Consider the following 135936-nt stretch of genomic DNA (forward strand, 5'->3'; position numbering starts at 1 on the left):
GTCCACTGTGTATATTTTCTGTAAGTGTATATATATGTGAGTGCGGGGCGGAGGAAAAAAAATCAAACAAACTTTTAATTGTCCACAGAATAAGTTTTGTTTTCGGCTATCTTCCCACATCACTTGTAAAGCCGTTGTTCTCCTGGTAAAGTCCTCGGGAAGGTTTATCAAGGCTGGGACGCTCCCTCCATGCCTCATGCTAATGAACGCCTGTACACTTTCTTCTCGCTAATGATCCTCAGGAAACGCTCCCCTCTTGTCGCTCTCTTATCACCATCTCCCAAGCCCTCTTTAATTTATCTAACGCACGTTTTCTCTTTTTAAGTAACGCATGAATGAAATGTGCTTGCAACATTTTCCTGCCATCATGTTTCTCCTTATCTCGCCTCCTCTTGTTTTCTCTCTGTACACTTCCCCCTACTTGTAATTTAATGGATGAGCCGAACAGCCGGGAGAACGGGGGGCTAGACCCCGCGCACACAAGACTGCAATGTACATGCCAGTCCAATTTATGGGATGAGTTATTGATTTCTCCTCGTATGAAGAGGGAGAGGTGAGAAAACTGCTAACTGCACACTGCGCCTATGAGCTGGGGATGCGACGAATGCGGCAGACGAATTCCGACACTGGACAGAAGAGAGAGGCCCTCTTAGGACGATGGAGCTAATGTGCATTGTCATGCTAATAGAAGCTAATCAACCAGATAGAGTGCCATTCACCGATATGTCAAGTCAACCTACTGCTGGTACAACATACATGTACAGAATAAACATTTGCTGTAGTATCTTAAAAGCCTTTTTGGTTATTGTTAGCATCATGAGGAGTGCATTTATATAAATATATATGTAATATATATATACAATAAATACATATTTCTAGGCATTTGTATTATTTACTCAACAACTGTCGTTACATGGTATTTTTCAACATTTTCCATGTAAAATGTACATACTGGAAATGTTATATTTAATAAAATTTCTTAATGAATTACCCAGCAATGTAGTTAACGTTACCATTTTTTTCCTAAATGTTCAGTGTGGTATTTCTACTTTTCTTTTGGTGTTCAAGAAGAAAACCACCTCTTCCATCTCTCTATTGATTCACGTAGCTTGGATCAATTTAATGTCCTTTGATGAATATGAACCATAGATTGTATATAAAGATGGGAACTCATCTCCACTTCCTGTGATAAGAACCACATAGAATGACAGTAATCATCTTTTTAAGAAAAACTCTAAATTGCACTTTGACTTTTTCATTTGGCCCATGTCCCATCTGCTGCTGTAACATAGAGGAGGCGGGGTTTATGACCTATACTGCAGCCTACCACCGGGGGGGCGCGATTAAGATGAATTGTCGCGTCGTCCATCTTCATACAGTTTACGATACATAAACCCCTCGGCTGCACAAAAACAGCTACTCGCGTGTGTGTGTGTGTGTGTACACATTTATGAGGTTTTTTGTTAACCTCTCATCTTCTTCATCTCTCCCTCACTGTATAGTTTCCCATCAGTGCTGACTGATAAGCTGCTTTGACCCTGTGTGTCTACATGTCCCCGCAGTCGATGGAGATGATGATCGATGTTTCAAGTGACATTTCCCAGCTAATAACCTCTTATCCTATTGATTCCCTGCCCAGATACCCTGCTCTGCTCTTTCAACAAATGGATTTTGTCCCCTGCCGTCCTTCCTCCCCGCCCATCTCCTTTCCTCACGTTTCTGTATTTCACCGAACATGGACATTCAGAGCCTCTTTCCCTCCCCTTCCTTCTTTTTATACTACATATAGCACAGCCCCGGGGGCTAAACTCTATTACAAATTAAAACCAAATAATGCCAATTTTAGAGAGCGGCCTACTTCAAAAGTCACCCTGCAGTTTGCCTACAGGAATGGATGTCACTGCAGTTATAGCACATCTGAAAGGGCAGAAAAGGGAAGGAATTGAAAAAGAGCCCTGGCAGAAATAAAATGAAGAAGAAGAAAAAAACCCCAGTCATGAGTTACCAGACTCTTTGAGGAGCCTCTGAAAGGAAACGATGCGTCTGCACGCCCATATCACAAAGGCAATCACGGCACACTCACTCCCATCTTAATTAAAAAAAACTGTGGGCATACAGCAGCAGCTGGTTGTGCTGACAACTTTCACTGAAAAAAACCCCCCAACATTTCTTTATTGTGCCAAATTTAGCACAAACCTTTTTTCTGTTCTTTATATTTTGGGCGACATTCTTACAAAGCTCAAAAGGAAGAAGAAGAAGAAAAAACGTTTAGGCAAAGATAAAGATGAAAATGGTTTTAAGGATTAGCGGAGAAAACGTTGAACAGTAACTGAGAGTACGAGCTCAACAATCACACACTGTTGTCGTCGCACTAACTCCATTAGATGCATCGCAATGTGCTTTTACCACCCAAAGCAAATTCTGCTCAACTTGCCGAATGCCTCAATGTTCGGTGCTTTCTTCAGTATGTTCAAAAAAACGGAATGGGCCGCTTCCAAACACTACTAGTCATCAATAACTTCATAATCAACACCATATTTGTCAACACTGTGGTTGTTCAAGTTTCATCTCTATTCAGATTTTAGGTTTTATTATAAATCTCTGCTCACTTTAATCACACAATCATCCAGGGTGAATAGAGAAGGATACGACTCCCTGTCCACACGTCTGAAAATGTGCAAACGTTAATTACAGCGATTCAGACAAAACAAGTCTTAATCCTGAGATCACGATTTAGTCATTCGAGTTGTTTCCATGATTAATTAACCTGCTCTCAGTATTATGCCGGATAAGAATGTCCATAACCCACCAACCAAATGGCCACAATGCATTTTCGCTTGACAGTCCATATAAGGTCATAAAATATATATATATATTTTTAAACATTAAAACTCTCCGTGGAGAGTTTTCGGACATTTATGTTCATGTAGTAAAGGATTGAGAAAAGGATCATGTTGAGTTTTATCTCTGCATTGAGGAAACGGTAAAATAAACTTTTACGCCTGCAAGTCGGCTGAAAATCGTGTTTGTAAGGATCGATTCATCAAAGCTGCAACACCACACACATTAACTAACTGCCTTCAGCCTCAATACATTTCTGAATGATTTTATAAATTATTATGTGATCTACCTCTAGAGGCCGAAAGGTTAGATCCGGAATCAATGTACGCCAATCTCCTTTTACACCCGGCATATGAGTTGTGCTGAGTTTACGTTCCGTCGTTTCATCTCATATGTTTTTCCAGGATTTTGCGAAATTTATCTGCAAATGCTACATGAAGGCAAAAGCCTTTGAGCCACTGTCTGGCTGTGCTGTCTTCCAGAGACCCGGCTGACCCGCTGCGCGCTTCCTCCTCTGATGGCACATGTAGCTGCATGGGGTTCAGACACTACCCTTTTTATTTTTTTTCCCCCCACCGCTCTCATAGATTTTCTATTTTTCAATTTTGTAAGAATATGTACTTACAGGGCCCCATCCTCGTGTGGCCTTATCGTAATGGGCCGCTTTCTCCATCAGTTTGCTCTTAAAGAACACAGAGGGGAAGGGAATGATATTGGAGGTTAGGGACAAAGTGAGGGGAGAAATATATATATATATATATATATATATATATATATATATATAGACAGAGGAGGAGAAAGCTGTGAGAAATGGAGAGGACGAGAGGCTGCAGCTCCGTCTTACATTTAATGAGCCGGAAGTGGATGAATTTGTCAGCACAAACAGTTTCAGGCTTTCTGCGGAAGTTGTTGCTGATCTGGGTCCGTGGCTGAGGGAGCTTTTGTGTTATTTGTGGTTTTAATTAGCAGCATTCCACGCAGAGAAATAAGTAGAGATTAATTAACGGAGGTGTTTTTCTTAAAGCTTTGATCAGGTGGGTGTACTCTCTCTTTGTCGACTTTTTTTCAAAGTGCTTCGATGTCCTGTTTTCCAAGTAAAGGACACAGTTCTTGTGAATAAAACATCCATTTCTTTCTTGGCCTCGGGTTGTCCTGAGATTAGGTCAAACAAGGTGACTTGGTAAGTGAAATAGATGTAGTTGTCAGTTAGCCGGCTCGTTTTCTGTAATGGCTTTGTGATGAGGATGTAGAAGTAGAAACATAATGATTAAGGTTCCATTTTCGCTGTTTTTTGCTCCTTCAGGTTTAGTTTTTTTTTGTTTTTTCAGGCTTCTTTCTTCTGCAAAGGTCCCTCCTTGCAAACTTTTAATAGCTTAATGTGCTTTCCTGTCATAGTGCAACACTTTCTCGTTGAATAAATAATAGAATAATGGTGAAACGCGAAGGGTTTTGGTTCCGTTTAGTTTTTCATAATGTGGGGAAATTGTGCCATAAGAGATGAAGATCGTGTCGCGGCAGATGTAGAATAGAAATAATGCAAATAACGAGCAAATAAACACGGGAACACAAAGGCAACAAATTAACCGAGTGCAGTCGGAGAAAAAAAAAAAGGAGCATTAAGCAAATGAAGCGTGTTTAAAAGTTGTTTTAACGTCTTGCACATTACACACTTATGCTTAATTTATGATTAAGTGATTAATCCACAGAGAAGGCTAGAAAATTTGGAACTCAACCTTGTGAGCTTTTCATTACGGAGCTGTGAAACACAGGGTGCAGCCAAGTGGAACTGATTATGGCATATTCATCAGTGTGATTTGCTTGTCGCCGCCGCCCCCGCCATGCACACTCATGGCTGTCCAAGTTCGTACGCCGCACGGTTGCACGGAACATGCAAAAGTTCAGAAGTAGCTCTTTCATCATCCCGACGTGTATTTAGTAAGTAAATTGCCGTGTAGCATCAAAAATTCATTGTTTACTTATTTCCCTCGTTTCTTTGTGTCAGTTTGAGGAGGAAGCAAGGCAAGAGACATAAAAAATGTAAATCCAGGTAAAAAACAGATGAAAAGGAGAAAGAAAATAGTCGTCGAAATTGGGAGGGTGGAGGAGGTGACAGAGGAACACAGAGCTCGCACAAAGTAAAAACCAAACATTCTGTCGTCGGTTTCCTCAAGCGGTTCATGCCTCTGCTTCCATTAACCTCCACGATGACAAGAAGAAAACAAACGCGCACTCCCCGCCACTCGCCCCTGCTCCCAGCGGCGCATGTGGTGCCGAGGTGGGGAACGGATCATGGGCGACACAGATTAGGAGTCAACAGGGTTCCCTTCGTCTGGCTGGATGCAGCTGGAGGGCCGATTAGACAACCCGAGCGTGGGTGAGGAAGGGGACGCCCGATGCTATCACAGCCTCTCAAACTCACTTCCTCGCTGGGAACTCTGCAGACTACCGTGAAATTGATCAAGCTCCCCGAAAAAAGATGTTGCCGTATGTGTGGGGTGATATGTCAATGGAGGGAAATGAGGATAGCTGCGATGTGAAGATGGCTGCAGGACTTAATAAAAAAAACTCCGACGGTTGTGTCATCCGTCAGAATATGTGAAATGGAGTTCAGGGTCAATTTGGTTCGTTGATCCAATGTTTTTGCTTTGTTCCATTCTTTGTCTGTTTGTTTGTTTGCTCCTCACTAGAGCTGTTTCCAGACACTCCGGAAAATGTCTGCAGTTTGCCGTTGATACATGAAGAACACAGCCAAAGATTGTCCAGCGCAACATTTGCGGACATTTGTGTTCACGCATACAGCCCCTCAACAATGTGTCTGGACTTCAGTGCCTCTCTCTTACAACTCAAAATGAGCTACAGGTCTGTCTATAAAGTGATATGAAGTGAAATTCACAAACTATTTAGCTGCCATCGGCAAAAATAAATAGATTTTTTTGTGCGTCCATTAGATACGACAGAAGTATATCCAATCCAGCAGTTTAATTCAGTAATAGCTTTATCACAATGCTTAGCCAACACAACTACTTCTGTTCCAACGAGACCTTCAAATTAAACTACGACGGTCAATGTTGGTTCACGCCATCCAGGAAGAGGCGTGAAATATTTTCTGATTTAGTGTCCATATCGGAAAGCCAACAGCCTTTTTTTCTGTGCCTTTCAAAACCACTACAAATCACTGTTGAAAAATCTCTATATATAATTTTTTGAAGACATGAATCGTTAAGTGGAGGTTTGGTCATGTTTCAGGGAAGATCATTTAAAATTACAACCATCCTGTGGTTAAGGTTAAGGAATAAATCAAATCTAATGACTTTGATTATACTGTACTTGCTGAACATTTAAATAATTTCATGTAAAAACTCCTGTTTTGAAATCGTGCACAGAATTAACATGAGATATTTGCTTCTCAATGTCAAGTCATACAAGCTATGTCACCTTAAGCAGAATTGTTTAATCACATTAAGACTTGAATGGAGAAATCAATAGAAATCAATGGGGGACAAAGAATCGCAGAGAATCTTTTGAATCTAAACGAAGAAGAACAACAAAAAACACTAATAGAAAATAGACGTGATTATTTTTTTCTCCCCTTCAACTCAAGGTTTATCAATTTTTCTTTAAGTGATGTCACCCAGGCTGCACATAGCATCTGTCTTTTTGAGGGTTTTGAAATGATAGTGATCTGTCTCAGGTTGGTTTTAAGCGTTCGGTGGGAAAGGGGATATCCTGCCATCAATGTCGGCGCTCCTCTCAGCTTCCTCGGAGATATTCTCTCCTTCTAAATCGTTCAAATTGAAAGAAAGAAAGAAACACAGAAAAAGAAGGGTATTTACAGACAATCTGTCATTACTATCTGTAAAGAGTAAATTGGATATCGGGCCTGGGTCTAGGTCTGGCATCGCTCCAGGATTCTTTAAACGTGAACGACCAGGACTCCCTGTACATCCTCGTCTCCTCCTCCATCTCTCTTTCGCTCTGACACATTCACATTTTCATCGACCTGTGACCTGCACTTCGTCCAGTCGCTCATCCAGAGCTGGAGCCCGATTCATCTGTCAACAGCCAGATGGAGAGAGAGAGAGAGAGAGAGAGAGAGAGAGAGAGAGGACAAAAGTTTGCTTTGTGCCAACTCGCATGTGTCTTTTCTAACACAGGCTTTAATTTGCTTGCTCTACATTTTTCCTTTTCATTCCTTCTGTGACACTTAAAAGGAGTCGTGCAGACATCCGCTGTCACTGTAGATTCGAGCACAATCATCCTTTTGTCGCAGGCCTTGCTTGATTCTGGATGTGAGCCTTGCAAAAGAAAAATGATAATAAAAAAGACTTAAGGAGGTTGACCGCCACCTCGACAACAAAGAGCACACTCGTGTTCCTTCAATAATGGAGCTACGGGGCGGCAGCTGGTGCTTCCCTCGTCTTGTTCCGCCACTGTTCCTGGTGTGAAATGCTCTACACATTAAAGAAATGCTCAATGAAAAAAGGCAAAAGCGCTCCGTTTGTCATTTAAATTCTCTCAGACAGAGCTACTTAAGACGAAAAGAGTTGCATCAATGACATTTTAATATTTCTGGTTTGCGACGGAGGAATAAACATGAAAAATACTCTGCGTTACAGCACAACTCCTCTCCTCGGCGTCATTTACGTAACCCGATAAGGGGACAATGAGCCATCACCACACTGTATTTTCAACATCCTCCTGAGATGGTACTGTATGTATATACAGAAGGCCTGATAACAACACTCATTATGTAACTGAGCTGAGTGAATTATCTGTGCCGCCCCTGGAGCTTTTCTCACTGAGACAAGATTCAAGATGGTTTATTTTGTCATAATGGCACAAAAAGCATCGATCTATCTGAACATAGGGAAAGTGAAAGAGGTACTTTAAACTGTCGAGGTGCCGAGTTAGATGCAAAGAAAACAGGAGCTTCATATTAGCTTAAACATCAAGTGTTAAAAAAAAACTTACCTAACCAATAAAGTATGTTTATTTCTTTGAAATAGAAAATTTGGATGCTACAGTACACAACTGAATAACCCTAAACAGCGCCAGTTAATCCTCAAACATTGGGAAAACACGAGGAATAATATAGTTTTTTGTTTTTTTTAATTTGTAGAAAGTTACCGTCTGCTGATCTCCAGATGTTTTCATCTGCCACTTCTCTTCTCTTCGGTGGACCAGAAACCCCAGATTTGAGTCAAAAGCTTCATAAGTGTCACGCATCATTCAAATCTTGCCAAATTTTTGCTTTCACTAATAAACGATTAATTTTTTATTTTCCTGTGCCGATCCTGTTAATGTTTCCCGTTCTGCTCGTGTTCCTGTCAAATGCCAACTTCCTGAACCCAACCCCCTCGGGCATTTAAAGGGAACTTTACTGACTTTCATTGCTCGGCCGTCCTCTGACTGTCCCTCCCGTCCCCGTCACCTGACTCCCCAGACCCTGCCTGTTATCCGTTCCCTGCCTGCCTGTAAGCCCTGGTTGGTTCGCTGCACTTTGCTTGTCTGCTGGGTCATCTGGATTTGGGTTCTTTTTTTCTCTGTTGCCTGCACTAGTACCCCTGATAGTTTTTTTAAAATATGCAAATATAAAATGATGGATGTAACTGCCATTAATGACGTTCATTTTTCTTTTTTTTATCCCCAGGTAAATTTCTTTGAAAACATCCACTCTGATCAAGGTCCACTTTTGTGATAAAGCCAGTGAAATATTTATGGGCTACATACTCAAACCTGGTGTATCGCATGTTGAAAACGTTCATTAGGGCTTAACACAAATGAGCCCTTGCAGACTTTTGTCATATGAACTCTGAACCGTGAGAGGATTAAATGCACTTCAAACAAGACCTTGTGTTTCCATGGAGATTAACAGAATTTTCTGACTCTGTGAAGTATTTATTTGAATAGTTCCTAATGATATTAGCGACTTATGGTTGACATTTGTGCACATTTGCTTTTATTACACAGTAGCCAAAACAGACAATGAGAAAACCCACAGTGAAAGGATCTGTTTACGTTGGCTGCTAAACGCAATATTATATCAACTGGGAAACAAACATACTGTTTAAAAATCAAAAACCAAAGCTTTTCAATATTGTGTCTATTAAATATGAAACCTTTGGATGAAGGCACCGTGTGGACTTGATAAATTGTGGACTTGAACAGTCCTCAACTCTCACAGACGTCCCATGAATACCCAGCTAAGTCTGCAAGTTCTATGAAGGCCTGGCATTTGGATTCAGACAGAAGTCAGTCATCAATTAATTATATCAACTAAACAACAATAACAATAAATGTACATATTTTGGCAACCATAATCCACTGGTGCTTACTGTCATGCCGGACAAAGAATAGCTTCTGCAACTAAACTGCTAAACAAAACCGAACAAGTGCGTTTCATTCTGTATAAATTAAACTTTGAGGAACAGTTAGACTGCTTAGTTCAATCTTTTAAAATTTTACTTAGTGGATTTTAGAACCTCTGCCAAGTAGAATGTGTCATCCACCATTACCGGGGGATTTTTTTTGTTTGTCAGCAGGATTATGCAAAATACTACATAACGGATTTTCACTAAACTTGGTGGAAGGACGTGAGATTGGGCAAAGAATGAACCCATTAAATTTTGAGGCGTAGGCCTTTTTTGACCTTTTCACCGTTTCACCAAGAGAATAATTAATGAATCTTGATGAAAACAATCAGGCATATTTGGGGGACTGATCTATGAGAGTGTGCAATTTGATGCAGCTTTAATTTAGCAGGGGTGTTGGCAGAGGAATCTACTGAGTGTAGTTCTAGTAATAGATGAAATGACTTGACAAAGACATATTTGCTGTGTATAAATAGCAGCGATTTTGTCCAAGGTGTGCACAGAATTCAGATTCAGAAAAACCCTAATTGCTCGTTACAAATTGGTGCTCAAAAAACAGGTAAAACATGTATTTCACATCGAGCAAAAAGGTATCTCTTCAGGTTCCCTCTTGAGCTGCTCTCTGGATGTGAACCCTTCTAAATGTCAGCAGTCCTGATGAGCAAGGTTCAATAAGCCACAAGTAATTCATTAGCGTACAAAGCTCTAATTACTGCTCAACAAAATAGAGGGCTGGGGTGGGGGGTATCAGATTCCCCATGAGCTCCAACACCTTCTGAAGCGTTGACTGTGTTCTGTTCACTAACCCCAAGCTGAGAAAAAATGGATTGATGGTTTGAACCGCCCACACATTTGAAGAGGATGCGGGAAAGCGGCATCAGGTGGGTAAAAAAAATGCATGCTGCAGAGGTCTGTGTGACATTGTCAGATTCTATCAACAAATCCACAAGTGTATGTGTGTGTGTGTGTGTGTGTGTGTGTGGCTGTTGTGTCTGCGCAGTTCAAAACATACTGATTCATCCAGTGTTTCCGTCAGAGGGAGTGGGCGATATTCTAACTTGTTCTCTCTCTGCTCTGTGGTCTGCATCCACTGCACAAAGGCTCGTCCATGAAAGTTGGTATATCTTAATTTATGGCGATTAAATCCTTCTGTCTAATATAAACAATTCATTGTGCATCATTGACATCACAACGTAACGTGACGCAGAAAGCAATTGTTTGTGGCCATAAGGGCGGTGTGTGTGTGGGACTAGTTCTTATGCAGAGCAGTGGCTTCCCGGAGTCTAGTCACTGTGAGGGTTACCAGGCAACTCTGAATGTACAATGTTTGCTTTTCTTTTTCAGTCCATTTCAGCCAGTTTCATGTTCTATGATCGGGATTTAAGAAAAAGTGTGTTTCTCCATTTGTTGTTGTGGCCGGGACGCAAACCCGGGAGACCAACGCACTGACCACTAGGCGTAAACTGCGGAGTTGCAGCACCACCCACTAGCACGTCTCTTAATGTGTCCACGAGTGCCCTCAAAGCGTGGGATGTCAGATAGTAATCTGTGCCTGGCATGGCAGAATTTGGGTTCAGAAACGCCCTAAATGCACTGTGCTCGAGACCCTTGGTGTGTCTCTAAGTTGATACTTAGCACTGCATTGGTCAATATATTTTTTTTCTGAGTAGAAGTGGGGTGCGTTGCAGTGCAGGGGCCAGTTATTCAGCAGGGGGGGCGGCAGGAGGCGAACTCCATGCAACACAGTGTGTGGTGATTAATCACGCTGTGACTCTGCGTCCCTCGGGCCTGTCAACTACTCTGGTCGCACGAGGTCCAGGAACATCTGGGGATGTCTGGGGACATCGGCGGGGTTGACCATGGCCCATTCATCTCCCAGGGACAGGGACCAGACATGCCATCTCCATCTCACATCACCCTTCCTCTCTCCCTCTCTCATTCTTTACCTCCAGGGTCCCTGCAGACCTAAGTCTGGACAAAAGGTGTACACTCTTATTACATGACACATAACACTTTGAGAAACTGTGAACAGAGAACGGCGATGTCTTGGGGCTGTACATCAGTGACAATAACAGCCGAGGCTGGTAATGTGCCTGTTGGTGAGCCATCAAGAAGAACAACAACCTGCTGGGTGTGAGAATAAGGCCTGACACATCACTTTAGCAGGAACAGCTTAAGACAGGGATGCGGCTTAAAATACCACGGCAACAAACACAAAACTGGCACACGAGTAGACTATGTATACACATGTATATAAATATATATATTTATATCACGATCAATGCAGCATGAAGTACTGCAAATATGCACCAGTTGCAAAGCAATAAAAGCTAACCAAAAAAGAAAAAAAAAACAGCAAATTACAAAGAGGTGTCAGTGATTATCAGTGTCACTGGAAATGACTACGCTCCTAACAATACAAACAAACCCTGTCCATGCCAGAACCATTTTGGACTGGTGTCAATCGCTGCCCTCATATGTTATTCGATTGTGTGTTTGGAAGTAGGTTTTACCTCTTGTAAAGCCTCTGGGTTTCATTAGACGTCCCCCTTCCAACTGCAAAGACTTGACTTTAAATGTAAAATATGAACTCCCACGCAACAAAGATATGGGGGGATTTTTGTATTATTCAGATCGTCCTGTTTATCGTGGCAATTCGGCGGCGTAACTGGTTGCACAAGCAAACGCTCTCAGAGCAGGTGACCTAAATATCAGATTATGAAATATGCAAAAACGAGATTTTACATAAACAAATGCTCGCGCAGTGGCCAGATTCTTCACCCATTAAAAAACAATCCACTGAACGTTCCACTGCAGGCATTGTGTCCTGTAGCTTATTTTGTAAACATGGACCCCGATTTATATCTCGTGGTACGATCCCGGTGATTCACACAGTAAATCAATTCAGGGGAGATAAGATGAATCAGCTGCGATGAAGTTAATGCAGATGAGGTATTTTGGGGTATAAAAGAACCGGCTGATTATGCAGTGGCCCTTGTGCCTGTTCCAGGAAGCTGGTGTACAGCAGAGATACATGAGCCACCCTCGCCCCTCCCTCGTTCGCTCTGTGTGACGGCATGATGAATGATTGCTGGAGGGGAGGGGAATGGGAGGAAATGCAGCAGGGGCAGTTCTGACATGAGGGCATCATGGGATATACATGCACTGCCTTTGTTCGCAGGTCTGTTTCCTTTTTTGTCCTCCCCCCCCGCGGCTGGGAGCTCAAACGCGAGGTATTTTCGTAAAGCGGCGGCGGTAGATCTTCAGGGCCTCCTCGTAGTGCGACATTTGACAGGTGGCGGATCACGACACATTGTTTTTCCGAGGCTGAAGATTTAACGTTTTAAATCCAGCTTAAATCAGTGCTTTTGGACTTTTCGAGGCAAACAAACAGCCATATAAACAGACACACACGCACACACGGAGACACACGGCTCTCGGTGAGTTAGCCGACTGTGATGGGATTAGCGTGACTCTGCCGAAACTTTAGCAGAAACCACATGGATATAGACTTTAATCTCTGATGTGAAGGTCAGATTCTCTCTCAAAATAAATTACTCTCAATCCAAATGCACGTGCCCATCTTCAAACATGGACACATAAGGGTTTGTTTTGTTTTTTTTACAATTAAACAGTGGCGTGAGTGAGCATTTGGGTTTCAAACGTGCACTTGTCAACACAAAGAGTGTTTTACATAAGTAAACACCAGAATATTAAAGAGAAATTAAGAGCCCACATCAATGCAAAGCCATCGACTCAAGTGGGCTCTGCATAATGCAACCATCACTTGTGAGTTTTGTTTGTCGGTATCCGCATTCAAGAGGCAGCATCTGTCTTTTGTGTGTGTTCACTCTCTTTTAAGGGTGAGACCAGCACATCTCGGTGCTCAAATGCCCAGGCGGGGGATTTTAACTGGAGCATTCATTATTTGCGCTCCGGTAAACAGCACAACTCATGTGGCTGTTTAAATAGAAATTAATTCTACGAGCGCTAAAACAAATGCTCTAAAAGTTTGTCGCTCGTTTCCCCCAAACAGCACTCGGGAGCGTGCGCTCGCATTCGGCAGTTAAGAGCTTCTTAATGTCGCGGTCCGCGTGGCGCTGAAGGAGGAATTCACTTTCGCTTTTTCGAGTTACTTGACTTAATCAACTGTTTGTAAGCCATGGAATAATGAAATACTGAAGATTAATTCAACAGATGGGCCATTCGAGAGCATTTCAGGTTATAATTGTCATGCTGAGTGCTTCTTTAAAAAAAAGCAGCGATTCCAGATCACTGCTTTTTATGATTCATGTTTCTAGGCTGATATATTTCTCATGACTAAAACACAAATTAAGCTTCAAATGAAACCGTGGCGGCTATGTGCCCCATAAACAATTCAGAGTCAATCTGCAAAGAAATATGGGTTCCTACGAGTGAAAAGCCCCTTTTGAAGAAAATACTCACATGTAAACTGTTATTTTGGAGGGAAGAGCTGAATTAGGTCTGAAGCTACCAATATATTTGATTGCACAACGCAATCAGCGACATAGAGGCCGTTGCTTTACCTAAAACACCAAGTGTACCACGCATATAATATGATAATATAATTGTCTTACTTCTTCATCTGCTTTACTCATTGAAACATATCATGTAAATTCCGATAAGAACATGACACGTTTTATGTTTCAGAATATCACCCAAAATTGTATACACTTTTTTGTCGGCATTGTCATATTTACCCCATTAAACATCTTTAATGCTAATGTTGGCTGCGGGATTTATGCGATCTCCCATTAATACCACTTTTTTTCTTCCTCTCTTTCTTTTGGTATTGCTTTTCTAATGCTTAATCTACCAAAAGATACACATTTCTGCTGCAGTGAGCTGAGCCGAGTCGATCGACGCAGCTGCTTGGTCAGCCATGTTTTGAGTTTGATAAAAGTCTTAGTGAAAAGGGTCAAGGTCATACGAGGGGGATTTTCTTGCTGACTGAATCTGCGAGCAAGGCAAACAAGAACAAGCTCCTGCCTAAATTAAACTTTTAGTGGGGGGGGTTTTCTCCCGGTGAGGGGCAAAGTGTTCTGAATGCTGAGATCTACAGGTCCACAAAGGCGTATTTACTGCAGATCCCTCCGTCACTCTCTTCAATCTGTTTCTCCCTGGCCGTTAAGCAAAAGTTAGACACACTGCCTCGGAATTATACAGGGACATGGAAGCATTTAGTTTGTTTCGGTCCATAAATCATCAAATGTGAAAAAATAAATTGCTATAAAAAATACAATATACCATTAAACTGAAGAGAGAATAAAATAAAATAAGTACATTAAAGATGCTGACATTGAAATACAATTTACTAAAAAAAAAAATCAGAATATATTGCACCAAAAAGAAAAAAATGCCCCCAAAAAAGAAAAATATATATACCCATGCCTTAGATAACAGCTCTACATAAATGTTATTACCCCACTAAATCCTTTTAATATGCTGAATGAAAATGACTACACTGTGAAGGCCAAACTTTATCACATGATCTACATGTGTATTCTACTCTGGCATACAGTAAATAGAACCTTCAAATACGTGAAAAACATGTAAGGATTCTGAATGTACTGTGGCATGAGTAGTATTGTGGCGATTTCAAGATTAAATTGGGCTTTAGAGCCTCGCTATGTGAATAGGAATGTGGTGAAGGAAAAAAAAAAACATGAATAGAAACTACATCTTTTTTTTTTAATCAAACCTGTGAAACAGTCTTTCAGCTTCATTGTGCTGCTATTTCCTGAAGTTAATCGAGGTAAAGGTGGAGACATTTCATACGCGACTGTGTCCTTGATGCTGAATTCAATGAGTGTCTTTTAATACATACCTTTTGTATGAAGGTGTGTGTTAGGTGTTGCCGTGCACAGCGTGGTGGTGCAGTGGTTAGCACTGTCGCCTCACAGCAAGGAGGTTCTGGGTTTGAAGCCGTCGTCCAGCCGCCATCATTGGCTCCTGTGGCCCTCAAAGATAAGGGGAAAGGTAATGGATGGATGGATGTTGTGGACACACATACTCACTACAGTTGGTCTAAACATCTTTTGGCTCTTGTGTCTCCGCTTTACAGTTATTCAAGCAAAAACAGGTAAACACATAAACAGTCAGTATAGCTTTGTGCTTTGTCTGGCAGCACCTCCGTCACTGTGAAAGACCTCTCATCTCTTGGCACTGGTGGAAATGACTGCCCTTTCATTAATCTCCCTGTCCACAGCGCAGACCTCCCCCTAATTACAGCCATTGTTTACCTTTGCGCTGGCACGCCCATTGAATTATTGATGGCCGCCAAGGCCCCAGTCAGTTTAAAAGGCCTCGCCAACGGGCACACGCCAGCCTAACAGCAGACACGCGCCAACACATCCCCGCATGTCTTCTGTATGACAATTCACTGAAAAATTAATAGCAATTTGTTTTTTCCTGACATGTGTGTTGTGGTGCAGAGAGAGGCATGCCATCGCTGCATGCGTTGCTGTGCAGGTGCTTGATGATATGATAAATGATCATTTTATGCAACAAACGGATCATCAGGTGACTCCTCCAGTGTGACAATGCAACGCATTTTCAGAAAACATAATTGCCAATATCTTTGATTCTTCATGGTTCATTCTATAATTTACTGAATGAACTAAAATGACCCTTGGGTTTATTCAAACCAACCGGCTACTACTGACAATTTTCCTTACTGCTTATTGCATGAATTGAATTGCTGCTGAAGCATAATACGAGTCACATCCAATTTGCGAAACCTGCCTTCAGAGGCCCATTATAACCCTCTAATGGCATGCATAAATAAAATCCCTCTATCTCTACTGCAAATAAAAAAAGCAACTGAGACCAAACACAATCCGTGAATGATTTACCCCCCCCCCCAACAATAAGTAAATCCGGGGGGCTAAAATTCAATTTTCAGCTATCCCGCAGTCCTACTGCTAGACACCATTCTAAGCTCATGAGGATTTGGACTTAAAGCAACTTAGAGGTGATTTATGCAGTCACCCAAATGGATCTTTAAGTAAAGAGTAGAAAGGCCGGGGCCTTCAGAAAGAGAACCTGCCACTGTGTTGTGGCTCACTGTAGCTATGCGCTGCATGACGAGGTGTGCTGCTGGTGGTGCCTTGCATCAGATTGCCAGGGATTGTGCTCCGCTGGGTGCATCCAGTGTGCAACCCCCCCCCCCCCCGGTGTCACGCAGTTAGAGCTGACCCCCTCTCACTGCTGGCTAGCGAGAGCGAAGGCAAAATATCAATCTTAAATGTCAAAACCATTTGAGATATCTGTGACAGGGTTGTTTTGAACAGTTCCGCTTCAGCACACCAATCTATAAAAGAATCTCAGTCTACAGCATATTTTAGAGTACATTACATCCTGTTTGGCTTATAAGCAATATGTCTCAACAGCAATACATTTCATGTTGTGTAGTTCACAGGGATAAATCCTCATGACACACACCACTATGCAGTAAAACATACATTTTCATGGTTCACAAAAATGTTTATATAAATTCATTCTTAATAATCTATGAACCGGTCTTGCATTATGCATGGTGTCAAGTATGAAGCAGAATATTTTGAAAGTGTGTAACAGTGTAATAATCTACTTTGAACTTTTCAACATGAGAAAAGACTCTTTCAAAATACATTTTTGAGTTGAGAACAAACTTTGAATTAACAAAATTAGAGTCCTGGTTCCACAATAGTGTCAGTTATTTTAATCTCATGTAATGTAAAAGACGCCATAAAAAGCTAACCGTAACCCCAGCACGGGAGCTGATGAAAGATGGTACAATCTGCAAAAATCCACATTGCACTGGTCAGTTGGAAAAATAAAGGCTATTCATTTAGAAATTAAAAAGCAGGGTAACTTGTATTCATCCCTGTGGGACACCTTTATAACAATCTGGGGATTTAAATTCACCAGGTGTCCTAGAAATAAATAGGGTATAACGTAACATCTAGCCATGAGGTTGCAAATTGCAACCAACCGACTACCCCTCCCTTACCAAAGTTGTGGGAGAATGTACACTAGCGATTAGGTAACGTCAAATGCCAACGGCCCCCCTCTATAGCCAGCATTGGGTTCATCAGTTCTGGGCTACTGTAGACACAGGGTTATGCAACATGGCAGACTCCATGGAAAAGGACCCTCTCCCGATGTATTAATAAATGGATCATTCTAAAAAAACAAAATCATTATGATTCTTAAGTTTCTTAATGAAATCATAATGATAAATAATACATCCCATTCCTGCCAACAGATCCCCTCACACTGGACTTTTAATTTGCAACAATTTGCAGCTGCTTATATTTGTATGTCCACCATCAACCCCGTTGAAGTCTGCGCAGTAAATTAACACAGCTCTCTTGAAAAAATATTATCATAGAACATAATCTGGGCACAGATAATGATAAAAAAAAACAAATAAGAAGTGCATAAACCCAATTTGTAGAAGGCAGATTGTGATTTGGAGCCATTGGCAACAACAGCCTGAATTACCAGAAAAGGTTTGATTTGAACAAACCTAGCACAATCATCAAAACCCACTGAAAGAAGCTTATTAAACAACAACATTGTGATCCTTGGATAGATCCACACAGCACAACACAACATTGATGTATATTGAGCAAAGTTAACAATGTCACTCACCACAGCATGCAGCGGTTATTGTACCGTGGAAAGACATTATTTTTACTCCAGATGGGCATATGGCTTTGAGTTGGCTGGCGCTGCAATCATTGCATTTTTGACAGACAGCTCAGATGTGGGTCGATAGATGATAACTGTCGCCACCTTTGTGTAATGGAACAGGCTGAACTGTTTTATTGAGGGTGAAATTTGAAAGAGACAAAATTTCTACATTTAAAATGTGATGGAGCACAGCGACGGACACACGGTCAGGCAAAGAAAATTGTGCATTCAAAGTGTATTCAGTCAATTTTGACAAGTGTTCATTTTCATAATGATACTGCCCATCACTTGGTGGTTATTCTACAAACTGGCTCATCTTTTATGTGCTGCAACACCAGTGGCATGCACATTACGGAATTAGACTGTAGATGTTTAACAGAGTGTAAGGCTACATGTTTTTTTTTTTTTGGGGGGGGGGGGGGGGGGGGGGGATCCAGCATGTGCAAAAATACTGGTGTTAAATTGATTCCCTAAGTAATAAAGCTGGGGTCGAAAAACTTTGCTATATCAAGTGTATGCGTACAGTCTCCATAGATGTATGCCAGCACACTTACTGTACAGCTTAACCTCTTAGATTTTTTCATTAACACACAGCAGAGGAAAAGAGAAGGTGCAGAATACTCATTACTAGATGAGCTAAATGTTTTGCAAAATGCAGTGTATTTAAAAGGTTGCTCTGATATATTTTGGCAAGATCAATACAAACTTGCTCGCTCACATTGCTATTCATTACAAAGATAAATGATTTCCCCTTTTTCTCATTTCCTCAGCAACACTGGAACAAACTGGAGAACAAAGTGCATTATTGCGAATTTCCTTCTATATGATTAGGCTTTAATTCATAGTATTTTAGGGGTTGACGTACAGATATGACTTCAAATACCTTAAAGTCATGCCTGGTAAAAAGCAACTTCCCAAAGTCCTCCACCCTCCTAGAATACCTCCGCTGAGGTTGTGATATTGGTTGTGGTGAACACACACGGCTCCTCCGGCAGCACAGAAGTACCATTATTCTGCACAGGTGGTTTCTAACACACTTTTCTCTGCAGCGGGAACGGAGAGAAAGCTCAGGCTGAACGATGATGGTGCCTATTTCACACAGCCATGGGGCGAGGTGGAGGGGATGGTTAATATCTAGATGAAGAAACGGCAATGCTTGTCGAGGCTTGTCAAATGTCTCTTTAAGAATGTGAGTCACCACATCACTGGGGACGACAGGGAGGCTCCTTAAAAGTCCATGAAAGTTACCTAAAAGTAGACCTGAAAGTACTGAGATTCAATAACGACTTAAATAATAAAAAGTCAAATTGTTGAGGACCAACTTTCTACAACACACCACACTAAGAAACAACCATGTCTATGGCTGTTAAACATAAGAATGGTAAGGGCCATTTCCTATATCACTCACAGAGGAGTGAAGCGGAAAAGGTAATAACGAGAGTGAGAAAGCAGCATTAAAGTGCCACTTTCAGATTGTCAATCATCACCATATCGCTGAGGGTGTTCGAGAGCCCACATCGACATGGTTACAGCCTGGATGGTTAAACACTACAGCTGCCACAATTAATTTTGTACAATACACAACGTACATGATGCTAAAACACGAGAATCAGGTTAAAGTCTTTCATTAAGTTGAGCCTTAGAATTAGCAAAAACTGTTGCGGTGAGAGGTTTGTTGCATGTCATTCTGTTTGATTTCTTTCCCATTTGCGTGTCCATCTCTTCTGTCAAATAAGTCCACTAAAAAAAATTTACACCACAAAAAATCTTGCTAAAATGATAAAAGTGTAATAAAGTGCTTGATGTTGTCAGGTCCCTGCAGGACACATGATTTTCCTTATCGGGACAGAAAAATGAGTTGCAGTCATACAAGAGAAAAAATCAAAGCCTCACTGACCTTATCCCATATTATTTTGGATGAAAAATGGCCTAGGAATATTCCACAGTTGAAAGAAACAGCCTGGGACAAACTGGAGACATCAAAGATCGAATGGCTGTCAAAAATTACACCTGCATTAATTGCTACTGGCTTTCCTTTGGCAGACAGAAATCCATGCCGCACCAAGTAAATGGAGTTAGTGATGCTTCAAAAAAGAACTATTTTGGTTTCACATAGTTGCAGAAACGTCTGACACCCATTACTTTTTTATCTGGGGCGCAGCTACTCAAGACTTGTGAGTTAATACAACAATGACCTGAAAAACAAACAATCTATCAACATTAAAACTGGCTTCCTGAGTTCTTTTATCTTTGTTGTTTTTTTGCATTTCCTTTGATGACGGTGTGCACTGTATTAATTATGATTTTCTTCCAAGGTCTCAGTGTTTGCCATCCTTTCTCTAAAAACAAACTGAGGAACATGCTTCAACAAAGGTGAAGAAATCTTTCATGAAGAAATTGTTTGTTTAGTTCATTTGGAACATTTTTTTTTCTCAAAACAAATGGAAACCTAATGGAGAATAATTGCAAACAGTATATTAAAAAAAAAGCAACATCTAACCCCATATGATCATGCATTAGTTGGGCTCATAAACACCTTGCACAAACATTTGCTGTTCATCAAATCTTGATCATCTGGAAAAACGACAATATCAGCTAAAAACAAAGTGGGGAAGACACAGTAGACAATGGTTCTTCAAAATAAGCCGGAGAAATAAACCGCTCTCGTATTCTTAATCTCTCTGACATTTCGGCAATAAGTAATTCATAATGCTGGATGACACTTGGAGTTTATCAGCCTCGCATTTATGTTCAGCTTTTCAACATTTTCTCCTTACAGCCCGAGTATTGTCATCTGGCTATGAGAAGGGTACATTTCTTGATGTATGATAATTATTTTGATTCCAAAGACGAGATTATTGAAAATACTCTATGCATTACGTGAATAACAAACACCTTTTCACAATGAGGGGGGGATATGGAAATAGTTAGACAGTGTCGAAAGAGCAGGACAAATTGGGAAAAGCAACAGCAGGCAAAGCTGCTCAAAGTCAAGTTGAGATACTGTATATTATAAATAATGGATAAATAAATAAAAAAGCTCAATAAGATTTTTAAATCAGATGCATGACCACCACACAGGCAGCAAGGGTGATAAAAAAGGCCCCCACTATTAGAATATTTTCAGATTTTGCCAGAATCAAAGCCATGAGCTCCTGACAAATCATGCATGATTTCATGATGCAGCTGTTGCGGTTTATTTACTGAGACACAGCGGCGCTCGCCATTAATAAGGACACTTAAATTAGTTACGAGGATATAGCTGCTACTTCGCTGTAACAACGCGGCTGGTAGCTGGTCGATGAAAAACAGTTTTTAGAGGAATTTTGAAGTGCAAGATGACCTATAGTGATTTGACATGTGTTTAAATCCAAGTCTGTCTTCCTGAACTATGAAGAATAATGAAAGTGATCTGACATGTTCTAACCCTTCATGCCACTGGTTTTGTTTAATACAAAATACATACTTGCAGATTATTCAAACTTGCTTGACTAGCTGTATGAATCACAGTATGTAAATCAGATGTGATTCTTCACGTGATGAGAGGATGCAGTGCGACCTATTTAAATCAGTTTGCATCAAAACAGATAAGGCTGGCATGAATTCTTTTTTTTTTTTTCAAATTTCATTTTAAACAGATCCCATGCAAAGAACCAAACCCTGACAGAGCTTATTCCTCTGTGCAATAGCTCCACCGTTGTAGAAAGAACGATTTAAAAACACAAACATACAGCATCGTTGCTCTGGGTGACATGTACCCTCGTCATGATGAACACGGGCGCTGTGGTCGATTTTGCGTCAACACTACAGTAAATTCACTGTGCAAACATAAATTCTATTGTGCACCAAACATCACCACCAATTTGTTGTTTGAAAATGCTGAGCACCTACCCGAGCACTGATAGACATTGTATTTCGTCACAAATCTCAGCAGCGTGCTGTGTGATTTTCATAACATATGGAAATTAATGGAAACAATCAAGCGTGCCAGATGTACATACATCTGTAGTTATAAAGCTAAACAGGGGCTTGAAAACTCCATAGGAGTGTCGACACGGGGCGTAAAACATAGCAAAATTCAAGCGTTTTAAAATTAAAACGTCTCGGTGTGGACGCAGCCACAGTCTCGCGTGGTTGACCCGTTTTGTGACGTGTAAACATTAAGTCTGTGGTTATCTGGCTCGGTCCCAAATCTTCAGAGCTCAAGAATATAACAAACTAAATATATTCTTTTTCCTCTGTCTTCTATATTTATATTGGCACTTGACTCGTACGACATATCTCAAAATCTAAAGTTTTCCGGGCAGCTGTGGTGGACAACAGTTCAAGCTGTTTCGCCGCTGTACCTTTGCTCCATCCCCTGGCACAGGCAAGTCTGTGGTGATTTAATGCTGGCTGCCCAGGCCCTATGATCCTGTGGGAGTGCCTGTGCCCCTGTAAGTGAGGCTGAACGCTTTATCCCCTGGCATTAGTCGTCCATGTTTGAGTTAATACCCTAGAGTAGAGCCTCTATCCAGAGGCATTAGTGTCTGACACTCTACAGCTCAGATTGGGGGAGGCTCCCACTTCCTCCCCTTGCACCAACACTAACCCCATACTCTTCAGTCCTGTCGCACTTTGGGATTCTGATCAGAGTTGGGAAACTTTGAAAGATCCGTGATGATGTTGCCCATATCCAGAAGCAACCGCTGCTGCTGATTACATTTGAGTTTGGGACACATCAGCAATATTCCAATAACCTGCCGTTTGTGCATATGTATCATTTAATTCTTATTTCAAATCTGAGCTTGTAAACTATGTTTTCCCGAGCAATATGTAGAAACACTTGTGTATATAATAAGCGTTTTACTTCTTTGTTATGAACATGTGAAACATAATCAGATTAGGAGAATCAATGGGTTACAGTATTTAACAACTTGCAAGTAATGTTAGCGTGTGAATAATGCAAAGATCCTAACGCATTAGGATTTTCATAATCTGCTACAGTTTCATGTAAATACAGTTAGTCTTTTTTTGCCATGTTTGCCGATTCTGCTTCAACGCCACCCACCACCGCGCATGCTGCTCCAGCCCCTCAAGCGCTCGCACACACACGTGAACACATCATGCAGACTTTGAAGCCCCTACCACTTGCAGAGATTTGAATGTTGCGTTCAAAGATTAAAATAGTTTGTGTCATTATGGTAATGAAACACAAGCAGTGTCTCTGGTCATTTAAAGCAATTAGAGTGAATAATCCCTCACTTCAATCAATTAATTTCTTGTGTTTTTCCTTTGGAGCGTGTCTGGACTAATTCATTATTTTATATTTATTTATTTGAACCCCTCTAAATTATGAGCTGTTATTTCTATGCATGATTGTAATGATGGGCATTTTGTCCATGCGCCACACAGACATAATTTGTAATAACAAAAAAAAGATATTCAACACAGTCTGAAGTCTGTTTTTTCCCCCTTCTGTCAACAACAAAGCTGATAACATTAACGTGTCCAGAAAAAACTCCAACCAGTTATTTCACATTATCACATTTATACCATGCGTGACGCATGGCTCCTTATTGTGGTGATAAACTCAGGGCCGACAAAAGCTATTGAAGTTCCACTTCACAGAGGATGAACTATCCAAAAAGTCCTTCATGTTACAAAAAAAAGACGTTCCCGATTAACAGCTGAGGAAGGCGCTGTTCAGCCTTCAACGGAACTGAATGGAAACAAGCAAGCATCGTCATTGTATTATTGCTCTGTTAAAAGTGACCGACTTGGTTGAGGTGGAGTTATGTTCAGAAATGATCGCCAAATCCAAGGATAATTAATACTGTAAGCAATGCTTTGTCCTCATATCCATTTTCTTTTTTTTCATTCGTCAAAGTGAATGATAGATGTCTTCTTCATTTAATAATACAAGTAAAAGGGGTTAGAGGGTTGGGAGTTTGGGCACTGGATGTTCCTGCCTCCCAGGCATGTTCCTTTTGCTAAGCAGCAGCAAGTAAGTCTAGTAACACAAAGGGAATTTCGTACTGTGTGTTGTGTCCTCCTATCTTTTTTGGCGTTACTTTTTTCAGTGCTTTGTCAAAGCCTGGATGCAACACACTGCCGTGCACCACTCATGGATAAGCAACCTTTCAGTCAAGATGAACAAGCAGTTGTTTGCTTACTGTAAGTTACCACCACTTCATCATATTTAGCCTAATTAATATTTAATGTTTGGAGCCAATTTCATACAGATTTTACAGTAGACTTGGAAAAAAAATGGAGCCTCTCCTTAGAATATATATGTTTTGCCATAAAAACACGACTGTCATTGACAAAATTAGCCTGCGGCTATAGGTGTGTTGTTTTGTTTTTTGAAGATAATCAAATGCCAGTACCTGACCCCAGTTCAGTTTATTCCTTGACCCTTTATAGTTTATTTAAGGACTATAAAACATGCCAAACACCAAAAATTTAAATAACAACATATTACACCTAGAAATGTCAGTTTATTAGCTGACCTGCTATACTACATTGCTGTTAGCAAACATAATGTAACTACAGGTCTCGGCAGGGGTAAGAAACTTATAATAAAAAAAGACCCCCCTGAGAGACTTTGACCCTGTAATCACAATGAGAATAGCCTTCTGTTGCTTGGCAAGGACAAAATATGGCGGTGCAAATCTTCAACAGCCTGTGAGATTAAAGGCCATTTTGAAAGCTGAAAAATAGTCAACATTCAAACAGCCTCTGTTTTCACGCAGACGTTTCTTTTATACCCACGGTGACTGGGGAAAAGTGCAAATGGCTCCCGTGTGTTTGGCCTTGTAGCTCAAGTACAAATTTCAGTTTGCATTCCCTTTTTAGGAGGAGCCAGTGTGAGAAAGGTTCACTTGGAATATTGTCATCTTGACAGTCATGAAGTGGCATATCAATGCTAATATGAAAAGAGGATGGAACACTTTGGATTACAACAGGCCATTGAAGAGGATATGAGATTATTTTTTTTTTCTTCAGCTTGTAAATTGGCCCATAATGAGTGACACTTGGCTGCGCAGGAGGTCGACCACAGATTCACCCATCTCATTACAGGAAGACAGAGATTTTGTAATAGACTTTGTTAGAATGCACCTCTGCCACCCTCACTTATGTCAAATTTAATATTGACCTCGACGCGGCACAGAGGAGGCGCTCTACATAAAAGGTAACCCGCAATTAATGGAAACAACTAGGGGCAAGACGTACGGATTAAAAACTTTGTTTAATGTTAATGTGAGAACAGGACGAATTGAATTTGCAATATGAGTATGTGTTGTATTGATTACGAGAGTGAACGATGTAGCCTGTGTGCCATATTGTGTCTCATATCAAGGAGTGCCGAGGAAAAATGTAAATATGAAAATTGATCTTTGCAACCAGCAGTTGCCTGAGCAACCATTAATGATGATGTTCCCTTGTCAGGCGTTGACATTAACTCTGTTTTTCTACCCCAGGGAGGATCGGTTTCTATGCAGCCATCAGTAAAAAAAACCTTGAGCTGGGTGTTCAGAAAACGTCACAAAGAGGAACTTCCATGTTCTCGTCTCCCAAACAACTCGCAGCTGCTGGCATGTGTGGTGCACCTTAATGAGTGTCTGCTCTGATTATTCATATTCTAGTGTGTTTGACTGGGATCCTAATGACTTAAATGTCACATTTTAATGTAGTTTCCAAAATGTTTTACTTGGTTCGTTGCGACTGATCTTTAATAGATTCGATATTAATTAGCAAGTTCCGAAATGACCTCAACTTCTTTGAAATGTCTTTGAATGTTTCCCAATCCAGCTGTGCAGTTAAATTATTTTTTACAGAAGTCAGTCGATGAGCTAATTTTCCTTTTTTGAGCGAGAAAAAAAAGTATGTTACCCAGGGTAAGCGGTTAAAAAAAACATAAGACCCCTTAAGGCAAAAAAAGTCTGCAATTTTGCACAAAGTTCGATACAACAACACCACATCCAATTCACTTCACAAATGTGTTAAACCTTAATTCATGCATCTACCCATTACAGGTACAGGGCCTTTCCTTTTCTCCCTTCTCCAGACGCTAAGAGACAAAATTTATAACAAGCTGGTCGGAAAAGATGAGGCCGACAACAGACTTCAGATTTAAAAGGTGGCTTCGCTCACAGCTGGCCAGAGAGAGCACACATCCGTACCGGGATGCTTTTCAGCAGATCCGACTCACTGCAAGTAATTCCAGCCCCGGTGCTCAAAGTAGCAGGCAGGGTAGTTCCACCAATGTCTGTGCTGAATGATTGCTGAATGATTTATCAAGTTGCAAGTGGCAGTTCAGCGGGGCATCGCACACGAGCAGAATGCAAAAAAGGGAGGAGGATCCTCCGGGCTTGGAAGAGACTGCTGCTGCAGCCAGATGGAATGTTTGGAAGTTCACCTGATGATTTGATGGGGGGAAATGGGACGCTGCAGGTGAGAGCCGCCTACAGCATGAGAGAGCAGGGGCTGCCAAGGATGCTGACGTCTCACAGGCAGGCAGGTATGGTGTTTTTTGGTCCTTGTCAATTTATCTTCTATTACAGTCTGGGTAGACAACATTTTAACATTTATACAAAGCATAACCCAGAGGCTATGTTTTTGGAGTATTTTCAAATAATGTTGCAGAAAGTACTGCAAAGAATTGAGTATATTCAAACGTGTGCCTTAAGGTAAGTTTTTTTCAGAGGATTTTTCCATCTTTAAGTGTTTTTTTTCGTGTTGCACTGTATGTTTGTGTGGGTGGATATATGACCTGTGATAACAATTGCATGTGAGCATACAGTACTTGTGGATGAGCTTCCCTAACAGGGTCTAATCATGAAATCTGGTTTCCAAAAGAAATTATGATAGTACATGATGAAATATTGAATGTACTGTATTTAGACCCTCGCTTCTCCTATTAAAATATTTTTTATTTAAAGAATTTTTTTCTGTATCATTAGGTTGCTAGTAGGCCATGACATACTGAAAAGGTAGATAGCCTGAACAGACAACCAGGATCTGTGCATCTCGTGGTTAATCTCTCTTAGCGGGACAGAGGTGAAAAGTCGGGTGTCATGTGAGGACATCCGGGCTTAAACACGCCCTGCAACAAACAGACAGCCATCAGTGTTGGGAGGCAACACACTGAGTTATCCGCTCATCGCTCTTCTCCTCGACGCATCAATAAATTGCTTCTGCTTCAGACATCTGGGTCTACTGAATCACACGCACACGAAAGAAATAACCTTCCAGATCTTGTCCTTGTTTCAGGCCTCAGAATAATATCCGGTCTTTCCCAGAAAGTTCACTTGCTAAAAAAATGCCATCAAAGTCAAATCCAAGCACGATGCTTTGTGCATGAGCTTAAAGAATAATGAGGCAACACATCTGCCATTATCAACTGAATCACTTCTCCTTTTTTTTTTTTGCTAATGTTTTAATTCGCCATGGTGATAAGTTTTAAGTTTAAAGTGTTTTATATCTGGGTGGCGAGTGTTCACAGAGCTGAAAACCCCAGAGGGCTTATCATGTGGCTCTCCTCATTAAAAAGTACACTTCATCTTGCTTATGCAATAGCTATTACCATAGCAAGGCAACACGAAGCAACTTGAACAACTCTGAGTCAATTATTCACATTTCTTTTCATTTGAAATGATTCTGTATGTGCGATAAAGGCAAAAAAAAAAAAAAAAAAGGCTTTCAGGTAAGAATTTGAAAATCTGTCCTGTTGAAAAATAACAGCAATTTAATTGCACTACTCAGATGCAGTGTGCTCAATCCGTGAATCGATTTAAAAGTGTGTAATAAGTGTAGTCTTACTGGATAATTTACATTCTGGTTCCCACTGGGCTCAGTAAAAGAAACATCAGGAGAATAAAAAAGTCAACGAGGGAAAAACAATCTAGTAGACAGTGTTAATCTTGTTGAGCTGATTCGCACTGAAGATGTATGCAAATTCAACAAATGTAAGAATATTGTTAACACCGGAGGTTCATATAGGGTAAGGAGCACTATGATTATATATTTAATAAAATCATTTGTTGAAAGGGTTGGGTATTTTGTAGTTGTTGGGATGTTTATAGGGTCAATTACATGCTGGAATCATCCAAAGAGGTTGACACAATGACAGACTTGAGGAAGTTGTCAACTTTGGAGATTTTAGAGAAGAACAAAGTATGTACACTAAAGCTCGACATTAGTTTCATGGTTATCTCAATGCTAGCACCCTGGCTACTGTCCAGTTAATTACACATTATTTGTTCTAATTGTAATTTTCCGTTAGTTTTCTGCTTTGATCTAGTAACAAAAAAACAAACAAACTACAGGTCGTTTTTGAAGCCTCTCAACTCCTGGATTGTTTTATCTCCTTTTCTATCACTGTCCTTCTTTGCCTGTTTCTGTTCCACCGTCAATGGGATTACTGTTCACGATTATGACACACTACTCTTAAGCAGATTTTAAAAACAAACCAGTATGCATACTAAAAAACCCTTGACTTTTGAATGTGCTGTGGATTTACACTCTTCTCAATTCTCTGAAGGCAGATCGGGGTGAAAAATAGAGGAGCGGCTCACAGTCGGGAGGAAAATAAAACTAATTGTGGATGGTGGTGGAGGAGCTCCAGGAACACCTCAGGGCCTTTGGAAAAACGTGCTGTTTCTTTAAGAAGTTTAATTGGCAGTGGTATTTTAAAATTGCAGCTTCGCTGATATACAAAGTTCTGTATCATTTCCCTTATAGTATCCGAATGTATGTTGATTTCTTGAATTCAAACAGGAAAAGAAAAAGGATTTTCTATGAAGAATTGCCAGTAGTATATACTGTTCTGTGCACAAGTAGTAAGTCGCATGGAACTGGGGCACAGCATGGGTTTGAACTGTTTTAGCAATGGAGACAGACTGTGTCTGAATGTTTCAGGACCAGAGAGACACCGTGTCCCAATTCAGCTGCTGGATTTTCCAAAAATCTGCATTTCTAGATTAAATATGTCCTATCAGGACCGGAAGGCTGTCACAATTCAAGGAAGGCTGCTTAAAATGTGTCTGCCTAATCAAGAATTTTTTTCTTTACAGAACATGAAGAAGGCCGCTGATAGGCCTACAGTATTCCATAATCCACTGTGTGCCAATCATTTGTGTAGCGGAGGTTTCCCTGGTAATTTATAGATCCAGAAAATACAGCCTGTGTGCTGCAGGTGGCAGTAGAAAAAATTCACTTGACCTGCAAATAATAACAGAGACCAGGCAGACTGGATATGTTATAAGTTATATTGATATATTTACCATAAATCTGGTAATCTTCCCATGTTTGGGAAGGAGACACAGGTTGAGCCTGGTCTTCTAGTTCTCTTTAAGCCCATTCAAATAATCTGTTTTTTTAATTGGTCTCACCTCTTTTACTGGGTTTGATACAGCACAGTGTCTAGATTCCTCAAACGAAAGTCTAACTTAAAAAAAAAGGAAACATCCAAGTGTCCTTTCACACCTATTCAGCAGTGTCAGAGTTAAGAAGAGCTCTTGCCAGCCTCCATGTCAATTTAGCCTGCTGCCAAGTAACCACTTGAGTGCTCTGAGTTCATAACTCCGGGTTGCAGAGTTCATAAGTAACGCAACGTAAAACACAACTTGGAATCCCCAGAAGCTCTGGGGGAAATAACTCTGAGCGAAGGCGGCGCCCCACTAATGTGCAAATGAAGCAACTCCCTGCACAGAGCTTCTACTATGATGTCTGCAGTGGATGAAAGAGCAGGAAAAACGCTAAAGCCATCTCCAGAACACAAGGAGCACAGGAAATATTCCATTTCTACTATGACGTAAAATAAAGCAAAAAGAAAAAAACACGTCACCCATTAAATTCACATGTTCAAATTATGATCTCAAGAATGAATCTCCTTCCTGCAAAATGAGACAGAAGTCTAGATCTAAATAAAGACAATGGATTCGCGAAGAATAGGGTAAAAAAAATTTGTATAAAATAAATTAAGATTCTGCTAATTAGGAATTTGACTGAAATAGGTCAACTACTATAAGTTTAGCTTCACAAATAGATTCAACAGGATTCAACATCAAGTCACAAAATACAGTTAAAACCACCAAACTCACTGTACAAGACAATAGTCTTGGTGAGAAAGAAAAGCAATGATTTATTTATGTGTTTCTAAACAACTGCTGCTTACACGTTCAGCAAAACTAGAGCACCGTGAGCATCCGAGTGGTGCTGTTTCTGCCCACTCGACAGGGATGCGTCCAACAATCGCTCATCTTTAGCTCCAGTTTGCTCTCATAAGAGATGGTTGACTTCACCCGCCACTTGTTTACCATGTCATGCTGGACAGGTAAGTACAGCAGGACGAGTACTGTTGGTTTGTCCGAGCTTGTTTACTGGAGACAGCTTGTCTACAGTTTTATGTGAGAGCGATGGTGGGAGCCTTTAGGGGGGCAACGACACACAGTGAATACAGATGAATGGAGCAAAACAATGAGATAAACGCAAGTACGAGTAACAAAGAACTGCGGCTGATTCTCAGTGTCAGTGAGTCTTTGAATGTACATGAATGAACGCATTTATGAATGAAAACCGTAGCTAGATTTACATTCATTCAGAACAAGAAGTAATAAATCACCTACTTGTAATCATCAAATAACAAAATAAAGTGTGTTGCACCTTAGCAAACTTTGCTCAGGGTGGTTCAAACTACCTATACACTTAGTCAAGTTGACCTAACTAAAAAAAGTATGCAACCTATTGATGAATAGATGTGTGATTTATTCAAGTTTGTTCGGCTACAAAAATATCCCCTGAATAAAAGTATAAAATAATAAGATTGGTCGAGGACTAATCCATTCTAATAGTAACTGTCTTAGTAGGAACAAATTCCAGTCTAACTGTGTACCCAATATCATCCTGCTGAGGAAGAACTTTTTATCCTTTTTCCAGTCACAATCTGACCCAGTTTTTTTTCTCAAGACTTACCTTCCTGTCTGCCGCAACGCCACACTAGAGCTACCTAGAAAAGATTTGCACTCACCCCTGGGCTTTACAAACGGTAGCACTTTCCTGACAATAATAAGGATTGCCCTCGTTCCAGTCTGGAGACTCGGGACAGAGGACGGAGCGAAGAGGATATTAGCGGCTGCAATCATGTCGTAATTGTGACGTTAATCGTGCCATGATATTTCAGCAAAGCTGACCCCTTCACCCTGTGCACCTCCACGCCATCCAGGCACAGGATAGAGCCACATGCGAGCACAGCATAACTGCACTGCAACACAAGATGACTCAAGGAGAGATGAAGAATAGAATGGAATGTCAATCACATTTCAGCTACAGATTATTTTTCTCAAGGGCATGGAGGTGCAGCTCTCATACAGCCCCCCAAAACACACAACTACTGCATCAATAGGTACCTCCGCCAAGGAGTTTATATCTTTAGTCATTTGTTTGTGTGTTTGACTGTCAGCAGGATGACTGAAAAACTACAGAACTGAGTTGGGCACGACACAAAGAAGAAGCCATCGAATATCGGTGCGGGTCTGGATAAACGGGCAGGTCCAGGAATTTTTAGATTACGGATCATACTGTGAAGCTTTGCAGAAATGCCAAGCTCAAATCGGGAATGGTTATTCCTGGGGTGCACCTTGGTGGCATACGGGTGTGTGTCCTTTGTGCTGGAAGAGCAATGTATTACCAGAATTAGACCTGACAGGGTTATTTCATTTGCCTTCTGTGGGTGGACCAATAAAGAGAGAGCAGGGTAAAATTAATGGAGGAAATTCTTTCTCCCAGATATGTCCAGCAGAATTTTCATTAGCAGCAGGAGGAGATCTGTTGGAGAGGTTTTTTAAGATAAAAAGGAAGGTCTTTTCTTCTAGTTCACATTTTATTATTTTATCTGGTAGTTATAGGTTGACTTTCACTGTTTAATTCTGTTGACATGAATAGGTGTTATAGAGAATGGGACACTGAATTCCAGAGCCGAAGCTGACAATTGGAGCATGCCTGGCTTATGAATATTCAGCAAAACAACACAACACCAACTTTGCACACCTCTGCGCAATATAGTACATCTGTGATTACCGAATACGGACCATTTCATAAGTAAAAGCGTAAAAAAATACAACCTTTGAACTCCACACCTTCTTCAATTTAGAACAGAGTTGTGTCCAATGACGCATGTTGCCACATTAAGAGGGTTGTGACACTTCATACTGATGGGAAATTATACAAAAGCACAGGTAAGCTATTGAACATAAGTGCCTCTGACTTTGCGCAAGGATTATCTTTGAATTTTATTTAGTATTGTTGGTAACTGATCGAACAATGCATGGGTCATTGCATGAAGTCAACCTCTACAGACTGTGTCCAAGAAGAAAAGCAGAGCTTACAAAACTGTACTCCGACCAAAATACTGAATGAAAAGATGACTCCTAGTATCAAAGAGGTTGGCTGTGGAGGCAATTTTCAAAATGACAATAATCCCCAGAGACACTAAAAAAGTCACACAAAAGAATAAAAACATTTAAACCTTAACCTGGCCAAGTATGTGGCCTGACTTGAATCCAATAGAAATCCCGTAGGGTATTTTAAAGTGGAAGGTGGAGAAACAGAAGCCCTCCAGCAAACAGCAACTAAAATGAATTGTCTGTGAAGAATGGCAGAACATATCTCCACAGATTTGTGCAACACTGGTGTCGTCAATAAATGTAGACATTCAAAATATAAAACTCGAACCCCGACCTTCAGTACCAAAGTTAGTGCTGTAACTCACTAAGCTATGCCAGCTGGTAAGTCAACTCAGGGGTGAGATACATGTTTTCTAGCTTCGCTATAATTACTGAATACTGTGGTGACCTTTAGTCAATGCGACTATTCTTACTGTCCCCCCCAAATTTGACATATTTAACATTTCATCGTGTGTATTTCTGAGCCACACTGTGAGGGATAAGTGTATAATTTCAAAAGGAAGGCGACGATGATATCCTTAGTCAACAATAATGACTGTTAATTTTGGTTTCTCAGCTGACATTTAGTTCTTGCTTCCCCTTTATCACGTCTATATAAAATCAAATTGCCAACACAATTAATTCAAGCTAAAAGACCAAGTGTATATAGCCACCAGCTAAAAGTATTCTGATCAGACGTCTGACTAATAACCTGAAATTAAAACTGAGTGTGTGCGCCAGAGTGCGTATGTCTTGAGTGAATGAGTGTGCTGGCATCAAAGGTTGGTTGATTAATGAGGAACAGGGTGTTTTATTTATACTTTGCTTATGAACTATCTAGCAGAGGACTGCATTAGCTCTCAGCAATATTGGCATTAAATGAAAAGGGACGGTATTGACCAGGACATTGTTTTTGCACAGAGCACGTAGCCTGGAGTCTGTTGCTGTACACATTTTCCATTTCATCTCCTCTTTGAGAGCAGACCATTTCATCACTTATTTAGCTCGTCTCTGGTTCAGCATCTGTCCATCTCCCCACGTCTCTTTATCGCTTTCCCTTGCTTGCAAGTTTGAGTGTGTGCACTGGAGCGGCTGTTATTCCCTAAAAGTCGGCTTTTTTCGTGGAGAGCTCTCTTTATTTATTTTATGGCGGTCTTGTTCTGGATAATTAATTGTTATTCAAATGCACGTCTCTCCAGAAGGTGAGACAACACTTGCAATCCTTACTTAGAAAGAGGGGTGAACTTTTGTCCTCCTCGTTCAATCTTTCACCTAATCCTTGATCGGGTGTCCTAGCAACAGCAGAGAGGTCTGGCAGTAAACAAAAAAAGCTGAATACGGGTATTTTTAACACAACCAGAAAATGTGATTCTTCTTAATCAACACAGGTAATGCCGTGATTGTATTAGATAATTTATCAGCCACAGACAATACCTAGAACGGCAAAAAAACTAATAATAATCTAGGTCAGTAACTGGTTCTCGTGAACTAGATAAGAACTTGTGCTGTTGAGTTAAAACATGTTTCGTGTAAGTACGTCTCGATATGTGCAGAGTTCATCAGGGGGCAAGAGAAGAAACATTGTTGCTTGTCTCTGAAGCTATAAATAGAGCGGGTGTTTGCTTACTCGTTTTCCCTGAAAGGGAAATGTGTTGCAGGGCATTGCTGAAAAGTGCTGCTTAAAACAAACGTATGCAACTGCTTTACCTTCAAATTAAACAAAAAAAGATCTAAAAATAGATATATATAGTTTTCCCCGTACCAAATGCCTATTCTTGAAATATAACCTTGGTGAGTGGGTACTTCTGCGAGAGGTGCCTACCTGTCAGCTGCCGTAATTAGGCCCAGTAAGAGAAAGGCTGAAAACTTAGATCAGTTGAAATCTTTTAGACTTAGCGTTCATTTCTGATGTTTTGTGCGGAAACTTTTAAAATATCAACTATTCCAAATGGAATTTGATGTGTTTGTTACAGCTACTACAGCACTTCCGGTTTGAGATGCCCGGGATGATAAAAGAAAGCGCTTAACTGCTTGGACTCACAGCACAAGAGGGATTAACTACCAATTGTGGCTGCAGATGCTTCTGTTGCCCAGCTACGTAGTTACATAGCGTTGCGTTGAGCACACTTAATTTAAACCTAATGGTGTCTTGAAATAGACAGTGGATATCTGCATATTTTGAACTGCACTAATTATATGTCATTAACACATTAAGTACGTAATTAGTACCTCTGAAATATTACACTCCAAGCACATTAATCTCAGTGCACGTGGAAGTATACTTATATAAAGTTCAATTTACCGTACTTAATTTTTTTTACAAGAGTCCTTAAGCACTAAAAGTAATTTTGACTAACAACCTCTGCAAGCTTCAGAAGAACCATTGGCTAAAATGGTCAATATCGCTAATTGGTTGACAAACTCATCTCGATGTCAGTAGTAGAGATCAGGACCCAGATAATAGTGAGTAGCGCAAAATTTTCAGGGATAATATTAATCACCTACACTTCACTTACATTTGAAACACAAGTCTGGCTACAGTCCAAAGGAGATAACAACTCAATCCCAATTTGAACAAATTACCTTGAGTTAAACGTCCGGTTGTATTATTTAGTAGTCTGATTGTGTTACTTACTGATCTAGTAAAATCAAGGCAGACTGCACATGGTTTCTGAAGCCACTCAGGTCCCAGAGCACTCTACAGAGTGAATGCCCGTCTGAGTTTTCTTTCACTCTCCATCTTCACCCGCTTTTGTTCTTCCGCGATATGAGCGCAATGACACACTGATGTTTGGGCTCAGGAAACTTCTTTCACCTCATCTTGTCTTGATTAGCTTGCTTTATGCTATATATATATATAGAGATGTGTCTGTGCCCATTGTCTCAGGAGTTAAAATACTCTTCTCACCCATTTTCTGTGGTTGTACTTTCTTATTATGTGCGGGTCATAACAGCCATAGGTGTCTATTAGATTAATTTAATTACTTTCCATTAATTAATTTGCTGAACTCTGCTATTTTACTTTTGCACAACCGGTGAGAATTACACACACACCAATAGATTTGCACACACAGCTACACAGCAAACATAGCTTCAGGACGCTGCTGCAGGAGGAATTTTAGGATGGTTTCTCTCCTCTCATCCGACTCAAGCATTTCTCCAACCTGTCTTGTGTCACAACACTTATTTAACAGGGGAGAAATTGCTCCTGAAAGCTCTTCCAAAAACGAAACCACAGAACAGCTCATGGGTGGCCAGGGACAATAAAAAGAAGAAGAAGAAGCAGAAGCAGAAAAAAATAAAAAAGATACAGCGAGAGCAGGGGGATTTTAGGAGGAGAAAGCGGGAGTAGAAGTGAGACACAGGAAGCAACTTGGGAGGCAACGCAGCGGAGATGCTCCAGGACCCCTGGGGATGGACAAACTCTGCGCCATCATAATTTTCATTTAACGGTGTGCAACCCCAGCTGATTAGGCCATAATGATGGTTATTCTAATTGGTCCTTTGTATATTCAGTTTTGCAGCTCCTAGGAATGTTATCATACACACATTAATGGACGCTCGGCACAGATAATCTGCATGCAGACATTACTATAGGCTCTTGCATCCTTGGGGTCATCAGTTTGCGGTTACCAAACTATGTCATGGAAAAAGAAAAGACACTGCGGATCAATTTATTTAGATATATATTGATCCTGTGCTTTATGTTGGCGACCTGTTGCTCTGCCTTTCTGACTAATTAATTGCAATCTCTTTTCCATCAGGTACACTGTATGCACTGGTTGCTGAAGAGGCGCTTGGTGAGCAGAGTTAATTCCACACCTACTATCATAAGGGCACAATGTCACAATATTAAAAGTGCGCACTAAATTTAACTGATACTAGCTTTACCTTGTGCACTCATGCAGCTGAGGCACAGTCTCTTGGGAGCTTGTTATAGCAAACGCTCTGCAGAGAGCAATGCACATATGCAGGGACTGCCTATGAGAGATATGAGGCTGACTTTTACGCAGGCGTCTGTTTCACTGCATTTTTTCCCCCCGAAGAGGATCTGCATTGTTTTCAGGAGCATCTGTTTTTTCTAGGTTCAGTGCTTCCCAATGATATAGCCCAAAACACATCACCCATGAAAGTGGGAGCTGGAGTTTGCATTGCAAAAAGGTGCTGTGTAGGCGCTGGGCTCTGGGGCTGACTGTCATCTCTGTGATGTTTTGGAGGCCTCAGACTCCTTTATCATGCCCAGGGGATGAGACCCGGCAGACTGATGGGAGAGGAAGGCTATCATCACAAGCTGCATTTAATTTCCATAAAGATGACTTTGTTTCCTAATTAATCTCCTGGCTCCGTCTCCCCGCTTTGCTCCTGTCACTTCCTCAGAATGAAACATGGCCGGCAATTTGTTAAATCAATTATTCCAGGGAGGAAGCGGGGCTTTCGGCGAGCCCATGCACACTAACGCACACACACACACACACATGCGCCCACTCAAACAGACATGTACACACAGATGAGGCGGTGAAGGACGCGGATTGTAGAGATGCGGGTTGGCCTTCAACTAGAAAGGTGGACATCAGTGTCGGAATTTAGGCTCCCGGAAGTAACAGAGAGAGAGAGAAGCAGTTTGTCCTGGTTGACATGGCAGAAAGCTTTGTAAACACTTGGCTGACGAGGAGTCTCCTTGACCATGTGCCCTGAACTCCGGCAGAAAAACAGAACTACCGATCCCCGAAGGACAAGATACACAGAGAGGAGGGAAAGCAGGAGGAAAGGGTGAAGTGATGGAGACGGTCACAAGTGGGGAAGGAGGCAAAGGGGAGAAGATGAATGCCACAGGTAAAACCAATGATAAAATTAAAGAAAGACCCTCTTGTTCTCTTTTGATACGTCTACATTAAAAAAATGTTATATCATGGTGTCAATTCCTTAAAATGTTGACTTGGAGAAAACGTTTGCATTGCTAAAGGCGAAAATCCGTCTGTGGCTTGAAACAAAAAAAACAACAAAAGCACATTTCATCATCAAGTTTGACTTGTCAATGATCTACAGGTGCAGAGACCCGGAAGCGCGATTCATTTCGGAGCAAGATGAGAGACGGCGGATTGGTTCCAAATGAAATCGCAGACTTTCAAATAGGAAGACAAACAAGAGAGAGGGGCCTGATGGCGGCGTCGGGCTCCTTCCCGCCGGATTAGGGAGAAGAGGAATAGCGTGGCAGGATGTGTTTAAATCAGAGCGCTCTATCTTGTAGTGGGGACACATTTCATTAAGCCCAGCAGCTGGGGCCGTGGCTCCATGCGTCCACACATCTATCATACAAATCCATCAGCCTCGTCCCTGCACTCACACCACGTGTGTAGCTAGAACCCGTAAGCCTGATCAGAGGACTCACTGACTGCCCCGCGTATATTCATTTCCACTTCCATCTTCCCTTTTCTGCGTTAAGATTTCTTATTTGCACTAGTCCTCCGTCTATGGTGCTCTCCCTTTTCTCCCGCGTCCATCTTTGTCCTTCATTTCTCTCTTAGACCATATTTTTTCTAAGTGGTTGGGGGACAGATGTTGCCCTGAAAGGATTCAGAGCCTTGCGGTTTCCTCTCTGGTTAATTTCATTCCTTCATGTGGCGTCTATCTCTCTCCCAGCGGGGTGAGGTAATCGGGCCTTTTACCAAGGTAAAAATAGAGATACGGATATACCCAAATGCACTGTAATACATAGAAAAACACATTTAAAATGTTACTAATAAAATATAACAGTAAGTGTACTCTGCTATCAGAACAAATACTAGTTTTACATATGGCTATTATGCAACCAGGAATATTTATAGATGGACTGCAATAAAAAGACTGGGTTACTCCTTCATACGCCTGCACTAGTGCTATAGATAGCCAATCTGCTAGCGTGTCTGCTCCTGCCGGTGCAAGCTTACGCTAGCTGTGCATCTGACAATGTTGTTTTATGCACTTTGTTCTCGCACAGAGCGACAGCTCCACACATCAAAGAACTTCAGGCAAAATTCATTAACAGAATACATCTGGATTTTATCTGGAAAGTTGAAATGACAAGTGGAAACGACAAGTTACAAGGATTCTGCTGGGGGAATGAATCCCCCCGTATTTTAATATTTAGATGAACATTAGAGGACGAGGTGGTTCGGTATGGCGGAGGCCTTTGAGTGAGCATGTCTGACGCGTGATGGTGAAAAATGTACATTTAAATAATCTAAGAGGATATTGGGCGTTCCTAGTCTGCTAGTAGCAAAGCATTTGGAGCCAATCAGCTAATAAATGTAAAATCATGTAATCAGCACTCTGCGTGAGCTAAAGCTATGCCCCCGTTGGAGGTGGAACTGAGTGTGACTACTTTCTATATAGTGGGTCGTTTAATCTCAAAATAGCCATCATAATTCACAAGGTGACCACATTTTGTTTGTGATATAAATCATACATATTCTCCAAGGTAGGTAAGCAACAAGGTAAACAAGTACACTATCCGCCTTTATTAAATGTAGTGCGGGAGAAGTTTAAAGTAGTAGCATTAAAACTTAAGACACTTAAGAAGAGTGCTTGAGTAAACGCCCTCTGTCTCCTTCCTTTCTCTCCCCCTTATCTCTCCGTCTTTGCACCGCTGTGTCTGATCTGCCTGATGTGTCTGCTGCTCGCCGATGTACTCGGCAGCATGCAAACACTAGGCTGTAATTGGAATGGGTAACGCAGTCTGAAGGGGGGGGGGGGACTAGCCAATTAGGGGGGCTCTGGTCAGGGAGCTCTGGGGTGACGGGTCAGTGTGTAGCTCGTTGTCCTGAGCTTGCTCTTCTGGCAGTGTACCAATCCATACGAGCGTAAAAGCCTGGGACTTTGTGGCCGTGACTCTCTCGATTCAGGGGTCCGCTCTAAGAGGATGAAGTGCATCAAACGCTTGACCTACAACCCACTTATTAATGCCGTTGTTAATGAACCATCAGGATCTTTTCAAATTCAGTAATGAAGGCGTCTGCCCGAGGGTTGTGATATATGGATAGGGAGCTTGGAGGTGTGGGTGACTGGCTGCTAATTCTACTTATTTCATACAATTCTAAATGTTTTGCCGCCGGCGTGATTTGCAGATGTGACCTTCACCCTGCCGGCTTTGTATTAGACCTGGGAGAGAAAGTCCCTTGAGACCATGATCTGTTTACAAAAAGATCAAGAAAGGGTATAGCTGATATTTAAAGATAGCTGGGACAAATGTAATGTCAAATATGACACACTACATGTAAAAAAATATTTGGGATTTTTGGGGCTCTTTTTGCTTCATCCACTGTGTAATGCATTTAATTACATAGCTAACATATCTTTTTTTAAATTGTTAAGTATCCTTTTTATGTATTAGAAATCTAGAAATCACCAAATGTTACACTTTTATTCCTAAATTCTTAACGTAGATACAGAGGGGTTGGTTTATATTCAATTTCTATAAAATGACAAAAAATAATTTTGGGGGGCTGTTTATGGCATTTATGAGTTCACAGTATTTTCTGATTAATGGAGTGATAGAGAAAAGGTCCTCTAATATATTGACAAAATTATACAAAAATTAAAAACCTGGCTTTATTCAATTTTCAGATTTCTCTTCAGTAAATGAAATGCGTAATAGTGGTTGATTTGCATATTCAAATATTTCTGAGAGCTTATATACAAAAAATAATACACCTCACCTGCACTTCACCTACACCCTGAGAGTATGAACATCGGCTGTATAAATCTCTGCGTTCTCCAAACGACTGCTCCTTCCGTTGCTTGCCGTCGGTAGCTTTGAGGGAAAAGCTCAGCATGTGGGGCAATTTTAAAATTCAAAGAGAAACGAGTCGCATTCAGCCGAACACCAGGAAAGCATCCGTTTCACAAAAGCGTGGGGAAAAGATTCATCCCCTTTCATTTTTATTTTTTTTTAAAGCACAGGTGCCCCAAATATAAACTCAATTACTCAGACATGCTCAACAGTCATGTGTCATATATATCCATGTGTCAGATTGAAACCGTCACCCACATGCCGATGTCATACCTGCACAGGATTATATATATGATCTTTCACTTCATTCGTTTGAAATTACCTTATTTCATATGTATAGTTTATTTACTGCTTTAATCATATTATCTTCAAAAGAATCTGTATAAACGGAGGCCTTTAATATTGATTTTGTTTGAACTACAATGAAAGGAACATTATGGACATATCAGATTTTTGACCAAAGTATCGTTTTTGAAAATACGTCAACAGGCATCAAAAGTCTCCCCTGGGTTCCCGCTTGCTTTTCAAACATGCTTCAACTATTTAATGAATTTTCCATCATTATGCCTACTAAGGGTAGCTGGAGTTTACTAAATGCTTCTCACGTGTCACGCGCATATGTGGATGAAATCCAAGTTGACAATGTTCGGGGAAAAAAAAAGTGGCAGCATGGATGTCTCCAGCATCATTACAGCTATGAACACAATCTAGACAATGTGCTTGTTTGACTAATCTTCACTTTCCATATTAATCAAGTGCAGTGTGTTAATTTGATTCAAATCAGTATTTGTGTTTGGAAAGATGTTTCATATGCAATGTCTGTGAGTACGTGATTTATGAATTTGATTAACTAAATACACATTTGTGAGAAACAGCTGCAGCCTTCACTTCACCTTTCTTGCACAGTTGCATTCATTCATTTCACCGCCTGACCCGACTCTCGGGCTTTTCTGCCCTGCTGCTCGCCTCCCTTCCACCTCTGGGTCGGGGAAGGTTAAAGTTGAACTGAGATTCTTACCGACTTCCCTCTTTTCCACCGTGTAATCCCCCGACCGTCTGTGGCCCGGTTGCTTGTGAGCGGCAGATGTGAAGCTCATTTCAGACAGTCCCGACACGCTCTCTGACTCCATCTGTCTCCAAACAAGTCTGCCTGGTGAGCCACCGCATCGCTGCGGGAGGGGGCGGTGGTTTTAGTGATCTTGAGCCAATCTGAGGATAAAACACAGCGTTAGCACCTGGAAGGTGACGGAAAGAAGCCACTGCCACCCCTGCCCGCTGTGGAAACTGCAGTGATCAGTGTTGTGAGATTTGAAAGATGCAGTTTGCATCAACGGTGGAAAGGGTAATTTTAAAGTAAAAAATAAACAACGTGGAGGTCGATGCTCCACGACAACAGAGAAGTTTAACAATGGCTTATAGCGAAAAGCCCTGAACACAATTTAGCTCATGGAGACAAAAAAAATTGCCCCGTGTGATTTAAAAGTTTTATCAGACCAGTGTCAGCATAAGCTACCAAGCATGTCTTTTTAAATAAACAATTATTGTAGGCGATCAAAAAAATTGTAATGGCCAATGATGAGAAAAATTATATGGGGGGCAAAATAGCAATTGTTTTTCAAAATCAAATGATGCATGAATCTGTGTAAGTAATAGTCCTTCCTTCATTCACAACTTTTGTTAAGGTTTGGGGCCAAACAGAAATACTTTCAACAAATAATATGTCCAGTCCTCCAGAGGCTTCGAGACAATCATTTAATACCCTGTTTGTCCATATGCCCTCTGGAATCACTCATTGGGAGTAGTCTCTGATCTAACACCCCTATAGGGCAGTATCGTTTGTTTTGACTGTGCCTTCCTGAACCATTACAAATCACTGCTGAAAAATAAATAAGTTTGGTTGTTCTTCTTCTAGAGTTGGGGCTCTCTCGCATTACTCCCCTTGTCTAGGATGAGTCACACTGAACATTGTAAAGTTACAATAATGAGGAATTTACTAAAACAGAATAGAACTGAACAAGGATAATATATGTGTAATAATGTTATGGCCTAATTACCTTATACATGCACAACGTCAAGGTAAAAGCAAAAAAATATACAGTCAGATTGGGTAAAACGCCATTTCCATTGAATTCCTCTGTGCTCCTTTAGCGTCAATATCTGTGGTCCCACACTCTTTTCGAATAACTAAACAAAAATCCCCCGCCTTAACATAAAAAGTTGCCCCAGATCGAGGTGCAGCTGAGTTTTACCTGGTCACCAGGTGGAGCTATCCGGTTTCCTCTCGGTCGACCTCCACGTGAGGTGCCAGCTAGCTAACTTGGACTCTAGGAGGCCCATGCGCGCTAGCTTAGCGTGCTATTAGCTTAGCGTGCTATTAGCTTAGCCGAAACGCACGCTTTATTTCGGATAGTTGCTCTAAATGTCACGGGCCGTAACTCGCCGCTATATATTGTCCATAAACACAATATTTCACGCACAGTAGAAGTGGATAACACCGAGCATGATACTGAAGTTACAGCCGTTTTCTCTCTGTCCTCTGACCGAGACAACTTTCACGACCGAACTGCTCTCACGCACCTACGCATCACCGTCTTGTTCTCCCGCCCCCTGGCCAATCAGTAACTAAAGAAACTTGACGTTGCTTCATCGCTGACCAATAGCAAGCTTTGATACAACATACAACACACACACACACACACACACACACAGCAATAAGCTAGGTTTTACAAACGTCTTATGTTACATTCAGTGGTGTAGTAATTTACACTACTCCCCATGTACATGGTTACACACATTAAACCTATGATTTAAACACTGTTTTACAAATTACAGAAGTGTAAACATGGTAAATAATTGAAAATATCCTAAGGCTTATGAACAAAATAACACAGGGGTTTTTATATAGATACAGATATATATATATATATATATATATATATATATATATATATATTTATATATATATATATATATATATATATATATCGTACACTGATCGGCCACAACATACAAAAGTGCAAGTATTTCATTATGTTTATGGTAGACCCCTTATACACACTGTGGACAACTTTGGAAGTGGTTATGCTAATAAGTATGTGTTTAAAGTTGAAAAAAAAAAAGTTGACCATCTGTTGGAAACAGAAAACAAACACACTTTGGACGCCCACACGTGTTCCAGTTGTTCTCTCTTTCAGCCCCTGGTACTTCTCGATCATCTCATGCTCCTTGTTGATGTTGGAGCATTTGGCCAACAGCTGCTTCCTCGTCAGCGCGGATGTTTTGTTGCCCGCTCATCCATAGTTCCCACATGCATTACCCGCAGCCTCCTCTCCGTGGGCCTGCTGTTATGGTAGCATGGCGTAATTTGCAATATACATGTAGCAATAAATATTATAGTAGGCTATTGTTTGAACTCCTGAGCAGGATTTTGATGTACGTGGTCGACGTGGACCAAACTACTGCTGGGCGGTTTACTCTGTGACGGTGCATTATATTTTGATGATGGAGCATATGTTGAAAAATATATGCAAAATTAGCTGTTGAATAAATGTGTTCTGAATTGAATATTTCTAATTTCTTGGAGGTTACTGGATACGTACAAGTGTCAAGACTTTGTGACTACCCGCTAATTTCTGAATATCTGAACAGTTATTTAATGCTACAACAAAACACAATAACTGACAATACACTACATTGAGAAAAAATAGCACTGTTTTCATAAATACTCCTGAAACTAAAACACTCATGCAGCTGTCGTTGACTAAATGTACTTTACACACTGGTTTTAAAAACACGTGAGGACTCAATCTCTTCCTACTTTTCATTTATTTTTATTTTTTTTCTCTCTTTGTTACTCTCGGTTTATCTTTCCCTCATGAATTATTATCTTCCTGCCTCCCTCTCACCCCAGCTTGTGCAGGGGCAGTATTGTAAGACTACAGTGCCCTTTCAGAGAGGATAACCAAATCCCCGCCGGAGATGCTTGAGTAAATGAACGTGGGAAATGAGTGTACTTTAGAACACAGTGATACTCGGTCCACATGGAGGGGGAAGCCTTTGCTGGCTAAATCCTCTAGTCCCCTGCCTGGTGTTTACCCCTGGTAACATATCGCTCCAGATCTGAAATCCCGACTATCCTCAAAACCCCATTACAGACGCTAATCCCCAGCAGTGCACACTCACACACTCCTCCTCTCTCTGGGAGGCATCATGGTTGGACAGAGTGATGTCATTTCCACCGAAACCATGCAAATGTTACTTGTGTCAGGACATTTCCATTGCATCTGGTCTTTTGTCTCCATAGTCTCGGAATTTGCTTTTTGCCATATATTCCCGGTCTTGTCACAGATGAGCTCATTTTGCTTGTTTGCTGGGCTTTATGGAGCAGCGGGATGCTTCACGCAGCGCCACATGCCAGGAGCAAGTGTGGCAGTGGTAGCAAAAGTACAGAAAACAAACATTATCATAATGACAATACAATGTTCTGCACGTGGTTAATGTTACTGTTCTCTACACACAGGGAGAGAGAGAAAAAAAAAAGACATGATGATGGTGGAAAGTACCTTTGGAGCCATCCCAACTCATTTGTGCCAGATATATCTAAATAGATCTTTGCCTCGTGGATAAAAATGTCTGATTGGAAATGAGAGACACAGTATGCATGTCAAGGAAGTGACTGTAAACAGAGAAAATGTGGACTTGTAGACGCCGAAAACAAGTCTGCAGATGAAAGGACGGATACAGTATTTGCCCAAACTCGCCGCGTTGTTGCCAGGGGCAATGCCAAAGCAGGAACACAAATGATCATTGTAGACAAAACTGCACAATTTATTTCATTTTTTTTCCCTTTGCAAGCTGTTGTCTTTTACATGGCTTGACGGGGCGGTGATTTTGACTTTAACAAGGCTAAATTGAAGAAATAAAAGCGAACCAGAAATAGGAGGGAAAAAGCCCCCAAAAAAATGTTTTATCACTTTCCGAACAGGCTTAAGGATATGAGGAGGAGTTCAGGAAGACTTAGACGTCATTTCTTCAATAAGGATATGTTTTATACTCAGTATTTATTCAGACATGAATAAATTAAGATAAGTATCCCACAAAGAAATGACTCACAAGGAGAGATTGCTGTTACATGCAGGAACAGTTATATGGTAATGCGGGCTCTCGACTTGAATGTGTATATATGTATCCTGACAAAGGTGCCATATCTTTTGCAGTCTGATTAAGAGATGGATTTAAGGATTTGTCTGTGCAGTTGACCCTGAGGGAGAATGTTGTGCATGAACACAGGAGTAAGAGTACAACTTTGCAAAAGTAGCACAGAAGTACTGCAGTATTCGAAGAGCTCATTAATATACTTTTTTTATTCTTAAAAAGCCTGTAAGCTGAACTTGTTCGCAAATATTGCCTAATTACAGAACGACAGTAACATCCATTTATAAGGAGCTGTGTTTCAAGCCATTAAATGAATATTTGCCCATTATTCATCCTAATTTTAGCTCTGTTTTCCCATTTTATTCAAGGGAAATAAAGGGCTCTTCAGCTGAAGAATTGTTATTAAGATCTTGCATTGACAATTATAGTCTGCACACATTCTAGTTCATGTCCATGTGTCCGACATGCATCATTACTCACGTGCTTTGCTTTATGGAGGATGATTTAAGAGTACAGGTCAAGGCCACTCCACATGTAAAGCCTTTTTCTTGCAGAACCTATTGCTTTCCCTGCATTCTCTGTCTACGTAAGTTATGAGTTACTGTACACGTCATGTTATTGGTGCTACCCCCATGGAGTGCTATATGTGCATTTCCTTGTCTGTTTCCATTTCTTCTCGAGTGCATGCTGAGAACGAACAGTGACCCAGCGCTGTATTAAAATGCCTCAGCTGACAATCATTGTCTCTCGTGACTGAATTCGACTTTCCTCACAGAGAAGAACCTTTTATCCATCATCACAACGATAAACTCCAACCATCAAGAATGCTCGCTAACTTTGCTGACCAGCGCGGGAGAGGCAGAATATTGTATTCAGACAAGTGCATTTTAGGCAAGACAAATGAAACTTGCTATTGCAAATTAATTTAACCAGAAAACGAAATGAAAATGTTTTTAAAAAGATTTACATTTTTCCTGTGGCTTTCATGACTCAAAAGATGAAAGGGAAGAGGAACAATTAAAAAGAAAAAAGCTGAAAGAAGTAGTTTCTTGTGAGTCTTGACTTCAGTCAGAGTCTGAGCTGAATGCATAACACAGGCGCACTCCTTAAAACTTGGTTGGTGAGTCCATTGCTCGGGGGGCTTGGTACATTTCCTTATTGGGGTCAGTGAACACAAGGGCTCAAATCTGTGTGAGTAACGCAGGCTGAAGGTGTGTTTCTGTCTGAACACACTTGGTTTCTCGACTGAAAACAGCTGCCTGCTGCAGGCGAAATCAACACTGTGTCAGAGCAGGTGGAGAAAACCAAACCAGTAAAGTTGTACAATGTGGATGGGGGGAAAAAGGGATACCCTAATTAACCAAATACAACTATTTAAGTGACAGATTACAGTCTTTTGATCCAGGGTTATTATAATGAAATGTATTATGGCCACTTTAAATATTTAACATTATTCGTCATTTTAGCGAGAATGGTCAGAAGTCTAAACATTCCCATTCAGAGTACATTCTGCAGTTTGAGTGCCTGAAACCTGTATTATCTCAAATGACCAGCAGATGGCAACTCCACAGGTTGCCAAAAGAAGTCAGTTTTCTATAGAAGTCTTCATTTATAATGTCAGTAAGCATTTCCTGAGGAGTTAATGGTCTCAATCTCTAGTTCCAAATCTTCTCCAATACAGCATGATGTTCATTTAGTAAATTATGGTCCCACTGAGAGTCAAATAGTGCATGTTGCAGGTGTCGGTGGACCTGCAGTGGGCAGGCCCCCCGGCTCCTACTTTTGGGTTCAAAAAACCAAGATGGCGCTGGCCAAAATGCTCAACTTGAGGCTTCTAACTGGCAGTTCACAAACAAATGGGTGACGTCACAGTGGGTTGCCTCTTGTACAAGATCAACAGTTCCACATGTAGCTTAGGAAACAGGATCCACAATCTAAAGCTAGATAGAAATCTTTCACATGTATACAATTATTTTTCATTTTTCTATCTCCTACAACATTCAGGTACTTTGCAATCTTCATTCAAGTACGGTGGCCGATGTAATACAGAGAGCAGTGTTTATGTTTTGAACCGGGAAGGTCAATTAGATGAATGAGCTATGGTCACACCTGTGGACGTGCTGTTTCAAAGGTGGTGGCGAATGACCTTAAGACGTCTACAAATCTGTAAGTGAATGGGTCGTGGTCACACCCCAAATGAGGGATTCTGTCACAATATGAGGAATCAGTAACAGATGCGTGCTGGCACACTGCCCTCACCCGAGCCTCTTGGACCCACTCTAAAGCTCCTCGGGGGGCCTTTAATGGAACAACAGCTGTGCCAACGCAATTTCTCATTTAACTCACTTAGAGGCTGCCTTCTTATCACAGGCTCGGAACAAAAACACTAGGTCGCCCTTCCAGCACTTCCCTCTCTCTCTAGAGCTCCCTAACGTGATTGTAAACTTTCAAAATTTAATTGTGGTTGGAGAATTGCTCTGAGAATTTGATCGAAACCCCCGCTAGAAAGCAAATCCTCCAGTTTCCTTGGAGCACAGCAAGCCCCTCTTACACCTCCCTGGCCAGCCCCGTTCCCAGCACACAGGCAGGGAAGGAACACAAAGAGCTCTGCACACATAATCATACACACACCCAAGAGGGCACTCTAATATAATTAGGTACAAACCAATTATTCAAGCAATCAGTCTCACTTTGATGATGTGTCAACACTCCTTGTCAGTCCTATTTTCCAAACTGTTCTTGAGCTGCATCACTAATTCTGTATTCATACTCGGCATCCATAAAAACCCGCGCTCTCTCCTCAATTTTAATCATTGTGGTCTCTGCAATCAAGAGCGAGAAAACTGTTGACAAGGGGTCAGAAGTCGAGTTATGAAATATTACAAAAGTGTGAATTTAGATGAGCCACTCTGCCAGTTATCCTCCCACAGTAAAAGGCCCAAAATGGCCCACTTCAATGCATTATGCCGCCTTATTGCAACGGGTGAGGAGGCAGAGCAATTTAAAAACCAAGGTGGAAAATTTTCCAGACAGAAATAGACGTGGAGAAAACCAGGAAAGAATAAAATACACTAAAGAGCACAGTACCTGTCAAACAGAAAAATAATTTTCAAAATAGAAGGTGGGAAGTGAGTCAAGAAAGTGAAATAGAAAAGAAAGTGCATATTGAGTGCACATGGTATGCCAATCAATTGTTTAATAGGCCCTTCCTTTCCTCAACTGTCTAAGGCACTGTCGTTATTGTGGGTGAATTAGTATGACTTTGTTCCTATCCACATGTGTCCTTGTCAAAACTAACGGCAGCCCTGAATTTCAAGTACATGTTTAGGAATATCTTCTGAAATAAATGCAAATGAACCAATTCTGGAATATAGAACCATATATAGTCGAAATAATGATTTCATGAAATGTACAAGGTTACTGGACAACCTGGAAGAGAGAGAGAAAAAAAACAATTGAACAAGTGAAGTAAATCAATATGTATCCCGGACACAATTATTGGCAACCCTTTAAACAATTTGAATTAGTTTACTTGCTTGCTTGAAATTCAGTCTCACTGGGGTAGTTTTAACCTTTTCATGAGGCGATCAAAATTAATATTGTATCATGTAAACCATTTAAGCTGTCTGATTTCCCACTGTGTTCTTTCTGCCCATGCTGACCATCTTGACAGCATATCAGATATAAATGTATCCAACATACAGTGCTTTCATGCCTTGTGATAGGCGTTTATCAAAGGAGTTGTCAAATGTCTCATTTGTGAAGCATGTACTGTAGCAGCCTACATTCATTGATAAAACAGACTGTGGTGCCCATCAGACACTTGAAGATCCCATTAAAAGTGACATGGAAAGTAAAATGCATCCAAATCACACTGGAGATGCTCGCTGTCGTCCTCCGGGACTGAATGGACGCGTCCAGTTTCCACAGCCAAAGGCACAATGTCAGATCTCAACTGAGCACAAACAGACTTTGAGCTCTGCTCAGTTTGTGGACGACATATTGCATCGGGATAGTTTGTTAAACAACACACTGTGTTCTCAGTTTTGTTTGCCATCATTTAACTTCTGAACATTTCTCTTTGAAATAACTAACAACAATAATGGCAACTTGTTTCTGAATATATTAAAACAAAGTTGTGTTAACCAGTGTCAGAAAACTGGGTTTGAGGCAAATGTCTTGGGTCTTTCATCAAAACAGCCACCCATATCATGCATCCAGCAGCACAAAGGAATGGCTGAAAAGCAAAATATGACCTGTTTTAAACTGGCCAACTATGGAAATCCCATTAAAAAACTTTGGAGGTGGTGTTAGACGGCGGTAGCTTTTCAAATGATATCTCATCCATGCATTTTCGGTATTTTACTATTATGAGCTTTTCATTTGGGTATGCTGAATAGGAGGAAATCATACTTTTTAAATGGTGGATTTTTAATTGGTTCATTTGCATTTATTTCTGAAGATATCCTGAATTATGTGCTTGAAATGCAGGGGAGCCAATATTTCTGACTGTGTACAGGAAATGGCTTAATCTCCCAAATGTTTCCACAGGAAAAAAAAGTAAACCTTTTGTTGTTTTACCTTAAATCCAGTTATACATCCCTCACTGACTTGAGAGAGCATAAGAACTCTTTCTCAACCAAACCAAAAACTGAATTCACAAAGAAAATTGCTCACCAAGGGATTACTTCAATGGGTAACACAAAAATGAATTAATTTAGTTAGTTATCAATTGTCTTGTTAATGTTGAGTTCAAGAAATTTACATTCAATTGAAATATTATTTTTTTCAAGTCTGTAAGCAATTTTCTTTTTCAGTGGTCAAGATAAAACTTTGAAACTTCCAAACCTTTACAGTTTAGTCACCAGAGAAAAACGATGTCAGTTGATATCTGGGTTTTGAGCTTTTTTTTTATACCAATGTTTCTTTCTTTCTGAGTTGCAAAGCTGTCAGCAATGAGAAGTCTCTTGATCATGGATCAGCAGGACATCAGAAGAGGACTGGGCCACAGAAAGGGAGTGAGATAGGAAAATACATTTTGAGAACTGACAGCATGATATTGATATTCTTTGGGTTGTTATGGTTTTTTAACTTTTTAACTACTGCATGGATTGTGCAAACCTGTGTTTCCCTGTGGATTGTTTCTTATGACTTCGATGAGCCTTTCACTTTTCCTCTTGTTGCCATCACGTAGTTGCCATTTTTGTGTTTAGTAGACAGTGAATGGGGCAGTCATTCATTGAGCCCCCGCAAAAAAGGTACCAGTGATCCCTTGGTTTTTCCTTTAGTGCCCCCAGCGGGTCAAACTCACCCAGTGAAATTTCTCAATATCTACTGGATCGGCACAAAGTGTGGTCCAAACTGATCCCCTGACCTTTCCCCTGAGTGGTTCTCAAAGACAGGATTATCTCCATAGTCTACAATCCCATTCCTCTCTGCAACGCGACCGCCCACCACTTCACGACGTGAAATACATGCACCGGCTGTGACCTGCTGTCTGTCAACCACCTTGTTTCCCCTGCTCGCAGACTCGAAGATTCTTACACTTCCAATATTTCAAATGAAACCCAGTAATGATGATGTTGCCAAAATATTCCAGTACACGCTATGTCAACTTCAGTTGACACGCTATCTACAGTAGCTAGCAAGTGACTGGCCCTAAGATAGGACACTTTGGGAATCTTTTCTTTCAAGGCGTCCCCCATCTCCCAACATCACAATAATTTGTCGGTCCCCTGACACAGGTTTCAGGAGGTAAGAGCCTAAAATAAAGATGAGCGAGGGATCAGTCAAATGTACAGATGAGTACCAAACAGCAGCTAAAGTTAGCTCGCTAGAGTTGGATTGCTAACTTTTTTTCAAATAAAGGAAGGAACATTTTGACAAGCTCTACCGGAGCTGTGCTGTTGGCTCCAGTACTCTGGTACGAGCCGTCTTAGCCTTCTCACAACACAGCCAACTCTTTAATTCCACGACTGTCAGGTCGGGCTGCATGCAGTCGGTGCAGCTCTATTTATTTGTGTCTTGTCAAGAAACACCAGCGCTGCCATCCCTTTTGATCTGACAAGAGCAGGCGATGACATGTGCATGCACATCATTGTGGGACGGTTCCGCGGATCCGGTGTAACAACATAACATCAGATAGTCTTTCTGAGCCCTTGCCATTGAGTGCTCATTTGTGAGATTACCAAAAAATGTGCCCTTTCTCCGTGAAAAGCCTCGCGCAGTGCCAGAAGTAACTCAACCCCTTTCTTTTCTTCTTCTTCTCCTCCCTTATTTCTCTCACTCTTGTTTACCCTATAAGAGTCTTAACTTGAGGCTAATCACCAGTTAAGTTTTCAAGTGGACTAAAAAACGATCAGTGACTGGTGGAGTCCAGAAGACAGAAAGTTTTTTCCGACACCAATTACACAAACAGAAAAGGCATTCCTCTGCTTTTTGCACACAGTCTTTTGTAGTTCCTTTAAGGGAAGGCAATTAATCAGGAGGGTAGTAACACTTTGACCAAACAGCTAATCTCAGATACTTCCTCTGGCCTCGCTGCTACCAACGAATTACTGACACAGAAACCTTATTGACATGCCACACCAGCAGTACAGGTGAAGTGACAGCAGCTCCCCAGCCACTCTGCACCACAATGCAGGGGCCCTTGCTTTCATTTTGAGTGACATCATTCCCCTCACACCCGCCACCCCCCATCACACACACACACACACACTCATACACACCCCGCAGACCGTCTCATAACCCATACCCCTTTTTGCCATTTCTCATTCCATTAAACCCTGAATTATTCAAAGCAGATGAAATTGATTCCTTGATAATTTAATCGCAAATCAAAGCCGAACTTTGGGCCCAGTTCATTCCCTTCGGGCAATTTTTGACAATCAAATATTCATGGAGAAATGAAATGTTAGCAGATCATTTCTGCTTCTGGCTGATTAGGCAGACACAATGGAAGTCAGATGGAGGGGGGGAAGGAGGCATGGAATTAACTTACGCCAATATGCCATGGAAAAATCGAAAGTGAGATAAGATTTTCAGATTTGATTCTATGATCCAGGGAAAGCCCCAGAGGACTAGTTCTTTTTTGTCCCATCAAGACAATTTGCATAGAGTATCACAAGATTAATCAAACTTACACTAAACATTATTTATAATGAGTATTAATGCTTTTATTTACCAAAAAACTGGCTTTGTTAAGTGCCCAATGCATTATATTTCAGTGTTGATAATAAAACAATGAGGAATGAACAGTAAATATTCAGCAAGCTGTCAGTTGACTATTGTCTGCATCCCCTGAGAGGAAGCCATAACCCTGACCTCAGGTTAACCCCAACCGGACCCCATTTCAATCCCCAACCCCCCAATATGTCACCACATGAAACTCAGATATGTATACATTATTCATTATGTGTATCAACTCTAGGCTATTCAAATGACGATGAGATACGTCGAGATGAAGTTTCAACAATATTCAATGGCATTCAAGAGGTTTCAGGGAGCTCAAGGTAAAGAAACTCATCACAGATGGTATGGAAGATTATTCATTTGAATGGACTGAAATTCCTTTTCTCCGTCATAATCGTTCCAAGATATAATGTTTAAAGCATGTTTTGTGTATAAAACATGTAAAAAAAATGTATACAAAACTGACTTCTTTTCCCCTCAACAAATCCTTTTAAATGTTTTAAATGATCAAGGCCATTGGATGTGGTTATAAGTCTCTAGAGATTTAGTTGAAGGTTTGGCAACAGGACGACAAAGTCAAAAGAGTTGCAGCGACTCACATGGAGTTACGTTGGTAGGAAACATTGCCCTTTCCGGTCTGAGATTCCACTTCTTTAATTCTTCAAGTACAGGAAAGTATTTTAGTTTAGTCTTATTAAAAACACGGATTCGGGTCAACAACATGATCTCTGCAGTTCAGCATTAATGAGACTTTTTACAAAGGAAAAAAACTAACTCACCAAAAACCAATTTTCCAAAAGAAATGATTTCTTACTTTAGTAGGAGTTGTAAGGGAGTTATTGTGACTAATAAATTTTTTTTATATCTCATTGTGTATAATATTGCGTATGATGCACATAATGCCTGCAATGATGTACCAAGAGTCTTCTCTGTATAGATCTTTGTTGTAATAAACTCATATATTCAAGGACAACTTGGGCCCATCAAGTTAATTCTTGAATGTGAACACCAATGAGAAGTTCAGCCATCTATCATCAAACATCTGTGCAGAAGATTTTTTTTCTTCATCAAGAGTTTAAAGAATTTTAACTGTTCGTGGATTCTTCATCATATTTTTCATGCGTAATTCACATGCATCATCTCAACATACAATCATAAAATAAGTTAACTCACTAAGATTGCTTAAATCATTTTGTTATTCTATGTCAGTATTAGCACCACTGTTTTGAAGTGTTTTAAGGGAAGGCAAGAACAGGTTTTTTCCCTCTATTCATCCAAAGAATGAACCAAACAAAAGGAGCCAAGATGTGTCTCGAATTCACTTCAGAGATGTGAGCTTGGATGATTACAGTCCATTTGAGATCCCTGGGACTGCATTATAATTCTATGGGTTTCGGGATATATATATATATTTCTGTGAGGAAATGAGAGAGAGAGTGATAGAGGTGATGAACGTGGGTATAAAGAATAAAAGGAAGAGATCATAGGGCATCACAGGGAATGAGGAAGTACGGAATGATTTTTTAATACATACTCCGCCTGCCTGCTTGCCTGCGTTGCTAATTCACTCACCATCTCTTTCGGAGAGCAGGCCGCATGTGACTGTATCTTTTCAGGGCGAAGGATGACTTACTGACACTGACATGGAGAGCTGCAATATCAGATATATTAGTTGGACAGATTGCATTAGTGCTCAGAACATACTTGTGCCCAGCTGCTCACATCTCTCTGCAGCATGCTGCGCGGGCCGAGTCCGGCTGCGGCCTGCAGAGCCTCCAGTTAAACCCCATAGTTCACAGTGGGTGTCGCCAGCGCATCTGGGTCAGAGTTTAGTAGAAAAAAAACAGAGGTGGCGTCTAAGCATGACACAGCAGAAACGGCAGGCACCGGCTCAGTGTAGCTGAAGTTGGACATATTGTGTAAAAGAAAATATATTGCAGCTGTTCAATGTTAGCAAAGTGAGATGCAGCGTCAACATTAGCCTTGCACCGCTAGCATTAGCTTAGCCTGCCAGGGTTTTTTTGTTTAGGATTAAGCTAGGTTAGCATTATTTGAGAGAATCATCATTCATACATATTAGCAAAAGCTTTTTAATGGAATTTTGTTGCATAACTTTTTGTTCCCCTCTCTCCCTTCCTCTCCCCAACCACTATACCACCACAATACATTTCAAATCACTATATTCCTCTTTGTTAGACTTAAACCGTAGCTCTTCATTCACATGGCCATGAAAACAACATAGTCACAATACAGTTATTTCACAAAATAAAACAATGAGTATGAGTGTGCTGCATCCAAAAAACTACAATGAGATCTGAATGAGCCAGAAGTTGTTGTTTTTTTTATTGACCTGGCAGTCCGGATTAAAAATCATTAGCAATTAGCATTGGTCACGTCGCGTTAGAGCTTTTTGCGATGCCTCGCAAAGGTTATACATCGGAAGGCGACGCTCCTCAAACATAAACAAGAATATCGAATGTCTGTTTTCTCCCAGGTGAAAATAGTCACACAGCAACTCTTTAGCTTTTTACACCTGTATGTCAAGGCCAATGGCTTTTACCAGGACTGTGCCTTATAAACACCTGGGTGCAAATAGCATCAACCATGGACTGTCTGCCTTTGGTGTGTATTAATTCTTAAAAAGCCATTTACAATCTAAGCATATGATGCAGTTTGACAGCCGGGGACAGTACACTGTCAATCAAATTCTCATTTGTTCTAGGATAAAGAAGTTAAAAAAATAAAATACTAATAAAAATTCCAGAGCTTTGTGACAGCTTGATATTTATGTTGGATTAATGGAAGAAATTAGCAATAACACAAATACTTACATTGTACTTTCATGGACTATGTCATTAATAAAGTAGAATAGTTGATATGCATCTTCATCCAACCATCCAATTTTTCGGCAGCTTATCCAGATCATATTCGCGCTGGGAAAAGAGCAAGTAGAGCAGCCCTGATGACCTTTCCTGATCAACAGGCTCAAGTTCCTCTCAGTGTGTGTGTTTGTGTGTTTATAATGTAATGTATTTTCCCCTCTAATCAAGTTTTCTAATTAAACTGAAATTATTAAATTAACTTTATAATTAAACATAGTTATACACTGTAAATAAACATCGGTTCTTGGTTTCTTTTCTATTTGCTTTTTATTAGAAAGCCACCAATGAAATTTTACCGAACAAAAATACATCAAATAGATAGAAATTCAAAAAGAAAGATAATTAATTGCAGCTATTTACCATTGGCAAGGTTAAACGCAGCAACGATATCAGTCTTCCAAGGATAGTCACGTAACATTTGGTTATTTCATTTGAATTTTAGAATTGTAACTTTTTTTGTTCCTTTGTTAGTTTTGATATTCAAAATCAGACTATTGTCTTCGTTAATATGTGGTGACACCACAATTCTTCCATCCAGTACTGGAAAAGTTTCCCAGAGTTTGCATTGCTTGATCCACTGGATCGCTACGACCACGAGACACGCAAAGCCTTGTGGGATCACCACATGCACCACAGGATAGAAGGTCTCCCAATTTCCCCTTTCCCAGGTCAACATACTATATCGTTTAATTGCAAAATGGGTCAAAATGAGCAATAGCGCTCGTTCCTCCCGGTGCTCCACCGGACGAGGATCCATTATTTACTCTCAATCATTTGCACCGCATGGGAACTTCCTTTCGCACAATGAATATGCATCCCCTCACCACTGCACTTATGCAGTGTGTAGCAGCAGTGGCGGATGATACAAATGCATCCAAAAGACTGTGTGTATTCCACCATTGCACCGGGGGCTATGTCTCATTCGAACCCAGTAGCATACATAAGACATACTCCGGGATGCATAATTTACCATACGCATAATGAATTAATGGTTTCAATTTATCAAATTAACATTTTTCGAATTCTTTGCGCAGCCAGCACAAGAACATCTATAGGTCAACGAAACCAGAGAGCTGATTATTTTTCAATCCTGAGAACTCCTGATAGTGTAACAGTGTGTGTGCATGGCCGCTGTGCCAGACCGGGCCCTTTCAAAGTGCAGTGGGTGCCGGCCTGGCGGGGAACCTACTCCAGTTGTAAAAGTTCTCAGCAACATACATCATTTGCTGATACTGAGTCCAAGGTTATACAGAAGTGCTTGCGTTTGTGGAAATGATTTCGCGAGGCTCCTCTGTCGGGCCGATTGGGCCAGAGCCGGCGCCACGAGCGCACCTGTGGGCTACGGGAGCCCCGTGCGGCTGTGCAGTTCATAATGAGGAGGGTACAGTGCGGGTTTTTATTGTGCTCATGTTTTCTGTGGCAGCCTAATGACGCAGAATGAAATGGAGGCTTCTGTGACCGCCATCACTGATGCTCCGCTGCCATCAAGTGGAGCTGCAGCGGGACTGCGAGCATGCAGTTGGAATACGGGCCGACGGCGTCACAGCAGTGCAATCCGTGGACACATTATGCATGTGAAGATGTGAAGACCATTTTGAGCTGAGCAGGCTATTAGGTCTAAAGTATAAGATCAGTGATACTGGAATCGCATTATCTCCGCAAGAAAAGTATGATTCTGTGAAGGTGATATCAAAGACGGCAAAATGAAGAACATTGTGGTGCGTGAATGAAATATCCAACAACAATCAGAACCAGCTGCTTTGAAGATACATTTTGTACCATCTCGTGTATTTGTGTGGAAAAACAGCTCTGCCCTTCCGTGTTTTTGAAATATCTTCCATCATCCTTCGTTTGGATTCAGGGGATGAAAGCCGTTAAAAGGCTAGTAACTTTCATGTGGATTCACCTGACCGCTCCATTTCCTCCCCAGCTGTGGAAGCACACATTTTTTTTCTTCTTTTCACTACCCACAGATGTTAGGCAAAAATGCTCCTGTAGTCTGAAAATCAGGACACATCTGAGAACGCACTCAGGTCCACGTGGACGACTACATTCACTCGGTTTCACCCCTGAAATATCTTGATCTTCTCAAGAAAGGAAAAGAAAAAAACATGTCTTGCACCTCGACACAGACCTTGAACCAGAGGAGCAGCGGGTAAATATCACCAGACAGGAACAAGGGGTTGACAAAGGTTGATCCCTGCAAGGACACAAAGCAGAACCCTGGACAGCGTCAGTCCAGCGAGAGAATGTTGCTGCTGTTTTAAAAGATCTGAAGCAGGGGTTTTCAAATGTCAGTGTCCCCGGTCTTCAATTATGTGAAGTCCACAGGAAACTAAGCGGTATGTTTGAACAAAGATTTAATCACTCAGGAAAATGTCTATATTGCCATTTCACCTTCTCTCAGACTGGTAATATATAGACAGAAAGACAAGTGTTCTACTTAATGGAAATGACTGTCGCTGTCACTGTCAACAGGATTATATATGATCGCCACAATGAAATACACCAATCACAAACAATATTAAAACCGGTAACTGGTTTTAAAATTGGTTTAATACTGTTTGTTTTTTTCATATTGTGCATGATCTGCACATTTATAGTTCGTCAAGTTAGTTAAAATAACCCTATTGATCAAAAACCTGTCACGCATATGCGCAGATCTGCGACAGCATCAAAGCCAGTTGATCTGTTTTAACGTGGCGGCCGATCGGCGCATGTTGGACGACGGGGATACGTCACTGTTTTCACTGATGAAAAGAACAAGGGTACATTATTAATCATACAGGGCATTACAATATTCCATAAGCCACATGTTGATGCTTGCAAATGATGAGACCACATGGGGATTTTCTTCCACGCATCACACATGCACATCCTCCCACAGTTTCCCCCCCGTGCACCGAGCAGCGGAGCAGGATGTGAGAGGATCACGCAAATGTACATATAATAATGCGTATTCGACCTGCGCATAGAAACTCATTAACATACGAACGTTGTCTCTGTAAAACATTGGTCTTAAAACTTCTCATGAGTACCACACGTGTCTGATATTTTATGTCATACATTCACATGCAATAAATAACTATAGTTTCTGCTTTGTGAGGTTTGGTTGGTTTTCCCCTTTCATGCTTTATACATTTTAAAGGGGGACCGTCAAACGCTGGGCTCAGGCCGTATCCGTCAGTTGATTCCCTTTGTGCCACGCTGACTTTATTTTCACATGCACATAACTTTTCCGTTGTTATCTTGCAGCTGCGAAAGCATTCTGACTTGTGTCAAAAAATATTCCATTTGGCAGGAGTTGCCTCGCGCCCGATACAGTACTTTAGGTCTCATTCAAACCCCATTTGGCAACATTTCAAAACAGCGCTCTTCGCAAATAAGGAGCTCCTGTCGGCAGTAGAATTTTTTTCTTCTTCCAGAATTTCAGACATGTTTGATTCATACAAATTGATCCCAGACAAACAGTTGCAGTGCTGTGATATGGAAGCCCCACGACGTTTTTTCTACCAACCTGCTGTTAAACCTTTATTGTTGCTCATGACGCCATACGTGATGCAATGCTTGGTATCCTACAGGTGGATGAGATTGTCTTTAACAGACACAGGCCGCCGTAGCCGACGAGGTTATGGCTGCGATTGTGCACGCAACATGAAGATAAGCAAAAAGAGCGAGGTGAGGAAAGTGCAAACAAGAAGACGCAGCTCATAAAGTGAACTAGCAGAGAAAGAAAGAAAGAGCTTGGACACCTCACACAGATGCTCATGCTTTACTCCTGCCCCAGTGACGCATCAAGCAAACAATCTATTACCTAGATGAACACCATTCCACGAGCACAGCAGCGAGCCCGCCCCTTACTGTGAGGAGGAGTTCTCCCTTGTCCTCCCACAGGAGGGTGCTCCTCGCTCATCCCTGCTGGCGGTCGGAAGTCAGCGCAAACGGTGATGGAGGTCCTGCGGGGCGCAGGGTGGTAATGGGGTTACACTGTGCAATTCGCTGCTCAACCCCCTTCAAGCTCACATCAACCTCTCTCATCATCCCCCTTAAAGAGCGGAAATCTTAATCGCCAGCAGAAATACAATTTTGGCTTTGAAGATGTTTTTCTTTTTTTCTTTTTTTTGCACCCCAAAGAAATAAAGTTTTGGCTTTGAAGATACTATTATTATAGCTACAGTGTGTGTGTGTGTGTGTGTGTGTGTGTGTGTATATATATTTATTTATTCCCCCAGAATGGACTTGACTTGAAGAAAAAGTGTCTGAGGCACTTGAGGTTTAGAATTAAAACTTCAAAAGTGTTTCAAGCAGAGTAGCCGACAAATTGGTCCGCAACAGTGTATTAAGGTACTTCCTATGTTCCTATGACTCCATGAAATAAATGAGCAAAATAAATAAATAACACGACTACGCGCGGCCATTGTAGGGCCCATCATTTACTATCCAGTAGTATGATTGACTGGTAGATATGGAACACATGTTTTCAACCAACCATCAATCATAAGTATTTATTTACGTTGGTGACATAAGTTCTGCTATGAAAAACCTTTCTATTAGTGCTGCAAAAAAAAAGAAAAAAAGGAAATCTAAATTGTTGGTTACTGTACATATAACGCACAAATCTGTCTCCTTAATATTACATTAAGCATGCGCTGCTAATCACGATGTACCAGAAAACATGTTGTCATAATTACGTAACAATTTAGTGACACCTTTGCATAGACTGGAATTCATTGTTTTTCATTAAAAGAAGAAAAAATATTGAGGTTGATGATGGCAATACTCAACTTTAACTAAATGATGCCGCAGTGGCACAACAAGTCTAGCAATATGTGAAAAAATTGTTCATTCATGTCGAGGCTCGAAAGGGCAAAGTGTGGCAATCGTTTGTCCTCGAGCATTGGCTTACGTGCACTATTCAACGCGGAGCTGGCAAGAGACAACAGATGAGCAATGAAGTCAGAAAACAGACAGAGCTACATGCACAGATGGGGGTGGTAGAGACATTCCTCCTTCTAACCCATAGTTCCATTTTCTTGTGAGACCATGATGACAGAGGCCCGGTACGTCTGCTGCCTTCAGGGCCCGTAAGGGTAAATGCCATATATGGCATTACTCAGGTAACGTTGGAGGACTTCTTGAGGTGGTAACATTGCAGTAAGATCACTGTAGTGAAAGTCTGGACCACTACATTTGTGCACCTCACTCGATTCTGTTGAGTCACCTGTATAATAGACAGAGTAAGTGGTCGGGTGTAATCACACGAAAGAGCCGTGCAAGATTGCTTATGACATAATTCGATGGTTATAGTTAAAGGTAAAAAAAACAAAAGAATGAGTTTTTTTTTGTATTATTATTCTCAAACATCTTTCAAAGCACGCAAATGGGGACCCTAATTTGTTTTGTCTCGAGCATAAACAGCTTGAACTGTTCCCTGTAGCATTAGAACAAACAGCCGCAGCTTAAGCCAACACGCACTCCTAATGTGTTATAAAGACACCAGTGGCAATTCTGCTTAAAATCCAATTTGCGCCAATAGCAATGACAATCATCATCAGAGGAAGTCTAGACAGGCAGTGCAGTAATGCACCCAGGCAGACACACTGTAAAATAGAACGGAGATTAATGATCCATGCTTGCATGACTCCGTATGAGCTCACTGAACATCTGCATGTAGCAGAAACTACGCAATTGGTGCCTCGGCTGAGGGAGAAGGAGAGAGAGTGGCTGTGAGAACCGGATTGGTGACCTTCGGCATATGGTAATGTGACAGATTATTTTTGTCTGGTGAGTCAATCAAAGTCAGACGGTGAGATAAAAATGAAGAGTCTGTGGACAACAACCTGTGGCTTGTATCTCTCATAATATGGAGGGACGAATATATTATTACAAGTAAAACAGATACAAGTACAGTACAGGTCCGAGTTTGAGGGTTCGGCATAGTATCTTGGGTGTTCCTAGGTATTCAGATGTTGTACCTGGAATCTGCCAGAGCCGGAGCTCTCAGTTTGGGGGTAACAGGTAAAATGCCCCCATTACCACAGTGACCACTTTGGACTTCACCTTCTACATATGTTCCAGTTTGTTCTTTCAGCCCCTGGTACTTATTCTCCTTCTCCTTCTTCCTGATGTCACTGGCAGCTGAGATTTGCCACCACTGGGATTTATCGCGTCTGCCCCGTTGTCAACCTTGTCCTTATTTACACCAGCAGCTGTTTGTCAGTCTGGAACTTGAAGTCCCACTGGATCTCTGCTCTGTTGTCCTCAACCGGGACACATCGGCACTCGAGTGCTTCTAATCCATACCCCGAACCACAGGGGCGCTGTCCGAGCCCGTATGGCTTTACTTACATCTCTCTTGCTAATGTTCCAAGTTGTGTAGCACGATTAGCAGTTTTCCATTCAGGAAAACTTGCCAACTACCCAAACTACGCAACGGAAATTCTGCTTAAACAAAATTACTTACTTAGGAGCTTGGAGCTAGATTGTCATTTACTGAGGCGGAAAAAGTGTCAATCTGACACCTCAGTGTCGGCCCTTCTTACATACTGCATAAGTAATGCGACTCTGGAGGAGTTATAGGTTAATATGATACGAGGCTACAGTGCAAATGTATATATTATTTAAACATAGAAAAGGGAGATGTAGAGAATGAACTTCACAGTGCAATTCTGAAACTATGTACAATTCTAAATGTCAGCATGTGTTTCATGAATCTTATCTATTACTTACCCCATCGGCAAGTGATATGTATTTTCCCAAAATATACTCTTATGCGTAAATTTAAAATGATAAATGGGTCAGAATCTGAAATTAGCTGAGCAATTGCGGGGGAAAATAAGATACTTTGAGGATGCACAGAATAGGCCATATTTATGGTATTACTGAACCTTTACCTTATGAAATGAAAAGCGGTTTGGCTGAAGTATGAAATAGCCAACCTGTATTCACTGTGGTGAAATCATGACAAACCAGTGATAAGCTATTTACTATTTGTTCATTACTTTTTAATCCATGGCCTCAAAATTCAGTAAACGGACATGGGAGCTCTTCTTTTACTTTTGGGTATATTTTTGCTATGACATAATCCACAATCAGGTATATTTAAGTATTTAATTTGCATATAACATATAATGGTTCATCCCTTAGAAACTAGAGAGCTGTGGAGTATGTGTTGCAGTTTTCTAATCTTTTAAACAGTTTAAGGAGCACAGCAATTTTTTTTCAGACTTGTCTAAATAAGCAATTCAATCATGTCCCGTTCATACACCGCCTGCTCTCAGGCGGTGTATGAATTGACACACATAGCAACCTGCTTTCTGTAATGCCATTGTTATTTATGTTGACATCATCAGGAGTGACATGGACTTGGCATGTCCCCCCGCCAGATATACCAGATAAACAAATAAACCATAGACTGTGACGGAGAACATGTTTGACTGTTGAGGAAGTTAGGTGTAAAGCATTACTCATTTGCTCATTTGTCCTGACCTCACCCACATAAAGCATACCAGTCCATCAGCTTCCCCAGGTAATGATAGTGTACATAGCCTTATAATGTCTCTGACTTGAAATGGAAAAAAAAAATGATGTTCTTTAAGCATGTTAGGAAAGGCAGCAGAGACTGATTATATATTTTATTTTAGTCAATCAGTTTGTGTTGTTTTGGTCATTTTAACATACTATACTATCATTTTAACATACTATACTAGAATCTAGGCAATCTACTACCAACAGCATGGTGGATTATAATTAAATAGGGTTACGTGTTCATATAGAATATAGAATTGTTGTCTTAAAGTAATTTATTAAAACGTACCTTTCCAGATTAAAACTGAAAAGACTGTAAACCTGATGGTTCCTCCAGCTTCGGGTTAAAAACTGCAAATGCAAAATCTAATTTGGTGCAGCCCAACGTGAATTAACACATTTCTGTAACTATAGCCCTTCGGCGGCGCCTGAGATTCTTTAGGTCTGTCAGCCAACTGCTAAGCATTATTTAACATTAATTTGCAATGCACTGGAATATTTTTGTAACAATTCCTGAGCGGGGCGTCATCATGTTCACTCCCAAACTGATCAACCCAGTAGCCCAGAAACATGTGTTTATCTTTTTCCATAAATCTATTCCTTGCTAACGCAAGAATATACAGAATATTAAAATAAACCCAGAGGCCTGTTTACACTGTAATTTGTTAGCATTCATTATACAGACTTTATCATGCTAATGATGTAAAGTGCTGCATGTTTGCTTCATGTTTTCCTACTATTTTGTTCATCTGCTTCGAGAAATGTGATTTGAAATGTTTAAAAAAAAAAGAAGCACTCATAGCTTCTTTGCAGAGCATTATGAGAAGATATGTCTGTTTATAATGAAGCTAATGCTAATTGAACCTAGTTTAGCTAAGCACAAAGACTGGAGACAGGGGGAAACAGCCAGCCTGTGGCTAACCAAATCCGCCTAACAACGTCTCTAAGTCTTTACAAAACATGTATTTGTAAGAATTAAGCCGACACGCTAATTAGTGAGAGGCAGACTGATGCCGTCACACAGTGCCATGCTGGCTGTTTCGGGGTGTTTCCACACACCAGTCTCTCGGCTAAACTAAGCCAACATCTGTGGTAGTTTCATATGTAGAAGAGCGTGCAAACAGTGTCGAGAGTGTTGCTGATCATCTCCAAACAGCCTGCTTGGCAAGAGAGCAACTTGGTCTCTGCCAAAATGTCAAACTATTTTGTTCTACCACGCTACAATTTCTCTGAGTCAGGTTTATTTTTCGCAGGTGTGTTAAGCAGTTTCTTTTGTATCCAAAAAAAAAGTCTTGTTCAGTCTTGTTGTTCTGGCAAAGCCGGATATCGAATTAAGATTTCAAAAAATGTTGTCAGTGAAAACAAACCAAAACATTTTGCAATATCCCCAAGGTATTTATTCAACAAGCTGGTACAGTGTGACCTAAATCTTTATTGACCCTATTTACCTTTTTCAAATATCAATCTACTGCTTTAACTTAACCACGGACAAAAAAAATATTCTCTCCCTCAGCTACATCAACGCTTAGTGTCGGTTGACTTTGCAATTTTCTCTTGAGGTCCATCCCTCTCCTAATCTCAAAACGAGAGCACCAGTGCCTGCCAGCCTGATTTACACAATTTAAATTGTAAAGAGGACAGGGAGAAGAGGAACTTCACCATTACAACACATTTAATGAACAAAATGTAAATGGATTTAGAGTTTAAATTGGTATTGTGCTCGCAGCCTCCGTTTCACTGGCACTGGGTTGAAAGAGAAGCCGGCTTTTCCTTTTTCTCAATTAAGAAGCCCACATAGGTCTGCATGTTTTACGTGATTCTTTAGTCCTGGGTTATGCCATGAACTGTAAATACTGTGAGTCTGATTGTTGGTAAATGAAACAAAGGGAGGGATAGGAATTTAAAGCATTTAATTTCACTTTTGTTATGAAATGTGAATTATAGAAAACATGCAGCAGCACAATTCCAAGAAAGGAAAACTTACTTGGCATGCAACAGATCTCCAGGGGGCAGGGCAGAGCGAGCTTCGCTTCATTGGTTAAGCTCCTGTGAAAAGGTGTTGTCACCGAGGGTTCAGCCTCATTCCCAAGCTCCACGCTCCTCTAGAGCAGAGAGAGAGACTGGGATCAACGCTTTCTTATTCTCTGATTTGATGAAACACAGTCTGTAAGTATACATATATATATATCTTTTACCTTCAGCATTGTTTCCCAGAACAGTTTGCTCATTTTTCATGTAGACAGGTCATTTTTGGACTCATCCTTGTTCGATTGACTGAGAAGTTTTATGTATTTATTGCCTCTCTGTTGTCTGCCTACAGACTACTCTGAATCAGCGGCAGTCCTCTAGCAGAGACAGCAGACTTACAGCGTGTGATCTACTGTCTGGAAATGAATTACACAAGGTAAGTTGCTGCGCTCTCTTTTTAATTGTGCCTGGGATAATTCCATTGACATTGACGTCTCACGCATTGGAACAAGTCTTAAAAAGCAGAATTTGAAATATGCAATACAATTTCTTTAACCCCATCACTGCTTCCTCTTCAGAGTTCTCCATGCCTTTCGTAATCACCCCCACACTGCTGTGATGCCAGTTGACCTCGCCATGTGTCTGAGCCTCAGCCGGCGCCAGCCTCTTAATCAGCTGCTGTCAGCGCCTCCTCCGAAACCCGCGCAGCGTTATTGGCAGCCGACTGACTATCTGCCAAAGACCAGCCTGCACTCCCCACATCACTCCTCTGCGCCTTCGTCCTCGTGGCTGGCCGGCTCCTCCGCTGTGCCCTCGGAGCCTCGGAGCTGTTTCCGCAGGGACGGCGGCAGTGCGGGCAAAAAACGCGTGGTGTTCGCAGATGCTAAGGGACTGGCGCTCACTGCTGTGCGCCTATTCATCTCCGAGCCCTCGTCTCCAACCTCTCCTCTGGTGATGAAGCCCTCGCTGGCCAAGCTGCAAGGCCTGGCCTCAGGCAAACTGCCGCGCCACAAGTTTCGCCTGGGCTTCCCTCAGCCGACGCAGGACTTTAAAGCCTTCCTTGCACGTCTGAGAGAGTCGCGTGTGCAGTTGGAAAGCTGCCACATTTCAGAGCAGTCCCTGAGTGGCAAAGTGTGCGTCTCCCACGACAGTATAGAGAAGGCCGTGCACATAAAGGTGACCTTTGACTCTTGGCGGAGCCATCACGACATCCCTTGCACGTTCCTGCAGCAGCAGCGCTGTTGGGGCTCTGACATGGGTGTCTTCACCTTTGACTTAAGCTTACCACAGAACACAGATCCAAAGGAGCGAATCGAGTTCTGTGTGTACTTCAGGCCGGGACCTGGGGCGACGCCGCACTGGGACGACAACAGAGGGCAGAACTATACGCTGTGCGTGGACAAAGGCCCATCGGATGCTAACCAAGGCGACGCCAACCAAGGTTACCCCGCACTGACCCAACACCGGCCTACGTCGTGGCCTTCACGCACGCAGAACTCCGTCGAGCTGCAGTATCTTCCAAAGGGGTTTATCAAGCAGAGACCGAGCGGAGTGGAAAACTCTGTGTTCAGCAAAGTAGAGACCAGTGGAATCAGCCCATATGTTTCCAACAGAGGCTATGAGGATGTTTAAATAATTTTAATATATGATGTAAATATATTTAAAAGAGACGGTTGAAGGAACTTTCTCAAATGTCAGTGTCAGATGGTCAATGTCTACTGTTGAAAGAAAAGAAAAAGCTCACGCTCCTGAGCAGAACGACCCTGTTGAAATGTGAATAACACAAAGGTCATTAATGTTTTCATTAAATTGTTGTTGTTTTTTTTAAAGAAGCTTTTCCTCCTCTTTTTCATTACATCTCATGTCCATTCACAAATGCAGCTCAACATGTACCGCGCAATAACAACGCATATTTTGCACATCCAAGCATGTCACATAAACCCGGACTAAGTCCCTCGAGGGAAAGTGAAAACTTGACACCTTTATTTGTCGGGGAGAAAACACATGTCCGCACACAAAGCCATTATTTTCCCAAACCCTTTGTACCTGCACAGCCACCAAACCCACAACCTCCAAGCGCAATGAATGAACGACAATTGTCCCTGACGTACTTTCGCACAGACAACTATTCTCTTGGCTCGGGCTCAGCTTTCCCCCGTGTGTGTGCGTGTGTCTCTTCGGGTGGTACAGCGTGTCACGCATACCCGACAGAGTCAGTCAACAAGCTGAGAGATCTTCTGGGGCAGACCAGCCAACCAACCACCACACACACAGTTTGCACGGGAGACGCCGTTTAGACACTCCCCCCTAACCTGCTGTGAAAAGTAGAACATGTCGACGGTTGCTCCTGTACGCCGAGTGCGATACGCGATTTCTTGTGGCAAGCGGGACGTAACCATGGCAGCCACGGGGCCGGCGTGTTCTCTGGATAGCGCTTGGGCTTGTGTTCACGTGCAAGGGTGGAGTCATGATTAGACACTCGGGCAGCCACAGTGAGAAAGTCTCTCTCTCTTTTCTTTGCTTCTCTTGTTCCACTCCCTCTGACTCACCCTCTCTTTTTAGACTCGTTTCTTTGTCCCTCACCTTTCTCTCGGGTTGGTGTCCTCCCAGAAATAACGCTTCTCGACTTAACCGCCACAGCTCAGTCAGTGTGAAGGTTGCACAGTGCTGGGTTGGTGTCAACTGTTATATTCTTATCCCCGACCTTGCATCCAGTGAATGATGATCCCCGAGCAGGTTACATATCGTCAAACTGACAAAAAAGTGTATTTTTTGCAACTTGAAACCAATCGCTGTAGTTATTCCAGTGTCAGTAAATATCCTTATGTTAAGTTTGTGTTGCAGTTTCTTCCAGGGATAAGGCACACGTCATTGAAAAGTTTGTGGCAATTCAGTTCATTCCAATTAGATTGTGTGTGATTACTGGGTTTTCTCAAGCCCAAGTTTGGACTTTTTCTGGCGCCATCTGGTGGTAAAGTTGGAAACCGCATCCAACGGAGCGACCGACAGGGGACGATTCAATTCCCGTTTTTTTTTCCGGCAGCCCGGGAAATTCAACGCTACTGCGACGTATTCTGGACTTCGTATTCTTTTGTGCAACAACCGTATTCAACACGCCATAACTCACACTGAGGTCGGGTCCACCTCATGTAACTATATTTGACTCATTCAAAGTTGACGAGAAAAACATTGGTTCTTTGTTGCACGCGATTTATACATACATGAACACATAGTAATGGACAATATGTTAAATTTCTGTGAATAAGTTCTTCTAAATATTACACACTGTAGCTTTAACAATAGCAAGCCAGCTCAGAGATTAGCTTTGAAGAGACAGAGTCAGAAAATTTTAAAAAAAAACGGTTACTGTCATGAAACTGGAGTCATTGGTACAAATACATCTTTTCAATAAGTGTGTGAATCACTGTTTGGTGAGCAATATAACTGGAGATACTTGAAACCAGTCTTACCTGTTCAGAGTGATGAGGGGAAGCGCTATCTTGATTGATCTCTATATATTTTTAAAGTAGAGTCAAACTCGGTTCTATCATCCCAGAATGAGTATCACGTGAGTTTTGGGATTAAAGAACAGCACGAGCATAAACACAGAATGTGGAAATAGAGCCCAGAACTCTGACGTGTTGACAAAGAGAAGGGGGGGGGGAAATAATTAAATAAAAGTCTGAACTCTGGATGGTATGATCAACTGGTTTCCTCTTTTCCCTCGCTTAGAAAAAAAAAATCAACATGACATGCGGTACTTTTTTTTTATCAACCCCAAAAGCTTTTTAGATGTCACCTGGCTGTTTTGCATGGTGAGAACCTACATACTGTATTTTCTGATGTTGTGATGCATAAAACTGTGAACATTACAAGTCGTGTGTAAGGTCAAACCCTATTCGGTTCACATTTAGAAAAAGTGACTGTGAGAGGAAGGGGGTGGAAGTGTCTTCACAACTACCACAACTAACACAACACCCCCAAAAAATAAAAATGAAACTGCTAAAAAAAAAAACATTCATACCTACAAAAATAAAACAGAAAAAACAAAAACCTGAATAATTTTTCTTCTCTTCTGGGCAAATGCATTTGTATTATTTGTTGAAGTGCTACAGTCTGTGATTCTACCAACAATGTCCCGCAGGCGAGGACAGAGACAGGTTGACCCGAGCACCCTCTATTGGTAACATGAATTAGGATTACACGCTTGAATAACAGTGTGTGTGGGTGAGGTTAAATGAGATAAGCAGATCTAATTGTGTTTATTGTCAGGATATGTTAACAGTTCCACAGCCAACAAGAGAGGTTCAGCACATGGAGGGAATCATGGACGGCTAAAGATCTTTAAAATTTATATACATTCTCCCATACAGAAATCATGATACTTTCAATGGGACTGTACAGCACAATGTCTATATGGATATTTCCAAAAAGGCAATGAATCCTCATTAAATGACGAAACAATCTGCCACGTCTGAGAACTCAAAGATGCCTATGTCACGTCACATGATAGAGTTGTTCGCAGAGGTCTTTACTGACATCGGTCGCTGGGCAGGTTCTTGTACTCGGGGTTCCAACCTGATCTGGCAAAACACTCTGCGGCCTTCCTGTCACACTCACAGATGAACATCTCACATGCGTTATTCTTGTCTGAGGACCAGAAAGTAGAGAGCACGCGATGGTTACAGATGACGGTATGAATCGAGATTTAGAACTTCAGGCTTTCAGCTCTCGTTGTTTTGGTGCACTCACTGCCGCAGGTGACCTTCTTCTTTTTCTCATCGCAGCTGTAGTCATAGAACTCGGTGTACGGGTTGTTGATGATGGACCAGCACTCGTCGAGCTGCATGGCATCACCGTAACACTGGTCGTGCACCATGCAGCACCTACAGAATTGACGACACACATTTTCAAACAGGCTGAATTTGGCATTCTCGTGTCGTTGTAGTATAAATCTGAGTGGCGGGAATCATGACCTATCTAGACCGTCCACGGGCGTGCCAGAGCCTCCCATCCCACAGTAGCAGCCGTAGTCGGCGTAGTCGAGAATGGGCCAGCTATCGGGCATCCCACAGAGGATCATGTTCCTGAACTGGTTGAGTGCATTGCTTTTTACAGCAGAAGAACACTCGGCTGAAGCACAACAACGGTTTGAACAATCAGAATTCTGTTCATACAGGACTATAGGATGCATCTATGGATGAACAGCTTTGGTCAAATCGTACTCACCGACAGAGAGGCCTGCGGCCAGGAGAAACAGAGTCTGCAGGGTACTCATCCTGCGAGTCTGAACTTCAGCCACAGTGTAGCACAAACTCTTCAGCTCAGGCACCTCTTTATATATATGTCAAGTGTCAGGCCTTTGGCCCCGCCCCCGGTTGTCTACTGATGAGTCATCTTGCACGTCCGCTCGTCCACTCGCCTGTGGGATTCCCCCCAGACCACCTAAGGGGTCCACAAACCTCTGACTCCTTCAAGAAGGGTCTAAAAACCTGTCTTTTTAAGAGAGCGTACTCTTAAAACCACCGCATTTTTATGCTCCTCTTTTTTCTTAAACCTGTTAACTTGTTTTATTCTGTAGCACTTTACTGGTGCGGTCAGGTTATAGAAAATGATGACAGAAACTGTTACATGAGTGTTTTCTGAACTTGTGCAAGGTTGTGTAAGAATGGAATAACAGGTTGTGTAAGAACAAGATGGGGCCGAGCCAGTGGCGGCTGGTGGAATTCCCTTTTTTCGGGTGCGGGGGGCTATGCCACCTCCAACCTATTTCAGCAATATGACTTAATGCGACAAAGTATCTAAATCACACATTAATGTACTCTGCAGTTAAATACTTAGCAATTATTTTAATCCAACATGACATAAGGCAGTATAATATTAAACACATAATATAATATGACATAATGTAATTAAATGTGATGGAATATAATTATTGAAAATATGTATTCTGATTCAAGGCACAGATTGACTGATTTGAGTTTACCAAGTGCAATCTCGAAGCAGCAGCGGTTCTGCGATTGGCAGCGCTGCGACGCTCCATGGGGGCTTTTTCCAGCACCCCCCAGAACGGATGGGCGCGCAACACCTGAGGGGTCCTGGTCGGAGATGAACAGACTGTTTGACCCCAAACATTGATTTATATTTCATATATTACAGATGACTGTGCATTGAAACACACTCTTACTTCACATAAGTAGGTCATGTTTGCTTTAAAAAGAAAATTAAAAAAACAATTTCCGTCAGGTGGGGCGGCGCCACCGCGCCCTCTGTTGACCGGACTTCCCTGCATTGGTCGCTGGGCAGGTGCTCGTGCTCGGGGTTCCAACGTGATCTGGCAAAACACTCGGCGGCCTTCCTGTCACACTCACAGATGAACATCTCACATATGTTGTTCTTGCCTGAAGATGAGAAAGTAGAGAACGCTCGATGGTTACCAATAACGGTATGAATGTCAGGATCTAGTTTTATAACTTCAGGTTTCAGTTCTCAATGTTTTTTGGTGCACTCACTGCCGCAGGTGACCGTCTTATTTTTCTCATCGCAGCTGTAGGCATAGAACTCGGTGTACGGGTTGTCGAAGATGGGCCAGCACTCGTCGAGCTGCATTGCATCATCGTAACAATGGTCGTGCACCATGCAGCACCTACAGAATTAACAAGACACATTTTCAAACAGGCTGAATTGCCGTTCTCGTGTCGCTGAAGTATAAATCTTAGTGGCGGGAATCACAACCTATCCAGATCGTCTACTGGCGTGCCAGAGCCTCCCAACCCACACCAGCAGCCGTAGTCGGCGTAGTCAAAAACAGGCGAGCAATTGGGCATCACGCAGAGGATCATGTTCCTGAACTGGTGGAGTGCCTTGCCTTCCACAGAAGAAGGTGGAACAATCAGATTTATTTTTATACAGGACTATAGGATGCATCTACTCACGACCAACCGAGCATGAACAGATTTGGTGAAGTTGTACTCACCCACAGAGGGGCCTGCAGCCAGGAGAAACAGCGTCTGGAGGGTATTCATCCTGCGAGTCTGAACTTCAGCCACAGTGAAGCACAAACTCTTCAGCTCAGGCACCTCTTTATATATATGTCAAGTGTCGAGCCTTTGCCCACGCCTCGTCACGCCTCAAAATGCACAGGGTAAAACCGGCTTGTCTACTCATGAGGCATCTTGCACCTCCACTCTTTCTACTTCCTGTGGTATATGTTTTTTTTCAAAGTCTTCTAATAAGCAGGCCACTGAGGGTGACAGTGAAAGCCTTAATGTTTAGGCTACATTTTTATCTTTACCACTTTAATGTGAGGGATGAGCATTTGAACATAGCTTTAATTATTATTATTACTATTACCATTATTTATCATCACCATTAATGTCATTACTACTGTTATTACTGTTGCAGTCAGCTTATAGAAAATGCTTACAGAATAATGTTGCATGAGGGTTTTCTGAAGTGTATATTTTGTGTAGGAACAGGAATCCAACAAGTGGACTGAAAAAATGTACAAGTCACGTGCGTAAACAGGATGAATGTCACGCAAAATGAGCATAATCAACGCCCCCCAGCAAATTCCGTGTGAGGTTCCGCTTCCTGTCACGTGTCAGGAAGAGTTCATTCATGAAAACGGCGTCAAAGAGTTTTTTTTTAAAAAAGGAAAACGTTCACGAGATCGGAGATTGAAGTTCTGTTTTCAGAGATGCATAAATGAAAGTTCATATTTCATCAGCGTCAGCAGGAGATAAGTGGCAGACTGAGGCGAGTCACCTGTGAGTCCCACTGTCACTGATATAAAGAGGAAATGCATCCATATGAAAATGGCTTGTACAAAAAAGAAGAAGCATGTTTTCGCTGGAGCTGGATCCGTGCCAACTTCATTCATTGCAACATTTTACAATATGCAGCATGTTGTGATTCATTTACATTTCTTCTCTGGCGTGTAAAGCAGCTCACACTCTGTGTTAAGGCTCATCCACCTGCACTCACATCACCTAACTGTGCCCTTTACCACGGCACCGGGACACGAGTGCGCATATGACGCTTATGATGCTCCTGTCTTGTCCGCAGGTTGACTAAAGATGTGTCACGAGCTAATTTGAATTATTTTTTGGGGAGATGATGTGAAAATAGTTTGCATGGCGACAATAAACAAGTGACATGTCAGGCCAACAACAACAACTCCGTGCGCAACATGCATGACAACTGCCAAAGAGGTGCGCTCCACCTGGCCATTGCGCAACACTGTGATAAGGCTGTGCTGTTGCCATCATTTATTCAACCAGCTCGTATTAGCCAACCACCACTGGAGGGCAGACTATGAATATAGGTAGCTGACACTGGGGTGAGGTTGAATTGTCAAATTGTCTTTTGGAAGTTTCCTAAATCTTGAAGTGACCCGGAAGTATTTGATCAGCAGCCATGATAAGAGCTGTTCGGATTCTCTAAATGCACATGAAAGGAGCTTCAATGCTTACTTTCCTATCTCCTTTAGCATAGGTCACACCGGAGCTTCCTTTGTGACGGTAAGGAGATATAGATGCCCCACAATTCATTGCGGCAGCGATAATTAATGTGACGCACCATGAACCGACGTAAACGATTCAATCCAAAGTAGAAGTAGAAGAGTATGAATATGACCCAGAAGAGATGCACGTCATCATGTCAGTTACTGTTACATATGAATCATTTACTTCTGATGTCACAAGGTGGTAAAACACTGAAACGTGCTGATGGAACCGCTGAGATTTTTGGAGTTCATCTGCGGAAATTTGTAATTTCACCACGACAGACGCATCAATAACATCCGCCGTCACATGATGACGTAGTTTAGTGAAAGTCAAGTGGGATTCTCTGAGCAGCGCTGTCGGCTTTTCCTAAGTCCTATCAGTCCTCCATTACACCTTTCCTTGACCTCATGATGTTTTGCACTAAGGTAAAGGAATAATAGATAGGAACAGTAGAAAGGAAGGACAATTTGACCTCGACCCTGTTCTGCCTCCTCTGACTTTCTGATGCTGTGAGGCACCACCCACTTGTAGTTACTCTATGTAGATTGTCAATACGTTTCTTTAAATCATAAATTATCGTAAATCATAATCCACTAACATGCTTTAATGCGTATGTTGATTTGATTAAGATGTGCCGATAATAAACAATTTGGTTATTTAAACGTCTTCCCTTTTATAAGTACAACACAGACGGTCCATCAGATCCATTCCGCTGCTACTCTAATGCGCTGCTGCTCACTTTCGGTAACTATAGGAACGCTCCGTGAGCCGCCATTGCTGGAAGAAAAAAAGGTCCACGGGAGGGAACAGAGTTGTGGCGACTCTCATTTGGCAGCTCTGCCGCAGAACTGTAGTGCCCACAGGGAGAAAAGTTGAAGCTGTGTTTTTAAAAAAGTGGATCTTAAATCTCTGTGGCACGCTGACTCTTAGGTCCGCTCCACTCTTAATAAAGGGGCCTCTTGTCTTTTTCTTGGAGTTGTAATTTTTTCGTCTGATTTATTTCATTTGATTTGCTTTTCTGTGGGTATATCAAGTGGTTTATGTTCTACAATTGGTATTAGTCCTGTTTTTGCATAGTTGGTCTTGATTTGATTTGAAAGTGACATTCTAATGACTTATAATCTTCATTTGGTTTTGTTCACTTTTCTTTGTTCATTTTATTACAGCTATTGACTGGATATTCTATTTGCAGCTCATCCTACTTTGCGTTGAATTGTTTATTTTGAAATTGTTATTTTGCTTTTCTTTTGAATGGTATTAATATTTTATTGTGGAGTGAACCCACTGTTTGCAATGCTATTTTTTTGTTTTCTTTTAGTGTTTGTTGTCCCAAGACTTGACACCTGTCCGGTCCTTATGAGATCCTTGTCAGAAATCTCCTCAATATTGAGCTCCGGTAATTAATGCTTGTGCTACTCCATAACAGCGAGGACAGAAAAGGGTAGACCCTAGCGCCCTCTTTTGGTAACTTGAATTAGGATTATACCCTTGAATAACAGTGTGATGTGTGTGTGTGTGTGTGTGTGCGTGTGAGGTAAAATGAGAAATGAATGGAAAATTGTGTTTATTGTCAGGATATGTAAACATGGCCACAGCTTACAAGAGTGGTTCAGCACATGGAGGGAGTCATGGACAGTTAATGATTTTTAAAATTACAGTCACACGTTTGAGAGCTAAAAGATGCCTATGTAATGTGCAAGACTAAGTTCTGCACATGATAGAGTTGTTTGCAGAGGTCTTTACTGACATCGGTCCTTGGGCAGTCGCTTGTGGTCGGGGTTCAAATGTGATCTGGCAAAACACTCGGCGGCCTTCCTGTCACACTCACAGATGAACATCTCACATGCGTTGTTTTTGCCTGAGGACAAGAAGGGTGGTTACTAATAAGAGAACGGTTTGAATGTTGGATTGAGATTTTTAACTTCAGGTTTCAGCTCTCGTTGTTTTGGTTCACTCACTGCCGCAGGTGACCTTCTTCTTTTTCTCATCGCAGCTGTAGTCATAGAACTCGGTGTACGGGTTGTCGAAGATGGGCCAGCACTCGTCGTGCTGCATGGCATCATTGTAACAATGGTCGTGGACATAGCAGCACCTACAGAATTAACAAGACGCATTTTCAAACAAACTGAATTGGCATTCTTATGTCATTTTAGCAATAATCTGTGTGGCGGAATCACAACCTGTCCAGTTCATCCACAGGCGTGCCAGAGCCTCCCTTCCCACAGTAGCAGCCGTAGTCGGCGTAGTCGAAAATAGGCCAGCTATCGGGCATCAGGCAGAGGATCATGTTCCTGAACTGGTTGAGTGCCTTGTCTTGCGAAGACACGGCTGAAGCACAACGAAGATGGAACAATCAGAATTTTGTTTATACGGGACTATAGGATGCATCTATGGATGAACAGCTTTGGTCAAGTTGTACCCACCCACAGAGAGGCCTGCGGCCAGGAGAAACAGAGTCTTGAGGATATTCATCCTGGGAGTATGAACTTCAGCCACAGCGTAGCACAAACTCTTCAGCTCCGGCACCTCTTTATATATATCAAGCATCAGGCCTTGGGGCCCCCCGTCAGCTGTTCATACTACATAGAGTCGCACGGGCCCCGAGATTCAAACACTAACTAATGTGCGAAAGCAAGAGAAACTCCCACACTCTGTCAACTTTTCCGTCATGTCATGGTTGAGCTGCGTGACCAAACAGACTAGGGCTTGGAGAAAAAAGGACTGACAATGTTTGCCTCTGCAGTTAACAGCAGTAACAGAAACCAAAGGATACCTTCACTGAGGAGATCCGCCGGCCTCTAGTGGCAATTTGAATTAATTTTTTGGGAGATGATGTGAAAATAGTTTGCATGGCGACAATAAACAAGTGACATGTCAGGCCAACAACAACAACTCCGTGCGCAACATGCATGACAACTGCCAAAGAGGTGCGCTCCACCTGGCCATTGCGCAACACTGTGATAAGGCTGTGCTGTTGCCATCATTTATTCAACCAGCTCGTATTAGCCAACCACCACTGGAGGGCAGACTATGAATATAGGTAGCTGACACTGGGGTGAGGTTGAATTGTCAAATTGTCTTTTGGAAGTTTCCTAAATCTTGAAGTGACCCGGAAGTATTTGATCAGCAGCCATGATAAGAGCTGTTCGGATTCTCTAAATGCACATGAAAGGAGCTTCAATGCTTACTTTCCTATCTCCTTTAGCATAGGTCACACCGGAGCTTCCTTTGTGACGGTAAGGAGATATAGATGCCCCACAATTCATTGCGGCAGCGATATTTAATGTGACGCGCCATGAATGGACGTAAACGATTCAATTCAAAGTAGAAGTAGAAGAGTATGAATATGACCCAGAAGAGATGCACGTCATCATGTCAGTTAATGTTACATTTGAATCATTTACATCTGATGTCACAAGGTGGTAAAACACTGAAACGTGCTGATGGAGCCGCTGAGATTTTTGGAGTTCATCTTCGGAAATTTGTAATTTCACCACGACAGACGCATCAATAACATCCGCCGTCACATGATGACGTAGTTTAGTGAAAGTCAAGTGGGATTCTCTGAGCAGCGCTGTCGGCTTTTCCTAAGTCCTATCAGTCCTCCATTACACCTTTCCTTGACCTCATGACGTTTTCCACTGAGGTAAAGGAATAGTAGATAGGAACAGTAGATAGGAAGGACATTCGACCTCACCCCTGTTCTGAAAAAAGTGGATCTTAAATCTCTGTGGCACGCTGACTCTAAGGTCCGCTCCACTCTTAATAAAGGGGCCTCTTGTCTTTTTCTTGAAGTTGTAATTTTGTCGTCTGATTTATTTCATTTGATTTGCTTTTCTGTGGGTATATCAAGTGGTTTATGTTCTACAATTGGTATTAGTCCTGTTTTTGCATAGTTGGTCTTGATTTGATTTGAAAGTGACATTCTAATAACTTATAATCTTCATTTGGTTTTGTTCACTTTTCTTTGTTCATTTTATTACAGCTATTGACTGGATATTCTATTTGCAGCTCATCCTGCTTTGTGTTGAATTGTTTATTTTGAAATTGTTATTTTGCTTTTCTTTTGAATGGCATTAATGTTTTATTGTGGAGTGAACCCACTGTTTGCAAAGATATTTTGTTGTGTTTTCTTTTAGTGTTTGTTGTCCTAAGACTTGACACCTGTCCCGGTCCTTATGAGATCCTTGTCAGAAATCTCCTCAATATTGAGCTCCGGTTATTAATACTTCTGCTACTCCATTACAGCGAGGAGAGAAAAGGGTAGACCCTAGCAACCTCTTTTGGTAACTTGAATTAGGATTATACCCTTGAATAACAGTGTGTGTGTGTGTGTGTGTGTGTGAGGTAAAATGAGAAATGAAGGGCAAATTGTGTTTATTGTCAGGATATGTAAACATGGCCACAGCTTACAAGAGTGGTTCAGCACATGGAGGGAGTCATGGACAGTTAATGATTTTTAAAATTACAGTCACAAGTTTGAGAACTCTACGATGCCTATGTCACGTGCAAGACTAAGTTCTGCACGTGATAGAGTTGTTTGTAGAGGTCTTTACTGACACTGGTCCTTGGGCAGGCGCTTGTTCTTGGGGTTCAATTCGGTTCTGGCGAAACACTCGGCGGCCTTCTTGTCACACTCACAGATGAACCTCGCACATGCGTCTTTATTTTCTGAGGACGAGAAAGGTAGTTACCAATAAGAGAAGGGTTTGAATGTTGGATTGACATTTATAACTTCAGGTTTCAGCTCTCGTTGTTTTTTGGTGCACTCACTGCGACAGGTGATCTTGTTTTTCATATAGCATCTGTAGTGATAGATCTTGATGTAAGGAGAGTCGATGATGGACCGGCACTCGTCCAGATGCATGGCATCATCGTAACAATGGTCGTGCACCATGCAGCACCTACGGAATTGACAAGGCACATTTTCAAACAGGCTGAATTGGCATTCTCATGTCTTATAGTGTTCATCTGGGTGGCGGAATCACAACCTATCCAGATCGTCCACGGGCGTGCCAGAGCCTCCCTTCCCACAGTAGCAGCCGTAGTCGGCGTAGTCCAAAATAGGCGAGCTTTTGGGCAACACGCAGAGGATCATGTTCCTGAACTGGGGGAGTACCTTTAACACGTTGTCTTCCTGAGACACGGCTGAAGCACAACAAGGGATGAACAATCAGAATTCTGTTCATACAGGACTATATAAGATGCATCTACTCTCAACAAACCGAGCATGAACTCACCCCCAGAGAGGCCTGCAGCCAGGAGAAACAGCGTCTGGAGGGTATTCATCCTGCGAGTCTGAACTTCAGCCACAGTGTATGACAAACTCTTCAGGTCAGGCACCTCTTGACATATATCAAGCCTTGGGCTCCACCCCCAATAGCTGTTCATTGTTTCGCACGCCTCACAATGCAAGGGCGAGATTCAAACACAAACTAAGAGAAACTCCCACTGTGTCAACTTTTCCCTCATGTTGTGGTTCAGCAGTTTGCTGCATGACCAAACAAACTAGGGCTTAGAGAAAGGACTGACAAAATATGTCTCCACTCTCCAATTGTGATTCATCACAGTAGTTATTTCTCAGAAAAAAAAGCAAGTTAACACTTTCATATTAGCTACTGTATATTTGTCCCACCACATCCCATCCCCCAAAACAGGAAAACAAAACAGAAGAAGGGAAATTAACTAAAGTAAAGTAGTCTTTGTCAGTTGCCGGGTTGTGTACGGATGAGTCATCTTGCACACCAACTCTTGCTGCTTCTAGCGGTATATGCTTCTTATTAGTTAGAGTTAGTTGGGTTGACCCAGGCATCATTTTGTGCTGGATCCTGCAGTCAAGGGAAGTTAGTTTGATGAAAGGGCTGTGTATGTATGTATTTAAAAAGGCATTTAAACGTAGCACTCAGTGGTAAAGGAGTCCTAATACTGACCATTTCCAGTCTCACTGAAGAGTACAAGTTTGACAAAATAAGGTTGCAAATGATGCTATAACCAATAAGGGTGAATATGTTCATACAATGTTTGGGCTAAATCTTATCTTTTCCACTTCAATGTGAGGGATGAGCACTTTTACATAGCTTCTATTATTATTACCCTACTATTTATTATTATTATTATTGCAATGATATTGCATGGGTGTGTCCTGAATTTTTTTGGAAGATTGTTTAAGAACAGGATACCAGGTTGTGACAACAGGATTGGGCTGAACACTTGTTTCTGTAGAAGCCATTCTCCCTTGCCTTTAACACACATTGCCACTTCCTCCTGCTGCCTTATCTCCATATATAGGATTTTGGCCTCACAGCCATGCTAACATCCAGTGTTGCTGCTCGGCCTTAGTCCAAGTGCATATAGGGAATAATAAGAGGCTGCACGGTAGTGCAGTGGTTAGTTGCCTCACAGCAAGAAGGTTCTGGTTTCAAAGCAACTAGGGTCTTTCTGTGTGGAGTTTGCCATAGGCCAGGGTGTACCCCGCCTCTCACCCAATGTCAGCTGGGATTGGCATGTCAGCCTTTCTGAGGAGATACTATGGAGCCATACTATCTGTTTGATGACGACATGATTCTAAGAGTTAATTACATTACCCTGATGTTTTTTGGACATCATGCACTGACTCACTTTTTGATCTGTGTACCCTGTCAGAAATCTCCTCATTATTGAGCTCCATTAATAAACACTTCTGCTTAAGACATCCACTGTCTCCGTCTGCCTGATTTGACCGCATCAATTTTTTCATTACAGTGGTGGTGGTGGTGGGGGGGGAAGGTAGACCAGCGCACCTTTTATTGGTAACATGAATTAGGATTATACCCTTGAATAACAGTTTGTGTGTGTAAAGCAAAATGAGACAAGCAGATCTAAATGTGTTTATTGCCAGGATACGTAAACAGTTCCACAGCCAACAAGAGAGGTTTGGCACATGGAGGGAATCATAGACGGGTTAATGATACTTTGAATGGGACTGTACAGCACAAGGTCTTTTTTGGATATTTCTAAAAAGGCAATGATCCTCAATAAAATGACAAAAAAATGTGCCACGTTTGAGAACTAAAACATGCCTTTGTCACGTATTCTGCACATGATAGAGTTGTTCGCAGAGGTCTTTACTGACATTGGTCGCTGGGCAGGTGCTCGTGGTCGGGGTTCCAATGTGATCTGGCAAAACACTCGGCGGCCTTCCTGTCACACTCACAGATGAACATCTCACATGCGTTGTTTTTGCCTGAGGACGAGAAGGGTGGTTACCAATAAGAGAACGGTTTGAATGTTGGATCGAGATTTTTAACTTCAGGTTTCAGCTCTCGTTGTTTTGGTTCACTCACTGCCGCAGGTGACCTTCTTCTTTTTCTCATCGCAGCTGTAGTCATAGAACTCGGTGTACGGGTTGTCGAAGATGGGCCAGCACTCGTCGTGCTGCATGGCATCACTGTAACAATGGTCGTGGACATAGCAGCACCTACAGAATTAACAAGACAAATTTTCAAACAGACTGAATTGGCATTCTTATGTCATTTTAGCAATAATCTGTGTGGCGGAATCACAACCTATCCAGTTCATCCACAGGCGTGCCAGAGCCTCCCTTCCCACAGTAGCAGCCGTAGTCGGCGTAGTCGAAAATAGGCGAGCTATCGGGCATCACGCAGAGGATCATTTTCCTGAACTGGTTGAGTGCCTTGTCTTGCGAAGACACGGCTGAAGCAAAACAAAGGTGGAACAATCAGAATTCTGTTCATACAGGACTATAGGATGCATCTATGGATGAACAGCTTTGGTCAAGTTGTACTCACCCACAGAGAGGCCTGCGGCCAGGAGAAACAGAGTCTTGAGGATATTCATCCTGGGAGTATGAACATCAGCCACAGCGTAGCACAAACTCTTCAGCTCCGGCACCTCTTTATATACATCAAGCATCAGGCCGTGGGCCCCGCCCCATCAGCTGTTCATACTACATAGAGTCGCACGGGCCCCGATATTCAAACACAAACTAACGTGGGAAAGCAAGAGAAACTACCACACTCTGTCAACTTTTCCGTCATGTCATGGTTGAGCTGCGTGACCAAACAGACTAGGGCTTGGAGAAAAAAGGACTGACAATGTTTTCCCGCACTCTAATTGTGATATGTTGAAGTTAACACTTTTAAGAATAGCCACTGTATATTTCTCCCACCACTACCATCCCCCAAAACGGAAAAATAAGGAAGAAAGTAAAGTAAAATACAAAAAGAAAGGATATCAACATATAGTTCTAATAGAAGAACTGGTTGTATATTCGTCTTACAAGTTAGGGTTAGAGTTAGTTGGGTTGACCCAAGCATCCTTTTTTGCTGGATCCTGCTGTCAAGGGTAGCTAGCTTGTTGAAAGGGTTGTGTATTGTATTTACTCATAGCACTCTATGGGAAAGGAGTCCTAATACTAACTATTTACAGTCTCACTCAGGAGTACAGAGTACCAAGTGTGCCAAAACAAGGTCGCAAACGAAGCTATCAGAGTTAAGGAACCCAGTCAAGTTTTAGAAAATGCTGGCGAAAAATGTTTGTCCCGCATTGTATGAGGTTGTATAAGAACAGGATAATATTTTTTTGCATTTTAAAAGTACAGAATAAGTTTTTTTCTCCCAGTTATTGCCGTTAGCTTTACTAGTTTCAAATTGTGTGAGCCTAAGTCTGAGGCTCATAGACGAAGGCTCTCGTCGGGTGGTCTTAATTAACATTTCTTTAAATATATTCCACCAACCATAACAAATGTTACGATATCAGAAAATAAGATATCATTAACTAAAGTGCTTTCAATTATTACTCTAATACGCAGGCCAATAAGGGTGATAGTGAAAGCCTAATGTTTATACGATTAGAATCCTGTTCAGGGCTTAATCTTATCTTCACCACTTTAATATGAGGTACAAGAACTTTTCCATTGCTTTAATCTTTTTTTCATATTCATTTGCTTTTAGGCGATGATCTCCTTTTTGTTTGTTTGTCTCACCTTTCGTATTTTCTGTTTTTAAGTGATGCTGCCCTTTTATTGCTTTCACTTCTAATTTGTTTTATTCATGTAAATGGGACGGCCCCCCACCCCTGAGGATCCTGTGTCTGCCAAAGCACTTTGTTAACCATATTTTTAAAGGTGCTATAAATGCAAGTTACACAGTAATTCTTTTTAATGTAATCATCAAATCTATTAAGAAAAGCTATTTTAAAAATACTTTCCTGTGAAGCCTTAATGCATCCTGTTTGAATGCTCTGTTAAATGACTGTTGAAAATATGACAATATTGTATTATTTTTTATTCAGGTAATTATTTGAAAATAAAATGTAATTTCAGTCAATAATGATGTGCTCAAAAATGTCAGAAGCCTACATGGACTCGACAAGTGTTAAAAGTGAGGCTGACAACACACACACACACACACACACACACACACACACACACACACACACACACACACACACACAAATGAGTCAAACTACTTATGAAATTGTACTGTAACAACTTTAATATAAATATCTCTCAACTTGGAAAATGTATACACACCAGCACCTTTTCTTTTAATGCCACTGCAATTTATTTGAATGTCAAGCATCAAGAAATCATTGTCATGTTCGTTCTGAGACAAACAGCAGTAACAGAAACCAAAGGACACCTTCACTGAGGAGATCCGCCGGCCTCTAGTTGCAAACAATCCACATCACGGTCTACTTTGTTTATGGCAATTACACATAAGTAACATCATTTATCAATGATATGTTGACGGTTCAAGTCGTAGTTTTATTTTAAAAGTCGGCCCAGTCCTTCAGAGTTTCACGAGACCAATAACAATACAAAAACGTTAACACAGATCTTAAGTAAGGGAGTACTCACAAGTATGCGATTGAGGCTTCAACGGTGAAGCCGCTCATTGCGAACCCGAACTGCATTGTGGTTCCGTTTCGGGGCAGGTGTTGATGAAAGAACAACTTTTAAAGCGGTAGCGCGGGCACCAGCCAATCAAATCGCATTCAGACAAATTCAAAACAAATGTACACATTTCTGTAAATACAGGTCGGACATTTAACGACAAAATGAGCCTGGGGAGAGGAGGCAGCGGCGATTGGTGAACCTTGTGAGCGTTTGTCTGGTTTTGGAGTTTGATTCCTACTTCACTTTAGCATTGCACGGACAGCTAGCCTGGCACGTTAGCACGAAATAGCCGTCTTTTTGGCGTGTCCCGGGCAGGAAACTGTTATTGGTTGTTGTTGTTGTTGTGATAATTACACCAACATCAAATAACAGCACTAAAGCAACGCGTACGTGCGAGTGCTCGGTAACAGTTCCAGTCTGTTACATGGTTTTATGTTGGTCCCTTTAGTCAATTTTGTGGTTCTTCAAGCAAATGTTGGTCACTTTGTGTCTCACCTACTGTTGTCATTGTCAAATATCTTCCAATGACTCAAATCTTGTTATGTCTTGTTTTCCCCCAATAACCTCAATTCTTCCTCTGACGCTTCACTCTATAGAAACTGTCTACTGAAGAATAGCAATGTTCCATGTCACAAAACTAATTATGCCATATTAGCTGAGGGCAGGGATCGGCTCTATGGTGCGAGTCTTAAATTTCGGATTCACATCGCATAAAAGATAGAAAATTATTAGTACAATAGTGCAATGGTATATCAGTGCAAATACTACTTAACCTGCCCAGATTTTCGAAAAGTGTGAGCACTAATCTTGCGACACATTGTCATTTTGTGCACCGAGCCGAACGGCGTGGACGATCAGCGTGCGAACACTGTGTATACATTCTACGAAAAAAAATTATATTCATAGTGCAAAACTAACATAAAACTCTAAAGTTCAGACCAAATGAATTTACCATAATAACTTAATAAATTGTTCTGCTTTTAACTAGGTCGTCTTAGTCCTAACTAACAATCTGCTAGGACACTTGACTGGAATAGTGATGACCACAACACTGCAACTATATTAAAGAGAACATTTGACAACCACGTCAACCAAAGTAGAAAAAAAAAAAAAAATATATATATATATATAACTGAATACTTCACAAGTAATAGAAAAAAATCTACTGTGTGCTCTGTGATCAAAAACTCAACTATTTCAAGATAAACAGGCAAAAAAGGAAACAGTGGACAAACTGCAGTGCATTGGTTTTTTGTTTTTCCTTCTTTCACCTTAACATTCACAGTCTCGTTTGCACCTCTGTCGTATTTGCAAGCACAGGAACAGAGACGACGGCAGCCTCACGAATCTGAGGTCTTTCAGTCCGTTTTTTTCCCCATTCCACTCCCCACATTTATGTTTGCTTTGATTATAGACACGTCATTGTGTCCCACCTCATTGTTCCTTCCTCTCTATGTCTAGCAGACAAAGTTTTACTACAGAGGGCAGTCCGCGAACGAGTTGAGGCCGATTGTTAAATGATTGTAATAACCCGAGTGGCGAATCGATTGTCCTCAACAGATGTGTGCAACAGCTGGGGATACAGTGAGTGTACAAGATATAGTCTCAGAGCTGTGCGTTCAGAAAGGATAACACGATGTCATTATTCAACTCAAGTCTTAAAGCTGATTTGTACATTAATCTGTTGATTTTTTACTGTTCACGTGTCTGCTTCATCTAATCTTGTTGTAATTTAATCATCGTTTACAGGTTATTCCTATACTAAACGCTATTCTTGAATTTGACTTGATGTTAAATGTTAATCTTTAATCTTCCCTCCTCCACCTCATTCAGAGCTGCCGAGCTTCAAAACCAGGACGTGGAGCTATCAAAGCCATGACTGATAAGAGCTCGAATTCACTCTCTGCTTACTGAGGGGAAAAATAAACAACAATAGCAGGTGGAGCTAATATTTTGTTCACTCAGTGTACAGTTCACACACTGGGATAAGAGCTGAGAATACTTCAGATCAGATAGGTTTGTATAGCAAGGTGGTGACATACTTCTTCTTGTAGCGATGTGTCGCGCTGAGCACCATCACCCCGTCCTGCGACAAAAGGGAGAAAAAAACATGGAGGAGAAATAAACGTACAATCTTTCTTAAACATCTTAAATAGACAGGGGCTTATGGGTACAATGATATCAGTCTAATCCCCATCCACAATCAGGGTTACCTCTAACCCTACCTCTAACATATTCCTGCTCTTGCGTTCATAAGAGTGACACACTGAATTATTCTTTGGTCAGTGGAGAGTCTCACCTTAATGGACAGGGCGTAGAGGTGGTTGAGCATGACATGGTTGGGCTCTGGGAGTAAAGCAGGGTCACACTGGGGGAAAAAAGAATTATGAAAAGAAACATCTTTGCATTTTACGTTTCTTTCTTTTTTACATCCTTATTATTTTTTCTCATTTCATAGATGTGATTTATCGGTTGATTTTTTTTATTAACTCAAAATTTTGTTCTACTTTGTATAAATTCCTGGAATAACGGTTATACTTACAGAGATCCCATTGTCTTTGTTGAGGATGACTTGGAGCAAGTGTGGTGGGAGAATGGGTGGAGACTTAATCTTCTCTTCCTGTTTCGGAACGTAGGCGTCCTGATGATACGGCCCGGGGGGAGAGCTGGAGAGGTCTGAATCCAGGAAGGGGGAGAGCAGAGCAAAGACGATGCGGTATGACTTAAACAGAAACACCTACACAGAACCCGTGACTTCTTGGCCTAATGTCTCGCAATAGCAATTTTATATTGGCCGGACATTGTTTCAAAAACCTGTACTCTACACTGCAGTCAGCACTTACCTGACATGTCGGAGCATTTCTGCGAGTCCACCATCAGAGCATCGAACACCTCGAAGTCGGTGTTCTTCACCTGAATGATATTGTTGACTGTGCCGAGCTGGCTGGTTACAACCGGCTGTAGAGGAAACACAAGAGACAAGACAGGAAGTTGAAGAGGGAAAATTCATGATTTAAAAAAAAACCCCACCCAGATTCAGAAGGCCTCTACATGAACTGTTGAGAAACAATTTCTCGTTGGATGGTGACTGATAAAAAGCTGATTTTAAAGTCAAAATTGGAGTGAGAGCAGTCGCTAACCTCGGCTGGGTCGTGGGTCCACTGGCCGTCCACATAAAACTTGTACTGATGCTCCCCCTCCGGCAGATCCACGATGGCCACGAAGGTGTTTTGACTTTGACGGATGAGATGAGAGAGAGAGAGAGAGAGAGAGAGAGAGAGCATTTGGTAAAGAGTTGAGTTGGCACAGTAACTTCTCTTTCACTGTTAAGCCTTGTGAATAATGAGTATGTCCTCTAACTTGTGAACTGAAGTTTTGATCAGGCTTTTTGAAAAGTTTGTATATCAACCTTACAATTGTATTGAACTGTTTCATTCAGAAAACAACCATCGGTTAAATGGAGGACACTCTAAAACAATGGTCGTCAATGAGAAGTCGTTAACGTTATCATTTTAAATAACTGTAATGGAGGAATACAAACGTTCACCTTCTAATCAGGGGAATCTTGTTGGCCCAGCTGTTGAAGGACCCGGAGAGGAAGACTTCCTTGCCATCTCCAGTCCAGCGAAAGACTGTTGGTCGGTCTAGAGTAGGCCCTTTGTCTTCTGCCTCCAAGTCTTGCTGCCACGCAAGAAACTCCTCCTTCTCCAAAGGAGCCTGAAATATAAAAGAATCACAAAACCACTGTTAAGGCTGGTTTATAACGGCTGTTGACTTTCTTCATGTGCGTCGAACAATAGCTATGTTTTCATCTAAATGTAAAGCGGATCATGTTGAAGCTGGAGCTAATAAATGTTGAACAAACAAGTTTCTTTTACTGCAATTAAAAATTACTGCAACGCAGAAAAGATATTACATGTGTCGGGAAAAGGTGCGTACGTCTGAGGCAGAAGTGGAGTGAATTTCCTGTGCTTTATCTGGCCACTGAGAGTAATGGACGAATGGAGGTGCTGACCAATTACAGTTGCACGTCAGGATACAGCGTAGGATCGATTTTGCCCATTAAGTATAAACTGGTCTTTAACTATTTGACGATTGACATTATGTGGAGAAAAGGGGGTTGGAAGAAGTCTACGGATATCAAACCATCACGTTGGCCGCAGCACGACTTACCTTCATATCTTCACCGTGAAAAATGTCTGCATCTTCGGGGCTGTCCATCAGGATCTTTGGCCTCTCCCCCTCCTTGGCGCCTCTGCTGTCCCTCCGCTGGGCTTTCTCCCCCTGGCCCATCGCAGCCCTCTCACTGCTCGTGTTCCCCATGGCGTTGTCTCGCCGTGGACCGATTCAAGGTCACTGTGGAAAAAAAAGATGGAGTTTTAAAGATCGAGACTGCACCAGATGTAACAAATTTTCATAGACTGTAGACATAGTTTAAAAATATATTTGCTGAAACAAGAAACCTTCCTGGAATAGAAAAATTATCACATAAATCAACTTTCATGAATTGATTTGTTTACTTTTTACTTATATACAGTGTGTTACTGCTGCACGGCAGTAATGCAGTGAATCCCCCCCCCCCCTGCACTGCCAGTAAGTAGGGAATGGTAACATAATATTGACGTGTACAGTAATAGATGATCCATTGTTTCTCAGCGCAAATGAAATCGCTTGCCAGTGTGCAATGGATCGAGACTAACAGGGCCACCAGACTCTGACACTAGAGGTGACATATGAGAACCTCCAACCCCACAGAGTTTGAAAATTAAAGTTCATAATATGAATAAATTCTCTTATTACACACAAGGGGTGATGTGGATTACAACTGTACGTGTCACTAGAACAGGGGTCACCAACCTTTTTGAAACTGAGAGCTACTTAGTCATACCAAGGGTTTGATACACTCTTCTGAAATAACAAATTTGCTTTAGTTATATATTATTATTAATGATTAATGATACCCATCTATGAAGACACTGAACACGTTAATGATTTCTCACAATAAATCAACAATGACTTAACAAGGTGGGAAAAAGATAATATCAATATTCAACACTTTATTTCTATTAATCTCAGCAATTGTTTACATTTTCAGATCATCACTTCTACAACATTTCATAGGAAAAATGTCCCATTTTCACTAGCCAGTGACACACCCTTTTAACAAATCATTAACTATGTTGCACCATGTTTGAAAAAGTTATGTAATGTTTAAGAAAAATCTACTTTCATATTTTGAACTAATGACCAAATCTGTGGCATTTAAAAAAAAATATATCTGTTACATTTCATGAACACTTTTGAATTGAACACAATTTTTCAATATTTTAATTCAACTTTGCCACAGACAACATCTGGTATCTGTTTCTTTGTTAATGGGAAGACTGGCATTGCATGCTGTTCACCAGTGTACTGTAATCTGGTGTGTAACTTGACACTGCAACTCTGAGTGAGTCTTGCAGATGTGCATCAGTGAGGCGTGTTCTGTGTTTATTCTTGATGAAGTTCATGTCAGAAAATGCTGATTCAAAGAGATAGGTTGACCCAAACAGGCTGGCAACCTTCATAGCTGCTGTGCATACACCACTGTACTTTTCTGTGTCAACAAGGAACCAAAAGTTTGGTGCAGCCTGGTAGGCTTTGAGGTGGAGGTCATTTTGCAATGTTACGATTTCAATCTCCCCCTGTCCAGCATCCAAGTTGAACATTGCACTTAGTTGCTCAGCAATGTCTGTTATGTCCACGTTCATGAAAGGATTGGAAATGAATGATACACTTCCCAGTAATGACCAACCGCTGCGCTGTACTGCTGCTGTCCACGGACTCGTCGCATTGGAAGCTAAACCACCTGCACTTCGCCAGATCCCGGTCCAGCTGCTCGGCCAGGTTACCGGACATAGCTGACACTCGTCTAGTCACCGTAGATGCCCCCAGTTGGACATCGGAGAGAGTGGAGATGAGATCGGTTCCATTTTTCTCATCTTTAAGTGCAGTGTTAGCAATTATCGTCATTGCTTCTTTAAAAAAAACTTCTCCGTCTGAAAATGCCTTCTTCTTCTTTATCAGAAAATGTGCAGCTCTAAACGAGGCTTCGGTTGCCTTTGGGAGTTTTTCGCCGGCCTCGTGAAAAAGGACTGCTCCTTACCCAAAGCTGCCTTAAGCTCATGGGCCTTTTCTGCCCGTAGCGCGCTTCCTGGTGGGTAGTGAGCATGGTAGCTTTTGTGTGTACTGGAGAAGTGTCTCTCCACATTGTGCCGCTTTGCCGTCGCCACAGTCGCCGCGCAAATGAGACACGCGCAGGTTTCTTTCACAGTAGTAAAAAAGAACTCTTCCTCCCATTCACTGTGAAAATTATACGTTTTCTTTCTTTTTGCTGCCATGTTTTTGGGGTAAGAAACCGCATTCAGCTCCCTATCTTCGCTGCGCCCGCTAGCTTGCTCTCCACGAACGCTGAAGTTTTGTCATTTGCACAATACTCACCTTTGAACTAGAATAGGTCAGAGTTCGACTAAACTTATCTAAACTTAATAAACAGATTTTTAAAATATTGTCATCGTTCATGTGGTCCTTGGGGGCGACCTGGTGCCCGAGGTCACTGTGTTGGTGACCCCTGCACTAGAACATAATCTCCGATTAATATGGCCCACAAACACAGAATGACAGGAAAGTCGTACATTGTTCTGTCGATTAATCGATTAGTTGTTTGGTCCATTAAATGTCATAAAAAGGTGGAAAATGTCGAATGTGTTTCCCAAAACTATGTTTACATAGAAGATGTTTAGTTTAATGTCACAAAGGAGCAAAGAAAATCACCCCACAATTATTCACATTAAAGAATTGACTTTTTTTTTCCCCATAAAAACTACTTGAACCGATTAATCGACTTTCAAAATAGTTGCCGATTGATTCAGTGGTCGATTACTAATCGATGAACTGCTGCAGCTCCAATGTGTAGTACTATTATTACGTCTCTTGATACTCTGGAACAGCGATGACATTAAATTACATAATACACAAGACATTAAATACTATATGACGTATTATATAACATACAGCAGGTGTTGTTAGTAATCATCATTATCGTGACGTTGCCGTTAGCCATCGAAGGAACCGACCCGGGGGCGGACCAAAGCTAACACACATTATTAGCTCGTCTCAACAACCTGACGGCGAGAAAAATAAAAGTCATAACTAAAACCAACAGCTGGACACAGCTGGACACAGCTGGACGACGGCAGTTGATGTAGCATCAGTCCGTGTCGCCTGTTAGCTTTAGCCGCACGGGTTCAAGCTACCGAAGCGAATGTGGCTAGCGCTAGTTAGCAGCTAGCATTAGCGTGTAGCGGTCCTTCACCCGCAACAGAGCGACTCGCTGCTACACTTACATGACACGCATTTAAATATTAAAGCCACCGACTATAAATACAGACCGTCGGTTAGCTTGTTTTTGTTTTACCTGAACAGCTGTCGGTGTTATGATGTCAGAGCCATCTCATCCGGAGGAGCGCGACACGAAACATCTGCGTCACGCAATAACAAACCCGCCCCCCGCTTCCTTCAGTCGTGTGCGCATGCGCAGTAGATTTAAGAACGACTTTAAGAACAAGATCCGCCAGCTATTTCACTTTTGGACATTCCGCGCGTTCACACTAATCTTGGAAAAGCTGGTTTTAACTATTATGCAGCTTTTAAATGGAATGAATTACACACCCACTTCAAACTGAACTGTCTCATTTCACTTGGAGAATTCAAACAGTTCTTATTAGAACTTCACGGAATCTTGCAACTGCCTTTAGTTTTTCCATTCGTGTATTTTTGTCGGTTGTCTACTCCTGCTGTCTGTAATTTGTGTTGTCTTTTGTTGCTGTAAATGTGAAATTGTTTTCAGGCCTCTCTTGAAAAAGAGATTTTTAATCTCAATGAGTTTGCCTGATTAAATAAAGATTAAATAAATAATAATGAAAAGCTGCTGAATCCATCCATCTCCATGCTGGAGCCAATCCCGGTTAACATTGGGCGAGAGGCGGGGTTCACCCTGGACAGGTTGCCAGCCTATCACAGGGCCACACACAGAGACGGACAAACAACCATTCACTCTCACATTCACACCTACGGTCAATTTAGAGTCTCCAATGACCCTAACCCCATTCTGCATGTCTCTGGACTGTGGGAGGAAGCCGGAAAACCCGGAGAGAACCCATGCATACACGGGGAGAACATGCAAACTCCACACAGAAAGGCCCTGGTTGGTTTGAACCAGGGACTCGAACCCAAAACCTTCTTGCTGCGAGGCGAAAGTGCTAACCACTATGCCACCGTGCAGCCCAAGCTGCTGAATAATAATCCAAGTTTTTTTTAATAACAAACGTTTGGTAGCAGTGTAGTATTTGAAGGATCTAGATTTTAAGTCTGTAGCAAAGGAGAGATGTAGTTTTAGGTAGTAAACACTAGATGGAAGCGTGTGTCAAGCACAATGACAATGTGTACACACTATCTTCACAATCGGCATTGCCAGTGTACATAACTTGTATTTTATGCATATCATATTTCAAAATGCAAACGATGAAGTTGAGTCAGGTGAAAATGATCTGTGCTACTACTGGGGAGGCAACTTGCCATTTAATTTTAAAACACAATAAATGTGATAAGGCTTCGGACTTTGACGCCTCATTTTGCTTCCTAGGAGTTTCACAGTGCCTCAAATATATTTTTTTAAATTGTTAGGATGGAGTTGTGATCGTGCGACAATTAAATGTCAAATTCCACTATCAGGCAGCACAACCTGAGACTAGGACAGGAGTAAAACGGTGAAAATAATGATGACAATGATGAACACAAGATGAAGTGTTAATTTTTCAAGTAATTTTTTGTTTTTAATTAGTTATTTGATGAAAATGGGGTGATAGGCCGAGAGCTTGTATCTTCGTCCATCTTAACTACGATCTGTGACTACATCAGTTCAAAATATCGCCTGTTTGTTAATGTTCTTATTTTGTACAGAAGTTATTGTTATTGTTCTTCTTCAGTCTGCTACCTCATGGGGTAGTTATCTTAGTTGTCGGAGTCTTCATGGAGCTTCATTAGAAGCTCAAAAAATGCCTTTTAATCTTATAACCTTATATATATCTTATAATTGTTTTGTCCCCTCGCCACCATTAACAACAGAAGTTGTCTTTTACTCAAACGTTCGCCACAGATTTTTAAAAGAAGTAAAGATTTCCACCCACAAAGAGCACTCCAACATCTTACAGACGCAGGGGGCAGCCAATGCTCAAAGGGAACGAGCACATAATGAGGAGCTAAGTGAAAGAAGAAGGAAAAAAATGTGTCCACCAGAAATGTGTGAACTGAATTTATATGTGACAAGGCCTCGTTATCTTGAATGTCGCAGCGAACACAGCCCCGAAATTATTGTCATGTTCACAGTTGATTGTTGTAGACGCACAATGTCAGTGAATAATAACACTGATATTTTTTGATTCAGGAATTTATATACATATATACATACACAGAGTAGAAACTGTACTTCAATAATTCATTAAATGAGCTATTTCTTTTTTTTTTCAAAAGATAAAACACATGACCCAGGCACGTTTGATGACTTTCCTGGAACCAGACTGCTGTAATTGGCTCACGTCAGCTGGGGAGACTGAGTGGGCTCAGAAGGAAGACGTTGGCCTGGCTGGTTGGAGGTGGGATGTGATGTTTTTCTTATTTATTTATTTTTTCACTCTCGTGCGGAGGAGGATCTAAAAATGGACTGGAGTTGGCCGGTGTGGCATGTTGTTGGTTTTGATGTCTCGAAAATCAGACGGCAGTGGTAGAGTACAAGGACCCAGGTGGTAGTGGGTGATACTTGATTTCATCTTACGACCCTTTTTTTTATGTTGCTAATGCTTGAAGATGATTATAAAATTGTACTTAAATGTGTAGTACTCTGAACTGAAGACACCGACTTAACATCGTTTTGGAGAAATGCTCTCTCTATGAATGCCAGCTTTGAAAGAAAAGCCAAAAAAGACTAAATGTGAAGTCCGAACTGGGAGAGCTCTCTCGGACTTATTAGACATCCAGCGTTGGCTCACAGACCTGCTGATGAACTCCGCGATGGGACTGATGTGCTGACATTTTCACTGTGGCTGTGCCCTGGCGCCGCTTCCCCAGAGCCACGAGCCCACTGCCACTCTTATTTACCGTTACTCATCCCCGCTGCATGAGGGGAAGCCATCGCGCGACTCATCTAGCTATCCGGGACTGATGTTAGGACTGAGTTCTAGTTTTAGAACCCCAGAATTATGCATGCACCCCATCAGAAGGAGGTTCTACAAGTCGTGATGTGTTTTGAAGAGTGGACAAGAAAACAAAATCCCTTGGGTACGATGGACATTTTTGCAGCGTGTCCTCAGTCTTTGTTTTTTCGTCAACCACGGTGAATATGAATATTGTATATTGCTCCATTACCATGCACCGCCACGGCTGAGGCCAGGAACACAGAGGAGAGGACACAAAGGCAGACAGGGCGCACAGAGGCTCGCGGACGCAGCGAAGATACTAAAGGAAAAACCAGGCTTTCACGCAGGTGATGGATAACGAGGCCTGCGGGAGACGATGGGAGAAAAAAAGGAAAACAGGAGCAGATCGTGACATGCACTTTCTAATTTATTTATAGAGCTTCTTCAGCTCCTATCATTCACTGCGAATTGTCTATTTTAACAAAAGTGTTGGCTATAAAAAGAATAAGATGGAAGAGAAATGTGTTCTTTAAGTGTTGCTGTCTCCATACCTAAAAGGCAGAGATGTCTTTAATCTTTAGGCACGTCAGTTTTCAAAGTGTACAACGCCTTTGTTTGAAAAAAACTTTCTCAATTTGAATGTCCCAAGTGGCAGGGAGGCTGCATCAGAGAGCTTAGAACAATCTTCTCTCATTAGCCCGGTCATTTGCGAGGCTATTGGGATGGGATAACCTTCGATTCTCTTCAGAGCTCAAGTTTCACATTTGACTCGGCAATTAATGTGGCAATTAGCCCGGTCAAGAACATCATCATTAAATCTGTTATGAAACAGCAGACACGGATTTCTCACCCACCCACCAACACACACACACACACACCCACACACACAGAAAGAAAGAAAAACTCTCTCCCTCTCTCTTCTTTGAGTCCTTTAATCTCCTTTCCCTGTCAAGGCGTTCTCCATCTTTTTCTCTTTGACCTTCAGTTTAACACTTGGGCGGATGCTGCTGCTGGACTCCTCCCTGTTTCTTTCTTTTACTGACGGATACAAATGCAACACAAGCTTTTGTGCAAGCAGGGGGTTTATAGTTTCACTCTGTGACTTCTACAAGTCGATTTGCCTTCTCTGTTTTCACCAATTTTTTAAATTTTTATTAAATCTTGACATCCAGTCGAGGCAAGAGTTTCTGTTCTAGCGCTCTGTCTGGCAAACCCCTTGGTGAGAAGGTGACCCTATGGTAAATATCCGTCGCAGACTCATTCATCGGTAGCCAGTTGAAGGATCTAGTGGCCATCCTTTGAGAACCCCAGGTCTGTCCTCTTGATAAGACACTTATACATCTTATACGCTCCACGATTGCCACTTTTGATATTCACTGCTATGATCCTCTTGACCTTTTGAGACTGTGTGGATGAGATATCCGAGGAAAGACCTTTGCAGGAAGCAATGCTCCAGCCATTGCAAAGGGAGGATTATTTTTAACTACTCGAATGATAAGCAACTGGCTGAAATCGGTATGAACAGGTCCTATACTCTCTATACTTCACTGTCACATTTCAACATATGCTGCTTATGATAACAAATGTTGGCTGATTCATCTCTCGAATTTCACAGAAACTTTTGAGACAAAAAAGCTCTTTCCAGAAGGTGAAATCGGATTTTATGACGCCAATCGGCTAATGCTGAAAGTCTCTAGCGGACTTTTCAATACTTTTTAAAACAAATCAAAGAATCAAAGATTCTTAAATATAGGCATCTTTGATAAGCTAACAGACTGAAGCTAACTTCATGCGGCAGAAACATTCAGCACTGTTAGTTATATAGCCCTAGTTGTATTACGGCTATAGATATTCAATTTAGCTAATTTTTTCACGCAGGGAGATTACATACAAAGTCGATGCTAAGACGCGAGAAGAAGAGAAGAGCAAAATTTTGCGTGACGCGATGTTTCCAAAGCCGATTAGCATTGAGATCCTCAGCACGCCGCTGACGTTCACGTGGGACAGAATATGACCAGATATTCGTGGGTTGTGTTTACCCGTCATACGACAAGTTGTGAACGCAGCAGGGGTCAAGCTACATAATAAACAGGGGCAGATTATGCTTCATTTAATTTCCACATGACTCGTCGTTTAGCAGCCACTTGTTAGCACTACATAGCAATCACTCAAGGAAGGTGTGTTTAACACAGGAAACAAAAACTACCATGATTCAGTTCAATCCATTATTTATCTCATCTCAATTTATCTCTCATGTACTCTGTCCTGACATATTGTTAAGGAAAAATTATGTGGTATTAATTTCAACCTTGGCGTCCATTCCCATTTGGTGGTTCATGCCTAACAAAAAAAAAGACGAAAAGACACAAACCCGCGATTGAAGGAGAGTAAATGCCATGCATTTATTTCAGCACTGTGACAGAAATCCCACAGACTATCAACATTCATGTCATAACCTCCATTACATGGCATGAACACTACACGAAGTTCTATTTTGTAACAAGTACGTTTCCAGTGATTCCAGGGGCATTTCAATTCTTCTTGTATAACTTGTATCTCCACAGAATTCCCACCACGCCTTAAATACGAAGTTTAAATATAGTGCGTCTGCATATTAACAAAAGACTAAACGTTTCCGCCGGATCTCCCGTCGTCTTTCAGGGTTTCAATACATGATAATGTCACAGTAGTCCAACTACATCTCATTCCCAATGACACTAGAACTTGATTGCAGAAAATGTCACCTTGTCATAGTGCGGCTCGGAGAGCACAACAGGAAAACAAAATGTACTTTTAAGTATGGCAGTATGTACAAGTTATTTACTGGGTTAAGTTTTCTTTTTCGCTTTTTTTTTTTCACGTGTAGTATAGCACTTCAGCAGAACACAGATTCTAGGAGGAGAATGGGAAAACAGAGAATACACCAGAGGATACAGGAATAAATATGTATTTTTTTTAAATGCATAATAAAAATTCATACTGGCATGTATAGCAGTTTTGGATATAATACGTTCGCGGATAGCTGTCATTCCTGTTTGGTATATGTTCTCATAATGGCGACTGCCGGGTTAATCTACTCCCAGAAGCGCTTCCATTTGTCAAACAGCACCAGTAATGAATTTGCGTGTGCCTCTCTGCAGCGTGATTAACAATTTCAGTGGTGAATTACACAATCCCATCACAGTAGCATGGAGTTATTATTAGGGCCTGATGAGGCCCAGAGGATTGAATACTTGAAAGAGTAACAGCCTTGTCAAATGAATGTACCTGCAATGGAGAGGTTTGTTTTGTAGCAGGATGGCTGTAGAGTGTCTTGGTTGTTGTCATTTTGAGAGGGAGTGTGAGCGCCCCGGGAGCTTGCCTGATTGTGTAGAGTTTTTCAGAAATATCCCTAACTGACTGACTAGTCATGGGTGGGTCGCTGTATCCCTCGCCCTACCCAGGTTTTTTGGATTTGGGACCTTGCGACAGCTGCTGTCACTTCATCGGCATGTGTTGTTGTCAGTGTTGTGGAGTTGAGGTGATGCAAAGGAGGAGAGATTCTGTCGATGGCTTGATCCGCTGTCTCTTGGCGCTTCATCCAGTTCACCCAGGTGCCTTCCCCCTCGTCTCCGAGGTCATCGCGTCAATCTCCTTCCGCTCATCTGTAGACTATAGGGTACGACCTCTATCGCGCGCTCTCTCTGCTTGCGTGCCGTGGAGGGTTCCTGGACTATAGAGGCAGGTGGATGTGCATGGCAGAACTATTGGGACGTGCAGCCAAAATATAGATGGCACTCTCCTTTAAAAAGTCTGCCCAGGTCACCGGCCTGGAAAAGAGAGTTTTGGTTTTGGTTTAGTCAGAAATCGCTGTTTGCAATCATTTCTTTTCAATTAAGGAAAATCGTCTGTGTAGCCAAAAGCCTGATATGTTATTCACCCATGTCATTGACCTTCATTAAATGCAAATTAATTAAATGAACTGGGGAACTGTAGTTCAATTTAAATCAATCCTACATATATCTTCCTCAAGTACTCCCTTCAGTATAGTGAACCAAATGTGTATTAATCCACGGATCAAAATAGTCCCCAACAAATGCAGTAACTCTTTTTTTTAATCAATATTTGCTAAAAAAAAATAATGCATTTTTTGTTCTGAACTGCATTTTTTGTCTTCAGGGTCTCATGCCTACACCATCGATCTTTACAATACAGTAATCATGCAATTCATAAGGATCCAGCCTCTTTTCTGTTGTAATTTGCCTAATGGTGCTTTGAAAATTCTGAGAATGCTCTGCTGAGAAGCATTCAACTTCAAAATGACTCTCTTGTGCGGCTTTCTTCGTAATTGTCGTAGGAAGAAAAGTCATAATATACCAAAGGGGAATCCGTCTTTCGTGTCTGGTGATAGTTACAGAGTAAGTTGGAGGTCATTTGGATGGACAACAAAGCTTAAAAAACATGGAAGGTCATCGCCACAGCGTCTGCACCCCTCTGGGTTATAATGTTTCTCTCAAATTGAATCTCTCTGCTGCCCACAATGCTCTCCATGCTGCTGCCTACTTACAGTCCGGGCACAGAGGGAACCGATGTGGGCTCACAACAGCCACGTGTTGGCTGGTCTAGTCTATCTCTGTGGTAGTGTGGACGGTAAGGTTATGTTAAATTAACCACATTAGGGAGTCTGCAGGCCTACAAGGCTCGTTAGAAGCAAGAGCCTGAGAGAAAAGAGCTTGAAACAAATGATATTTACATACACACTCGCTCCAAAAATATACAAGGACAAACCTGCTGTCGCCGGTCTTGCTCCTTTCGCTGCCAGAGCTTCCTGGACTGCTCTCACACATGGGGCCAACTTGACTTATACTGTACCAAACGGACAAAGGATAAAAATAAAAGTGTGACAGAGCTGGCACAATAGTCAGGAAAGGACAAGACATTACTCCATCTATTAGAATAATATAACACTCATAAGACATTTTGTGTTCCCATCTGTAAGCCGTTCATTCAAATATATATTAAAACCATAATACATTTAAAATTTCTGAGCCATTTTGCCAAGTACGGTGTCCAGAAGATCCCCTAGAACCAATTATATGCCGGAAAATAGTCATAAAATGTCACTGTAAAGTTCTGATATTCAAATTTTTTTGCTATAAAATCTATAAAACGGTAGTCCAGTTTTAACAGTTGACGATGAGTCTCTTATGGATTGTACTGTTATCAGCTATTCCTACCATAAAATTAAAATTAAAAGTCACAAATCCATAAAATTCATCTTACTTTCATGAATCTCCATGAAAATTAATATTTTTTGTAGTTTTTAATTTACAGAAATAATATTTGATCATTTGATATAAAATGTATGAAATGTATGAAATGTGGAAAAGTGGTCATTACAGCTGGTATTCTTGAAATTGCTAGTTTTGTCGACTAACATTGTAAAATGAAGAAGAAAAAAAATAGAAAACACAGAAAACCATGATGCTTACATGATTAATTGACAATGAAAATTGTTGGTCAAAAAGGTTCTGTCAATCAGCTAAATTTCTCCATCAATATTCTTCAACATCTGAAGATGTAAATATACATTTTTACAACAAACTCAAGTTCTAGCTTCTCCTTGCACTTCCCACCACATCTAATGGTCGTTCTCAACAGATGTAGTTAATAAGAACAGGTGGACCTTGAGAAAATTTTGCACATTTGCAGGTTGTTTTTTTTTTAAATGCCAAACCACACCTTAAGGTTACCGCTATTTCAGTTAGATAGAAGCTCCTCTGACTATAACCTTCAGACTGACGGCTCCTTTAAAGCTTTTCACATTCACGCCGTTGGCGTGTGACTGTCTGTAATTCAGCAATCAAAGGGAGCACAGTTTTCAGACTCATTTCATGTGTTTTCCTGATGCACAAACTCACAACCTCTTGGTCCACACATTGTCCCTCTTACATTTACAAATGAGGCTTTCAAAAAAAGAAGCCCCTCTTAAATAGAACAAAAGGCGTTTCTTTTGATCCGCTTAATTAGAAGCCAGCACGAGTCTCAGTATGAGAAGAGCTGATGATATGAAGGACTCGCATTATGCTCATTAAATTTCATTCAAGGCGACGCGTGTCTTTGATTGCTCTTTGTTTGGGGGAAAATAGCTCGAGTTAAGATGCTTTTCTTTTTTTCCCTTTTACACAAAAACGATTTCTAAACGGAGGGGGTGTTGTATGAGAATACTCGAGGATTGCCGAGTGCTCGAGGGTGTTGAAGTGAAGAAGGAGAAGACAAGCCATGCAGTGCTGAGTCACACTCACCCACAATTCATAGGAGAGCAGAGTCCCATGAGTCTGTGGGGAGTGCCACATGTTGAACAAGTGAGAGGGATGGAATTGCACAGCACATGGAGATTGAGTTGACATCACAAGAGGTTAGAAGCAGTACATGAGCACATGCAAACACATATAGTACACACACAACCCCTCCAGTGGTGAATGGTACATTCATGGCAGTACAAGCCTGCAGGACTCGTAAAATTCTGATTTTACATTCAAAACATGTGACCAGTTTGTAAAAAATGAGGCATTGTAACAGTAGATTAAAACGTAAGTCAGTAGAAAAATCTCAACAACACTAAAATGCGGTTTTCATGCTACATGGATCAGGAATAATAACAATGTTTAGAAATATATTTAACATTCAGGAATTAATTCTGGATAACGAGTACTTTTAATTTAGGCATTTAAGTGTATTTTCTGGTAAATGTTTTACACTGACAAAGAAAAATTACTTAAAATGGTAAGGCAAAAATAAATAAATAAATAAATAAAGACAACTTAATTAATCGACAGTAATAGATGACAATTTATAGCAGCAATATTTAACATTAAACTGACAGGCAGCTAACGGCATGAGAGGCAGCACATAATACATTATGTTTTTAAATCTTTGCACGATCCCTTGTGATCTAAATATATTTAACCGGATAAATGCAGAAACACTTTATCTGACAAGCGTGTTATGTGGTCATCACACATCCCCTTTGCTGTTCCTGCATCAGTGACTGCAGTTGTCAGTTTCAGCTGAATGCTCCTGCTGTAGTTTGACACAGAAACAACATTGTTATGTCCCAGTCTTGTTCCAGGGCACATTGGTGCTACAGTCATATGTTTTAATTTTCAATGTAAAAGGGAAAAGAAAAAAAAAGTCACTGTGCAAAAACTAAAGGAGGACAGCATCGTAAAACTTTTTTTTTAACTTTGAAAATGTATGTTTTATGTAATCTATGCTGAAACAAAAATTAATGCAGTTTTTTTTTTTTAGCATTAACTTTAAGTTTACTTTTTGGATTGCTGAAAAATATCTTCATTTTCACCGTCTCGGAAGCAAAGCATGATGATATGCTAATTTATGTAATCGGCAGATGCTGCAGTTGTACGAACATGCCTGTATTTAATTTCACTTCTCAATGCTATAATAATTTATGGGCACAATGTGACAACTTTCATCTTTAAACCAGATGCATTTTAAATATCACTTTTAGTAGCATGGTTATGAAACTATAGTAAGTCAAAAAATATAGGAGACAGACATGAAATCACGCGAAGCATACATTTGTGAGAACATCTGCATGACTTATTCATTTGAGGAATGAATACTTGAATTAAAATGGAAAGGGTGTGAACATGTAATTAAACAAATCTGACCTGAAGAAACTATTACATTACATAATTTGACACTGTTTTGTGATCCTTGTTCGGGTTAGAGTCATGCCAGAGTTGATGGTCTCTAGCCGCAAAACCATAGTTAGTATTTAATTATAAGCCAGACGTATCAATAGCTTTGATCTCATGCTGCACAAACTGAGAACTTGTTTAATTTTTGATGTGAAAAAAGTTACATTAGGCCATTTAAAGTCGATAACAAACTGGCGGGCAGCTGCAGTTTAATTTATTCTGTACAATAAATTCAAACAGTTGCCATGTTACCATGTCTCTAAAATGAGGGTATGGAAGACAGAAGCCAGAAAGTCAACCCTTTCAAGGATATAAATGACGATGATGACAGCATTAAGTTCTCCTGAGCCCTGAGAAAAATCCCTTTTAACACTAAATATGTTTCTATTGTCCAATGCTGATGCTGAAAACACAGTTGAGAAGACTTTCTCAACATGTTGGGCAAGTACAGAGGTGTATCATCTGCAAAATAAAGTAAAATTGTTGCTGTGGCTCATGGCGATGAGAGGAATCATATGAGAGAAGTGTCTCGCTTCCAGTTCTTCTCATCATCTCTATTTCATAAGTAGCCAATCCCTTTTTCTCCCTGCAAGCAGTTAAGTCTAAAGACGAGATCTCGATGGCCCAAACTCTTGTTAGACCCGTTCATGAGGCTCCTTTGTTTCCTCAAAGAATTCAAAGTAAAACATGTTACCATTTACAACTGGTGTGCTCACCTCACATTGCAGGATTGAGAGTCCTTGTTGGGATTGTGGAACCAAGACTGCTGTGCCTGGCGGCATTCTGCTCTTGTGATCATGCCGTCTCTATCCAGGCCCAGGAACACAGACCGTGCTTTGTCTCTCTCCTTTGCAGTCAACAGGCGCACCATTGAGTTCTGGGAAAAAATAAAATAAAATAAAATAAAATAGAATAAAAATGAAATAAAAGTGTGTGAGATTAGGTGGCCTTCAAATCATAATAAATCAATTGCGCTTTTTATGCTTTTCCATTTGAGAGGCCTGGTAAATGTATTTTAGGGGCTTTACTCATTCTCAATCACATTAGCAGCGTCTGATATAATCTGCAAACATTGATTTACCCAGAGCCACGCACAGTCCACAAATTGTAAACTTAATCTCCCGCGCTAAACACAAAGAACAATATTTAAACTGCTACGTGGAGATCAAGTGACAATAAAAGTGAGTAGTTCATGAAGGTGGATGTAGGCCAACAATTCTGGTATCTCTTACCCATGAGCCGTTCCATCCAACTAACCTCAACATCTATATTTGACGCGTGTTCTTGCATCCTCTACAAGCCTGATTAGAGTATTTTGGCAGATCAGAGGAAGGCATGGTTTTGACAAAAAGACTCATCCTTCTCTTACATGCAATAAGTGTTGAAAGTGAACAAAACATCAATCAATTCCAAGTAACAGTAGAAGCATTTTAAGATCTAGTAGCCATTAGCAATTCCTGTTTGCTTTGTGTGTGTATCCTTGGATTTACAGACAATTATCAAAGGGTTCCTTAGATACAGAAGAAAACGTAAAAACATGATGATCCCCAGGCATTTTCTGGAACATAAGGAGAATATATGTGTTTAATGGACTTGAATTCACAGTGGACACCAGGGGTAATGGTTACTTTGAAGTACTGTACAGTATATAAAGCATCACACAGTCTCATAAGACTATGATTTGTCAGTCTGCTGCCTCGGTGGTTTATCAACCAGTCAAATCCAACTGCAAAGAAGACTTTGCCCCCATGCTTTTACTGCTGTGCAGCACTAGTGTAAATCTATCTTTACAGCATCCAGTACCACTCCCCAAATCCCAATATTTCTTCCCAACGTAACGGTTCATGGCCGAGTTTCAAAACAACAAGTAATTGAATGTTTTTCAAAGTGGCATTTCATTGTGTAGCAAATAAGGAACTGTGTAAGCTGCCTCTTGAGAACTTATTGACTATATTCCCCTTGTTTTCTCTGGTATACATTTACCTCTGTGCGAAACTTCCTCAAAACTGCCAGGGACTCAAAGTAGAGGAAGTCCGACCATTCGATGTGACCCTTCTTCTCGGGATCCAGCGCCGCAAACTGGGCCAGGACCTCCTCTTCTTGCTCATCAGTCAGGTCCTTCTCAAACTGCTGCTTGGACACAAAGTGGCGGTACTGCAGCAGCTCGTCTGACACCAGGCACGACTCTACAGCGGCAAAGGAACAATTCATCACATCAGACCTAATGGTCACCAAAGCAGTCTTCTGGATATAATTATCTTAGGGTGACTCATTTTCTTCAAAGACAAGACCACCTCCTTCTGACTACACTCCATCCAAGCCCCTTCGAATGATGCCACACAACTGGGTTGAGGGCAAAAACATGTACTGACTTCGATTCAGAAATCCAATGAAAAACTTCAAGGGAACCAAACTGTGTATGAAGCAGGCTTTTCTCGGAGTTGTTTTTTTATTTCCGTCCTCATTTAGCTTCAGAAGTGAAGAAGTGAAAGTTCACTGGCTTCTTCATAGACCAGACAGAGATGTGCAGAGGTAGTAGATGAAACAATGCTTTGTAGGGTTGTAGTGGTTCAACACTAGCTTTTTTGGCTGGGGCCTCCTAACCTCTTAATCCAGCCACAGCGGCAACAAAGGTACCGTAATGGGTAGGAGGGAAAAAAAAGATGGAAATCCAATTCTGGTTCACAAAGTCGTACTTTCAAAAGCCTTCTGTTTTTTAGATATTCAGTAAAAAAAACCTCAGGGAGAGTGTTTTTCTTGGAGGTACAGCTCCTCCTGTTATTGCCATTCATGTATGTAGAACAACTGGGCAAGCAAACAATCCTCTACTAGAACATGTGTCCAACATTTAATGCCTTAACTGTGACAATTTGGGACTATGTCTATTGCATTTGCATATCGAGAGCCAATCACAATGCAGGTACAGCTGAAATAATACAGGAATACATTTTATCATCTGGTTAAAATTCCCAAAAAAAGAGCCTTGTCATTATACAGAAAATGTATAAAGACAAAGATCACGTTTCAGTATTAGCTGCAAATGGGGCTTTTAAATCTACAGCAACGCTAGCAGTTCTGAGTCACGGCAGTGCATTGAGGTAAATGCTAATGTCAACAATTCGCTCACAATGACGATGCTGGCATAAAATTGATCGTGTTCACTATTGAACACTTGACAATTAGTAACGTTACATAAGGTTTTCTAGGTATAAGTTAAGGGATCACAAAAGGTTTTCCATTTAAGACCAGACTGGATATACATTGAAGATATTTCAGGTCTGGTTGTGGACCTGAGCACGTTTGTGACGATCCCTAACGGCCAAAACTTTTAAAAGGGATGGAGAGCGTCACTCTTGAACAAAAATCAAGCCACTAAAAAACTTGATTCAGCGACTCACCTGGGATGATCTTGCACTGCTTAAAGGTCTCCACCATGCTGTACATCTCTTCCTCTGTCAGAAGTAGATTCAGATTGTCCTGCAGAAAAGGGGTGAGATGAGTGCAGAGGAAGAAAAGGGGGAAAAAAAACCCCAACAATGTTCACACCGATTCCTTTATTGTCAAGGGGTGAATTACTTGATGTTTAATAAGAGAGCGTGCTCTAATTATACAGAGTTATTCCCAGATCGGCCTCCTGCAATTAGCCACAGGCATAAATGTGGATTCATTTCCGAGGTGATTCTCATCAGGTTTTCGCTCTCTACTGTATCATCAGTAAAAGAAAGCCGGATACAAAAAAGAAAAGTTAATTTGTTGTTGTTTCTTTATTTTCATGTGCAGGATATTTTTTAATTAAAAAGCATGTGCCATTAGCTAGAACAAGGTAGAACATAATATCACACCAATCAGGTGTGTCGTTCTTTCTCGCAAAGAACAGTCTAATTAAAACGCAAAGTATCTGCTAAATTTAAGGTACATTAAAATGTGTTGTGACTACAAACTAACATTAAGCATTTCATCTGATTTATGGAAAATGAAAGAGCCACCCGTGTAACTGCACATGAATCGGCAAATCCAAAGTCAAGGAAAAAACACAGGAGACACTGAAATAATATTCATATTATTTACCAGATAAGTGGAGTGATGAAACTTCAATAGTCCCTTTGGGCTTATTGAGGAAATTCAATTCCAGTTTGTTTACCTCATCCTTTATCAACGTTACAAGCTGTCGGGGCTTTGTAAAATGCCACATTATGAAATCTAAATGAAACTGCACAACCGCCTACCCTTCGCAAATCAACCCCCTCGACCCCAGCAAACGCACAACTCCTCGCCAACTCACCGTCTGCAGCATTTACAAGATCAAGAGTGTGTACGGGTATTCAATGACTCTTATTCACTCTGCCTTGACTTGTGATTTTAAGAACAGAAAATGAATCTCAATATACTTTTACATCTCCTTGTCTTTCTCATGCCTCTCTCTCATTGGAGCTCTGACCAGAGCAGAGCATTTTTTTCCCCCCCGAGTTACTCACACGTCAGGGCAAACAACAGGTTGGACCATAGCCAACCACTGTAGCATTGGTATTTCAGAGAAAGACAAAAGACTTTGGGTCGCTGACATCCAACAATTGAGCAGTTTGTCACGTAGCTGTCTATTGCTCAGAGAATGAATGGGGTTTTGGTGTTAGTTAAGTTGAAACAACAATAAAAAAGCAAGGTTGGATGCTTTGGGTCCGGCCGGGACGAGCTGGGGACATGGCCGAGGGTCCTGAATGCACATTTGAAGGCTCTGATATTGTGCTGTGTGTGTTTTGTACCTTTTGGACCCTGGTGTATTTCTACAAGTGAGGAAGAGCCAATGGGGCATCACAATATTTAGTGCCGTGTTGTTGTGTTGCTGTAAATCATTTCCTCTAACTACTCCGACAATAAAAATGGGACTAAATCTACTCTCCCGACCCCCCCCCCCCGCCCTCCTCAATTCCTCAGATGCCGCGATGTATTATCCACGGCTCACGACGACAACATCTCATGCTCTGTTGTTTATCACCCACTTAAATGCATCACGCTGTCACAATGCATCGTAAAAAAAGAACAATAGCAAGTGAGAGAACTGCAGGATCCCCAACGCTCTCAGTGCTCGGTATGTGACAGGTACATCAGATGTGCCTTAAAACGGAGCGGATCGTCTGCAGCCGCTGGGTCGATCCTGGTGAGAATACGTGTCACGTTTTGTCTTTTCGAGCACTCCAGATGATAAATTGAGATGACTTATGTTTGACACATCCGATGACAAACAGAGAATCACAGCATACTAAACATAATCCATTGCATCGCTCTTCTCTTTTTGTCAGTATTACATTTACTGCTGGTCTCATTCTGCTGCATCTTGTCAAGAAGCCAATTAAACTCGAAACCCCGCGTGAATTTTACGTGTATTTATTGTTCTTAAACATCACTTCTGTGCGTCTCTCATCTGCTTTTCTTTCCAGATCCATCAAGCGTCACCCCAGGTAACACCCGTCTGCAAAACGATGAAACTGGCCATCTGCTATGGATGCTGTAATATATTGATGTTGTTATATGTGTCTGACTTTATATCCAGTCTGGCTTTAAAGGTGATTTAAAGGTTAGTGCAACACCTAGTGACAGCATCTGCCAAAGATGTTCTCTAAGATAGAGAAAGGCCGCAGGCGAAGAAGGTGTAAGAATATTAAAATAAAAAAACACCGTCTAATTTTTACCCTGACAGGTTACATAAGTGTGTTATTTGAGACCTCACTGCTCATAAAAAAATCACAGCTTCGCTCGCGTGTTTCAACAGCTTTAAAATAACCCCTGATTAGGCCCAGTGCCAAAAGCAGGAAGTCAAAGAAATAGATACCCCTTCTTATTGATTCCGAAGCTGCGAGAATCGATATTTATGCGCTCGCAGTGAATCAGATGATGACGGATGACTGTGACATAATCGGTAGGAGGCTGTCGTGAAATAAGAGCATTATCACACCCCCCCCCCACGAATATTAGCTTCCCCGGGAAACATCTCGCAGCTTAAGAGTGAGATTTTTTTTTTCTCAGGAGTTGGTTGGAGACGTTTTGAACTTTTTTTTCCCAAGGAGCCGGCTATGGATAGACGTCAAAATGAAAGGCTTATCTTGGTCCGTGTCATTTGCACATGAAGAATGTCTGCTTCCTAATATGCACTCTTCAACTTTGCCATGAGCGCCTCGGGCCCCAGGGGCCCCTGCGAGCTGGCCGCGAGCGTCAAGGGGAAGTCAGTGCTACAAAGAATCACTCCTGTACATAAACCCTCCGCTCCGTCTGATTGGCTGCCATGCAGGCTTTGAAGGCTGACTGTTAATCCAACGTTCATGGGAAACTCAGTCCATCTGCCAGCAGCCGTCTCCGATGCCGATGGGAAATGAAATGATACGACAGAAGGACGGGAGCATCGCAAACATCGGGCCGACGTGTACCGACGGAACTGCTAGTTTCTGTAGCTATGGGGACCAGGACTCACAATTTGAATAGAACATTTCTCTAGTTTCCCTGAGTGAATTGTCTCCTCCCACGTCCTCTCTCTCTCTCTCGCACCGAAGGAGCCAGTCAAAGAAACAAGACCTTTCAGTGTCCTTTCACAGACTGTGTGAAAACATCCACCCTCTGAGCGCAACATTTGGCAAGGGATTTTTCTTCTCAGGACTGGTGAAATAAATAAAAAAAGCAAAGCCCCTGCTACTCCACTCTGGAGGGTCCTCCAGGAAGAGAACAGCTCTTCAGCTGCTTTCGCTGGAATTAAAACGATCACCAGAGTCATCGGTTTGTTGGCGTCGGTTTTGAATTCCTGATGAGAAGCTGGGGCGTCTGTTCTGTTTCGAAAAACGCTGAAAACTCTGAACGTCGCCTCACTTCAGTTGAACTCCAGTTGAAATTGCTTCAATATGACAAAGAACGGAAGCGTCGTAGTTGTGCAGTACAATGACAACTGATTGACTGGCCTTATCTCAAATAATGGGCAATTCAATGTTGAGGCTTCTTAGCTATTCACAGCTTTCCACAAAAGAGGTCTCGCTATGTATTCATGGACTGCATATAAAAATGAAAAAAGTCACGGGGTTCGGAAAATGAAGTCAATGCAAAAGTGTCCGAAGCCTGTATTCTCTGGAATCACCAGCAGAGGGCGGCTCCACTGGTTGCAAAAAGAAGTCTAGGTTTCTACAGACGTCGAAAACAGTTGGTTTTGGTCATTTATACCCTGCGAAAGGTATTTTCCTGGAGGAAGAAACGCTCTGTCTTTGTATCATCTTTCATAAGGCAGCTCGGCAGCGGTGGATTGAGTGTCGAACTTCAACAAATTTGCCCCAAATATCAACGTTCCCTCGTGTGACTTATCAAACCCGCAGCCAAAAATGCTCCCGGCAAGGTGGTCGCCTTGTTGCAATGAGTGACACACATCAGGAACACAGAGGCTGAAATCAGCATACAGAAAAGTAGTTTGCTGAAACACCGAAACCTACATTGGTGCGTCCATGCATTTGCATTTGCAAGGACTGCGTGTTTGCTTGTCTGTGCAGACTTACACAGTAATAGCAGCTCCAGCCGGTGACCGTGTGGGCCGCGTCTCTCATCTCCTGCAGGGCCTCGGCGCGCAGGTAGCCCAACTCCCTCAGGCAGCCGTCGTGGAACACCCGCGTGCAGACCCTGCACGGGTACAGGTCGTCGGCCGTCCACACCTCGCACACGTCGCACATCTCGTCCCTCGGTGGCTGAGGGAGGGTGAGAAGAACAGCACGTTTCAAGCGGACCCTTTTTTCCCCCCAGCTTCCCTGTGTGTCAGTGCCGCAGCTTCAGGGCTGTAGACACATCACGGATGAGATGTCTACAACAACATGCGTCCCGCGTTACTCCCCAGGCTTTCCGCAGGGTGGAGGAATAATAACTGTCGAGAGCATCATTCATTAACTTCTGAGATGCAGTGCTTTCTCCAAGAGTTAAGACGAACATCCAGAGTGACCCTAAAGGCTTAATTTCTCATCCTTTGGGTGTAACAAACAACATTACTGATCTTTGAGTGTAGAGAAAATGGAGAGAATGTTCTTTCCCCATGGGAGCATGATTGTACTCAGCATACTTCCCTGCAGTCTTTACCTAAAGAGTGGGATTCCTCGTCTTGACATTTTGTTGACATGTAGGCAAGAATAGAGCTTTTAAAACAGCCCTTTAGAATAAAACCTACTACCATTGAACAAAAGGAAGACTTAGGTATATGTCTTAATGCTACGATGGGGAGTTCTTTATCCGCGGCGAGGAGTTTAGCTGATTAGTTCAGTGTGTCCGTTTGTTTATTAGCAGGATTTCTCAAGAAAAAGTTAAGGATTAATGTCATCACAGATAGGTCTTAAAAGAGATACAGCTCCGGATCTGAATTCAGGTTTTTTTTTCTTTTGGAAGGCATCCAACGCTTGACTTGGGTTGTGATTTAAAAAATTAATTTCTGTCCTACATTTGAATAATCTAATATTGCTTCAAAAATATTGCTTCAAATAAAACCCAGTGATCGATCTTTACAGATGGCTTTTACAGTCTAAGTCTAAGTCTTAAAAAATGTGTTGGGAGCTGCTTGACTGAAGGGAATATGTCTGGTTGCATTTCAGATTTAAGAAACTATGAGGACAGTGCAGCGCTGAGAAGAAAACCCGTATGTGAGAAATGGAATACAACAAATCTCCAAATCCATTTAAGGACCCAGATAAACTATCTGCAAAAACAAAGTCGGTATTGTAAGGGTTAGGGTTGACTGAGAGTCAGGGGAAGATCGAGGAGATGTGAGCGGAGACACCGGCCATGGATGAGTGCACTAGCGGCAGATATCTTTTTGATTCTGTTTCAGCCTTTCAAAAATTGATGCTCATATCTAGAAATATTGCAAGGTAGACACAGACACTTATTTCTGTACCACTTGTTGAAGTGCAGCATGGGCAGTACGGCTGGTTGCCCGCGCATTGTTTACTCTCTGCAAAAAAAAAAAAATCCTTCCGTGAACTCCATCTCCGTTAGTCAGCGTCGCTCCTGGATGGGATCACCGATCAGGAGTCGGTCGCCGCAGCCTGCCCACGAGGTGCTCGCTGTGAAGTGCCCCTCGCACACGGCGACGACACTTTTACAACACCGCCGGTCGGCGAAACACAACTTCAAACCTCATACTTTTCTCACCTTCAACTAGGGTGTTCAGATAAAGCCTGAGAGTGGCTTCATAGCTCGGACGAAAGTGCCTTAACGTAATGCTTCTGAGATAAGGCACTGCTGTTGCCTCAGAGATTCTTTGACATCTCCCAGACGTCTATATAATCCCAGGTCTTGGGGTTGTTTTGTAAAACTGGAATGTGTTTTCATACAGTATATTGCACATTCATTGTCATACACCAAGTTCACTAGCCACCCCTAATGTAAGCGGTGGCGTAGCACCAAATTCTGGGCCCTAATACATAGGAACTAAACCAGATTTTGCATCCTTTGTCAGGGGTGAGAGGGCCCTCAGAGAACCTCCACTATTTCTAGAAAATTCTACACCCCTGAATGAAAGACATCATGTAATACCTGCTCCGTCTTTTCCAGCTCCACCTCCATCGGCTGGTCGTCGTTGGCTTCTCTCTTGGGCCGCACGAAAGCCGGCGGCGTGAGCTGATGGGTCTTGTCGAGATCCTCGGGCTCCACGCCCTTCCCGTCGCGCAGCCTCGACCAAGCCTCCTGGTTGGCCTTGCACTCGTCCCTCGTCAGGGCCGAGGCCTGCTGGGAGGTGGACGGGGTGGACGTGTCCTCGTTCTCCGCGCCCTCCGTCGCCTTTGCGTCGGGAGCGCCCGAGGCTCTGGCAGGCGCGTCGCCTTCCTCCACGTCTCCCTCTGCCTGTTGGGCTGCGGGAGGCCGCTCCTTGATGCCGGCCTGGAAGGCCGAGACCACTGCATTGCACTTCTGCACCTTCTCCACCTGCTTCTTTGACATGAGCACTCCCATGGCTGCAGACACATGGAGAGACAAAAACAAGAACAAAGAACAGTTACACAAGAACGCTGCATTTAGAGAAGAATAGAATCGAAAGCCTTTGTTGCCGCTGCATTGTAGAAAATGCAACGGAATTTAGCTTCTAACGGAGCTACGCAAAGCATCTTTTTTTCCTTTATGAAATAGAAAACCGTCACAGTGACTCCTTCACCCCTTGCCACTCATGGATACTTGCCAGAAAAAGGACGAGTACTGACCATTAAGAGACATTCAAGCTAATGAAGTTACGACTCTGGCTTTTGGCCTATTGGTGAGCAGACAGTCTCCCGTACCCGAGGCTGTGGGGTTCGTGGTTCTCACATCAAAAGTGAGAGACAAGCTATCTCCAGGGGTCACGCTTACTGCCCCTCTTAAAGGAGATGGTTCTTGAACCGGCCTGCGTTTCCACCAGTTTTGAGCGGAGCCACTGCGATCCTGGACGCGTCACCAAAGGCGGACACAACGCGAGGACGTACGATGGAAGTTAACAGTTGGAAGCAAGGTTGTCGGGGCGCGCCGACTGCCCGCGAGCGTTTGTTCTGCTATTACAGATGTATTTCAACCATCGAAACAAGCGCACATGGACCGTCTTCGTACGATGCGAGGACCAAGAAGACTTGTTCGTGCAAGATGAATGGTCCGTAAATACCAAAGCAACGTCAACAACTTGAAACTGTTCAAAGTTTGCTCCACAAACCAGCGTCTGTTCCCTGCTGGTAAAAAAAAGAAGAAGAAAGGACTATGACAGAGGTGCTGAATATAGACATTGACAGTGAGCTCACTCCACCGGGGCGAAATCATGAACACAAAAAAGGGAACTGTGAGAACCCTTCAGCGATCCATCCCGCTGATGAGATCATCAACCTTCGAATAATATTTACTCTCCCTGCGCATCAAGATCTTCGCTGTGTAGTGAATGTGCTTCTGTTCTTTCTGCTCCTCCCTGAACAGCTCCGTCTGTCCAAATCTCCCACATCTTTTTTTCCTTTCTTCCGGCAGCGACGTCCCCTGAAAAGGAACCTCTCATTACCGTACAGTAAACCCTGCCCATCTGCTCCCCCGGCCTCACATGTCTCTGACTCTGACTGCTACAGTAGTAGTTCATACAAAAAGTGCAATCTGCACGAAATTGTAAATGTTGAAAGCGAGGCGAGTCGATGCACTGTAAAATGTTGACAGCGTGACAAACGGACACAATCTACAGCTCGCTCTGATGTGTCTGTGGCTCTCCACAGACACATCGTACGAAGCATGTCTGAATAAGTCCCAAGCTTGACGCGAAAAAGCTGCCAGACACAAAACGCGGTAAATGTACCTCCACCATCTTGACATGTGGATACAGTGTTTCTCTCCATACATTCAAATACACAAATGAGTCAGAGCGCTAACAGACTCCCGACAGTGTGAAATTACTGCACACATACAAGGGCCTGTTAATAATATGCTGCTGCTGCTGCTGGACAGTAATCCAAGCATTTTCTACAACGTTGAGAACTTAAAGGGCTAAAAAAACCCACACGTGTTCTTACTCATCGGTTTCTAGTCCGGGAGATGCTTCTAGTTTTATTTGTGCAGATTTCGATTTGAAATATCTCTGAGATTTCTGCCTTTGCCCCGGTGCAGCGGAGGTGAGAGGGAATTTTTTGCTCTCGGCTGTCACGGGGGACAAACAGCGGCGACCCTTGCCCCAGTTATTTTTGAAAGCCGTCGCTTCTGTGAACAGTTTTTTATTGGGACTATTGGCACTGTGGCCATCTACACGCAGCAAACAGCCATTCACGTCTTCCCAAGCAAATGTTCTGAGTTGGTCAGGGATTCTGGCGTGACCTTTCACCCACGGGTCGCCCTCTTCAACCTGTGGGCCAGCAGGAAACATTGCATGTTTTTTTTTTTAATTGGCAAATCTTTTGTTATGGGTCAACATTATTATGGGTCAGCTGCCTCGGATCGCGTGTGTTTCTTGTTAATAGTCCCCGCGGTGGAATACTCAATCGACACAACCTGCTGAGCTCAGCCAATGAGTGGAAATCTGACATGGCTCCTCTTGACCGCTCCACCGAATGAAATGACTCGGGGTATGACGGGGCGAGATCGACTGTATTGATCCCGGAGGAGAGAGAATTTACTTGGCTCCCTCTGCGACCTTTCACTGAGTTTTCACCAACAACTTCAGCACCGCTAAGCGTTCGACTGAAGCACCACGGCAATTTGATCTTGACGGTGCAGGAGTGAGGTCTATCAGTATTCAATAAATAGTTGCAATGAGTTTCAATATTATGAGACGTACTCATTGGAATGTTGTATTTATATTTCACACTTTAAAAGGGTTTAAAAGACGGCTTTTGTTTCTGTGCTTGAATCTGCAAAAAAAGGTGCCAACTCCTACATTTGTAAGGAACTATGTATGAAATATTAAAAACAGATTGCATCATTCCTAATTACCTTCAGTAAAATCGAATCTTGTTAAATGTGCTACCCGGAGCAGCAAAAGGCAGGAAAACCGACTAAGTGAGATACAACCGTGAACTCCATTACTGGGGGGGGAAAAAGGCGCCACTGTGGATTCAAGTTGATTACGCGGTACTTATGGGACATGTGTCTTTTGCTCTGAAACGAGATCCCATCCATCCACGCCCCACGTAAGTGCTTGTGTGAAACTCAATCGCGTTCATTTTGACGTGAAACGGGAGTCGTTCTCCTCTCTCTTCCTCCCAGGCCCAGTCTCTAACAGCCCGCCAGGCCCTCATGTTCCCAGGATGCTCTCGCTTCGTCGGCGTGCTGCGGGCGACACAGACACTCATTTGTATCGCGCGCAATTCCACACAGGGCTGCCCTCTCTCTGATTTCACACTTTTAAACCGTCACAAAAAAACAATCGAACCCCAAAACACCGTTCTGGTCCGCCGTTAAAGTTTGTTTTTTTGCTCTCACACACACGCAAAAAGCAGCAAAGTGATACTTCAATTCAATTTGCAGTTGCTCTCAAGAGAGGGCAAAGGTCAGGTCAGCTGAAGCATGGCACTCCTGCGTTTGCTAAGTGTCTGATCTCGACTTATGTGATCCATGGCTTTGGCTACGTCGCATGTCCACACTTGTGAAATCAAGAGTGTTGTCGATGCACATGGGTTGTTCTGCTGTAAAAGGAAAAGAAGAAGGGAATAAAAAAAAAAGAAGGGAAATGGCCTCGAACAATCCTTTTAAAAAAAAAAATACAACTTTTAAAAGATCCATGTACTAAGAGCCGAGCCTTGGCCCTGTGGAAAAAAGAAAAGTCTTCCTCAAGGAGAAGCACTTCATTTTCGAAAAAGGTCGCTCCTTCTAATAACGACGCCCTCCTGCAGTCTGACGAATGACAGCGGCACGCTGAGAATGTCCAAGGATTGTGACACTGGCGCGTCGGCTCCTCTTCGAGGAAGTGCGGCCGACGGTTATCCTATAACTGCTGGAATGACAATCGGCCCCGTGGGTCGTCTTTTATAGCGCAGACGTTGCGCGCCGTTGTCTTGCCGTTGGAATAGCTGGGGACTGACGGAGGAGTGGGGCCGTTGTGGTAAGTGTGCGTGGCATGGGTACCGTACCACCACTAATTCAAAACCCATAATATTGATTTTCTTCCACTGTTTTGCAAATGTCAGGGTCTTGGTTCATCAGGATAAACAGCTGGTGGCGCTAATCCTCGGGCTTGGGTGCAGAAGACGAGGTTGCGGCAAGATGAAGTACTGTCAAACCTCGCACGGTGAAAAAGAACACGTACAATAACGTGCATTATGCTGATGCACTAATGTCTCTTTCGTGTAATTTTCTATTTTCAGGAAGGTTTCGAGTCTCTGCCTCTGTTTCCAAGTGGCAGTTTGAGTGGAAATTCGAGTCACATATGGAATAGAATGTCTCCCTTTATGCATTCATACAGTGACTTTATTACACACACGAGTGCACATTATGCCTATACGGCATGACCGTTTGTGTATTCCGGGGGAAATATTGAGTAATAATTCAAGAATACAGGGTATTGCACAGAGGTGGATATTGCAAAAGAATAAGTATTGCATCATACAGGCAGTTCTTGCTAAGTATAAATATTCTCTAGAGACACAGTCTTTTTTTTTTTTACGGGACTTGATTTCGTGGTGCATTCACTGGTGGGACTGTATCGCTTTCCCGAGGGCAGGAGGACAAACGAGTGATGAGCAGGGGGAGATTGGTTCTTTTTTAAAGATGCTGGATGTCTTCAGCCCCGGAAGATGGAAAAAATATTTGACAGCTAGTGCAGTAAGAACCAGAGCAGCCCCTGTCCTGTCTACATCCATTTTGGAGGAAATCCATCCCCCCCAACCTCCCCCGGACTCCGAGATGAATCTGAACATGTCCGATGTTTAACGAGATAAGCAGGGGGAGGAGAAGAAAAAAAATCCTCTCTGGTACAAGGAGATATCTTTATTTTTCCCTGTCCATTTCTTAAATCTGTGGGGGGGTTCTTGTGATATACACAGTTTGGGCTCGTGTGCAGACTCAAACACTGACAGAAAGTATGGAATCACAGATCTGAACTATACTGAGGGCGGGAGGCGCCATCGGTAAACCGCCCATCTGCCTGATGGGGGAAGCGGAGATTGTGAATTAGATCTATTGCCCAAGTATTTGTGAACTAGCTTGCCTGTTCACCAGATGGCAAATTAACTTATTCTGAATAAAGCAAAAAACGAATTAGTGCTGCTGTGTGGTAAATGGACTGTGTGTGTGTGTATATATATATATATATATATATATAGCGCTTTTCTAGATTTGTCAACCACTCACAGCTCTTTACAGTACAAGTCACTTTCGCCCACTCATAAAGCGCCGAAATTTACCACACACACTCACACACCAATTTAGATTAAGGGTTAAGGGATCTGCGATTTTCAGAGCAGTGCCCACAGTTACCACATGATCGCAATACAGTGCGAAGTGAACATCCCACTTTGACGAAACAGAAATTAACACAGTGACATGCTGCGAGGATCAGTTCGCCGCTTTAACCCAAGGTGGAAAAAAATAAAAACCAAAGGCAAGTTTTTCAAATAACGGAACGCTGATATATCGGTTGAATGGCTGCCACCGCAGCCGGATCCCCGATTACTTGTGCAGTGCAGATAATGGACCGTGCCATTTTAAATGAGGCAATCAACAATAAAGGAATTGTTATTTAATGGCCAGCAAAGTGAACAGACTTTCATAAGCAGTGGGGGGGGGGGGCAATAACAATAAACTAAGTGATACTACGAGCCCCAAGGTCTTTGCACACTCCATCAAATCAGTGCCGGCAGTGAATGGGACGAACATCCTTTGAAAGTCAAACACTAATATCTCTAAATTCAAATCTCATTTCGCATTCATAAAACAATATATATAAAGAGAGAGAGACAATGGTTCCGGTTCACCTGCATTATTAATAAATCCAATGCCCCAACTCATTTTTCAATAGCCTGTAATGGGAATCTACGCTCGTGTATGCAGTCGAGACATCATATGATGAAGACAGGATGCTGGAAACACATGTTCCTCTCGAGCATTTGCATTCTCCAAACAGAGCAGCGAGCGGAGCCACTGCTGACGAGAAGCACATCTGAGCGCACAGGAGACCTTGTCATTTCCAGGTTTACTTGTGAATTTTAAATGAGGGCCTTGTGTTGGTTTCTTCTATGCCCCCCTCTCCCTCCGTGCAGGTTGATTCTGACACAAGTGGGTCAGTGCTCAGTAGATAGACGCGAGTAGAGTAACCTGCCACCCGCTTCCCTTCGCAAGGCACTCTTGCGACACTGCGGCTTCTCGAGCGCGATGCCTGTCAAAGCCGCTCGACCTCGCCCTCGCTCTCGCCGCCTGACTGACGGCAACGTCTTGCGCAGCGGCTCGCCGAGGAGGGAGTCGGGCGATGTGCCCAACCACGACAGCGTTCTAACGAGTAGCTGGCAGGAAAATGAAAAAAGAGACGCCCTGTCCACTCGGTGGAGATGAACATCCCAACGAGTCCTTCGGTTCAACAAAGCCTGCGGAAGGAATCTTTGGGGCCAAATCTAGGGTTCTTAGTCGGGTGCGGCCCTAATGGTTTTACCTCCAAATAGAGTTGTTCGGATAATAATGCACCTGAGCCATCGGCTTGTTTAGGACCTGTTGAATCGTGACCTTGTCGTCGTAGTCCTGCCACATTCCCATATCTCAGCAATTACCTACACCAAATGGCCCAAAACTACAAAAGGTCACACACGAGTGACGTGATAAGTGGCAAATCTTTCTAGAGTGCCACTGAAGGCTCAGCCGTCACCCCGATTCCCCCTGCGCGTCACGTTTGAGGGCGACACGAGCGGAGCGGGATACGACTCCCCGAGGCTCGACGCCCACTGGACTCCGGCAGGGGCAGCTGCCTCCGCTGCGCTGCTCTCCGCTTTTCCCCCGACCCCCTCTGAATGATTTAAATGCCCCCCGCGGACATAAAAAGACCACGACGAAAGCGGGAAAGGGAATCAGGGCCACCTCTCGGGGGGGGGGGGGGGGGGGAGACCCCGGGGAAATGTCGTGGCGTCAGTCTGCACGGCAAACGGAATAGTCTCCAGATGGCCAAGCGTGATGAAATCCCTGTCTTACAGAGACAATCTTATTCCATATTCGTCCATATTCTGGAGGGAAAACCTCCAACTTTCACTAAGACATCGGCAATGACAGCCGGACGAGCTGTCAACGAAATTCTTAATTACACCTGAGGTCATTTCGTGGGATGCTGCGCATCACAGACGGATAAGGGGGAAAAGAGAAAAGGAAAATCACGCCCGGCGAATCTATATCTGTCACGTAGACATGGAGACGAGCAGATGAGCACGCCAATCTTTTGCCGTTGCCCAGAAGGAGCTGCAGTGTATTAGAGGCCGACGGGGACACCTTCAGGTCCGCATCAGTATTCAGTCCTCTGCTGCCCGAGTGTCGCCCGCGAGGGAAGTTATTTGATATTGACGGGCGCTCACATCACGGCGGGGTTTATTAGTCTAATGAAAAATCTACCACCACTACTTGGAAATATCAGGCCTGATGCTCGGCTGCGGTCACTTCAGGTGTCGGGAGTGGTTGATCGTTTACATCGGAGTTGGTCATAAAAGTGGGGCCTCCGTCGTCCGTCCACCTGAGAGGGTGTCGCACGAAGGTCACAGCGACGGCTGCGTTCGAGAGCAGCAAATGTTCTCCAAACCCTTTAGCATCTGTTCCTTTTTTTTGGATTGTGACCCCTTGAAATCAAGCAACTTTCCAGTCACATCCGTCACAGGTTGTGCGCGTCGTTGGCAGTTCGACCAGAGAGTGATTTTTTTCACTTCTCAGCTCGGGGTTGTTTCGTTTGAGCTGTTTCACACTCACTCACACACACACACACACACACACACACACACAATCATAAGCAATTGGAGAAAGGTCGAGTTCTAGTGATAACTAAAAAAATATGTTTGCTTTGTTTTCCCCATGTTACTTTACTCAACGATTCAGACCCCATGTTCCAAACACGCAAACATAACATGACGGCACGAACAGGATGAGGACGCTGAGCTGTATCTGGAATTGCTCTCATGTTATGTTGTGTGTGTGTGTGTGTGTGTGTGTGTGTGTGTGTCCCTCCGACTGTATGATTTCCCTTCCCAGAGCTCTTGGATGTCACTGGTATGTGCTGATTAGAATCCCAACCAGCTCGTCTTTTCATTCCTTGTTCCAGTGGAGGGGACGGGAGGAGGAGGAGGTGGTGGTGTTTGAATGGAGGCCCCACAAAGCACGCCTTTTCATGAGAATGAACCCCCCCCCCCCCCTTCTCCATCCCACAACCACCCACCCACACTCTTCCCCCTTTAGCCAAAGATCTCACCCACGGTACCGGGGGAGGGAGGCAAGGACCTGGAAGTAATTACACTAACGAGTTCACCCAGATCCCTTGCGAGTGAGTGGAATGGCTAACAAGCGTTCAAGAACCCGCAGGACGTACGTGCGCTCGGACACACAGAGCTGGAGGAATCGAATCAGAAGAGATTGAGCATGGGTTTTCTCCTGCTGCTGCACCGATCCGATTCCCCATTTGCCTGCGGGAGAAACCCACGACCTTCTCTCTCTCCCTCCATCTCTGGCCTCTTCTCCCATCACATTGTGTTTGCACCTACATGAGCAGCAGCGACAACGGCGGCGACGAGAGACATTCTGCACAGAGAAGCATGATGGTGCTCATGGTTCAACAAATGCAATATGGGGACGGGGAGGGGGGGGGGGGGGGGGTTGAAATCCAAGTTGTGAATGGAACAGGAAAAGGAGAAAGAGGAGTGGAGGAGGAGGAATTTGAGTCGGCCACCGTATTGACTGGAGACAGTCACATCGTGCATTCAGGCGCTGCCAGGCGGAGAGCCATGTGCCGGCCAAGCTGCTCCGAGAGAGAGACAGAGAGCGTCTGAAGCAGCTCGGGGGGGCTGCATACAGCGCCCCGTCGCCGAGCGAGGAGCGAGCAGGCAGGCACTCCATCCCAAGGTTACCACCGCGCTCGTGGACCTGTACGCGGGGCTGGAGGACGACAAGGGACAAAAACAAAGACCGACGGAGAGCCCAATGCACAGCAGCACACTCCCCTGTGGGACGGTGCAGGGGAAGAGACGGGAGCCCACTACACAACAGTGTGTGTCTGGATGCTGCGTCTGCATCCAACCAGACTCTCTCACTGATACAACTCATAAGGTCACAGAAAGACAACCTATTAACGGCTGCCCCCCCCCCCGGACGACGTACCCATGATGTGCCAACTATGGTCTGAGAACTATCTTTTCTTTGCCACTGTTATGATATTAGACGAGAGGCACACACACACACACACACACACACACACACACACACACAGGACATGTCAGCCACACATCCGCACCCATGTGCACGATGACCTAAATATGCTTCTGTCACACAAACACACACACACACACACACACACACGCATCTGTAAGGAGGTGAATCCCGTCACTGGCGCAGGTTTGCAAGATTAAAAAAACACAAAACAATAAACCCTGAATGTAAGACGAGCATCCTCGTCCCAAGTTGTGATGTAACGTTGAAAAAGAGCGCACAATGACAGCCACATATACATAGACATATATCTATATATATAAATATATATATGCAGAGCCATCTCTATCATATAAATATGTATATAAGGACCTACCGTAAAGGATGACAAGGGGCTGTGGTGCGTCCACGGAGACTTCTTGGCCACTTTGTCCGTATCTCCTCGTCTCAAGCCCGGCCGTCCAGCATGGCAGCACTTTTTGCTCGAAATGGAAGAGTGCGCGTGTGTGCGCGTGCGCGCGCGTCGGCGGCAGCAGCAGCAGCAGCCCCGCGGAGACACGAACGGCACAGCGCGGCTTTTTATATTATTATTATTATTATTACAATTATTATTATAAATACTATTATTATTCCTTCCCCTTCGCGCGGTCCCACGGAGAACGACGCGCAGTTCAGTGCACGAGTCGGGAGGCAGCTTCTCCTCTTCTCTCTCTCTCTCTCTCCTCTTCTGTCTCTCTCTCTCTCTCTCTGTCTGTCTCTCTCTCTCTCTCTCTGTCTGTCTGTCTGTCTCCTGCAGGAATCGACACTTCTCCCAGAGAGAGAGGCTCGGCGGACAGCTCCGGTGCTGAAGTCTCTTTTCCTTTTTTCTTCTTCTTCGCGGGAGACACGCAGCTGAGAGACCCTGGTGCGGCCACTGAAGGTAAAATCAGAGATTTATGACCAACATATCTGCCTGGCCCCCACCCTTCACTCGCTCCCCATCCCATCCACGAGAGAGAGAGAGACCCCCCCCGTGATCATTCAAGTTAATAACTTGTGCGCTCCTCGGCCCTCATTGGACCTGGAGCGTCTTTGATTGGTCCTGCCAGGATCTGCCAGGAAGCCCCGCCCCCTACAAATAATGACGTTATTAGGAAGGATGCGCTCCCCTCAGCAGCCAATGATTTCAAGCGGTAAGTAATAAAGGGGCTCTCACTTTTGGAGGATGGGTCGGTGTGGGTATGTGTTGAAGAGCTGCATCGGCACATTCACAGATTAAATAGTCCCAGACTAAAAAAAATCCTCACCGCAAAAAAAGAAAAATCAAATTATTGTGTGCGAGTTTTGACAACAGCCTTCAATGTTTGCAAGTGTTTCCACTTTTGCAAAGTGCAACAATGTCCAAACAAGGTCCCCATTAAGCTCCAGAAAAATCTCCTGCACTCTATTGGCTAATGGACGCCACACTCCTATTATGTGATTAAAAAAAGAAAAAGAAAAAAAGGCCAGTAAATTTGCTTTGCGATCGATAGGCTACTTATGCTAATGATGGCTTATTTTTATGTGGAACCATCATTAGCAGTGGATGTGCCAACAACTTCCACTCACCACCACCACAGATGTGGACGATGAGTTATATTGAGTTGAGCGTCTCGCAAATATGTGGGGCTGCGATTTAAAACTGAATTGTTGTTGTTGTTTTTTTTAGAAATACCCATTACAATTTCCCAGAACCCAAAGTGGCATCTTCCACCTTTGAAGCCTTCGATTTTTGGCATTTTGACCCGCTTTTTTAAACCAGGAGAATAGGAGCAGAGGGTGGGGCCCCAATCTCCGAGAGCTCGTCCGCTCTGTGTCCACCTATACAACTGCAACCGTGCACCCATTGGACGGTATATAGCTGTCAATCACGCTGCGTCCACGCCCCATACATGGGTACCGTGCCTGTATCGTCTGTTTTACTCTGAATGGGACCATGAATCGACAAAGTGAACATCGTGCAGTTTTGGGGAAGACTTTAAAGCGAGCGATCCAGACCGTAAAACTTCTCAGGAAAACGTTCGCTGACGTGATAAATCAAGTGAGAAGTAAAGCAAGCGATTTCTTTTCCCCCCTGCGTTGCCGCAACGATCACACTTTAGGAGCAGTGAATCGCGGTCAACAGCGGCACAATTTGAATCTCCTCCGTGTTTACTGCACCGACGAAAACGCCGTTCATCGCTCAAACATCCCGGCGCGGTAATGATCAAATGAACACATCGTGGCCATATTAGTACCTCATGTCGCAACACATGCTCTCAGAAACCACGGTGACGTCACCGGAGCCGCCTCCATGTTTCTGCACCGTTCGTCCGATTGTTTCCGAAAAACGACCCCCGACCAGCTTCTGCCGCTTTCCACCGAGATGCGATTAGCGGCGCAGATTAATAACACGACCCGCTGAAGCCGCCGCATGAAGAGTTCCTTTTTTCTCTAATTGCCGCTCTCGTGGTGAGATTCCCCGTCTCCGCGGAAACGGAGAAAGGTACAATTATACGGTCCCCATCGGGCGCCGTCGCCACGACCACTGTTCTGGTTCCACAGGAAGAAGTCGTTCAGTGGTGAAAAAGGGGCCCGTGATTGCCGCCCTGCTCCAGTATCTGACGTCAAAATCCACGGGAATGCCATTACGAATGTAACTGCGATTGTCAATAGTGACAGAGTTGCCCCCGTGAGACCGTCGCAGCTATTATGAAAAAGGGAAACTGACGCCATAGCCGCTCCGCTTTCCCCGCACTAATTATTCTGTTCAAAAACTGCTCCGGGCTCTGCTTTGCTTCTGCTGTTTCTCTTCTACCGAGAAGCCATTTCGGGAGAAGAAAGTCAAAACAGAAGGGTTTGGATAGTGAGTTTTCACACCTATTTCTCTCTCTCTCTCTCTCTCTCCTAATAATACTTTGATTCACGTTCACCTCAGAGTGCACAAGGTCGTGTAACATGCAGAACAACATACACGTGCTCCCTTTCTTTTAATGAATGAAAAGATTTTAAATCCATACCCAAAAGTCACAGGTGTAGGTGTATAGGTGAGGGGGGGGTCCGGCTTCATCGGTGACCTCCCCCCCTGCTGAGAAAAGAGGTCAAGCACCTGAAGAACCACGGGTCAGTGTGCACTTACGTCTGCATCAATAATGCATGCGGCCCTCCATTTTGTTGCTACATTAACCACACACACCCTGCTGTGGACAGGCCCCGCTGAGGCCTGCCCCTCAAAACTGCCACACACAGTATGCTGTATATTACATGTATAGTATCCATAAGTGGTCTCAGACTTTTGAACCCCACTGTATTCTATCTGGCTCTGTGCTGTATACAATTGTGCTCGCAGTCGTATATATTATGTGCATGGAGCTTTGTATCTATCCCTTGATATACTGTGTGGTTTTACAGGTTTTTCCATTTTCTTTCCCAGACATGATTGTACTAAAGCATGCTGACAGCTGGATTTCATGTTTTACAATATTCCTCTTATGGAGGATTGCGTTCTTTTCTTTTTTTCCTGCACAAACTCACAAAATCAATTCCGTGTGAGGAGACTGATGCCGGAAGGAACCACACATCTTGCAAAGCGTAATAACCAAGCTGAGACATGTACCAGAAAGGAGTCTGACTTACCCAGGTGGACCTTTAAAAGAAAAAAAAAATAGATTTCCTTTTATCAATATCTGAATTCAGGATGACACAAAACCAGAGCATAGCAGTTCTATTTAGTTTTGTTTCTTTTTAAATGTAAAAACGCCTTCTGAATGCCTTGGCAACATAGTGCATCACATCCCGAAAGCGACATGACATCACGTCAGCGATATGCAGCATTAAAACCAGCATCTTTTGGAAGTAATGAAAGTAACTGCACCGGGACGCTCAGACTCATCACTCATCACGATAAACACCAGACTCCTTTGAGTGCTGCTGTTGGTTGAAAGAAGAATTATTCTAGTCCATGCAGGAGAGGGTTGCCCGAATCCACTCCCACCCCGTCTGACACAATAGATCAACAGGCCTGCAGACAGATTACCGCAGGAGGCCGTACAGAATATAAAAAAACCCACCGGGCCAGTGTTCATCTCTTCTCGACTGAGTCACAGGAAGTCGAAGATACAGAGGTCAAACAAGCTGATTTCCCCGAAAGGCAGTGAAGAGCTGTGAAGGCAACAACAACAACAACAACAACAACAAAGGATCAAGGTGAAGGTGATTTACTTTTAATAAATAAAAAGAAATTATTTAAACATCACATCATGTTCACATGTATTCAAAGTTATATAGGAAGCTCTGGGCTGGAGGGGGGTTTGTGATCAGCCAGAGTGAAGGCTGAGGATGACGCCCAGCCGTGATTGATGTAACAGCGTGATCAGATTAACCGGAGGATGACTCAGCGCTTGCATCGGAACACAATGAGGATTAGAAAAGAAAGACGAAGGGATTATTGCTCGACATTGTAAATAAATGTGTATTTAATTTGGCCAATATTATAACTCTTATTTATTGAACGTGTAATAACCTCGCTTAAGGGATACTTCTTTTTTCATTATAGCCTCCCTGAGCGTGGCGTTCCAAAGGCTGTAGGCTGGGAGAACCTGTTGATGCCAAAAAGCAGCACTTGTTGCTAGGCAACTCGCAGCTGAGATTTAGATTCCCTCAAATTTCAGCCAGTTGTTGGTTCCAAAGTTTGGAGGGAGAGTTTGAGATTTATAGAAAACTGCATAATCAGTTCTTTATGCAGCAAACTATTGTCACAAAATTGTGTGCCTTAAATTTTTGGGGGGAAACTTAGCATCCCGTTGGTAATTTGGTGCTCAATAATTTTCAATAGCATTTGCAGGCAGACAGATAATCTCATTTTCCGACCTGATATGCAAATCTGAATATATAACTTTAGTTTTTCTTCATTTTCTGATAGATGCATATTACCAGCTCCTGATTCTGACTTTAACTAGCAATAGAGTTTCTTTGCTCATCATATTAACTTTACAGCCACCATTTCACTGTTTCGGTTGACTATCGCCAGTCTCATCAGGACGCCAGATCAACCGTATGAATCAGCTGTACGTTAATCAAATTGGTAAGCACATAAAACTGCGACTATGTGGTGAACGAGGCAGCTAAAGAGTGAACTTTATGAGTTGGTTGAGACTAAAACGGAGCAAAAAGGGAGTGAATATAGAACTTATACATTAAAATGAATACCTCCAAACGAATGCTAGAATTACTCAGCATCCGCCGAAACTTGTAACCTGCTCCGGATCACTCCATCATGCACAGATCCATGAACAAATTAATTTTTATCATCTGTCCACGTTTTGAAATATGTGACATTACAGAAGAATATGTTCTGCCACTGTGACTTTTGAGTTGGCAACCACAATGTACAAAAATATCCTTGAGAGCCGAGGACAGGGGAAGGAAGGTGATATTCCAGCATGTACAGACAATATAAGTAATATTTATTTGTTGTTATTCAAATGTGAAAGTGAGAAGCATAAGACCACTCCTAACGTCTCCCCTCTGGAGTGACCTATCCTCACGCTCCTCTCGCAGCCTTTCGGTTTGACAGAATGATGTGGCAATTGGATTTCCATCCCGGCGTTGAAATCCGATAGACTGCTGCCAAACGTTAATCTCTTATCTCCACCTGTCCATCACCGCAGAACGCAGTATGACGAAGAAACACCGACTAATCTGGTGGCCGTGCTTCTCCCGGAGCACAGCTGTTCTTTGTCTGTGGCTCACTGTACCCCCTGACTAGGCCCAGTTGGCGAGATTGTTATCCAGATGCCACCTGCCAACCGATGCTGCTCGCGCCTCCCTAAGTCCTCATCAAAACACCGTTCTTTTCGCCCTCCTCGTCAGAGGAGATCAGAAGATTTGCCTCAACAGTCGGGGGCGTTGCTTACCTTTGATTTAGCAAATTACCCGTCACGTGTCCCAAAAAAAATCCTGCCAATTTCTAACTTCCCTAAATCTAAAATGTGCACGTAGAACGGTCGCTACCTCAATCCCCTCGTGCTGATTAATGATTTGGGAAAAAAATGCTTCTCTGCAGACAATTCGACGTCTTCATCTGGCCATGCAGATTTATTACCAGATCCGACCGGAGCCCCCCCATTATTCAGCATCGCTCCGCAGAACTGACACGCTTGGGTCTGGCGCTGAGGCATTACGGACCACAAGTATCCATTAGGACCGAAAGGAGGGAGAGCGCCAAACAACGCCTGTCAGCGTGAGCTTTTGGATTTAATTAAATGTGTCACAGGTTTCTCCGCCTATTTACGGCCTGGATGGAGTAATGGGGACAGGCTGTATCTCCTGCGAGCGCAGCGCGAAAATCCACCTCATTCATCTCCCACTGTGAACAGAGAGCTACATACTTTCAAAGACAAAAGGACCTGGGAGCCAAAGCTTTAAAAAAAAAAAAAAAAAAAAAGCACAGATGCCAGACTTGTGAAATAAATTGTTTGGAATGAGATGAGGTTGATCTTACAGCGCTGTCGGCTCCTGATAAGATTATTTTTATTCATGAAAGACACACAACCTAATTCAAGAATTTGAAATAAGACGTTCATTTGACCCAGAAATATAGAGCCAATATTTGTTTGAATAAAGAAAACAAGGATCTACAGTGGCAGGTCACACGTTTGCGATGTCTTGAAAACGGTGCCAGAGGGCTGCACAGACAATAATAAATCAGAGGGAGACTTTATGGATCCATATTAGATTTGTCTGGACATTTGCAATGAAATGAACTTCATTGTCTGGCAACAATAATCAATCTCTGCTTTAAAAAAAAACCTACATATTATCCGAGCCCGATTCAGCCGTTTGGTCTCTCGCTGAAAAATGGATCCGTCCTGAGGCGTACAGGCTGAATAATATATTTGTGGAGCTGATGATCAATCATGTCTCGTTTGTGGATTTGCACAATGGCCAAACTGGTGTTGCAGTTGATAGTAAAATATGTTGTGCTTCATCTATTTTTGTTACATTCTGCTGCACATCAAAGTTAAGACAGACGAAGATAAAAAAGTTCCCCCCGGGCCGTCAAGTGTCGGGAACAATTACAGTCATATAAAGATAGCAATGAATAAATTAAATAGACCAAATTTGATGAAGGAACCCGGCATTGAAAAGCATATTTCAGGCACAATGCACGGTTATAAACTTTGCTTAAAATAAATGAATATCCACTTCATTTATGGCTTCCAACAGCACCATTTAATTTTCCATTATCATGCGATGCTCACAAGGCCCGAAAGCACAAAGACTCCCAAAGAAAAACACTGTTCCTGAACATCCACACGTCCCATCTTTTCTTTTCTTTTCAGCCTCGAGAGCTTTGGTTGGTAGGACCACAGATGTTGGGTGAGAAGACCTGGCTCCCTGTGTAGCAGGTCATCCCAAAATTGGGTTTGGGGACAGGGACGGGTCTCCCCCCCAGCAACCAACACCAACGCCAGCATCTGCTTGTTCTTTCATTTTTCTTGGCCTCACTTTGAGCTTATAGTCAACTTCTTTGCTGTTTCATTTTCAGTATACTCTGTAACCCCGAAGCTTTGACACGGTAGATAACCGTTTGTGCCGAGTCATCCTTTCATGTCCCCAATCCAGCTCAGCCGGGATTTGTATTGACGACCTAAATTTGAAAGCCTACTTTTCCATTTGCTTGAAATTTAAGTGCAAAAGCAGTTTTGTTGGATTTTCTCATTTGTGCATCTGTGCTGTACATATAGAAGATGGAGCAACTATGTCTCTAGGTCCTAATTCCGGCTCCTAGAAGTTGGAATGACTATAAATTCCTCAATAAAAATTGAGATCCACTTTTTCTGTCACGATGCACTCTCTGCTCAGACCAGCACACATATAGATGTGGTGTTATCAGTTGCTACCGAGGTAACCCCCTCCTGCTGCTGCTGCTGCTGAGCGCTCTGAAAAGACCTGGCAGGGTTAATTAATTAGACATGAAGTGACAGAAACAGCAACAACATCTGAGACCACTGCAGACAACGGGCAGAGTCGGGTTCGGCCTCACGCGGTACTGTCAACCAAGAAAAGGGGCTGGGGGAAGATTTCTTTCCCCTGTTGACTCAGACTAACAACCAGCATCACTTCTACTCATGACACTGTCATCTTTTAATTCACGGAGGCTAATTTCTGTGCACTCCCGAGGAAGGGCAGTAATGAAAGGAAAAGCCATTAGCCCGTGCATATACGACCCGCTTCCCCTGCCTCTTCTTGCGAGCACACAATAATCCAGAAATCATAGGTGGAGTACAAATGACTTATACCATATTTCCGAGGCAGCGGCCCAACGGAGCATTTGAGCACAATTTAATATTTGATAGGACCCCTTCCTGCAATGGAAACGCCCTTGTTTTCGAATGCACTCGATGGGAGAGAATCACAAAAAGACAGGATGTGGTCGGCTGTCTGGATGTTATCTACCAAAACAAACTAAGCACACAAGTCATTATTCGGGAGACAACAGTGTGCTGGATGGTGGGCTCTATCTCACTGAGGTAACCAAAGAAGCAACGTCTAACGCTTTGTTGTTTTAGAAGCACAGATACCAGAGCAAGGTACGTCATCTCATGCAATCACCACCGTAATTGGAAGGCATCTTTATTCCTTAACGTCAAAAGGACCCAGAGAGAACTGTGTGGATTCCAAAGTGACATCCAATGCATGCTAAACAGCCAATCCGTCAATGCCCGGTGAGTTATCTTACACAAATAAAAACACAATTAGACTTCTGTACGGAAGAAGACGGAGGGGGGGGGGGGGCTTGGGGTTATCTGACAAACCTATTTAGAAAAAAATTGATGAAAGACAGACAGCTGCAAGTGAAACACAGCGTCACGATGATCTAATTACCTTCTTCCGCACATCCTCCACAATTACAGTAGGGCTGCCTCCACATATCACCGGGGCATGCTAATAAGTGAAACATCTAATGCTGTAACTCTATTACAAAAGAAAAACAAACAGAGGTTGCTGACTGAGCAGGGCCGACTAATTGGAGCTCCACGTGAAGTCCTCAGGTGTTTATTACAATTTGCGTTGGGGTCTTTTTATTATTGAGCGTTTCAGCGTTTCATGTTCTGGCTCTGGAAATGTTAAATGTGCACCGAGCTGAAAAAGACGATTCAAGGCACGTGCGCTTTGTTGAAACAACAATAGTACACATTGTCGTATCTTACAGCATCTGTGTTGACTTAAAGCCTCTGCGGCTGAACGAGAGCCAATCGCCGCCGCCAGGTTCCCGAGCCTGCAGGGAAGCCAAAATGTTGTAGCGGCTTTTTAATGCCCGGGGTTTTGGAATGAGATATTGAACAATTAGATATGGTGTGATGGTTGGATCCCTTAGTTATCTCTTTTGTGTCATTGTTTGCCCCCCAGTTTGTCTTGGCGTGGCAATCCAGTTCCTTCTCCATGCCAATCCGCCTGCGCCCCTTGTTTTTCATTTGGCTCATCCACACCTCAAGGCTCATCCCGCCACCTGATCTTCTAGTCGCCCACATGGTTCCACTGCTGCGGCCACATTTCTCATCAGTTGGTACTTCTGCGTGATCCCAACTGTGTCTCAACGGTTCATTGCTCCCACCTGCCTGCGGTTACCTGCCTCGTCCAGCGTCATCCTAATTATCAGCTTTTCCGCTTGGATCTCCGTTTCACCGCCTGCCCGCTCCATTGCTTGCTCAGTTTCTACTTACCTGCTCAACTTACCTGCCCTTCGCTCCGCCGGTCCCGATCTCCTCCAACAGACGAGCTCCAGCAACGGGACTTCGGTTCCATCAGCTCGTCCTTAAACAGATTCGGTTTGCAATGAATCCATTTGAAACCTTCCAACTGTCTCTGGGTTTGTGTTCTGCCTTTTCACATTGAACTGCATACGTCTACCTGCTGATGGTGCAAGAGGGAAATTCAGGGGCCCTTCAGAGTCAGTAGAGCTGTTTTCAGACATTAAACATGACCCAAATTGGGTCCGGACATTGTTTGGTGTTTGTTTGGAATCTGGACTTCAGTGCATGTCTTAAAATCATCCCGGGACCATGAATGTCTTGAAATTCCAAATCAACGCAGCCAGTAGCCGTTGAGATACATTTATTTCAGTCAAGACCAATCCAACAAACTGTTTTTAGGTTTTAAGGATGTTTATCATCGTAGCCTACTGTGGCATTTATCTTGCAAATCCTTGCGTGGCAGTGTTTACACCTTCAGTGGGCATGACTTTCTGAGGATGTTGGGTGACCAAAGTTAGAGTTTGAAGGTCGGGCCCGAGCCGTGAAATAAAGGCGTGAATGACGACACCCCGTCATTATATACAAAAACACCTCCTGCGCTACACTATGTCAGCTGTGATGCTCTCATGTACTTGAGTAAGAAAGGGATGCTTGGCGTGCATGCATAATTGATTGAGCCACAGGGTTAGATGAAAGACGGATATGCTGTTGTGCACAATGAGAGGCGGAAAATAACAAACATGTTTCCCATTGGCTGGGCTCTATAATGTGAAAGGAAATGGCCTACCACTTATCGCAAGATGCACTGTTATGGATGTCTTGTTTCTCTGGTGAAGCCGCCGCTCCGGTCGTGTTCGAAATGCATACGTGATGGTGAAAAGGTTGAGAGAGATGATTTATAAATAGGAGTGCATATGCAGAATATTCAAGCATTTATTAATTATGATCACGATTAAGAATACTGCTCGCTGGGCTGGGCTGGGGGGGCATGGGCCTTCACTCTACAACATCTCGAATTTAAATTTGTTTGCATGTAACTCCCATTGACAATTAGAGTTCTACATACTGTCTTTTAATCCAGTCACGTATTTTCTCCATTTGTTTCTGGTTTTCTTAGCAATGTTTTTTTAATCTTCTCAACCTATGATACCTTTTTAAAAATATGTATAATTCATTCACTGTCATATTTTTAATTTATGCACCCATCAGAATAAAAGCTGACTGAATGATGCTCCTCTCTGGAGAAAAATTGTCACTTCTGTTGATGAATGACTTGAAATATCTTCCATAATGGTGTTTTAAGCTTTTTATGCACCTTGCGTAGATGTATGGTGCTCACAGCTTTATACTGCCAGCTGACTGACACACACACACACACACACACACACACACACACACACACAGACACACACACACACACACACACACACGGCTTTTCTTCCACCTTTAGCATTTTGATTTTGTCATATCTTGTTCTTTTATTTACTTTTTTGTTTGAGTGAAGAGGTCAAGTAATTTCAGAACTGTTCGCCTTTCTCTGTTTCATTACGAAAATTTAATTTGATATTTTTTTATTGAAGCTACTTTATGTAATCTGTCATCTTGTGTTCCAACCAGCTCTATGTGATCCATCTGTATAATACAGGAAAAATGGATTGTAGAGACAAGTTATACAGACAGCAACAAAACTCAATGGCATCAAAAAGTTGGGTACAGCTACATTTTTTTCTTCTCCCCCAGATAAAGAAATTGGAAATAAAAAAAGGAAGATGCTGTTGTATATTATTTTTTTTGTGATTCAGCGTTAACAGTCAAAATGGGGGAAAAAAGTATTTCATGGGTTTTCTGGGTCATCTCTAGGTATCGTTTCACAATAGATGCGCAATGATGTGCTGTGTGATGACACTTTTCTGGTACCTTACTTTACATCGAACGGTAGCTACGGCGCGATTCAGCTGCTCTGTGGCCTTGGGGCAACAACTGTCCAGTGTCAGGGGACTTCCGGATCTGGAGTGCAGACTGATGTGCCACAGGGTGCAGCTGGTGTGCAGCCAAAATGTTTGCTTGGCCCCTACAAAGCCAGGCGCTGAGGACACACGGCTCCACAGAGAGCCGCCTCTAGGCCCTGCCTTCACTTTAAGCACTGTGCAGCATTTCACCTCCTGAGTGCCGAGTCAGTTTACTCACACCTACGGTCAAAAACAGGTTAATCGTGGCATTGGTCAGACACGGCTGACACTGAGGCATGAAATAAAAGGCAGACGAGAAGGTTAAACACAGATACAAAAAATTGGTAAGAAGCACATAAATACATGGTGGTAGAGAAAAAACTTGACTAGACTCCTGGATGTGCAGTGCTTACACAGTTTTGCAGCAGCAGGCTGCATAGTGACTTTTCTGTCACGTTATTTTCTATACTGTTTTTCTTTATTTGTTTTTTTCAAATTACAAACTAAAAAACTGACGTTTCATCTTTGTCTGTACTTCAAACGGTAAGGAAAAGAGTATGGTTAAAACCACAAAGGATATCATGAAACGGTCGATGGATGTTATGAAGTCAGGGGTTTTTGGAGATTGTCAAAGCCTGATGCTGGCATTATGATAAGCAATATAGCACAATAACCTGAGGCCTGATCTTTAAATGCCTTCAGTCCTCACGTAGGATTTTCTCAGTGCAGCAACGCACTGCATATTTTGTCCGAGGCATATAAGTCAGAAACCATTAGCCGCGGAACTTTACGGTGCACTCTGTTACCCCATTTAGCTGGGATTAACGTGCACCCTAGTTGACTCGCATCGTTTAGCAGAAAGCACTTAACCAAAAAGGTAAATGCACTCAAGACACGTTCAGCACAGAGACCAATCAGACCAGCCCGAACCACCTCCGGACGTGGTCCGGGGCACAAACTCAACCGTGTCAACGATAAAATTCAAAAGGGGGGAAGCTACTCGAGCCCACGTGGCAGAGCAACTTAAACAAGCCGTGAAGTCACAAACAGTGTTCATGAGGATATTTGAAAGGTGAAGAAATGGTTAAGAAAAAGCAAGCTAATTAGCCGTATTGAAGTTTTTATTCATTGACCCGCATTCATCGACAGAATCACACTTTGTAACTCCTCATTGGTAGTAGCCTAGCATTAGCTAGCTGAATCGGAGGGATGAAAAAGGAAATGCTAGCGAAATGCTTCCTCAATCTCACTGGCAATGAGACATGACGCAGCAACTAAAGAGCTGGGACGAACCACAAAACGGTCACAAACAGGTAATGTACTAACTGTGCCATCATGACCGTACCGGCGTTAGCCGCAAGCTAGCTAGCAACAGACATGTCAGCCACATTAAGGTGTTGTTTTTAGTTCTGTTTTTCGGAAAAAAACAGTAATGAAGTTTTAAAAAAATGTGGCATGCAGCAACTAATTTTCGAAGTTTTATTGAGGCACAAAACTGAACACAGGTCAGTACCAAAAATGTCCGTGCCATGATTGTACATGACGTTAGCTATGAGTTAGCTAGCAACAGACATTTTAAGTTGGCTTTTTTTTTTAGTTATGTTTTGAAAAAAATCATCAAATTTCTAAATTTTATCAAGGGAACAAAACATAACACAGGTCAGTACCAAAAAAGTAGTAAAGTATTGCTTGATACTGAGCGCTGTAGCAAATGTTACATTTAGGCCCTATACATCAATCACTATCACTGAAACCACCCTGCTCTCTAGTCTAGTTCATTTCAGAATTGTTTATGAGAAATTTACAGCTCTATTATATACCAAAGTTGTTTTTTTTTTAAATATCGACACAAAAATAGTGAACTTATAGTCGCAAGATGACGATGATGATGGATTTCAATCTTAAGAGTTTCAACAGAGTTGAAATGGAGCGGACCGAAAAGAAGCAAACAACAAAACTCAACTCCGTCCTGTTCTCAGTGTAAATGATGCTTCTCCTCCTCCTAGTATATCACACTAACTGTATCGATCTTCCTCCCATCTGAAAATAAGTGGCTGAGGAGAGAGAGCCCCCACCACGCTGTTTTTCGCTTTTCACATCCGAGTGACTGCGTTGTCTGTCGGCTGCCGACAGCTGCAGTAATAATGTGAACGTGACAGACCGCTCTTGGCCACGTTGGCCCTATTCTCCAATGCATTGACTTTATTATGATTACAGTCCCCCTGAGGGCATGTGAGGCTTACATGAAGCTCTGCCGATACCCTTGTCACGACAGGATGTGGGAGGAAATAAAGGACTAAGTACCCACTTTCTCCCCAAACTAGAGCTGTAATTTACCGACTGGCAATAAGGTAAAGAATTTCCTATTGTCCCGCGGCCTCATTACCTTTGACTCCTAAGTGTGAGGCGTTCAGTGTTTCTTAGAGGTGAGCATCCCTCTTAAAGCCAACCAGCCTTACTGCAAACAACGCGCCAGCTGGATGAGGAAAGTGGACTTGGAAGGGCGACAAATCTCTCTGGGCAACAAAAGCAGCCTTGATTTCGGGTCTGATTGTGACTGTGATAATTGCCCATATCAAACAATGGGACAAATGATACAGAATCATATACCATTGGATGTTATCCTTTCCGCACCCACTGCTCAAACCGGTTAGCCTGCTGAGAAAACCCCAAAAAGATATGCCCCCCAAAAAAAGGAATGAAACATCATTAGAAACTCCTCAAGCCCCTCCGGCTGCACAATCCACAACGCCGTCATCGATCCTTATGTTCAGTGCACTTTTAACTATAGTCAGGTCTCTTCAAACATCAAACCAAGCACTTTCTTGCGCTTTTTGTAAAAGCGCAAGAAACATATTCATGTTTTGTTCTGTGTCAACGAAATGAAATACGGAAAGGAAGCATAGAAATACAACCCAGATTTTATGGGGAGGGTCTCAGAGCATTGTGTCGAATACCTTTACAAATTACCATAATATGTTTGGTGGAGTTTTGGGGCAGGATTCAGAATGGAGCACATTCAGTCTGACATACATTTCATATTTACATATTGCATTTGGGGAAGTCTCTCCACTAAAGCTTCAGCACACGGGTGGTATTAACCTTCCTATTAGACCTCAGACTGGAACTCCTTGAGGAGAGTACTGTATTCCAAAATGTATTCACAAAAAGCATATATATATATATATATATATATATATATATATATATATAAATCTTAGGGAGGACAGCAATTGTCCAACACGCCTTGGATGGATGATACATTAGTGCGCAGAGGTTGCAGATGGAGTTTGGAGGCTGTGGGGGTTGAATAGCGCAGTCTACCGGCTTCCTCCATTAGCTTAATGTGTTCTTTTTCCACTCAATAGCCAATCCCCTTTATGCCCCTATGACTACTTTGCCATGTGCTCCTCTCTTTTCACCGCTCTGTTGTGTTTGGGGAGATGAAAAGAGGAAAACATCGCACTGTAACCACCAGGAATAATTTCCTCTTTGAAACTGCATATAATAATGGGCACATATTCCTTTGTATCGCTCCCTATTTAAATGCCTCACTGAAAATCATCGATTCCACGACAGACTAAGATGCTCTGTCTCACACACACACACACGCACACAAATATATATAGGGAACAGAAAAACAGCACGTTTTGATGATGTTAATTGCATTTGCCGCACAACTTAGTTTGCAATAAGTAATGTCCTATCTTTATGTCGCATTTCTGCCCGATTCTGATCCTGCATTTGAGCGTCTTGGCCGTGCACCGTCAACCGTTCGACGTGTCACTGCGTTCGCTGGCATCTGCGGCAGCCGCAGCAGCATATTGCCTCACAGCTGTCGGTGCAGCCGGAAGGACCAGACCGCCCTGCTCCAGGTAGCAAATCGCCAGACACGGGATGTCTGGCCATGCGAAGCAGAGACATCACACGTTCGGAGAGAATGACTAAGAGCTCACTAAGTTTTACTTGAGTGGAGCCCCAGTTACAAAATGCAGTCAAACGTGTATGTGTACTCTAACGCTAGACAAAACGGGAATTAGTACCTAACCCCTGCAGTATAGGTCATAAACCGGAACCCCCTTACGTCAAATGAAACTTTCCCAAAGGTGGTTTCTGTCATTTTAAGGTAGTTCGTGTCACACCGATGAGTGTATGTCTCAGTGGGACCTCCATACCACGGAGCCACTCCACGATCACCAGTGTGCAGACCCTGGCGTCAAACGACGTCACCAGAGCAAGATGGCTGCAGTGGCGCAT

The 135936-nt window shown here is 42.4% G+C and overlaps 7 protein-coding genes across 10 annotated transcripts; 1 reads left to right on the forward strand and 6 right to left on the reverse strand.

The window, feature by feature from the left end:
* The first annotated feature begins 64875 nt into the window (after positions 1-64875).
* On the forward strand, positions 64876-66660 carry ppp1r3c2a (protein phosphatase 1 regulatory subunit 3C2, duplicate a). Its single transcript, XM_035608861.2, is given in 4 exon segments — positions 64876-65026; positions 65181-65264; positions 65407-66340; positions 66342-66660. Coding segments are annotated over 3 exon segments (1014 nt in total). The 5' UTR covers positions 64876-65026; positions 65181-65250; the 3' UTR covers positions 66408-66660.
* A 2415-nt stretch (positions 66661-69075) lies between these two features.
* LOC118285311 (phospholipase A2) lies at positions 69076-71965 on the reverse strand. 3 transcript variants are annotated; one of them, XM_035608864.2, is made up of 4 exons: positions 71805-71965; positions 71564-71696; positions 71341-71474; positions 69076-69478 (listed from the first exon to the last, which is right to left on the reverse strand). In XM_035608864.2, exons 1-4 carry the CDS (start codon positions 71851-71853, stop codon positions 69360-69362), a joined length of 435 nt encoding a protein of 144 aa, XP_035464757.1. In that variant the 5' UTR covers positions 71854-71965; the 3' UTR covers positions 69076-69359. The 3 variants fall into 3 exon arrangements, with proteins under 3 accessions (XP_035464757.1, XP_035464756.2, XP_035464755.2); XM_035608863.2 differs by lacking the exons at positions 71341-71474; positions 71564-71696; positions 71805-71965 and adding exons at positions 69581-69714; positions 69805-69961; positions 70058-71034; XM_035608862.2 differs by lacking the exon at positions 69076-69478 and adding an exon at positions 70963-71229.
* A 2917-nt stretch (positions 71966-74882) lies between these two features.
* On the reverse strand, positions 74883-75912 carry LOC118284977 (phospholipase A2-like). The gene is made up of 4 exons (XM_035608233.2): positions 75759-75912; positions 75516-75663; positions 75294-75427; positions 74883-75193 (listed from the first exon to the last, which is right to left on the reverse strand). The coding sequence occupies exons 1-4, from the start codon at positions 75880-75882 to the stop codon at positions 75075-75077; spliced, it is 525 nt and encodes a 174-aa protein (XP_035464126.2). The 5' UTR covers positions 75883-75912; the 3' UTR covers positions 74883-75074.
* A 1783-nt stretch (positions 75913-77695) lies between these two features.
* LOC124849744 (phospholipase A2-like) lies at positions 77696-78722 on the reverse strand. The gene is made up of 4 exons (XM_047329628.1): positions 78576-78722; positions 78327-78483; positions 78109-78239; positions 77696-78006 (listed from the first exon to the last, which is right to left on the reverse strand). Exons 1-4 carry the CDS (start codon positions 78622-78624, stop codon positions 77888-77890), a joined length of 456 nt encoding a protein of 151 aa, XP_047185584.1. The 5' UTR covers positions 78625-78722; the 3' UTR covers positions 77696-77887.
* A 1465-nt stretch (positions 78723-80187) lies between these two features.
* On the reverse strand, positions 80188-81279 carry LOC118284976 (phospholipase A2, minor isoenzyme). Its single transcript, XM_035608232.2, has 4 exons — positions 81123-81279; positions 80880-81027; positions 80658-80791; positions 80188-80557 (listed from the first exon to the last, which is right to left on the reverse strand). Exons 1-4 carry the CDS (start codon positions 81244-81246, stop codon positions 80439-80441), a joined length of 525 nt encoding a protein of 174 aa, XP_035464125.2. The 5' UTR covers positions 81247-81279; the 3' UTR covers positions 80188-80438.
* Positions 81280-82811: 1532 nt separating this feature from the next.
* On the reverse strand, positions 82812-90822 carry prkab1a (protein kinase, AMP-activated, beta 1 non-catalytic subunit, a). Its single transcript, XM_035608231.2, has 8 exons — positions 90690-90822; positions 87407-87589; positions 86781-86950; positions 86374-86467; positions 86077-86191; positions 85776-85909; positions 85533-85601; positions 82812-85319 (listed from the first exon to the last, which is right to left on the reverse strand). Exons 2-8 carry the CDS (start codon positions 87554-87556, stop codon positions 85242-85244), a joined length of 810 nt encoding a protein of 269 aa, XP_035464124.2. The 5' UTR covers positions 87557-87589; positions 90690-90822; the 3' UTR covers positions 82812-85241.
* Positions 90823-95842: 5020 nt separating this feature from the next.
* On the reverse strand, positions 95843-120941 carry phf24 (PHD finger protein 24). Of its 2 annotated transcripts, XM_035609097.2 has the most exons (9): positions 120352-120941; positions 110709-111124; positions 108692-108877; positions 104567-104645; positions 103152-103354; positions 101885-102045; positions 99750-99782; positions 98233-98310; positions 95843-97274 (listed from the first exon to the last, which is right to left on the reverse strand). In XM_035609097.2, exons 2-9 carry the CDS (start codon positions 111120-111122, stop codon positions 97178-97180), a joined length of 1251 nt encoding a protein of 416 aa, XP_035464990.1. In that variant the 5' UTR covers positions 111123-111124; positions 120352-120941; the 3' UTR covers positions 95843-97177. The 2 variants fall into 2 exon arrangements, with proteins under 2 accessions (XP_035464990.1, XP_035464991.1); XM_035609098.2 differs by lacking the exon at positions 99750-99782 and having other exon boundaries at positions 120352-120940.
* Positions 120942-135936: the final 14995 nt, after the last annotated feature.

Source organism: Scophthalmus maximus, chromosome 20 (assembly GCF_022379125.1).
Source record: "Scophthalmus maximus strain ysfricsl-2021 chromosome 20, ASM2237912v1, whole genome shotgun sequence".
Lineage (NCBI taxonomy): Eukaryota > Metazoa > Chordata > Actinopteri > Pleuronectiformes > Scophthalmidae > Scophthalmus > Scophthalmus maximus.

What these genes read in the sequence shown, in the direction of transcription:
- LOC118285311 (XM_035608862.2), bottom strand. Translation starts at nt 71,853, where the DNA reads ATGAATACCCTCCAGACGCTGTTTCTCCTGGCTGCAGGCCCCTCTGTG. An exon ending in GGCTGCAGGCCCCTCTGTGG is followed by an intron (nt 71,697 to 71,804) that starts GTGAGTACAACT and finishes CTTCTGTGGAAG; the next exon opens with GCAAGGCACTCCACCAGTTC. An exon ending in TAAGACGGTCACCTGCGGCA is followed by an intron (nt 71,230 to 71,340) that starts GTGAGTGCACCA and finishes TCTCATCTTCAG; the next exon opens with GCAAGAACAACATATGTGAG.
- LOC118284977 (XM_035608233.2), bottom strand. Translation starts at nt 75,882, where the DNA reads ATGCTTGATATATATAAAGAGGTGCCGGAGCTGAAGAGTTTGTGCTAC. An exon ending in CCTGTGGATGAACTGGACAG is followed by an intron (nt 75,428 to 75,515) that starts GTTGTGATTCCG and finishes TTAATTCTGTAG; the next exon opens with GTGCTGCTATGTCCACGACC. An exon ending in GAAGAAGGTCACCTGCGGCA is followed by an intron (nt 75,194 to 75,293) that starts GTGAGTGAACCA and finishes TCTTGTCCTCAG; the next exon opens with GCAAAAACAACGCATGTGAG.
- LOC124849744 (XM_047329628.1), bottom strand. Translation starts at nt 78,624, where the DNA reads ATGAATACCCTCCAGACGCTGTTTCTCCTGGCTGCAGGCCTCTCTGGG. An exon ending in CCCGTGGACGATCTGGATAG is followed by an intron (nt 78,240 to 78,326) that starts GTTGTGATTCCG and finishes TCAATTCCGTAG; the next exon opens with GTGCTGCATGGTGCACGACC. An exon ending in AAACAAGATCACCTGTCGCA is followed by an intron (nt 78,007 to 78,108) that starts GTGAGTGCACCA and finishes TCTCGTCCTCAG; the next exon opens with AAAATAAAGACGCATGTGCG.
- LOC118284976 (XM_035608232.2), bottom strand. Translation starts at nt 81,246, where the DNA reads ATGCTTGATGTATATAAAGAGGTGCCGGAGCTGAAGAGTTTGTGCTAC. An exon ending in GGCCGCAGGCCTCTCTGTGG is followed by an intron (nt 81,028 to 81,122) that starts GTGAGTACAACT and finishes GTTTTGCTTCAG; the next exon opens with CCGTGTCTTCGCAAGACAAG. An exon ending in CCTGTGGATGAACTGGATAG is followed by an intron (nt 80,792 to 80,879) that starts GTTGTGATTCCG and finishes TTAATTCTGTAG; the next exon opens with GTGCTGCTATGTCCACGACC.
- prkab1a (XM_035608231.2), bottom strand. Translation starts at nt 87,556, where the DNA reads ATGGGGAACACGAGCAGTGAGAGGGCTGCGATGGGCCAGGGGGAGAAA. An exon ending in GAAATGCTCCGACATGTCAG is followed by an intron (nt 85,910 to 86,076) that starts GTAAGTGCTGAC and finishes TCCTGGATTCAG; the next exon opens with ACCTCTCCAGCTCTCCCCCC. An exon ending in TCTACGCCCTGTCCATTAAG is followed by an intron (nt 85,320 to 85,532) that starts GTGAGACTCTCC and finishes CTTTTGTCGCAG; the next exon opens with GACGGGGTGATGGTGCTCAG.
- phf24 (XM_035609097.2), bottom strand. Translation starts at nt 111,122, where the DNA reads ATGGGAGTGCTCATGTCAAAGAAGCAGGTGGAGAAGGTGCAGAAGTGC. An exon ending in TCTCAATCCTGCAATGTGAG is followed by an intron (nt 99,783 to 101,884) that starts GTGAGCACACCA and finishes CACTCCCCACAG; the next exon opens with ACTCATGGGACTCTGCTCTC. An exon ending in TGCTCTCCTATGAATTGTGG is followed by an intron (nt 98,311 to 99,749) that starts GTGAGTGTGACT and finishes CGTTTGGTACAG; the next exon opens with TATAAGTCAAGTTGGCCCCA.